Here is a 141635-nt window from a genome sequence, read left to right as displayed (position 1 = left end):
CCGGGCGTCGTGAGGCTCCGGAGGTCGCAAGAGAATTGGTGTTCCCACACTGTTAGCCCCACCCCCAAGACCCCTGCTTAAAACACAGGCACTTCCACCCCGCTGTGGACTAGCGCGACTCTCCTGCCGTGTGGCTTGTCGGTCCCTTCCCCCCCAGCCGCTGGCCTCACCTGAAGGTGCCGGGTTTTTTTTACTAAAGCAGCTTTTTTGATACCTTGGCTGGTGTTTACCTCCTCCACGACTCCCTACCTCAATTTTCGACATTTCAAGCAAGATCCTCGGCAACTTAGCTAGAACCTGTTTAAAAAATAAATAAAATAAAGCCAGCCGGGCGTGGTGGTGCACGCTTGTCATCCCAGCATTTGGGAGGCTGAGACAGGAGGATCATGGTTCACGGCCAGCCTCAGCTACTTATGAGGCCCTCTGCAACTCAGTGAGACCCTGTTTCAAAATAAAGAATTAAAAAATAGGGCAGGGGGGTGTACCTTGGAGGTCAAATGCCCCTGGGTTCCATCCTCAGACCTGCAATAAATAAATAAAATAAATAAATAAATATAAATAAAGTCGGTTGTGATGGCACACACTTGTAAACCCAGCACTTGGGAAGCTAAGACAGGAGGATCACAGGTTCGTGGCCAGTCTCAGCTACTTACTGCAGCTCTCTGCAACTTAGTGTGATCATGTTTCAAAATAAAGAATGAGGAGCCGGGCGTGGTGGCGCACGCTTGTAATCCCCGCGCTTGAGAGGCTGAGACAGGAGGATCGCGCAGGTTGGAGCCAGCCTCAGCTACTTAGGCTCTCAGCAACTTAGTGAGACCCTGTTTCCAAATAAAATATAAAATATGTCTGGGAGTATAGCCCAAATGTAGAAGGCCCCTGGATTTCATCCCCAGCGCCAGAAAAAGAGAAAGATAGGAGAGAGAGAGGAGAGAGAGAGAGAGAGAGAGAAGAAGAAGAAGAAGAAGAAGAAGAAGAAGAAGAAGAAGAAGAAGAAGAAGAAGAAGAAGAAGGGAGAGAAGAATAATTTTAAAAATTGGGCTGAGAAGGTAGCTTGGAGATAAAATGCCCTGGGTTCAATTCCCAGCACCCCCTTCCCCACATAAACACACCAATAAGAATACAAAGGCTCAGAGGTAGGATTTCCCTGAGTTCAATTCCCAGTGCCTTAAAAAACAAAACACAATAAAGACCTGGTAGGGAAATTGTAGAAGGACCATCTTTCCGGGCATATGTCCCAGACCGCTGCACCTCAGCTGCCCCGAGCTGCTCTCGGGCTTCCTCAGCTCTGCGGAGCCCATTCCTTAGCCACCCCATCTCCACGCAGTCTCCCCCTGCCCTCCCAAACACGCCGTCCTTCAGGGCCTGTGGTCCTCCTGCCTCGGCCTCCTAAGCACTGGGCCTACAGGTGTACTGTTTGGTTCTTTTTTTTTAAGTACTAGGGATGGAACCCAGGGCCATTCTACCTCCAAACTACACCCCCAGCCCTATTTTTTATTCTTTATTTTGAAACAGGGTCTCACTGGGTTGCAGAGGGCCTCGCTAAGTAGCTGAGGCTGTCCGTGAACCGCGATCCTCCTGTCTCAGCCTCCCGAATGCTGGGATTCCCAGCGTGCGCCACCACGCCCGGCTTACTGTTCGCCTCTTAACAGTGGAGGGGCTGGGGCTGGGGCCCCTGCGGCCTGTGTGTCTGAGGGCTCTTCTTGGGCGGGGGCTTCGTCTTCTCCCTGCCTTGTGACTGTGCGGGCTCCCGGCCAGGCTGGAGCCCACGCGCAGAGGAGTCCTTCCCGCTCTCCATTTCCTTCCTGGGCAGTGGGCAGGGCCTCACAACTTCCCTCCTGCCCTACATGTCTAAATATTTTCTACCAGCCCAATTTTTTATCCTTTATTTTTTTAATTTTTTATTTTTTTGTGGTACTGGGGTTCTTAGAAGCCCTTCTACCTCCGGGCTACACTCCCAGACCTATTTTTACATTTTTACTTGGAAACAGGGTCTCCTAAGCCAGCGCGGCTGGCTTCGAACCCGCGCGATCCTCCTGTCTCCGCCTCCCAGGCGCGGGGATTACAAGCGTGCGCACCACGCCCGGCTATCCTTTATTTTGAAACAGGGTCTCACTGAGTTGCAGAGGGCCTCACTAAGCAGCTGAAGCTGTCTGCAAACTATGATCCTCCTGTCTCAGCCTCCCGAATGCTGGGATTGCAAGTGTGCGCCACCACGCCCGGCTTCTAGTTTAAATTTTAGTTGTTTTATTTATAATATGTGCAGCGCGTCATCTGAAAATATTGATTTCCCTTCCTTATAAAATTAAACAACATAGCATTTTGGAGAGCTGGACATATCCGAAATGATTGATGAAATGAACGTGACTTAGCACATGATCTGAGACTTCCCTTGCACTGGAGAAGCTGAGGAAGGAGGAGGAGAATTCTGACCCCGGTCTCTCTCTCCTCACTGTCTGCATACAGTTTGTCCTGAGTTTAAATTTAAGTAATCATTCTTGTCTCTGGCTAAGATAGTTGTGGCAAAATTATAGCCCCTGAAAGCAAACCCTGAGGTATTTATTGTTGTTGTTGTTGTTGTTATTATTATTATTATTATTATTATTATTAATTGTTATTGTAACTGAGGATTAAAACATGGGGGGAATTCTTCTTCTGAATTGCCCTCAGCCCTTTTTATTTATTTTATAATGGGGATTGAACCGCTGAGTTAAACCCCTATCCCTTCCTAAAAATTTTCTAAAGTTTGAAACAAAGCCTTGCTAAGTTGTTGAGGTTGGCCTCAAACCTGTGAACCTCCAGTCTCAGTCTCTCAAATACTGTGGTTACAGCTGTGTATCACCATACCTGGCCTCATTTTTTTTTTTTTTTTGGTGGTACTGGGGTTCCTGGAAGCCCTTCTATGTCCAGGCTACACGCCCAGACCTATTTTATACTTTTTTATTTTTTTGGAAACAGGGTCTCTTAAGCCAGCGTGGCTGGCTTTGAACCTGCGCGATCCTCCTGTCTCTGCCTCCCAAGCGCGGGGATGACAAGCGTGCTCACCACGCCCGGCCTTCTTTTCGTATTTTTGAAACAGGGTCTCTGTAAGTTATTGTTAGTTGGCCACAAGCCTGTCATCCTCCTTTCTCAACCTCCCAAGTACCAGAATTGCGGCTGCGCACCATCACACCCAGCTCAGAGTCGGATTTTGGTGCCGGATCATTCACTAGCCAGACAGTGATGGCGACTCCATTCCTGGTGAACTGGGTGGTGATGGTCCTTCCCCACTACCGACAAGGCCCTTACTTTGGTTACCTGGGATGAGGAGTGGAAGGGAATCGAGGCACGGAGGCACGCCGGTGTCGGCACTCCAGTACCACAGAGTACGCTGCCTCTACTTAAGTGGCCCCGGGAGCCTCGGGAAAAGAAAGCAGTAGCTCGAAAGTAGCAACTGTTTTTTCACATCATGCTGCAGAAGCCAGAGTGCCCCTGGAAGCACTAGAGGTTTTCATGTCCTACAGGGCAGACTGTACTGAAAATGGGGGCCAGGATCTGATGGTTAGAATAGCCAAGCTGCAAAGGAGACTGGATGTTCAGATCTGTTTCTTGAGTCAGGATGCTGATGGGAAGAGCGGGGCTCTGAGGTCTGGGATGCGACGTTTAGGTGGATGAATCTGAAAATCCTGTAGCCTAGGGTCCCCTGAACCCCCACCTCAGCAGATCCATTTTCTTTTTCTTGACAGAGGAGAGACGCCTCCTTTGCCTAGAAATTCCACAACGCCTCCCCTGAGGCGGGTGCGTCACAGAGCTGCCCTTCTCAGCAGCGACCTCGTCACCCTCAACACTTCCAGACCGATAAGGCTGGTGACTAAGATCAGCTCTCAGCAGGATGGCCGTGGAGAAATACATTAAATACATTCCCTGTTTGAGAGGAAATGCTCACCCTGCGAAGACAGCAGAGCTGGTCAAAATGTCCCAGTGGGAACCAGAGAAACATACGTCACAGTGCACATGGCCCAGGTCACGGACGCAGGTTCATTAACGAATTAATGGAGAAGTTGGGTTCCCTTGAAAAGGGCCGATGCCAGTTTATACAGTAATTATGTCCTTGATCCTCTCCCAAAGTGACATATGGGTATTAATCAGGAACTCTACTGAGGAAAGGGGGCCATATACCAAAGAAAGGTGACTACTAAACTCTGAAGGATTGTTAGACGTGAGGCCTGATACCAGGACCTGAACCCCCAATTAGTGGGGTCCCTGCCCGGGGCCATCTCAGGCGGAGTCGGTGGGCCCAAGTACTTACCCTGTGGTCATGTCCCCGGCCCCTCGTGGTCCAGGAGGGGCAGCTAGACTTCGGAGTGGGCAGGACCTGTCCTAGCCATCTCTCGGGAAAGGAGCATTAGGTGGGAAGAGAAAAGTGGAAGTCTCTGAATTTGTCGTGTCCTGGCTAAAATAGTAATTAGAAAGTAATAGTGCAAAGCCGGGCGTGGGGGTGCACGCTTGTAATCCCAGCATTCGGGAGGCCGAGACAGGAGGATCGAGGTTTGAGGCCAGCCTCGGCGACTTAGTGAGGTCCTTTGCAACTCAGTGAGACCCTGTTTCAAAATAGAACATAAAAAAGTGCGATCCTCCTGTCTCAGCCTTCTGAATGCTGGGGTTTCGGGCGTGGGCCACAGCGCCCGGCTTGTCTTACGGGTTTCAGTCGTTGTTTTGTTGGTGTTTAGACTGGATAGTTCTGTTGACTTGTCCTCAGATCGCTTACTCTCTCTTCTTGATCTTCTTTCAGGTCTATCCAGTTACTTTTTCATTTATTTTGTGCTTTTAAGTTCTAGAATTTTCACTTAATTCTCTTTTCAAGTTTTAATTTCTCTGTGGATTTCCTCTCGAATTATTCTTTAGAACCAAATTTTTATTTACATTCTTGAACATATTTATAACAGTTTTGAAGTCTACAGGTGCTGAGCTCAACAGCTGGGCCACCTTAGTTTCAATCCTTCCTTCCTTCTCTCTCTCTCTCTCTCTCTCTCTCTCTCTCTCCCTTCCTTCCTTCCTCTTTCTTCCTTTCTTTCTTTCTTTCTTTCTTTCTTTCTTTCTTTCTTTCTTTCTTTCTTTCTTTCTCTCTTTCTTTCTTTCTTTCTTTCTTTCTCTTTCTCTCTTTTTGGGGTTGAACCCAGGGGCATTCTATCCCAGATCTTTTTATTTTAAAAGAGTCTCGCTAAGTGGCCGAGGCTGGCCATGCGCCTGCGATCCTCCCGTCCCAGTCTCCCAAGAACCGGGATGACAGGTGTGCGCCATCACGCCCGAGAGAGAGAGGGGCCAGAGAGAGAAGCCATGTCGACTTTACTCTTTTGGCAGCAGATGTTAAATGTTTTTTTATCGCCTTGTTATTGTCAATCTTCTCTTACTGTCCCTATTTTATAAATTTATTTCTCTTTATCATAGGCGTGCATGTATAAGAAAAGACATCATTTGCGTAGATGCCTGCCTAAGACCCACATGGGGTCAGCCTAGGGCAGCCCCGTTTCTGTTTCTCGGCATGTGTGGCGCGCCCTGAGCTGACAGCCACAGTCTAGGGCGGGGCCCCGGGCCGCCGCAGTGCAGGGACCCAGGAGCTAAGGCCAGGAGCGGGGGTGATGCGGCCCTGGTCCCACCCAGCCACCCGTCCGCACCCACTGAGCTTACGGGGTGCTCTGCCCAGCAGAGGTGGGAGGTGACCGGCCAGGGTGGGGCTGCCGACCCTGCTCCAGAGGAAGCGCACGTCACACGCTCCTCGGGACCCCCTGCGCCTGTGACAGTCTGAGCCTTGTCTGGGCCCTCTCGCTCCTGCCCCGCTCACCTGCCTGACTTGCACTCCTGGGAGCTGAGGCCGCCATCACCGCCCAATAATAGTGATCATACGGTAACATTTTAGGGCAAGGGATACGGTAATGAATTTAACAGACACCCACTCCCAAACACGCTGCATGCTAGCTGGGAGACAGAGAACCACCCGTGAATGAGAATAATAGAAAGTTAAGCCGGCGTGGTGGGCACGCTTGTATCTTAGCATTCGGGAGGCTGACACCGGAGGACCGCGGTTCGCAGGCAGCCTCTGCTACTTACTGAGGCCCTCTGCAACTCAGCGAGACCCAATTTCAAAGTAAAGAATAAAGCATAGGGCTGGGGGTGCAGCTCAGAGATAGAACACCTCTGGGTTCCATCCCCAGTGCCGCATAAATAAATAATAAATAAATAAAATAAAAAGGGCTGAGGATGTAGCTCGTGGTAGAATATCCCTGGGTTCAGCCCTCAGTACCAACAAAAGAAAAAGGAGAGAGTGAGCCAGGTGTGGTGGTGTGTGCCTGTAAGCCTGGCACTTGGGAGGCTGTGACAGGAGGACTGCAGGCTTAAGGCCGGGCCAAGCAACTTAGCAAGCCCCTTGGTGAATTAGCAAGACCCTGTTTCAAAATAAAAAATAAAAAGGGCTGGGGGTATAGCTTGGAGGTAGAATGCCCTGTGTTCCATCCCAAATACTAAAAAAAAAAAAAAAAAAAAAGTAAATAAAGTAAGAAATAAAGAGGGCCAGAGGGCTAGAGGGACGGGGCCTGGGTGGGATGACCAGGGACCCTGGCATGGAGCTGAGTGGGGCTGAGGACAGCCGGGGACCTTAGGGGATGTGGGTGAAGGTCGCCTTCACTTCAGCCGTCGTCGAGGACGTGGAAATGAAAAATACTCAGCTTTCCCCAACACTCCCGAGAACGCGGCTGGGTGGGGCTGCGCAGCAGCCTCCCAGGAGCGAGCCGTGAACCGTGGACCACGCAGGGCCTGCGTCCCACCCGTCCCAGTGTGCCTGTGTCTTAGAGATGGCAGATCAGGGGCAAAGCTACTCACGCCCCCAAATCCCTTGATGAGGGACCAAGCAGCATCAGTTAAGCCACCCTGCTTTATTACGCTACGAAAGACCACGTCAAAGATGACGAACCCAGCCCCTCCTCTACTCATTAAGAAAGACCGACTATCTATCTATCTATCTATCTATCTATCTATCTATCTATCTATCTATCTATCTATTTTTGCAGTACCTGGGATGAAACCCAGGGGCATTCTACCTCCGAGCTATACTTCCTTCCTTCCTTCCTTCTTCTTTCTTTTTGCAGTACTAGGGATGGAACCCAGGAGCATTCTATCTCTGAGCTACACCCCTAGCCTGATTTTTTATTTTTTATTTTGATACAGGGTCCCGCTGAGTTGCAAAGGGCCGCACTAAGTGGTAGCCGAGGCTGGCCGTGAACCGTGACCCTCCTGGGGTTACAAACGTGCGCCCTCACTCCCGGCTTTGTGGTCTGATTTTGCCCAGGGGTCTCTGAACGTCCCCAAGCATTAATTAAACTTCAGGGCGGCCCATGTGGCGGGCATCGTTAGACCCACGTTTAGCGGGGTCCTAGAGGGTGGTTAAGATGGACCGAGCTGTCTCAGCATCTTGGGGGGACACCCCCTGCCTCGACCCAGTGCGCCGGCTTCTTCCCACGCCCCCAGCTCGGAGAGGTGCCACCCGGGGGCATCTGACACAGGGGACATGAGAACTGGGCAAACCCCAAGGGGCCTCCGTGACCACCACGTTATCATGGCCCTCCATTGCGGCCACTTGGCCCAGGGATTTTTTTTTAACATATCTTTAAAAAAAAGTTGTATGGAAATATGGAAAAGGCGACGGCTGGTCCCAGGGAGCAGCACTCGGCGCCCCTTTCCCAGGGCCTGAAGCCGACCCCGTCCCGGGCCGGCGGGAGGGAGGGGAGCGCAGGTGTGCCACCATTCCCTCTCGTGCCGACAGCGGGCTTTAAAATGTCATTCATCTTAGGTTACCCAGGAATCCAACAAACGAGAGCGCGCGCTTACAAAGGCAGCCACACGGGGTGGCGGGGGAGAGAAGGGTGTTTACTCTGAATATCTGCACAGACCACGTTTGATGTCTTCAAAGGGACTATTTATTTATTTATTTATTTGCGGTACTGGGGACAGAACCCAGGGGCATTGTACCTCAGAGCTACATCCCCAGACCTATTTTTTAGTTGTTGTTGTTGTTGTTGTTGTTGTTGTTGTTGTTGTTGTTATTATTATTATTATTATTATTATTTGATACTAGGGCTGGAACCCAGGGGCATTCTACCTCTGAGCTACACCCTCAGCCCTATTTTTTCTTCTTTATTTTGAAACAGGGTGTCAGTGAGTTGCAGAGGGCCTCACTAAGTAGCTGAGGCTGGCCTGGAATCAGGATCCTCCTGTCTCAGCCTCCCAAATGCTGGGGTTACAAGCGTGCGCCGCCACACCCAGCTGGGACTCTTTATATATTTTTTTTACTTTTTCCTGGAACGCAGAGTCTACCTCCGAGCTACACCCCTACTCCTATCTTTTTATTTATTTTGAAACAGGGTCTCATAAAGCTGCGGAGACCCTCACTAAGTAGCTGAGGCTGGCTGCAAACCCGCGATCCTCCTGTCTCGGCCTCCCGCGCACTGGGGTTACCTAGGTGTGTGTCCCCGGGCCCGGCTCACCGCACGTCTCGAGGGGGGTCCTAGGGGAAGCGGCCTCCACGTGGATCAGGTGCCCCTGGGGGAACCGGCTCTGATTTCACCTGGAATCTTTTCAGGCAAGCGTGTTGGCTGAGCACTTCCTAGGAAGCGTGGAAGAAATTTAAGTCGCCACTCCGGTCCCCAGAGCCATCTGCATGGAGAGGCTGATCCCGCCCGCGCCGTGCCCGCCCGCGATACCATCTGAGCCGCGGCGCTGGCGGGGAGGAAGGTGGCCTGCCCCTGCCCCGGAGCCCCGGAATTCAATCCGAGCCGCTTTCAACTCCGAGTATCAAGCGTGACAATCTAGTAGGTCCCGTGTGGCGCGCGGCGATGGGCGGGTTAAGGGACCCAACGTTCCCAGCCAGCAAACGCCAGCGGAATGGTGTGTGTCCGTGAAGACAGGCACCAGAATGTTCCAGAAGAGTGGCGATTCTCTCCTGGAGGATGCTGGAAGCCCCAGGGAGCGGGTTAGAGCCGGAAGGGTAGATATGATGCCCGTGGGTGGAGGGGTGTTGACCTGCTGGGCCGCCCTAACGAGGCGTGATGGGCAGCTTAGACGCCCGGGTCCCACGCCCGGGGGCCGGGCCGAGGGGTCGCAGGCCGACCCCCGAGTCCTTTCTTCTGGGCTCCTGGACGGCTTCTTCTCCCTGTGTCCCCAGCCACTCGTCTGAATGACTCCAGCATCCATCACCCTTTGAAGGCCCGTCTCCGCAGGGCCACACGGGGGCTAGGACTTGAGCTAGGACTTGAGCTAGGACTTGAGCTAGAACGGGCGCAGCTCCGTTCATGATAAGAGGGGTGGAGGTCTTTCCGCAGAGGCGGCGAAGCCAGGGACAGCACAGGGCCGGGCGCTAGGTCGGCTTCTCCGGATGCGGAGCCTGAGGCGAGGGTTCGGGTCCAAGTGATGTACTGAGCGGGGTCCGATCGTGACAGTGGGGCTGGGGTGCAGCTCAGCGGCAGAGCCTCGTCCAGCGTGCGCCAGGACGTAGATCAATGTCCGGCAGCCGGGAAGAGAGAGTGCAGGAGGTAGGCAGTGGCCGCGGAGGCTCGCAGGGCGCTGGTCTCGGGTTGGCCCCACTGGGAGCTCTGCCGGGTGACTGGGCCACAGAGCGGTCCCTCCGTGGGCACCCTGGGCCGGCCAGTTGCTGGTTGTGCCTCTCCTCGCCAGGTGGCTCCCAGGCGGTCGTGGCAATCCTTGGACACGGAGGGGTCTGCCAACACCGGAGGCTGGGGATGCGCCATAGACGGGGCGGGGACATTACAGAGAGCTCGGGACACGGCTCCTATGCCGGCTTGACCCCGGGATCTGGAGCAGTCCAGTGAGGTCGGCGATGCCGGGAACACCCGTGCGCGGGGCCGTGGAGTCCGGCCGTGGGCTTTGCCGTCCGGCCCGTGCTGGCCACTCCACTCTCTGGTCCCTCTTCATCAACGCGGGGTCCTCCCAGGGCTGAGGGGGAACCCGCCTCCAGGTTTTCCCTGTCCATCCTGGCCCTCGATGGGGGCAGGAAGCCACGCTCCTCTTCCGCGGCTGCCTTCCCTGGCTCTGACCCCGTCCCTCCAATGGTTTACCCAGTGAGCTGGGAGGTTGAGACAGGAGGATCGCAGGTTCGAGGCCAGCCCCAGAAAATTAGTGAGACCCTCAGAAACATAGCAAGACCTTGTTTCAAAATAAAAAAGGGCTGAGGGTGTAGCTTGGAGGTAGGATGTCCCTGGGTTCAGTCCTCAATTCAAAAAAGAGAAAGAGAGGCAGAGAGAGAGAGAGAGAGAGAGAGAGAGAGAGAGAGAGAGAGAGAGAAGAAAAGAGTGAGGGAGGGAGGGAGGGCAGGCAGGCTACAGATCAGCCTCTGTCCTGGGAACTGCTTCTTTGTTTATCTTTTGGGATTCCTACAAAGAGACACCATTTAAATCTGATGAATAAGCCGGGCGTGGTGGCGCAGGTTTGTAATCCCAGCATTCAGGAGGCTGATACAGGAGGATACTGGTTCGAGGACAGCCTCAGCTACTTAGTGAGGCCCTCTGCAACTCAGTGAGACCCTGTTTCAAAATAAGGAGTAAAAAATAGGGCTGGGGGTGTAGCTCAGAGGTAAAATGCCCCTGGGTTCCATTCCCAGTACCGCAAAAATAAATAAATAAATAAATAAATAAATAATAAATAAAACTGATGAATACACCAGGTGGGGGGGGCAGGCTTGTTATCCCAGTACACCAGGTGCGGGGGGGTAGCTCAGAGGTAGACTGCCCCTGGGTTCTACCCTTAATATTGCCCCAAAAAACCCCAAACTGATGAATATATCAAAATAGGCCACGTAAATAAATGGATCTGTGCGTCTCTGCAGAGGATGTGCCCCAGCCGAGAGGCGGGCGGCCCTGGCAGGAGGGTGAACGCCAGGCAGGTGCTGAGAAAGCCGGGGCCGTGTCCTGGAGGGGCGTCCTGGGGAAGGGGCCCCTGGGTACTTGGAGTGAGGAGGCTCAGTGCCCAGGCAGGCTGGCTCCCGGCCCCAGTTCACGTGGGGCCCTGGCCACACCTGCTCCGGTTTAGCCAAGGCGTCCGCGTTTCATCCCGGCAGTCGAGGTGCGTTGGAGAGGGGTCATGTGCTTGAATTTTGCAAATACACAAGAATCCGAGAGCGGAGCGCGGCGCCGGCTCACGGGCGGCGGTGTCCTCGTCTCCATCCTCCGGCCAGGCCGCGGGGAGCCCGTGTGGGCGCCCTCTGGGATGCGCAGTGGCCAGCTGGTAATGGAGAGCAGCCGGGATGGCCAGGCTCTCGTCCTACTGACCGGTCCCTGGCCGTGAACATGGACCCGTGGGGACAGGGTGCCAACCCTAGCCTGCCTCTCTTTTGAGCCTACATCTATGATAGAGAAGGTTTCAGAAAAGCCCCTCATCCCCGCCGGGGGACAGCCCAGGGACGCAGCCATGTTCTTATCTTATCCTTCCAGAAGGAATAATTTGTCAGTTTATTTATTTATTTGCAATACTGGGAATGGAACCCAGGGACTTTCTACCTCCGAGCTACACCTGACTTAGTATTCTTTAATTTGAAACACGGTCTCACCGAGTTGCAGGGGGCCTCACTGAGTAGCTGAGGCTGGCCTCAACTGCAGTCCTCCTGTCTCAGCCTCCCGAATGCTGGGATGACAAGCGGGTGTCGCCACGCCTGGCTATCAGTTTATTCTTGAAAGCAGAGCAGCAAGCATGTTATAAAGACAGGAGAGATCTTCCCAAGGGGCAGACCACCTCGTGTGAGAAGCAAAGTCGCTTTAGAAGCAGTGTGTTAACAGCGGGGCATGGTGGCTCATCTGTATAATCCCGGTACTTGGGAGGCTGAGACGGGAGGATCGCAGGTTTGTGGCCAGCCTCAGCTACTTATGTGAGGCCCTCTGCTACTCAGTGAGACCCTGTTTCAAAATAAAGAATCAAGCTGGGTGTGGTGGCACATGCTTAAAATCCCAGCATTTGGGAGGCTGAGACAGGAGGATAGCGGTTCGAGGCCAGCCTCAGCTACTTATGTGAGGCCCTCTGCTACTCAGTGAGACCCTGTTTCAAAATAAGAAATAAAAAATAGGGCTGGAGGTGCAGCTCAGGGGTAGATTGTCCCTGGATTCCATCCCCAGTACTGCAAAAAAAAAAAAAGAAAAACTCCCTGTGGGAATAGGGGCCTGGTTTTCTCCCATGAGCCCAAGGGGCACTGGTGACCTGCAGCTGCACCCGAGCTGAGCTGGGCTCCCCTTGGGGTGAACTGGGGCTCGTCCATGCGGGATCGCTGAACGGCAGGTGTCCCGCGCCTTTAACGTTGTGAAAATGTGTATTGCATTTTAATTGTTCTTTAGACCGAAGGGCAGAGAGGTGGAGGGTGTCGAGGGGAGGCCGCTTCTCCCCCGAGATGAGCGTCCTGCGCCACAGAAGTCTGAGAAGGCCGCAGCGGCAGCTTCCCATGTTCGGGGCTTTCTTCAGAGCAGACCGAACACCGGGCAGGTCTGCAGCAGAGCTGAAACACCCAATTGACCCTTCTCCGCACCGGCCAGCTCCCGGGGCGCGGCGCCCCAGCCTCTTACATGACGGGCACACAGCGGCCGATTGTGCGGGGCCAGCCGCCCCGGGCGCCCGGGGCTTCCTGCGTTGAAACGGTGACTCGGGATCTCAGCGCGTATCTGCGCGCAGGAAATACCATCTTACGGCCCAGTTCCTCGAAGTCATCGGCGAAAGGCCATCGAAGTCCATGTCTTCATTAAGCCAAGCACTAGGCAAGGAATGACCGGCGTCCATGGGCTCAGCCGCCGCTGGGGATCCAGTTTCCCCGGGCAGAGAGAGAGAGAGAGAGAGACAGACAGACAGACAGACAGACAGACAGACAGACACGGACGGACAGACAGACGGAGGAGAGAGAGAGAGAAAGAGAGAAAAGAGAGGAGAGAGAAAAGAGAGGAGAGAGGAGAGACAGGGAGAGAAAGGAAGGAGAGGGGAGAGAGAGAGGGAGAAGGGGCCCGCCGGGGCCGAGCCCCCAGGCCTGCTCTGGACGGTGTTCAGAAGCCGCAGCGTGCACGCAGCTCGTGGGAGCTTGGACGACCTTTGCCTGCGGCCCCTTTGACCATTTCATTGCATTTGGTGATTAATTGTTTAGTAATGCTATAAATAAAAAGACAAGACCGGGTTCCTGGCAGGTGCTGCTCAAGCCAGCCACGTTCCGTTCTTCTGGAACCTCCATCTGGGGAGAACTGAGGCCAGTGCCCTGGGGTAGAGGCGAGGCTTCCTCCTTCTGTGACCTAGGATGGCACCAGGACGGTCGTCGGCTTTTGGGGTTCGCTTGGTGGCTCTAGGAGGCCTGCTCAAGGGCCGGGCAGAAGGAGCCACGGTGTGGACAACATGAGCTTTAACATGTGAGCTGGGTGGTCCTTCCTCATCCCAGCGGGACAGAGCTGGGATAAAGTCTAATGTAAGAATTTGGCGCACCAAGCCGGGCGCGGCGGCGCACGCTTGCCATCCCAGCACTCGGGAGGCTGAGACCGGAGGATCGTGGTTCGCGGACAGCCTCAGCTACTTAGTGAGGCCCTCTGCAACTCAGTGAGACCCTGTTTCCAAATAAAAAATATAAAATAGGGCTGGGGATGGAGGTTGAATGCCCCTGGGTTCCATCCCCAGACCAGCAAAAAAAAAAAAAAAAAAAAGAATTAGGCACACTTAAAGATTAACAACTAATAATGGAACGCGCGTGCACGCTTGGAATCCCCGCGCTTGGGAGGCCGAGACAGGAGGATCGCACGGGTTCGAAGCCAGCCTCAGCTACTGAGTGAGGCTCTCAGCAACTTAGTGAGACCCTGTTTCCAAATAAAATATAAAAAGGTCTGGGAGTGTAGCCTGGAGGTAGAAAGCCCCTGGGTTCCACTTCCTGTACCACACACACACACCTAATAATTAAACAGAGCAATTATAACAATATACTGAAATAAGTTAAGTGATGGCCAGGTGTGGTGGGGCAGGCCTGAAATCCCAGTGATAAAATAGGGCTGGGGTGTGGCTTGGAGGTCCAATGCCCCTGGGTTCAATCCCCAGTATCAGAAAAAAAAAAAGTTCTGAGAATGTGGGTTCCCTCTCTCTCTCCCTGTTGTATTTGAGATAGTGAGGGTTGAAGCCAGGGGCATTCTACCTCTGGGCTACACTCCTAGCTCTTTTTATTATCTACTTTGAAACAAGGTCTCACTAAGTTGCTGAGGCTGGCCTCAAACCTGTGATCCTCCTGTCTCAGCCTCCCAAGTACTGGGATTGCAGGGGTGCCCCACCACAGTGAGCTCTCAAAGTATCTTATTGAACTGTGGCCACCTCTGCACGCTGTCCCCCCGCCTGGCTTGTGCAGAGCACCGGAGACTCCTATGAGACCGAGCTGGGTCTGACGCTGGGTTCTGGACCATCTGTGTGGGGCGTTAGGGTCAGAGGTGAAGACGGCACTTTCTGAACACCCCGGGCCTGGTACACGCGGTGCTTCTTGACAGCATGCCCCAGGCCAGGTGGCTGGACGAGCGCGGTTCCTCTTCCCACGGTCCTGGAGCCTGGAAGTCCAGCACGAGGTCCGAGCCCCCGGAGAGGCGCTCTTCCTTCCTGCAGAAGGCCCCCGCTCGCCGCGTCCTTCCGTGGTCGGAGGAGAGGAGCAGGTCTCTGGGGTCCCTCCTGGTCTTCCTCTTCCCGTCCCCCTCCCCTCCTTTTCCTTTATGTCTGTGCTGAAGTTTGGACCCAGGGACATTCCCAGGGACCCTGAGCTCCGTCTCCAGCCTCCTTCTTACTTCCTTTTGAGACAGAGTTCTGCTAGGTCGCCCAGGATGGCCCCGAACTCGCAGCCCTCCTGTCGCGGCCTCCTGAGAGCACAGGCGTGCTCCGCCGTGCCAGGCTCCCGTCCCCTTCCCATAAGGGCACGGTCCTGTAGGGGCAGGGCCTGCCGGGAGGGTCCTGGTGGACGGCCGCGCTCGGCCTGAACGTCCTCTGTAGGCCTGACCTGCTTCACGGGGGGCAGGACTTGCACGTAGGAATGGGAGGGGCGTGCTCATCGGTTTTGTTACTGTCGGAAAAGTCCCGAGGCAGGCTTACGCTTCCGCGGGTCCAAGAGGACAGTGCCGTCTTGCTGGTAGAGTCCCGAGGTGGCATCGTGTGGGCAGAGGCGGGACGCGTCTCCTCCGGTCTCCTCCGGTCTCCTCGGTCTTTCTCCCTCTTCCTATGAATCCACCTGGGCTCGCTTGAGGCTTCGCTGCGGGGAACTTATCCACCCTTCGTTTACTCCAAAGGCCTCTGAACACCACAGCAGATTGGATTTCTACTCTTAATACCCTACAGTGGGGAGTACATTTCTTTTTCTTTTTCTTTTTTTTTTTTTGGTGCTGGGGATTGAACCCAGGGGCACTCTACCTCTGAGTTACACCCCCAGCCCTATTTTATTTTATTTATTTATTTATTTATTTATTTATTTGTTTATTTATTTATTTTGGTGGTACTGGGGTTCCTGGAAACCCTTCTACCTCGGGCTACACTCCCAGACCTATTTTATATATTTTTATTTGGAAACAGGGTCTCCTAAGCCAGCGCGCGGCTGGCTTCGAACCTGCGCGATCCTCCTGTCTCCGCCTCCCAAGCGCGGGGATGACGAGCGTGCCCACCACGCCCGGCTTATTTTTTTATTTGCTAAATTGTTGAGGCTCTCACTAAGTTCCTGAGGCTGGCCTCAAACCTGTGATCCTTCTGCCTCAGCCTCCCAAGTGCTGGGGTCGGAGGTGTGCGCCACCATGCCCGGTTTTAAATCTTCTTAGTTTTGCCGGGCGTGGTGGCGCACGCTTGTCATCCCCGCGCTTGGGAGGCTGAGACGGGAGGATCGTGCAGGTTCGAAGCCAGCCTCAGCAACTTAGTGAGACCCTGTTTCCAAATAAAATATAAAATAGGTCTGGGAGTATAGCCTGGAGGTAGAAAGCCTCTGGGTTCCACCCCCTGTACCACCAAAAAAAAAAAAAAAAAAAAAAAATTTCCTTAGTTTTAAAAATGTGGGTTCACCGCCGACACGTCCCACGGCGAGGTGCCAGCCTGGTGCCGGATCTGGGCGCTGGGAGACCCCCCCACCTTTGGAGCTCAGGCGTGGAAGGAGGGCCTGGACTCCAGGGTGCAAGGCAGTGTTGTCCGCCTGGTGACCGCCATGGATGGAGACAGGGATGTTGACCGTGGAGCCTGGGCAGGGAGAGAGGGACGTCCAGCTAAGGAGCGGCACGGCGTGGTCATTTGTCTGTGTGAGCTGCTAAACCTAGGTGCCACAGCCGGGTGGCTTCTGCGGCGGACAGCCACTGGCCCGCGTCCGGGGCGGGGTGTCCCCAATGGCGGGGTCGCGGGCTCCTCCTGGGCCTCGTCCTTGGCTCCCAGACGGCACCCTCTCCCGAGCACTCGCCTGCTGTGCTCTGTGTGTCTGTGCTGTGGTCGCCTCTTCTTCTAAGGACCCGAGTCCTAACTCGGCATGGTGGTGTGCGACTCTGACACCAGTACTTGGGAGGCTGAGACGGGAGGGTTGCGCGTTGGGGGTCAGCCTCTGTAATTTGGTGAGACCTCAGCAACTTCGAGACCCAGTTTCCAAACAAAAAGTAAAGCCAGGCGTGGTGGCGCACGCTTGTAATCCCGGCATTCAGGAGACTGAGACAGGAGGATCGCGGTTCGCGGCCAGCCTCAGCTACTTACTTAGTGAGGCCCTCCGCAACTCAGTGAGACCCGGTTTCAAAATAAAGAATAATAATAATAATAATAATAATAATAATAATAATAATAATAATAAAACAGGGTAGGGGCTGTAGCTTGGAGGTCAAATGCCCCTGGGTTCCATCCCCAGACCTGGAAAAAAAAAAAATCGGGCTGAACCCCCAGGCGTGGTGGGCACGCTTGTCATCCCCGCGCTTGGGAGGCAGAGACAGGAGGATCGCGCTGGTTCGAAGCCAGCCTCGCTGGCTTAAGAGACCCTGTTTCCACATAAAAATGTTAAAAAATAGGTCTGGGAGTGTAGCCCATGAGAGTGTATCCTGGAGGTAGAAGGGCTTCCAGGAACCCCAGTACCACCAAAAAAAACCAAAAAACAAAAAAACAAAAATCGGGCTGGGGCAGAGCTCGGAGGTCGAACGCTTCTCATTTCCTCGAGGCTCACTGGGGGCCAGCCTTCGCCATGTGGATTTTGGGGGCCCCAGCTGTGCTGGTCTCCCCGGGACGGGCTGTTGGGCCTTTGCTCTTGGGCTGCTCGGTTCCTCGGCTGGCGGGTGTGCAGAGCCGAGGCACCGAGTCCTGTGGAGGACGAGGAGCAGGGCTCCGGGTCCCCAGTCCTCAGGCATCGGGACGGCTGCTCGCCCAGGTCTCTGCTCCCGCCCCGGGCGAGTCCACACCCAGGACCAGACTTCCCGCCACTCGGACCCCAGCGCTCAGGGCCCCAGGGCTGCCGCCGCCCCGCTGTCTGCAGGGTGCCCGGGCTGGTGGGCTCTCCCTGCGCCACCCGCCCGGCCCTCCTCCCCGCCCACTCCCGGGGAGGCCCGCGGCTCTTTGGAATCACAGCCGCCTTGCTGGGGTGTGGGTGGTGGTCGGGAAGACACTTCTGAGTCATCGTCTCCCCGAAACATCTGGAGAAGGTGGAAGTCGGGGATCTGTGTGTCTGCACCACAGGGCGTGCACAGAAGTCACTGAACAGGGGTCTGGCTGCCAGCGGCCTCCCCTGGGGGACCCACCTGGGGGTCCTGAGCCGGGCCGGGGCCCCGGAGGCTGCAGCGTGGCCGGCCGGCAATTTAGACAGTTTTTCCTTTTACCTGTCCTCTACCTGTGAAGGTCAGGGGCCCGGCGGCCTTCCGCTGCCGGCTGAGCCCTACTCAGCCCCGTCTCTCCAGCTGCCTGTGACTCAGGGAGGCTGGTGGTCAGTCCCTGGGCCCCTGCGCCGGGCTCAGGGCTCAGTGCCTTGTGAGTCCGATGCCTGGGGCCACGGGAGGCGGTCCCGCCCAGAGCCACTTCAACAGAAGGTTGACCTTTTTGTTTTGTACTGGGGGGGGGGGTTGAACCCAGGGGCTTTCCACCCTGGTCCTCATGCATACCAGGCAGGTGGTCTTCCATCAAGCTGTACCCCGGCCCTCTGGGGGCCCTTGACTGACCAGCAAAGGGAAGTGGGGCCAGCCTTGGGTTGTGCGCTCCCCCAGGTCTCTGGCAGAGATGTCCTTCAGAGCTGGGTGCCTGTCCCCAGCCCGCACCAGTGACCCTGGCCCTGCGCCACCTCCTGGGCCCTGGGGCGGCTGTAGCTGCCAGGCAAGGCCACTGTCTTTGGGAATTTCAGTCTTGGTGAGACTAAAGCGAGGTGTGGGAAACAAAGGGTTAAACAAAGGGTCCCGCCGCCGAGGAAGAGCTGAGACGGGGTGCAGAGCGCTGGCCTCTGGGGAGCAGAGCTGTGGAAGGCGCAGGTTTAGGGGCCAGGGGTCCCGGACACTTTCCCAAGAGTGCCCGCGCTTCACACACGAGGACTCCGCCTGGTATTCAGCAGGCACTTACTGTGTGCACGGAGCTGGGCTGGGTTGGCGGTTCTCACCCCCCCACACACACACACATTAGACTCCCGTGGGCAGGCTTAGAAGCACATCGGGATGGCCACCGCGGCCACTCTGGAGGGACCGTCTTCGTCTGGCTCCAGGCCATTTTAGGATGATTCCCGCCACCCTTAAGGGAGCACGGGGTCTGATGGACACGGGGCGAGGTTCTCATCCCAGGCCCCCCAGGGTGCCCATGAGCCCGGGGAAGGACCTCGCTGTCCCCAGCAGACCAAGAGACACCTGAGCTGAGGTTCACACGGCCGTCTGGGCCCCGGGACCCCATGGCAGGACACGGCCAGCCCTCCAGCCTGCGCGGCCCTCTGTCTGCCGCAGTGGGCGCGGTCCGCGCCTTCCAGGAAGCCAGAGCTCCCGGTTCCATGAAGCCCAGCCGGGTTGGGGGCCGGGGCGGGGGACGAAGATCGTCTCAATTCATTCAGAGCTGCCAGAACGTGAATTCAAAGCAAAAAATGGCTTCAGCGGATCTATAAAAAGCACGCCCGGCCCCCTGCGTGGCCGAGAGCGCGGGGATGATTTCAGGAAACATGAATCTGGGACATCAGGATTAAATTTCTCTCCAAATACTCGCGAGTCTGCCGTGGTGTGAGGGGAGATTGCGAGAACACGGCTGTTTGGGGCGTCGTTCGGGGCAGGCGCAGCGGAGAAGGCGCCCGGCGATGGGTCCTTTTTGGTCTTCCAAGGTTTGAAGGATCTTTTCCCGCCCTCTTTCATCGGTGCTGACCGCCTCCTCCGGCCGGCCAGCCCCAGCCCCTCTGTCCAGGACCGTAATGCCTCCATTTGCCCTGGCCTGGGCTGAACCATGCAGCCACCGGGTCCACCTGCCACTGCCCGCCCTGGGCTCCCGGGGCCCCCGGCATTGGTGGGCGGGGAGCCGGGAGGGAATGCCTGAGTACAGACGGGGCCTCCGCAGCTGCTGGGCGGTCAAGACAGGGCATCAAGGCACGGCCGAGCCTGGCCGATGGGGCCGGCGGTGCAGGGACCAAAGGGGCCTGGAACCAGGGCTGGGGATGGAGAACCAGGAAATACCAGGCCCAGGGACGCAGAGGGCACGAGGTGGCGCGGCCAGGGCACGGCAGGCTCTGGGCAGCCGTGGCTTGCTAGGGAGACAGGAGAAGCTTGGGAGAGGCTGCCGTGTCTGGTCGCAAGACACGCACATGGAGGAGGCTCTCCCCGCCCGCAGGACGCCTTGCCTGTGGCGCTGTGAGAGCAGACGCGTTGTCCCGGTCCTGGGGCTGGGAGTCGGGGATGGAGGAGTCGCAGGCCGGCTCCTCCTAGGCTGGTCTCCCGGGCTTGCAGACGGCATCTTCTTCCTCTGTGTCTGGGCCCTGAGCTCCTCCCACGGTACCCCATCCTCTCTTGCTTTAGGGTCACCTCAGCGACTTCACTTGACCTTACTTTCTTCCTGAGCGACCTCATCTCACATTTTGAAGCTCTGCGGGGCTCAAGCCCTCAACATACGCAACTGAACCCGGACCCCTCGGTTAGTCAGGTGGTCCTCGTCTGCCCAAGTCCGCGGGTTGCCTCAGACGATCTCTGGCATTTCTTCTACTTCTGAAATTCTAAGAGCCCCCGTGACACTCTTAGGTCACTTTATGACTCCATTAAAGTGTACCTTTTGGAAGAAATGAAATTTGGGGGGAAGATGCTGGGGGTTGAACCCAGGGACATTCTAACTCTGAGCTACACCCCCAGCCCTATTTTATTTTTTTGTTCTGAAACAGGGTCTCGCTAGATTGCTGAGGGCCTTGCTAAGTTACTGACGCTGGCCTTGAACCTGCAATCCTCCTGTCTCAGCCTCCCACGTACTGAGATTATGGGCATGCGCTACCACACCTGGCTAGGAAATGAAATTTGATTTTACTATGTTAGAAGGAGGTGGGGAGATAGATAAACCATACCCTATCAGAACGAGAAATAATGTCTTATCAGAGCAAAGAAGAAGGGGCACCCTTTAAAATTATTTGCACCCATAATTTTGTGCGATGTTCACATTGGTACCCTGTATTAGTCGGCTCAGATTGCCACAACAAAATACCACAGACCAGGCAGCTTAAAGAATAGGAAGTCAGCCAAGCGTGGTGGCGCATGCTTGTAATTCCAGTACTTGGAAGGTTGAAACTGGAGGATCACAGGCTCACAGCCAGCCTCAGCTACTTAGTGAGACCCTTTTCAAAATCAAGAAGAAAAAAATAAGGCTGAGGATATAGCTCAAAGGTAGAATGCCCCTGGGCTCAATCCCAGTAACACACACACACACACACACACACACACACACACACACACCAGGAATTCAAGATAGGCATGGTGGTGCATGCTCAGTACTTGGGAGACTAAGTCCAGAGGACTGGAGATTCGAGGCCAACCTCAGCATCTTAGCAAAATTCTGTTTCAAAATAAAAAGAGTTGGGAGAATGTAGTTCAGAGGTAGAATGCCCCTGGATTCAATCTCCAGTACCAAAATAAATAAATTAATTAATAGAACAGAAATTCTTTGCTTTACCCTTCTGGAGGCCGGATGTCCCAAACCAGGGTCTGTCGGGGTCGGCCACAGGTGAGGGCTCTCCTCCTGGCCCGCAGGCGGCCTCCTCCTGGCATGGTGGTGGCGGTCAGGGTGCGGTCGGGTGGGTGGAGAGAAAGAGAGAGAGACAGAGCTCGGCGGTCCGTTTTATGAGGGTGCCGGTCCTATCAGGTCAGGGCCCTCCCTGCGCCAGCCAGCCTTGCTTCACTATAATGGACGCCCAGGTCACTCTCTCGTACCGAGAAACCGCTGACTGGCTCACGGTCTTGGAGTTTCCAGGCCTCTGGCTTCGGGCCCACGGGAGGCAGCACACCCCGGGGCAGCAGAGTGTGTGGTCAAAGTCACCTGTCCCTTGAGCCAGGGGACAAGGAGAGAACAGAAAAGGGCCCGCAGTGCCCTTTGGGGGCCGCCCCCATGACCGAAAGACCTCCCACGAAAGGGCCCGCCACTTCCCATGAGCACCGTGCCGGGGACCCAGCCCCTAACACACAGGCCTTTGGGGACACGCGGCAGCCAGCTGCCAGCACCCCGTGGCCGCAGTGAACTTCCTGACTGCCTTAAAGGTCTTCTCTCCAAAGATAAGCACTCTCCCGGTCAGGGCCTCGTGTGCGAGCTCTGGAGGAACGCAAGCGTCCTGCCCACAGCGGCCTGCCTCAGTTGCTCTCCCCTTTCATCCATGCCTTCTGCTTTACACTGTCAAAACCGATCGCCTTTCCAAATATTGGCTGGCTGTCGTTGATGTCCAACGCCACAGCTGCGCTCTGGTCGCCCCTCCTGTGCGGACCCTGGCCGCGTGCAGGACGCCCTGCCCTAAAGACCTCGGCTAGTCCTGCCCTTTGAGTTTTCTTTGGTCCTTTTTTTTTTCCACATGGAAAAGTTTTGGTTTTATGTACTTGAATCTTTTTCCTGAGATCCCTTTTATATTTTTAGTCATATTAAATGCTTTTCCCAATGTATGGTTACAAAAGAATTCCTTACATGTATATAATTTTCTGGTACTGGGGACTGAACCTTGGGGTGCTCTACCTTCAAGCTACATCCTTCACCTCTTTTTTTAAATTTAGCCGGGCGTGGTGGCGCACGCTTGTCTTCCCCGCGCTTGGGAGGCGGAGACAGGAGGATCGCGCAGGTTCGAAGCCAGCCGCGCTGGCTTAAGAGACCCTGTTTCCAAATAAAAATATAAAATAGGTCTGGGAGTGTAGCCCGGAGAAAGGTTTCCAGGAACCCCAGTACCACCAAAAAAAAAGAATTTTACTTTTTTTTTTTTTTCGGTACTGGGGATTGAACCCAGGGTCGTTCTACCTCTGAGCTACACCCTCAGCCCTATTTTTTATTTATTTTGAAACAGGGTGTCAGTGAGTTGCAGAGGGCCTCACTAAGTAGCCAAGGCTATCCGCGAACCGTGATCCGCGAACCGTGATCCACCACGCCCGGCTCTAATTTTTTTTACTCTGAGGCAGGGTCTCAGTAAGTTGCCCAGGCTGGCTTCAAACCTGCGATCCTCCAATATCAGCCTCCCAAGTACTGGGATATAGGCGTATACCACCACGCCTGGCTCCAAAAACCCTTTGTGTGTGTGTGTGTGTGTGTGTGTGTGTGTGTGTGTGTGTGGTACTGGGGATGGAACCAAGGGGCATTCTACCTCTGATCTATACCCTAGCCCTATTTTTCTTTCTTTTTTTTGTGGTACTGCAGATGGAACTCAGGGGTTTTCTACCCCTGGGGTACACTCCCAGGCCTATTTTATTTTATTTTTTTGTATGTCTGGGGATGGAACCCAGGGACATTTGACCTCTGAGCTACACCCCCAGCCCTATTTGTTAGTCTTTATTTTGAAACAGGGTCTCACTGAGTTGCAGAGGGCCTCGCTAAGTAGCTGAGGCTGTCCGCGAACCGCGATCCTCCGGTCTCCGCCTCCCGGACGCTGGGATGACAAGCGTGCCCACCACGCCCGGCCTCTCATTGCTTTTTAAAAGCTTCTGCCATAGGGAGGACCCTCAGCCACTGGTCTTGCCCTCCTTGGTCAGTCGTGAATCGTCCTGGTGGATGGACTTTGTTACAGAGATGATGTCACCACACCCTGGCAACCAAGTTCACCATGCTGGGCAGAGGCCAGAGTGTGGGCGATTCGGCCCCGGGTCAAACCGAGACTTGATCTTGCTGCTTGAGCACCCAGAACTAACTTGGGGGATCCGACTAAATTCTTCTGTGTCCGGTTCCAAAAAGCTCTTTCTGGGAGTGGGGGGGGGGGAAGATGCTGGTAGCAAAAGGGCTCCCATTGATCGCAAACGTACCAGGGACACACGTCACGCTGGCCCAAATCCACCTCCTGCGTGGGATCCGAGGAAGCCTGGGCCGGTCCTGGGACAGTCCGTCCAAGCAGGGAAGGAGCGATTTGCAGGTTTAAAAGCCACAGTTCTGCTAGACTCCCCATCAAGTGGTGCGCTGGCTGCCTCATAGGTTTCTGGGGGACCAGGGTGCAGGGGAAGCGCCAGGTTCTGCATGGCTCCCGGCCCTGGGCGAGGCTGGGGATGGCAGGGGTGGTGCCGGCGGCAGCCTGATAATCTGGTGGGGAGGGCAGGGCAGGTGATGTGGCATCTCCCCTCTCTCCCCCGCATGGTTTGGCGAAGTTTTGCAAACAGCTTGGGAACCAAACCCAGCCCTGGGGCCACGAGAGGACCCGACGCGTGTGTTAGTGGCCCCTTCCTGCCTCATTCATCTTTGGCACGAGATTACTTGCTTATGCTAAAATTTCAAGATGGTCAAAGCAGGATTCAAAAGGACTGAAGTTGTCCTGGGATGTGAGACGGTGGGGTAATGGGAGATGGGTTGACTCACCGTTCACAGAAACAACCTGGAGGCGTCTCTCAGGTTTTCATAAAACGCCCCCAAAGACTCGGAGCCTGGAAGTGCGTGAGCCCAAAGGCGGCACAGACAGGCACCGCAGCATCACCCAGACGGGAGCAGACGCAAGCCTCCCGGCGGAGGTGGCGCCCGGCACGGGGCTGCCAAACACGTGGGGACGCGGGCTGGGGACTGAGCACCTCGCGCACTCACCTGTTGGGGTCTGAGGACGGAAATCCAACGGGTATGGCTGATCTGCCCAGTCATTTTAAAACACGGGGCCCAAGTGGGTCCCGCCTTGCGAGGGTTTAATAAAGCAAGAAAATAGGCTTGAGATCTGGTTACAACAATAAATGTAAACGGAATAGATTCTCTTACTAAGGAGAATCTAAAACTGGATAAAGCAAACCAAATATGTGCCGCTTCCAGGTCACAACTCTAAAACACAGATATTCAAATATTGTAAAAAGTCATGCAAATGTTAATATATACTAATAAATGCAAATAAAAAGAGATTAATATTAATCTCAATCCAAGTAAAAAAATATTTTTGCGGGTCTGGGAATGGAACCCGGGGGCGTTTGACATCTGAGCTACACCCCCTGCCTTATATTTTATTCTTTATTTTGAAACAAGGTTTCACTAAGTTGTAGAGGGCTTTGCTAAGTAGCTGAGGCTGTCCACAAACCACGATCCTCCTGTCTCAGCCTCTCAAATGCTGGGGTTACAAGCGTGCGCCACCACGCATGGCCCAAGTAAAATTTAATAGCAAAAACAAACTCACAAGCAGAACAAAAGCCATTTTATTTGTATTTATTTGTTGACTTATATTTTTGGTATTGGGGACTGAACCCAGGGACATTTTACTTCTGAACTATACCCCCAGTCCTATTTTATTTTTATTTTGAAACACCATCTTACTCGGTCGCCAAAGCCCTTGCTGAGTTCCTGACGCTGTTTCAAACCTGGGATCCTCCTGTCTCAGCCTCTCAAGTACTCAGATTACAGGCATGCACCACCACATCTGGCCAAGTCCGTTTTATTTTGTTAAAGGATACATTTCACAAGTCGTACTATGTCATACTAGATAGATAGCCATGCTACCAATGAATAACACAAGACCTGTTAAAAATATGGGGAGAAATAAACAGAAACCAACCTAGGGTTGATATCTCTTCTTTCTTTCTCTCTCTCTTTCTTTCTTTCTTTCTTTCTTTCTTTCTTTCTTTCTTTCTTTCTTTCTTTCTTCTTTCTTTCTTTGCAGTACTGGGGATGGAACCCAGGGGCATTCTACCTCTAAGCCACACCTCCAGCCCCATTTTTTACTATTTTCAAACACGGCCTTACTAAATAGCTGAGGCTGGCCATGAACCTGTGATCCTCCTGTCTCAGCCTCCCAAGTACTGGGATTACAAGTGTGCGCCACCATGTCCAGCTTCGATGTTTTTTTTTTTTTTCATCTTTTGATTCCCCCAAAACTCTAAAAAGCAAGAAACTTTTCGTAAGGCAGAGGCCAGTAAGACAGCAAATCAGGCCCTGACCTGTTGAAGGTCATCACAGCCTCATCTCAGTGTAGATATTTATGGATTTCAGTGAAGAAATATCATTGGGCTTGATTACAGGGTCTGGCCTCTAATCTGTTTGGGGTTTATGCACAAAAGTTTGTTTCCTTTCTAAAAACTAAAGTGTTCTGAGTTTTGAATTACAGCCTGCTCCATAGATTTGGGTAAGTGTCTGAGGACCTGTAATAAAGAAATGTTTAACGTCCTTCTTTCTGTCTTTGAAACAGGCACAAACTAAAGCACACGACATAATTGTAACATAATCAAGAACCAGGAGCCAGGTGTGGTGGTGCACGCCCTCAATCCTAGCGCTTGGGGAGCTGAGGCAGGAGGCTTGCGAGCGGAAGCCAGCCCTGGCAACTTAGCGAGACCCCGTTTCAAAATGAAAAATGAAATAGGGTGAAGCTTGGAGGTAGAATGCCCTTGGATTTAATTACTGCTACAAAAAAAGAAAAAGAAAAAGAAAGAAAAAAACAATTCCCGACCCCCAAATAGGAAAAGAGAAATTAAAGAACCATCTCTAAGTGTGCGCGCATGTCTGTGAATCTTATACCCGAACAAATCAAGAATGCCCATCTTCTGGCTCTTATGTTAAACTTTTATGTTTACATAAATCACACTCTGTGATGACAACGCAATAAAACGAAGAATTTATAACCCTACCACGTGGTTTCTAAAAACGCTTTTCTAAATTAGGTCAAAACAGAGGTAAAAACCGAAATGACAGACATCAAAACGTATGAGATGTGGTCAAGCTCTAATTTAGAGACAAATGAAATATTTTCATTATTAAGGATAAAAAGGAAAAAATCAAGTGTGAGAACAGGGCTGTGGCCACAGGGTGGGGGCGATTCACACGACTACAACGCGCCACTCAGAAGTGGCGCCCGAGGGCCAGGGGCTGATTGCACGGCCGCTGAGCCTATGGAATTAGAAATGGCAAATTACTGAATTAAGAAGGGGTTGAAAACAGGCAAGACAAGCAGACAAGCACACATAAAAGCAACTGAAAAGTTACATAAAAAATTGTTGGCCGGGACTTCCGGGAAGATGGTGACCGAGAAAAGCGGGGCTTAAGAGCCCCGCTAACAACAAATCTCCATTACCACAAAATCAGCGCCTTTCATAGCCAGAAAACACCATCACCAGTGAAACAAAAAATCACCAGGCTCCAGAGAGAAAGCGGACTGAGAACAGAGCCACAGAGGAGATACACCGGCCTCACGCCCGAGGACGCGGCAGACGCGGCAGCAGCGCCATACTGCCGACGGCACTGGCGAATTCACGGGACGGCTACAGCAAGCCGAGGTGAGTCACTGCGGAACAGCCAGGTGGGATTTCTCTGCGCAGAGAGCATCTAAAGCTCCCAGTGGCCGAGCTCAGCACACGCTGCAGGGATTCAGAGTGGAAATCAAAACCAAGAAGAAAAACACCAGCCCCACAGCTGAGGGTGTAGCAGCGGCGCCATATTGCAACCGGCGGCAGCAGCAGCGAATTCAGCGAGGCCAGTACAGCTACATCTGCGAACTCAAGAACAGTGAGTCAAATTGCGGGCCACAGAGGAGAAATCCCAGTACTGTACTCCCTGGGACTTGACCCAGTGGGGGAGGGGCGGTGGCAGAGACATCACACCATAGGAGAACGTGCAACCTGGCACCCCCCACAGTCTAAAGCAGCCTCTATCGACTCTCTGGGTTGGAGACTCTGTGATACAACCCAGTAAAGGAGTAGTGGGGTCTGAGATACTACTGACTCGAGATCCAGAGCACCTTAGGTGAAGTCATAGTGACCCAAGGGAAGAACCCAGAGAAGGCACAAACTTCCGAAATCATGAGAAAGAGGAATAACACTGGAGCAATAAATGCCCACAACCCCACAACATCAGAACCTGATAAAACAGAAAATCAGAGATTTCTAGAAGATCAAATCAGGAAAATAACTGTAGAAATAATAGAGGTGCTTCGAAAAGAACTCAGAGAGAGCCAAAAAGAGATAAAGGATGCAATTAATGAAGTAAAGGCCTCAATTCAAAGCACAAACAACCGATTAGAACACATGGAGAACAGAATCTCGCTCTTAGAAGATGAGCAATCCAAAAATGAACACATAGTTTCTAATCTAGAAAAAAATATCCGACAGCAGGAATCTGACATTGAAGAAATATGGGCCCATTTTAAGAGAGCTAACCTAAGAATAATTGGAATAGAGGAGGGAAAAGAAGGTGATACCAAAGGGATCAACAATCTCTTCAAGGAAGTAATAGCAGAAAATTTTCCAGACATAGAGCAAGAGGTCGATACACAGGTCCAGGAAACTTATAGAACTCCCTTTAGACAGGATCGGAGAAGAGGATCCCCACGCCACATAATTGTCAAAATGACCACTGTGGAAGCCAAGCAGAGAACCTTAAAGGCAACAAAAACAAAGGGCCAAGTGACATTCAGAGGCAAACCAATTAGAATCACTCCAGACTTCCCAAACCAAGTCATGAGAGCCAGAAGGGCTTGGAGTAACATATTTCTAACTCTGAAAGAAAACAACTTCCAGCCAAAAATTTCCTACCCAGCAAAACTTTCTATCAAATTAGATGGGGAAATAAGAAGCTTCCATGACAAACAGAAACTGAAGGAATTTTTGTCTTCAAAACCAGCACTAGAGAAAATACTCAAAGAGATTAACTACAAAGAAGAAATAGGTAACACTCACCAGAACCAGAGAAACAAGAGTTTCCATCCAACAGACAACTAAGATTGGTTATCTGTGGAGATTCATTATTTATGTTAGTCTTTTACCTATCTCTAAATGGTATTGTTTGCCTTTATTGTTGTTAATTTCTAGGATTTCTAGTTGGAATATTAATATACCTTCAGATATAGCATTTGGAAATATTTTATCCCATTCTATTAGTAACTGTTAACTCTGTTTACATTGTCTTTGGATATACAATATTTTTTTTATTTTTTAGGGAGTTTGTATACTCCTCTGTTGCCTGTGCCATTGAAATCATAACCAAGAAATCACTGCCAATTTCAATGTTGTGAGGTTTTATGACCCAGATTTTCTCCTAAAAGTTTATAGTCTTAAGATTTATATTTAGGTCTATTATCTATTTTGAGTTAATATTTGTATATGGGATTAGGTAAGGGTCCAATTTTATTCTTTTCCATGTAATTATTATTTTTCAACAATATTTAGTTAAAAGATTAATATTTCCACCACCAAATGTTCGTGGAAACCTTGTCAAAAATAACTTGACAATATAGGGAAGAATTTAGCTCTAGGCTTGTATTTAACTCCAATGGTTTATATATCTGCCTTTAGAATAGTACTACACTGTTTCAATTATTGTAGCTTTATATGGTTTGAAATCAGAAAATATACATCTTCTAGCTTTGTTCTTTTTCAAGATCGTTTTGGGTACCTAGAGTCCATATTCCATATTAGGATAGATTTTTTTTCTGAAAAATAAATATATAAATATATGATAGTTTCACCTAAAAAATAGAAAAAAATATTCTCTGGTAAGAAAGAAAGCAAAAAGAAATATTGAAATGTTATCTTTAAGTCACCAAAAGCTTGGTATCAGACAAATGAAACTGTTATGTGAGATTATCATTTTTAATTTTAGATAAATTGCCATAATACTAGATGTCAACTACTAAGCCAAGCATGGAAGGGAGGGATGGGGAGGGAATGGGGTGGGGATTGGGTGGGGGCTGACTGGGAAAAGTGTGCATGTATGTCTACAAAAGTATGTACCCTACTATGATGTATGAATACAGTGCACCAATAAAAAAAAAAAAAGAAAAAAAAATTGTTGGCCGGCCATGGTGGCGCACGCTTGTAATCCCTGCGCTTGGAGGCGGAGGCAGGAGGATTGCTCAGGTTCGAAGCCAGCCGCGCTGGCTTAAGAGACTGTTTCCAAGTACAAATATATTTTATTTATTTATTTATTTATTTATTTATTTATTTATTTATTTATTTGGTGGTACTGGGGTTCCTGGAAGCCCTTCTACCTCCGGGCTATACTCCCAGGCCTATTTTTACATTTTTATTTGGAAACAGGGTCTCCTAAGCCAGCGCACGTGGCTGGCTTCGAACCTGCGCGATCCTCCTGTCTCTGCCTCCCAAGCGCGGGGATTACAAGCGTGCGCCACCACGCCCGGCCTTACAAATATATTTTAAAAAAAGGTCTGGGAGTGTACCCGGAGGTAGAAGGGTTTCCAGGAACCCCAGTACCACCAAAAAAAAAAAAAAAATTGTCCTCTGAAAGGTGAAATTCTACCAGACCCTTCCCTGAAGGGGGGTTGGGGAGAATTGAGTTGGCTGTGCCTCAAGTAGACGTGTTCCTTTGCCACAGAAAAGGAAACGACAGACATTCTAATTTGCAAACGTGGACCTAAAAATTCAAAAAGTGAGATTCCAAATAAAATAATGACAGCCAAGTCCTACAGAATATATATTCAAATGCATATATATTTATATGTGTGGCACTGGAGATCGAACCCTCTATCTCTGAGCCATACTCCCAGCCCTATTTTATTTTTGAGTTTTGAAATGGGATCTCACTAAGTTGCTGAGCCTGGCCTCAAACCTGCAGTCCTCCCATGTCAGCCTCCCAGGTACTGGGATTATAGGGGTGTGCCGTCACGCTCAGTCCCAACAGAATATTTTAAAGTATACAGCATAAACCCAGTGGGTTTTTTTTTTTTTTTTCGGTACTAGGGATGGAACCCAGGGGCATTCTATAGCCGAGCTATACCCTGGCCTTATTTTATCCTTTGTTTTGAAACAGGGTCTCCCTGAGTTGCAGAGGGCCTCACTAAGTAGCTGAGGCTGTTCGCGAAACTGCGATCCTCCCGTCTCAGCCTCCCGAATGCTGGGATGACGAGCGTGCGCCACATGTCCAGCTCCAAGTGGGTTTTATTCCAAGAACAGAAGCGGGACTTGGTATTAGACAATCTTCTAATAATTTCCCACGATAATGGGTCAAAAGGAGGAAAAAAAAAAATCTCAGCTGTGATCTGGGTAATTTCCAAAGAGACATTTACCACAATTCACTCTTTGTTTCAGAGTTGAAAAGAAAAGGAAATTGCCACTGGGCGCAGTCGAGCAGCGCAGCTGCTGCCGCGGTGAAGCGTCCACTGGAAACGCACAGCCCGGAACCCACGGCCGCGCACCCCGCACCCGCGCCTGGCATCAGCGTCAGGGCGGCCAGGGCGCCCCGCAGCTCCCCCAGGGCTGCGCTCAGGTGCACGTTTCCTACCATGCGACTATCCAGCTGCAAGCTCAGGGCACCAAGGAGACCGACGTCAGAGAACTCAGAAGGTGGTCGGTTAGCGCGGTGGCGCACGCTCGTCATCCCGGCATTCTGGAGGCTGCGACAGAGGATGGCGGTTCGCGGACAGCCTCAGCTACTTAGCGAGCCCCTCTGCAGCTCAGTGAGACCCGGTTTCAAAATAAAGAAGAAAAAACAGGGCTGGGGGTACTCGGAGATAGAATGCCCCTGGGTTCCATCCCCAGACCCACAGAAATAAATAAATACATGAATAAATAAATAAAATAAAGAAGAAAAAGTAGGACTGGGGATGAAGCTTGGAGGTGAATGCCCCTGGGTTCCATCCCCAGTACCATTTTAAAAAAAAATGTAACTGCACGAAAATCAATAGCTTTTTTTTTCAACAGGAAAAAATGTAGGTGAATAAGTAACTTTGGTGTGAGACCACCCTTTCAGACCCACAGAGGGACCAGGAAGGAGAGGCTGAGCCCTCGGACTCGACTGAAATCCTCTCCACATCAAAAAAATTGCAGAAATAGCCGGGTGTGGTGGCGCACGCCTGTAATTCCAGTGCTGGGGAGGCTGAGACAGGAGGATCGCAGGTTTGAGGCCAGCCTTGGGAACTCAGAAAGACCGTCAACCACGAAGAGAGACCTTGCTTCAGAATTTAAAAAATAAAAACAAAAACGGATGGGGATGTAGCTCAGAGGTAGAACACCGTGGGCTCAATCCCAAGTACCACACACACACACACACACACACACACTCCAGGAGAAAACCCAGCTATACACAAGACAGGAAATGCAAAATGGCCCGCAGATGCGGGATAAGTTCAGTGTCCGGGTCCGATAATTGCACGTTGAAGCCGGCGTGGCGGACACACCTGTAATCTCCAGGGCCTGAAGGACTACAGAGTGGAGGCCGGCACGCGGTCACGCAGGGAGACCCCGCTTCGGAATGCAAAATAAAAAGGGGCTCGGGGGGCAGAGCTCAGAGGTAGCGACTCTCCAGGTTCAACGCCCGGTATCCAACAAAACAAACAAGAGACCCCTGCGCTTTCTTTGTTTTTGTTTTCCTGTGATGCTGGGGGTGGAGCCCAGGGGCTTTCTACCTCCGGGCTATGCCCCCAGACCTATTTTGTATTTTATTTAGAAACAGGGTCTCACTAAGTTGCCGAGCGCCTCACTCAGTAGCTGAGGCTGGCTTCGAACCTGCGCGACCCTCCTGTCTCGGCCTCCCAAGCGCGGGGATGACAAGCGTGCGCCGCCGCGCCCTGCTGACCCCGGCACTTTAAAGGATTCGATAATATTCATCCCAAAGCAAATCGGCAGGTCCTAATAAAAACCACACGCCATTCCCAATGAGGCGCAGCTCGGTACACGGTTACCTACCATGTGCGACTGAGGCGGGAGGATCGCAGGTTCAAGGCCAGCAGGGCAACTCAGCAGGACTCCCATGCGTGCAAAATGGAAATAAGCCGGGCGTGGTGGTGCCCTCCGGTAATCCCAGCATCTGGGAGGCTGAGACGGGAGGATCGCGGTTCGCGGACAGCCTCAGCTACTTAGTGAGTCCCTCTGCAACTCAGGGAGACCCTGTTTCAAAATAAAGAATAAAAAATAGGGCTGGGGGTGGAGCTGGGAGGTCGAATGCCCTGGGTTCCATCCCCAGACCCGAAAAAAAAAAAAAAAAAAAGAAATAAACAGTGACGTGGGGCTCAGTCCCCAGTACTGCGCAAACCAACCAACTCTCTCCCGCACAAACCCAGTGTGGGGATGATAAAGCCATGTGAATTATTTTTGTGTGGCTAAACAATTCTGAGAGGTGCCCAGCGGCTGTGCCCCCCACTTCTCTGCGGAGTCCGCCTGGCGCCCCCTCTGGGCCTGCTCACTCCCGCAGGCAGCTCCGGGCATCGGTGGCCTCCTTTGGAGTCCCCTGTTCTGTCCCACCCGCGGCCTGGGAAGAACCTGGGTTTCTCTGCAGCAGCAGCAATGGGTCCTGGGGGTCCACCCTCAAACACGCCTGTGGCCAGCGGCAAACCCTGGGAGATGGCTGGATGGAGTTCGGCGGCGTGCCCGGCTCAGGTATTGCCCAAAGGCCTAGGTGGTAGTTTTTTTTTTTGTTTGTTTGTTTGTTTGTTTGTTTTGCAATACTAGGGATGGAATCCAGGGACATTCTACCTTCAAGCTATACCCCAGCCCTGTTTTTTATTCTTTATTTTGCAACAGGGTCTCACTGAGCTGCAGAGGGCCTCACTAAGTAGCCGAGGCTGCCCGCGAACCGCGATCCTCCTGTCCCAGCCTCCCAGATGTTGGGATGACAAGCGTGCGCCCCCACGCCCTGCTGGCCTTTTTGAAACTTTCTCATCCTGCTGTGTGGCTGCAGGTGAGCCTGTGTGCCCCAGTCTGCCTACAAGGAGAAAAGAGGACCCAAGGATGCCCTTGGGGCTTGGCTCCCAACATCGGCCCAGTGCTGAGAGCCCAGGCAGCTGGCGGCAGCCCCCGTTCCTGAGGGTGACCTGCCCCAGGCCACGCATGCAGGAGCGGCTGGCCAGGGCCGCTGTGACTCCTCATGCTCAAGGAACCCCAAGCTCTGCCCGCTCCTGCAGGCCGCTTCCCCGTCCTGAGCGCCCGGGACAGGCCGAGCGGGAGCCCAGAGCCCGAGACCCGAGGCCCTGAGACTGGGCCTTCTTCCCGATTCCTTCCTTCTCTGCCACCTGGGACCCCCGGGCAGCGCCCTCCTGCCTCCCCTGAACCGTGGAGTCCTCCTGGCGGTGGGCGGACGTCTTGGAGGACAGCCGGATGCAGGAAGACCTGAAAGCTCAGTTGATTGGGGAGGAGAGACGAGGGCAGAGAGGGGAGACCGTGCGGGCAGTGACGCAGAGACACGCGGCGCGCGCGCGGGTGATGTGCGTGAGACACGGACGGGCTGGGAGTTCTCAGGGCAGAAGCTTCAGAAACCCCACCCGGGTCCCCCCTCCAGCGGCCCCAGTCACAGTCAGCCCCCCCAGGGAACCAGGGGACAGAGACACATCCCGGGACCACGGTCAACTTCACACGGCTCTGGCGTGGCGGACCATGCCAAAAGAGACAGACCACGGCGGGCACGGAACTCAAAAGCCAAGGGGCTCAGAGGAAGAGGGGCCGGGCGCGGTGGCGCACGCTTGTGATCCCAGTACGTGGGAGGCTGAGGCAGGAAGATCGCAGGTTTGCGGCTAGTGTCAGCAACTTAGCGAGACCTGATTTAAAAAAATAAATAAATAAAATGTCGGGCGTGGTGGCGCACGCTTGTCATCCCAGCATTTGGGAGGCTGAGACAGGAGGATCGCGGTTCGTGGCCAGCCTCGGCTACTATTTAGTGAGGCCCTCTGCAACTTGGTGAGACCCTGTTTCAAAATAAAGAATTAAAAATAGGGCTGGGAGTGTAGCTCGGATTTAGAATGCCCCTGGGTTCCGTCCCTAAGTACTGCAAAAGAAATAAATGAAAGAGAAAAAGGGCTAAGGGTGTAGCTCAGAGGCAGGCAGTGGCTGGGACTAACTCCCAGTCCCAAACAATGAATAAACAACAAATAAATACATACATAAATTAAATCAAGGCGAGGCCCTGAATCCTTATCCCTGGCTCTGTGGCCTGGGTGGCCGGGGTGACCATTCACTGGCTCAGGGACGGGCTGGGGGCAGATGGGAGCAGACGCCTGGGTTCCAGGAAGGTAGGAAGATGTGGGTTCAGGGTGGGGCGGTGTCAGGACATCTGGGGTGCCGGTGCCTGAGGCATCACTGCAGGCCCGGCAGGAGGGTGGTGGGCAATTCCTTCCTTTGGCCCCAGCCTCTCAGCTTCTGGGTGCTCAGGGCCACCTTCGGTCTCGGGGTGCCATCTGGACGCTACGAGGCTGGGCTGGTGGAGAGGAAATGGGGCCCCCAGGACTTAGCGGGCCCGGCCAGGGTTAGCTGTCGTCTGTACCCTGGGCCTCGGCCCTCAGGCCTGTCTCTGGGCTGGGTTGGGCTGGGCTCAGGACCCTGCTCAGCTGGGAGGCCCCCAGACTCTTGTTAGAGACAGAGACACAGGAGGTCAGAACTTCCACTGAAAAAACTAAGACTTTCCAATATGGGTTTTCAGCCCCTGCCCTTGAATTTCTGTGCTATTTTTCCTCTTTCCAAGGGCAGCCAAGGCTGTGGGCTTGGCTCCCAGCGCCCGTCCTCCCACAGGCCCCCACGCCCTCCCCCAGCGTGGACGGCAGTGGGCTCCGGCCCAGGAACCCAGCCACGGAGGCCCCGAGGCGGGCGGGCCATCCTGCACCCCAAACCTGCAGGAGATCTTCAGACCATTTTCCTCCTTCCCTCCTGGTGCAGATACCTGCCCTGTTAGGGCCCGGAGCCGCGCCCTCGTCCTCTGGCTGGGTACGAAAGAGTCGGCGGAGACACCGGCAGCCGCCGTGAAGCGTAGGGGCCTTCTCCCCGGCCTCTGTACAGCCTGAAGCGATGGCAGCGCCGCCTGTCCTCTCCACAGCGCTCGTCCTTAGACACTGCTTGTCCGGCTGCCCTTTTCTGCATTTTTCAGAATGTGAGCAGACTTTTTTCTTTTTCATTTTTTCCTAGTACTAGGAATTAAATCAGGAGCATCCACCTCTGAACTTTACCCCCACCCCAGCCCTTCTTTATTTTGAAACGGGATCTTGCTGCGTTTCTGGGGCTGTCCTTGAACCTGTGATCCTCCTGTCTCAGCATCCTGAGGACTGGGATTGTAGGCCTGCGCCTACAATTCTAGGACGATTTTGGAGACAGTTCTTGGGATCAGAGCCACCGCGAGGCTTTTGGCGGGGCCCGTCTCCCCGTGCTACTCTCTGGCACTCAGGCGCAGGCGTGGAGAGACAACGCTGGAGGGGAGACACTGTCACCTGTGGGTCCCTTGGGCACATGGGGGTGCTGGACCCAGGTCTGAGAGAGCCCCCCAGGCGGCTGGGGTTGTTTGGGGCCCGTTGCCGGCTCCTGGATGGCAGGGCTGCCCTCCCCCGTTGGCCGCGGTGACCGCGTAGCCCAGGGATTGGCGTGAGCCTCCTTCCCGAGGACAGCCCATCCTGGTGACAGACTGCTGGGGGCCCAGGCTTCCCAGGCTGGACAAGAGCTGCTGTGCACTGTGGCTTGCACCCGGGAAGCTCTCTGCACATCAGGCCGGCGCTGGACGATGGTGTGGGTAGAGACCGCGGCCTGGCCGGGCTCCCACCCGCCCTGGCTGGCAGGCGCTGGACGATGGTGTGGGTAGAGACCGCGGCCTGGCCGGGCCCCCACCCGCCCTGGCTGGCAGGCCTCTGCTGAGCCCTGGCTCCGGAGCCTGCAGACCCCGTGCTCCCTGCAGGGCCGGTTCCTTGCTGTGTCCAGGGAACCATGCCACGGGTCAAATCTTGGCCTGCAGAGAGCCCATTGCTCCAAGCCAGCACAGGGCTTCAGACGGTCCCCAGTGAATCTGCTGTGGGGGCCATTCCCAGAAGCAGCCAAGTGGCAGTATAAGAAAAAAATAAACAAAAAAGAGGGCTTTCAAACCTGGGCCGATGGCACACACTTGGCTCGGGAGGCTGAGACAGGAGGAGCCCAGGTCCAGCTGTTTAGCCTTAGCAAGCTAGGGAGACCGTGTTTCAAAATAAAATAAATAAGGGCTGGGGGTGTAGCTTGGAGGTAGAACGTCCCTGGGTTCCATCCCCAAAACCAAGAAAGAAAATAAAAATACCATTTTCTAAGAGTGGACCCAACCCAGATGCTCCTCCACGAGGGAACGGATGGCCCAATCACAATGGAATGCTCGGGAGCTATCAAAGGCACACCTGACCGGCGCAGGTCACACGGGGAGAGGCCCCAGACACGGCGTGAGCCCTGGAAGCCAGGCACCTCGCAGCGCACCGGTCCATCCCGTGAAATGCCCCCAAAGGAGACGTGAAGGTTCCAGCGAGCAGACGCGGGCGGCGCCAGGGTGGGAGCAAGGGGCGTCTTGCTGAGGATATGGCGACGATCGCACGCGCGGTGGAGCTACTAACCGCCGTTGAGTTATACACACGGAAGCTGGGGGACGTTATGGTATGTAAAATACACCCCAAAAGTGACCCCCAAACAGACCCCAATAAAGTAATCCCCCAACACATTTTTTTTTGTGGTACTGGGGATGAAACCCAGGGGCATTCTACCTCTGAGCAATACCCCCAACCTTCCCTCTTTCCTTCTTTCCTTCCTTCTCTTCTTTCTTTCTTTCTCTTTCTCTTTCTCCGGGAGATGGAACCTAAGGGCATTCTACCTCTGAGCTACACCCCAGCCCTATTTATTTATTTATTTATTTATTTATTTATTTATTTGTGGTACTGGGGGTGGAACCCAGAGGCTTTCTACCTCCAGGCTACCCTTGCAGACCCATTTTATATTTTATTTGGAAACAGGGTCTCACTAAGTTGCTGAGAGCCCCACTCAGTAGCTGAGGCTGGCTTCGAACCCGTGCGATCCTCCTGTCTCAGCCTCCCAAGCGCGGGGATTACAAGCGTGCGCCACCACGCCCGGCAGCCCTATTTATTATTCTTTATTTTGAAACAGCGTCTTACTGAATTGCAGAGGGCCTCACTAAGCAGCTGAGGCTGGCTGCAAACCGCGATCCTCCTGTCTCAGCCTCCCAAATGCTGGGATTGCAAGCGTGCGCCCCTACGCCCGGCTCCAACATGGGTTTTCATTCCTAGTTGAAGTATTTTCTTTTTCTTTTTTGGATATGACCCCCCCCCCCATATTTTTATTTGCTTCAGTAAGATGCACGTAAAATCCTTGGCATGAAATATCTGGTTTGCAAAAGCATTATGAGGTTTTGGAAATTAATCACAGAGAGCAAAAGGCTCTCATTATGTGTTTCTGTTTGAACTTGATTCACAGCCTAAACTCTAAACACACGCAGGCGGGTGCCCCGCGCCCCCGCCCCGTCTGCAGTGCGATGGCTTGGGATGGGGTTTGTTAAAGCTCGTCACACCTGGAGAGTTGAGAGACTTCTTTCTCTACCAGTGCCCCTCAGATTGGGAAAAGCCTGTGTAGACCGCTCAGACATCTGAGTTAAGACCTGGGAAGTGCGCCGGGCATGGGGGCGCACGCTTGTAATCCCCGCGCTTGGGAGGCTGAGACAGGAGGTTCCCACAGGTTCAAGGCTAGCTTCAGCTACTGAGTGAGGTTCTCAGCAACTCAGTGAGACCCTGTTTCCAAATAAAGTATAAAATAGGTCTGGGAGTGTAGCCCGGAGGTAGAAAGCCTCTGGGTCCCACTCCCAGTACCACACACACACACGCACACATGACCTGGGGAGAGGCCCAGGACCCTGTGTTTCACAGCCCCCCAGGTGTTCGGTCCTGAATTTAATCATGGCTCCCTAGTCGGATTTTAAGAAGGCTTGCAAGCCTGGTGCAGATGCCGTAATCCCAGTACTTGAGAGGACGAGAAGGTAGAAGCCTGGAGGTAGAGGGCCTCTGGGTTTCATCCCCTGTCACACACACACACACACACACACACACACACACACACACACACACACATCTGAAAATACCGAAAGCCAGCATACTGTTTCAGAATCATCACCCATGGTCCTGGATGTGCCGAGAACTGTCTCCTGGCACCCAGGCTGGGTGGCTCTGTTCTCCCAAAGGATAAACAGGCTGGAGGAGATATTTGGGTGCTGCGCGGAATTGGGGCTGCCCAGTCTCGCAGCAGGACGGAGGCTTCAGTGCGCCGGACGGAACGCCACGCGGCCTCTTCCTGGGCACCCGAGCTCTAGAGAGGATGCCTCTCCCAGGAGCCGTGGCCTGTGCTCGGCTGCCCAGGCTTCTGTAGCTAGGTGCTCTCGTCTTCATGGGCCTCAACCCAGGTGCCTGGTCGCTTTATTTACTGAGAGCCTGTGCGTGCAATGCCCCGGTGGGATGGCTGAGCATGGCGCCATGGCTCCCTCCCAGGCTCACACTTGCGCTCAGGGCTACCTCCTGCACAGGCTCAGGACACCAGCCCGTGCTACCTCTGGGGCCGATGCTGCAGGGCGCTGCCTCACAGATCCTGTTTCAAGACAAGCAGGTGGGCAGGAGGTGCGGAAATCCTTGGAGCAGAGCGCTGGTCCCTGGTGCCTCCTTACCCTGTGCTCAGGGGCAGAAAGAAAGGAGCTGGCTCCCCTGGACATCAAGCCTCGTTTTCAGGACAAACCAGCCAATCTGACCAAAAACCTACCCCAAGAACTCCAGAGGAGAGGCTAGATGGGGCTCCCCAGTCTTCTCAACTCAAAATCTCTTCCTTCTCTTAGATTTTTTTTTTTTTTTTTGGTACTGGAGATTTTACCCAGAGCCATTCTACCTCCAACCTACACCCTCAGCCTTTTTTGTTTTATTATTCAAAATAAAGATTTTGAAGCAGGGTGTCACTCAGTTGCGGAGGGCCTCACAAAGTAGCTGAGGCTGGCCGTGAACCTGTGAGCCTCCTGTCTCAGCCTCCCAAGTCCTGGGATTACAAGCGTGCGCCGTCACATCTGGCCCCTGGTGGCTTCTTGGGTGCTCCATCTCCTCACCTCGGCACCCCATTTGCTCCGGGTGTCTGCAGGGGGGCCAGGGACAGCCTGCCCTGTGTGGTCAGAGGTGCTTTTCTACGCACCTCATTGGCTCGTTGCCCCACAGAGGGGATTGGACATGGATGGTCTGAGTCTCTTGAAGACTCAGAGATGCTTCCTATAGGAAGACCTGGGAGATGCACTTCCCCAGCCCCCTTTGCACATAAGGACCGCCAGCGGCTGGGCCTGGACCATACCCGGTGCGGGCTGGGCTGCCTTACTGCCTGGACTGATGTCACACACGGGATTCTGCGAGGGGTCTGCAGCCCGAGGCGTCAGCTACAGGGCGGGTTTGTCTCCCCATTATTAGATTTCTTCTCAATGCACGCAGAGTCCTCTCCCCAGCTCGTGTGTTTATTAAATTCACCTCCAGTGCTTAAGGCCAGGAGTTAGGGACCTCCACTTCTCTTTGAGGGTGAGCAGGACCAAGAAACTGCGGTGCCAGGAGGGATGGCCGTCCTCAGCCTCCTGCGGCGTCCGGCAGGGCGGCTGCGGTCATGGTGCACAGAGGCCACGGGGAGCGGGGTCCAGTTCTAGTGTTGGGTACCGCTCTTCAATGACTGTCCCAGCACCTTGGGCTCCGCCCACTCCTGCTGGGAAGGTTCAGCCCCACGGTGAAGGCCTGTGCCAGGTAGGGCTCTGCTGTGGCTGCGGCAGGCCATTCTCCCTCCGCCTCTGGGCCTGCCCTGGCCTTTGACAGACCCGCTGCTGATGGCTGAGACTCTTCTGGGAGCCGCTAACTCCCTGCACCTGCCAACCACAGAACTCCCCACTCAAGGGCGGCGCACGCAGGGCGTGTAAAGGAGCAGGAGCCCCGGCCCTGGGCAGTCCTGCAAACAACCCCGGGCCGGCCTGGCCCCAGGTGGACTCCAGCAAGAGACTGGCACCTTTCTGTCCGCCTGGTAGTGGCGGGGAGGAGAAGTAGGCGGGGCCAGAGGGCAGGCGGGCACTCTGATGGGCCGGTCTCAGAAATGGGCGGGGCTTGGTGGTGGGCGGGACCTGGCAGCAAAGCCTCCATGCGTTTGGTGAGTGACAGGTTGGGTCCCTCCCCACAGGGGCGGGGCCTTAAAAAAGGAGGAGACTCTGCTGGGTGATAGGGCGAGGCAGGCGATGTCGGGAGAGGGTCTGCGCTCCTATGTGTAGCCCCACCCACAAGAGGTAAACCTTAAAAAGAAGGGCATTTCCTTTGCAGTGGCGAGGAGCTCGGAGGTCTCCAGGAGTGGTCCAGCCCCTAAAATTCATTTCAGCGCACCCGGTCTCTCTGGCCTTTTTACTGTGCCTAAAAACCTAACATCTGGTGCAAAAACCTGGGAAGATTATTTTATTTTAATTTAATTTAAAACATTAAAAAAATTTCTTGCCGCCACCGTGGCGTGCTCTGGGCAGGCTTGGCGGAAACCTCTGCCTGGATCCACTGGGGTGCTCAATCCGCTGGGACTGCTCCCACCCCTCCCACAGCTCCAGGACCGCACTGCTCCAGGACCGCCGCCACTGATGCCCTCTGCCTGCCCAGACGTAAACCATCTTCCTAGCCGCACTTTCTTCTGGAGAGCCGGCGGCCATCTTCCTGGCCCTGTGCTCTGCTGAGAGCCGGAGGCCAGCTTCCCCAGACCCATCCCTGCACTCTCCGGGAGAGCCGGTGGCCATCATCCCAGCCCCGGGCTCTGCTGAGAGCCAGCGGCCAGCTTCCCTTACCCCAAGCTCTGCTGAGAGCCAGCTTCCCCGACACACCCGACACACGCTTAGAGCCGGTGGCCATCTCCCCACCCTGCCAGGCCCCGAAGGCCATCTTAAACCTCATCTAGCCCTGATTCCACCCAGCAGCTCCACAGCGCGCCCTCCCGGCTCCGCAGCCTCTCGGTGCTGCGGTTCCAGTCAGCACTGGCTGATAACACTGCACGGGGAAGCTTCCCCTTCCTCAGACAAGCGGGTTCCGGCTTTTAGCCTTTTCCGGACTTGGGCTCACGGCTCTTTAAAAACCCAAATATTTGGTTCCCAAGTTCTCCGAGGGTAGCCAGGCTGCCCTACGGTTGTGGAAAGGGAACGGAGACAGACGTCCTTCTCTAACACAACCATGCTGTTTCCGGCCGTTAGGCAGAATCTTGGGACGCCAAATTCCTGTTTTTGTCCTCACCCGCTGACCAGTCATGGGGAAGCCAGTGATCTAAAATAGATACCCAATCCACACTAGACCATGTTCTGATTCATCTCGAGATTCTAGGTTTATCTGGGAAACTGTGCCCCGAGCGGCTCATATTTTTCTGCACACTTATGAGTTGGATAATGGTTCTTGGTGGCCTGAGATGGGTACATTAGATCTTAAAATGTTGACTGATCTCAGTAACTTTTGCAAACAGGCAGGTAAATGGTTGGAGGTTCTGTACTCACAGGCTTTTCTGTGTATGCATTCCCGGCTTTCCCGTTCCACCCTCCTGACTCTACTGCTGGAGTCATGCTGGCTGGGGATTCCCACCAGCCGCAGCCGCCATCTTGGTCACCATATGGCAACTCACAGGCGCCACGTGGTGGCCTTTCTGGGTCACAGGCCTGCTATTCTGCTAACCAAGGTCCCCATTCTGTGATGACACGTGGATGCCGGAGTCTGACCCGGCCGAGTTGCAGGCCCCATTTCCTGACGATCCTGACCCACAAGACCTCTCCTTACCACAGCAGTCGTCATTTTATTCCAGGGCAGCCTCCCATTCTAACCCACTCCTTTCTCCCCCACCTTTCTCCCTTACGGGACCAACCCTTACCTCCCCCTCGCCTGCCCCCGTAGGTCACCTTACCCGTTCCAGAGACCCCCCCACCTTCTCTCCTGGCCCCGCTTCATGAGGTGGCTGGTGCAGAAGGCATGGTCCAGGTCCATGTTCCTTTTTCCCTTCCTGACCATGCTCAACTTGAAAAGAGACTGGGTTCTTTTTCTGCCAATCCCTCTGGTTTTATTAAGGAATTCCAACATGTTGTACAAGCATATGATTTAACTTGGCGGGATCTTCATGTCATTTTAACCTCCTCTTTAACTGCAGATGAACGAGATCATATTCTTAAGGCTGCCAGGGAATGGGCCGATCAGGCTCACTTGACCAACCCACAGCTCCCTACGGGAACAGCTGCAGTTCCTTCTGAGGATCCCACTGGGATTATAATGACAGGGTGAGGAATTAAAAAAGAAATATCACATGATGCTCTGCCTTCAAGCTGAGCCCAGGGTGACTCTCTAGGTAGCGGGTAAGCCAATCTCCTTCTTGATCAATACGGAAGCTACCTACTCTGTCCTCCCTTCCTTCTCAGGACCTGGTTTCCCTTCCCAAATCGAGGTTCAGGGGATTGACGGCATGCTCTCTTGTCCACGTACTACAGGCCCCCTTTTATGCCATTTAGAGACCTTTATGGTTAACCATCCACTCCTGATCATCCCTTCATGTTCTACCCCCCTTTTAGGTAGAGACTTTTTAACCAAAATTGGGGCCCAACTTTCATTTAATTTCCCCACGGCTTGTTTCCTTTAATATAATTTTAATGGCTGCAGCTACAGTTGATGACCGGGAAGCCAAACCTCCCCTTCCAACGATTTGGTTGACCCCATAGTATGGGATACCAGCACCCCAGTTGTGGCAACACACCACACCCTGGTCCAGATTGTCCTACGTGACCCCACTATCTTCCCTGCCCGCTCCCAGTTTCCCATATCCCTCCTTCACTGATGTGGGCTTAAACCCATTATTTCTCGTCTCCAGGCCCAGGGACTGCTTATCCCTACTAATCCCCCTTATGACACCCCCATTCTCTCAGTTAAAAAGCCTAATGGGACCTATAATGGTGCGGTGGTCCCAATCCACCCGTGGTCCCTAATCCCTATACCCTCTTATCTCAGATCCCCCCAATACCACCCACTTTTCAGTTCTCGACTTAAAGGACGTGTCTTATACAATTTCTCTGCATCATGAGTCATACCCCCTTTTTACCTTCACTTGGGAGGACCTCGATGCCCAGGTTGCTCAACAACTAGCCTGGACCGTCCTCACCTGGGGTTTTCTTTTCTTTTCTTTTTTTTTTTTTTGCGGGTCTGGGGATGGAACCCAGGGGCATTCGACCTCCAAGCTACACCCCCTGCCCTATTTTTTATTCTTTATTTTGAAACCGGGTCTCACTGAGTTGCAGAGGGCCTCACTAAGTAGCTGAGGCTGTCCGTGAACCAAGATCCTCCAGGTCTCAGCCTCCCGAATGCTGGGATTACAAGTGTGCGCCACCATGCCCGGCTCCCCCAGGGTGTTCCAGATAGCCCACACCTCTTTGGACAGGCTCTAGCACAGGACCTCCTCCAGTGCCCCTTGGAGCCTAGTTCTCTGTTACAATATGTAGATGACCTTTTACTTTGTAGTCCCTCCCTAGAAGTGTCCAAAGGGCACACTGCCCTTCTTAATTTCCTTGGAAGCCGGGGTTACAGGCTGGCCCGACATAAAGCCCATTTATCAGTGCCTGAGGTGCGGTATCTAGGCCTACATCTCACCTCAAACGCCTGAGGACTAACTGTTGACTGGGTCAAGCCCTCACGAGACTTGCAGCCGCCCACCTCAGCTGACCATATCCAAGAGCTGCAAGTATCGTGGCCTGAACTCCTGCCACTAGCTCTGGCCTGTGTGAGGGCCACCCCTCGAAGCCCCCCTTTATGAGCCCCTTTGAATCGCCGTATGGTCGCCCTTTCCTGCTTAATCATGCTCTCCCTTCGGACGCCCTCCTTTGGCTTCCTGTCTTCCTTACCTTACTCTCAGGCACCTTCTTAGGGAACATGCTGACCGGGGTCTTCCCCAACCTGGGACTGAACAAGCAGCCCCACCCCCTGCAGTCAAGGCCCTTAAGCCAGGGGATCAAGTTCAACCACGGTGGACGGGGCCCTTCACAGTGATCCTCACTACACCTACTGCAGCCAAACTGCTGGGGGGCCCCAACCGGCATCATCTTACCCGGCTAAAAAGGGGTCTGTTACAACAGTCCCATGACAAATTCTCTTGCACAGTGCTGGGGCCAACCAAGCTTCGTTTTTCTTGGCATAATTCTCTCTGATGTTTTATTTTAGCAGGACCACTTGTTCACATACCACGGTGCTCTCCCTCTTCGGATGCCGTACTGTCATAACCCCTCGTCTGCTAAAGTCTCCTCGAGCGCACATCGCCAAGCTGTCCAGGGTAACCTCCGACTCACGCCGCAGCCACACTCCCACCTGCCCACATCTGGAGGACCCGACCTCTCCTGGCCATGGGGCCCCCTTACGATGCCCCCTTGACAGCAGGAAGTAATTTAAGACTCGAATCTCCGCCCATTATCACCAAAAGGCCGGGATGACAGGCTGGGTCCCTCCCCGCAGGGGCGGGGCCTTAGAAAAGGAGGAGACTCTGCTGGGCGATATCTCGAGGCAGGCCATGTCACGAGAGGGGTGACGCTCCTACGCGTAGCCCCACCCACAAGACATAAACCTTAAAAGGAAGGGCACTTCCTTTCCAGCGTCGGAGGAGCTCGAGGTCTCCAGGAGCGGTCCAGCCCCTATCCCCGAGAGGAGACCACGTTAAAATTCTTTTCAGCACACCCTGGTCTCTCTTGCCTTTTTACTGCGCCTAGAAACCTAACAGTCTGGATGGAGCTCTCTGAGGGCGGAGCTATGTGTGGGCGGAGCTATCTGAGGGAGGAGCTGTGCAGAGGCGGACCCTGTGTGGATGGAACTAAGGGTGAGCGAAGCCATCTGGGGCGGAGCTATGTGTGGGCGGAGCCATCGTGTTGAGCTATGTGGGGCGGAGCTATGTGTGGGCGGAGCTATCGGGTGGAGCTGTGTGGGATGAACCAGCTGTCTGGGTTGGGCTGTGTGGGTGGAGTTATCATGTTGAGCTATGTGGGGCGGAGCTATGTATGGGCGGAGCTATGTATGGGCGGAGCTATGTATGGGCGGAGCTGTCAGGTTGAGTTGTGTGGGGCGGAGCTATGTGTGGGTGGAGCTGTGTATAGGCGGAGCTATGTATGGGCGGAGCTATCTGGTTGAGCTGTGTGGGGCGGAGCTACGTATGGGCGGAGCTACGTATGGGCGGAGCTACGTATGGACGGAGCTGCGTATGGGCGGAGCTGCGTATGGGCGGAGCTATGTATGGGCGGAGCTATGTATGGGCGGAGCTATGTATGGGCGGAGCTATGTATGGGCGGAGCTGTCTGGTTGAGCTGTGTGGGGCGGAGCTATGTATGGGCGGAGCTGTCTGGTTGAGCTGTGCGGGGCGGAGCTATGTATGGGCGGAGCTATGTATGGGCGGAGCTGTCTGGTTGAGCTGTGCGGGGCGGAGCTATGTATGGGCGGAGCCGTCTGGTTGAGCTGTGCGGGGCGGAGCTATGTATGGGTGGAGCTATCTGGTTGAGCTGTGCGGGGCGGAGCTATCTGGGCGGGGCTATGGGGCGGAGCTGCCTAGGGTTGCGCTGTCCAAGGCAGAGCGCCCGCTGGGGAATGGCTGGCGTGGTCCAGGAGGATGTGCTTAGTGGAGTCCTGGGGCCTGAGCGGGATCCGGGGCCTCGACTCAAGGCCAGAGAAGGTGAGAGTCCCGCGACTGGACCTTGTGGCTTCTCCTGCCCCTGGAAGCCGCAGCCCAGAGTGCCCAGTGTTGACGACCTTCTGGTGGCCCTGGTGGCCCTGAGCGGCTGACCTGGGGCTCGGCAGAGGCAGCACCTTGCCCTGTCCAGCAGTGAGCCGGAACCCGGCTCTGTGTCCCTCCCGGTGCTGCTGGACACTCAGTGAGCCTTGTAGTCCTGAACCCAGGCGCCACAGATGGCTCAGAACAAGTGGGGTCTGGCCCTGGCGTTGGGCTCTTAAACATTCTGGGGACAAGACAGCAAGAAACCATGACCTGAAGAGACCCTTCAGAGCGGGACCACTGGCTGAGGCCCCGTAACACTCCCGGCATCACCCCCGGGACAGAGGAATGCCTGCAGGTTCCAGACACGCAGGCTGCGGGGGGAGAGAGGCCCCAGATACCCCAAAGCCCAGGCGGAACGTGCCATCTCCCCCCAGGAAGCAAGCGGGGACCCCGCGGGGCTGAGCAGCCACCGCAGGCCCTTTCTCATCCCTGGTCTCCATCAGATGACAGGGCCTCCTGCCCAAGCCCTTGAGGCCCTTCCCAGGTGGGCAGGCCTCCCCCTCCCCTCGGGAGCCATCGACTGCGTTTGCATTCAGAGAGATTGAGCCATCTTTCCAGGAATTAAAGCAGGAGCTCCCCGAGGCCAGCAACAGGCACAATTCGTTTATTTTTCAGCGGCGTGGTGTCCTCTCCAGTCCTTTAGGGGTACCTGGCTGGGCGTCACAGGCTGGGACTCCAACCCAGGCAAAGGAGTGGATGAAGCGTCATGTGCCCGCTTCCTGGGATTTCATGACTTCCTGGGCTGTGTGGCTGGCTCTGCAGGGAACCCCTAGGTCTTGGGAGAAGTGATTCTCGCTCTGGAGCTCCTGTTGGGCAGGTGAGGACGGTGGAAAGACATTTCTGAGCCCAGGAGCAGTGTGGGAAGAGAACAGGGCAGTGAGACAGCTTTGGGAGCCCCGGGAAGGAGGGGAGCGGGACGGTGGGGACAGGCCAGGCCCCTTCTCAGGGGAGCCCCTGCGCAGCGCCTGCCGGGGGTGGCCACGAGGGAACTTGGTCCACTGTCAGGTCATCTTCGTATTTTCAAGAAAAGCTAGAAATCCGGATATGTAGGTGAAATCTCTTTTAACTGTAAGCCCCCGATTAACATTAAAAATCAAGTGCAGATCAAAGAAGATGCGTCCCTGGGGGAGCCCTGCACCCCGATCCTGTGTTCGTGAGCACGGTAATTAGAACACATGCAATTTCTTTCCACTTAACATGTCATGAATATTTCCCGTGTTTATGTAATCCTTTAAGAGCTATTTACGATGACTGCATGGTGTTTGCGACATGTCGGGATTTGCTTTACATTTTACCTCCTGTTAGATGCCAAGGTCGCTGGGTGGGGTTTTGGAGTCACTCCTGGCCGGGCTTGTCATCTTATTCTTCTCGGGAGGAGCCGCACAGAGGCCTCTAATCCATTTTCCTGCCCGCCTCCCCTTGCTGGGAGCCTCGGAGATTTTGAACTTCAGCTCAGGAGGGGGCTTCGGGGATCATCGGCTCCCACCCCTTTACTTTTTAGCTGAGGAAATTCAGGCCTCGTCCGATGTCACAGAGCATGGCTACTATAGCTCCTTGCGATGACCTTTTTTGAAATACTCTTTAAAGTTAAAAATTATGCGCACATATACGCACTTTTTTTTTTTTTTTTTTTTTTTTTTTTGCTTATGAGAACTGACTGAATCTATGTAGAATTTTGGGGAGGATCAACACCTTTGTGATAAGGAGTCTGTTACCTGATAAAACATGCTACACAGAGACACTTCTGTGTGAGATGTATTCCGGGGTTACCTACACATATGCATTATTTTGGCTGGCATCCTTGCTGCCGAGGCCCCGGATACCTGACAGCCACGCGATACAGGAGGGAGCACTTCTTTGGGGCCTTACGGTTCTGGAGCTTTCAGTCCACGCTAGGCTGGGTTACATCTGTCCAACCTCTGAACGCTTTGGGTCACTAATACACGAGCTTTTCCAGGAGACATTTCATATCTGGACCATAATATGTACACAGAACCCTTGTTTGTCGTGTCATTGTTAATGACATCTTTTTAAAACTTGCATTTCCTAATTGTTACCGCAATTGAGCTTTGTATCCACTCACCCAATTTAACTTGCTTAGTAATATTACATCTACGACTAATAAGAGTTTCCTCTGCACTTTTATCCCCTAATATTTCTTTTTATTTCTTTTTTTATTTCTGTGGTGGTACTGGGGTTCCAGGAAGCCCTTCTACCTCCGGGCTACACTCCCAGACCTACTTTTACATTTTTATTTGGAAACAGGGTCTCCTAAGCCAGCGTGCACGGCTGGCTTCGAACCTGCACGATCCCCCTGTCTCCGCCTCCCGAGCGCGGGGATGACGAGCGTGCGCCACCACGCCCGGCCCTAATATTTCTTTTTCATGTCTGATTGCAAAGGTTGGGACCTCCAGCTTGATATTACAAAGAAGTGTCTGGTGTCTGATCTTCACAGGGATCTTTTAGTATTTCTCCATATGTGAAATCATTGCAAATATTTTTTTGTAGATACAGTTTATTAGATTAAGGAAGTTCCTTCTATTTCTAAACTAAGATTTCCTGGTGTTAAGGTTTTATTTGTTTATTTTTTTGTGTGGTACTGGGTATTGAAGTTAGGTGCATTCTACCACGGAGTGACATCCCCAGCCCTTATTTTATTTTTATTATTTCTTAAAATTTTGAACCAGGGTCTTGCTAAATGATCACAACCTGGTCTCAAACTTGCAATCTTCCCGTCTTGGCCTCCCAAGTACTGGGATTACAGGAGTGCACTACTATGCCAGGCTTACTGCTAGGATTTTTACTTTTTTATTTTTATTTTTTTGTGGGTCTCGGGATGGAATCCAGGGGCATTCGACCTCCGAGCTACACCCCTTGCCCTGTTTTTTTTTTGTTTTGTTTTTTTTTACTCTTTATTTTGAGTCAGGGTCTCACTAGGTTAAGTGGCTGAGGCTGTCCACGAACTGTGATCCTCCGATCTCAGCCTCCCAGATGCTGGGATTACAAGCGTGCGCCACAACGCCCGGCGCTGCAAGGATTTTTAAACCATGATTACGTGTGGGGTTTTATTGAATGAGTTTTGCCCTTATTAAGGCAATCATTTCACGACTATCCTTTAATCAGTTATTGTGGTAAATTATATGAGCAGATTTTCTAAGACGGCCTTGTTTTCCTGGCATAAGCCTGACTTAGATGTGGTCGATTACTCACTACCTAGGACGGTAAATCTCTCCTTTGCGGTGCTGCACGCGTCACATCAAATCTGTGATATGGAAACTTCTTTTGAACCTCTTCAGCTCTAGATATTTAAAGAATTCCCTTGTGAGGTCTTCTCTGGCCCGCGAACCCTTCAGATGTATGTTTTCGGGTTTGCAGACACACAGGATCCTCATGTTATCACTTGCTCGCGGACTCCCGATTTCCATGTGCCGAGGCAGAGAGTGTGCCCTGTGGGTGTGAAACGGGCAGAGAGTGTGCCCTGTGGGTGTGAAACGGGCAGAGAGTGTGCCCTGTGGGTGTGAAATGGGCAGAGAGTGTGCCCTGTGGGTGTGAAATGGGCAACGATAGACTTTTACGACCTAGTGAGTAACTGATTTTTTTAAGCGACTTATGTATGTCAAGCTTTTATCTGCTCTTTGATTTTTCTTTGCCCTAATTTATTTTTGTCTTCTTGATTTACTAATTGCAAGAAGATGAGTCTTAAAATAGCTCGCCGTCTGGTATATTTATCGACGTCTCCTTGAAAGTCTTGTTAATTTTTTGTTTTATATTTTGGAACCCTGTCACTTGGAGCAGGAAAATTTTTTTCCAGGTCTGGAGATGGAACCCAGGGGCATTTGACCTCCGAGCTACACCCCCTGACCTATTTTCTATTCTTTACTTTGAAACCGGGTCTCACTGAGTTGCAGAGGGCCTCACTAAGTAGCTGAGGCTGGCCTTGAACCGCGATCCTCCTGTCTCAGCCTCCCGAATGCTGGGATTACGAGCGTGCGCCACCGCGCCCAGTGGAACATGAAATTTTATTTTTATTTTTTTCTGCTAATATAAATTGAACTCAGGGGCCTTCTACCTGTGAGCTACATCCCAGCCTATTTTATTTTTAATTTTGAAACAGGGTCTCACCGAGTTGCTGAGACTGGCCATGAATCTGTAATCTTCCTGTCTCAGCCTCCCAGGTTTTGGGCTTACAGGCATACACTACCATGCTCAGTTGAAAATTTAGAATCATGATATGGTCCGGAGAATTAAACCTTTCAAACTCCATATGTAGGGACTGTTTTTATGTCAACAACACCTCTTGCTTTGAAGATGACCATGTTTGATGTAACTTTAGCTCCATAAGCTTTCTTTTGGTCTGTACAGACTGGTGTAAGTTTGCCATCCTTTTATTTACAGTCTTTCTGTGTCCTTATATGTTATTAAAATTTTGATTTTTTTTTTTTTGTGTGTGTGTGTGTGTGATGGGACCCAAAGGCATTCTACATCCGGGCTGCATCCTAGCCCTGTTTTTTTTTTTAAACAGTGTCTCCCTAGGTCGATGAGAAACTTCCTACTTGCTGAGGCTGTCCTTGAACCTGCAGCCCTCCTGCTCAGCCTCCCACTGGCTGGGCTTACAGGAGTGGGCCACCACGCCTGGCATATTTCAGTTTTCAATGAAGAGTTTACATGCATTTATATGCATTGTGATTACTGATCTATTTGGGTTTATTTCTACCATCTGACTACATGGTTTCAGTTAACTCAAAATTTGTTTCTGTCTTTTCTTCCTTTTTTAAAATTTTGTCTCCTTTTCTTTTTTATCATTCCATTGCTCTATTCCTCTACCTGTTTGGAAGTTATATACTCTGTAGATTTATTTTATTTTTCTTTTGTTTTGGGGCCTGGGGATTGAATCCAGGGGGTATTTTCCCCTGAGCTACACTCCCTTTTATATTTTTATTTTTGAAATGGGGTCTTGCTAGGTTGCTGGAGTTCTCATTAAGTTGTTAAGGCTGGCCTTGAACCTGCAATCCTCCTGTTTTTTTTTTTTTACTGTTTTTATAAGCTATCTTCACAAGCATAATTAAATTAATCAAATTTATTTATTTTTATTTTTTTTGCAGGTCTGGGATGGAACCCAGGGTATTTGACCTCCGAGCTACACCTCCTGCCCTATTTTTTATTCTTTATTTCAAAACCGGGTCTCACTGAGTTGCAGAGGGCCTCACTAGGTAGCAGAGGCTGTCCGCGAACCTCGATCCTCCTGTCTCAGCCTCCCGAGTGCTGGGATGACAAGCGTGCGCCACCACGCCCGGCAAATTAATCAAATTTAAGCAACATTTCTATCTTCTTCCCAAATAATACGAGGCTCTCCATTCATTGAACTGTCTTCCGGCTGATGTGCTATTGTTCTGAAGTACTTGGGATTTGGTCTATTTTCCTTTCTCAAATTAGACGATATTTTTTGTAGTCAACATTTGTTTCAATTTGCCCACATACTCATGAGAATATTTGCTCAACATTTATTATTGGCCTCGGTTACTTCTAGAACAATTTTCCTTCTATTTGAAGTGAATCCCCTTAAGTTTCCTTTGGGGAGCGTCTCTTGGTTTCGATCTCTCAGTTTTCAGTGATCTGGAAATGTCTCTAGTTAGAGCTGGACGTGTAGGACAGTTTTGCTGGGTATAGAATCTCCGGTTGACAGTTACAATCTCTTGCTACAATGACGATACCGTTTCCTAATGCTGTTGCAAATGAGCACAGGGGCTTAGCAGCAATTATTTTCTCTCAGTACTGGGGGTCCGGTGTCCGGCATGGAGCTTGCTGGGCTCAACCAGCGCGTAGCAGGACTGCCGCCTTCTGGAGACGGAGGGGCCGGTTCTGTGACCCTCCCGACTTGCGTGCATCCCTTCCCTCCAGCCTCTGCCTCTGTGATGACATGGTCTTCTCCTCTGCAGCCACGGTCCCTTCTGCTTCTGTCTGCCAGGATACATCGGGTCAAGAAAATCCAGGACACTCTCCTGTCTTAACAGCTTTGACTTAACCACATCTGCAAAGTGCTTTTATGATATAAAGTAATATAGTCATAGATTTGGGGGATTCAAACTTGACCTCTTTGGGGGATTATTTTTCAAGGCCTTCCACTATCTCTGGCCTTCATTTTTTTTTCCCCCTGTAGAGAAGGCAGTAGTTAGTACAGGCTGAGTAGCCTTTGTCTAAAATGTTTGGGACTAGAAGTGTTTTAGATGACAAAGTTTTTCTCATTTTGGAATATTTTCACAGATTTTTACCAATTGAGCATCCTTAAAGTCTGAAATCAGATATGCTCCAAAATCCAAAGCTTTCTGATTTTTAGATTTTGAGGTACTTCAGATTTTGGATTAGGGGGCCTCAACCGGTGTAATTTCTACCTTTCATAAAATGCCCATTTCCTTTTGGCTACTTTAGAAGGTTTTGTGCTGAAATTTTACTGTGTTGTGTTAACTATGACCTTATCCTTTGTACTCCGCTTTCCAATTTTTTTTTTCAGTAGTGGGAACAGAACCCAGGGGCATTCTACCTCCGAGCGTCACCCCCAGCCCTATTTTCTAGTCTTTATTTTGAAACAGGGTCTCACTGAGTTGCAAAGGCCTCACTAAGTAGCCGAGGCTGTTTGCAAACTGCAGTCCTCCCGCCTCAGCCTCCCAACCTTTTTATCTATAATTATCCTTAGCAGTCGTTTACGCTATTGCCAGCTCTCCCTTCTCGTTGCTGACTAGTTAACTGGATGTGCGCGCCATCATCTGCACATCCATCAAGCGTGGACGGACACATGTGTTGTTTCCTGTTGTCTTAGTCGACTGTTTATTACTGTAACAAAATGCCAGAGATAATCAACTTGATAAAGAAAAAGAGCCCCTTAGGCTTCTGGTTTCACACGTTCCTGTCCGTGATTGCGTAGCCTGCTGCTCTGGGCCTACGGTGGCACGGTGCCTCATGGTGGGGAGTTCATGGTGGAGGAAACTTTGACACTTCATGGCAGGCAGGAAGCAGAGAGAAAGGCGGGAAGGGGTTCAAACATCCCCTTCAAGGTTCTCTCCTGCTGACCAAAGGTCCTTTCGCTGGCCACACCTCTCAAAGGCTCCCTCACCTCCCAGTAGCAACAAACCGAGGGCCAAGCCTCTAACACATGGGCCTTTGGGGAACATGCCACATCCAGGTGACGGCACCGATTTGGGGCCGTTATGAACAGAGCCGCCACAAACACCTGCAGATGAGTTTTCATTTCTCTAGCGTGAGTACTCAGAGTGGGGTGGCTGGTGCTGTGACATCTACATGTCATGGTTGGGATTTAGGATGTCCCCTGACCCCGTGCCATGGTAAGGCAGCCATGTTGGAGGTGGGGCCCTGGGGGTGTGGCCTTAGGCTTTATATCTAGCCCCTCCTCCCCTTTGCAAGCGCTCTCTTTCCTTTGATCTCTTAGATGTGAGAACAGAGTTCCTCTCCCCCTGTCTTTCTTCCTGCTGCCATACCTTGAGCTCCGCAGACGTGACCTGGCCTACCATGGATGGAACCCCTGACATCTCCAGAGCCGTGAGCACAGAAATCTCCTTCCCCTAAGTTGCTGCTGTCAGGTTTTGGGGTCACAGGAATGAGAATGCTGGCTGAAACATCATGTTGAACTCCCCACCCCTCTTTCTTTTTTGGGGGATGAGGGGATCCTGGGCATTGAACCAGGAGCATTCTACCTTTGAGCTACATCTGCAGCCCCCCTTTTTTGTGTGGTACTTTTACACTTCATGGGTAGAAGGGTTCCTGGAAGCCCTTCTGCCTCCGGGCTACACACCCAGGCCTGATTTTAGGTTTTTTATTTAGAAACAGGTTCTCTTAAGCCAGCGCGGCTGGCTCCGAACCTGCGCCATCCTCCTGTCTCCACCTCCCAAGCGCGGGGATGATGAGCGTGCCCACCACACCCGGCCCCCAGCCCTTTCTAGGTTTGCTTTGAAACAGGTCTCGCTAGGCTGCTAAGAGTCTGCTTGAGTTTCTGAGGTCGGCCTGGCGCCTGCGATCCCCCCGTCTCGGCCTCCCAAGTCCTGGGACCACAGGCCTCCATGCCTACCTCCTGTCTAATGTTTTAAGAAACTGTTTTTCAGAGCGACTGTTTCGTTGCGCGTCCTCACCAGCAAGGGCTGGAAGTTTCATTTCCTCCATATCCCCCTGCTCAGCACTTGGCAGATAGGTGTTTTTTAAAATCTCAGCTCTTCTGGTAGATGTGTGGGGGTCCAGCATCAGGGTTTCGATTTATGTTTCCTTAATGGCTGATGCTGAGTTATTATATTCAGGGGCTTTCCTGCTGGCCAGAGTGATTCTTTGGCGAGCCGTCCAAGTCATTTGCCGAACTGGTTCGTCCATATGAGCAAAAACAACAAGAAAATCATACGAGGCTTCTGTTTGCAATTGCCCGAGATCGGGTCGATTTGGGGAGAACCGAAATCTTTCTAGGCTGAGTTCCAGGTCATGAACCTGACACTCCTTTCTTTCTTTGGGTCTTCTTTAATTTTTTTTTACAACAGCATTTCATGGTTTTCAGGAGATCAGTTTGCTGCTTTCCTAGGTCTACACCTAAATATTTCACTTCTTAGGAGTTTTTATAAATTATATTGGTTCAATATTTTAATCGCAAGTTGTGTGATGATAAAAATATGGTTGGTTTTTTTTAACCCATTTATTTGCCTTAGAAGGCTTTGGGGCTAGGTTTCTCGGGGTTTTCTATGTAGATAGTCATATTCTTTGAGGCTGAGGACAGTTTTCTGTCTGTCTTTCCGATCTCTGATGTCTTATTTCTTTTTCTTGTCGTACTGTGTTGACTGAGATTTCTCCCGTGGGGAGCTGTCGAGAGTGGATACCCTCACCTTCTTCCCAATCTTGGACTGAAGTTTTTCACCATAAGGTACAATTCTGTCTGTGGATTGTTTTTTTTTTTCCAGTATTGGACATGGAAGGGCATTCTACCTCCGAGCTACGCCCCAGCTGATTTTTTATTCTTTGTTTTGCAACCAGGTCTCACTGAGTTGCAGAGGACCTCACTAAGCAGCTGAGGCTGGCCTCGAACCACGGTCCTCTGGTCTCAGCCTCCCGAATGCTGGGATCACAAGTGCGCGCCCCACGCCCGGCTCTGTGGATTTTTGTGTAGATACCCTTTATCAGATTGAAGGCATCCTCTTCTGTTGGGATTTCGTCGAGGACTTTATCATGAATGGATGCTCACTACTGCCCAGTGCTTCTGTATCAGCTGAAATGGCCACATCGTTTTATGATGCCACTGAGTGAATTTTGAGTATCCAACCCGCCTTATAGTCCTAGGCAAACTTCACCAAGTATTCCTAGGTTATTTTTCAATATACTGTTGGACTTTATTTGCTGTTTTTTTGTTGAGGGCTTTTGTGTTTATGTTTACGTAGTGTATTGGTCTACAGTTTTCCTTTTTTTGGTATTGGGGAATGCTTGTAATGAGAAGTTGTACTTTTTCTGGGATACATTTGTAAAATTGGTGTTCTTTCTTCTTTCAGTATTTGGGAGAACGGGCCAACAAAAACATCTGGGATTGGAGAACTATTTGTTTGGGGGGAGGCTTTTAAAACTGTGAATTAAATTTATTTAATAGTTAGAGGCTATTCAAGTTGCCTACTTTATTTATTTATTTATTTATTTATTTATTTATTTATTTAGTGGTCCTGGGGTGGAACCCAGAGGCTTTCTACCTCTGGGCTATACTCCCAGACCTATTTTATATTTTATTTGGAAACAGGGTCTCACTAGGTTGCTGAGAGCCTCACTAAGTAGCTGAGGCTGGCTTCGAACCCGTGTGATCCTCCTGCCTCAGCCTCCCAAGCGCGGGGATGACAAGCGTGCGCCCCACACCCGGCTCGAGTGACCTACTTTATACTGGGTCAGTTTTGGCAGTTTGTGTTCGAAGAATTTATTTCCTTTAGAATGTAGACTTTGTGGGCATGGGATTGTTTATAGTATTTCTTTAAACAACACCGGATGCCGGTGAGTCCCTCACTCCCTTTGTTGGTCTGGTAAAGTGTCATTAGTTTTATCAGTGTTTTTATAAAACCCATTTTGGCTCTGCTGAGTTTCTGTTTTGTTTTCAATTCTATTGATTTCTCTTCTTTTCTTTTATTCTTTCCTTTGTTCTGTTTCCTTTGGTTTTTCCTTGGCTTTTTCTTTCAAGTTTCTTAGGTCAAAGGCTTTGGTTATTAATTTAAAATTTTTATTCTTTTCTTATAAAAGCATTTAATATTCTGAATTTTTTTTTAAATTTGGAAACAGGGTCTCTTAAGCCAGCGCGGCTGGCTTCGAACCTGCGCCGTCCTCCTGTCTCCGCCCCCCAAGCATGGGGATTACAAGCGTGCCCACCACGCCTGGCTATTCTTTATTTATTGAAACAGGGTTTCACTAAGTAGCTGAGGCTGTCTGCAAACCTGTCTCAGCCTCCCAAGTACTGGGATTACAAGCGCGCACCGCCATGCCCGGATTTAAAGCCTGGTTTTTAATTATCGCTGTGTGTGTGTGTGTGTGTGTGTGTGTGTGTGTGTGTGTGTGTGTGTGTGACTGGGTCTTGAACCCAGGGGAATTCACCTACAAACTGAACTGCTCTTTTTTTTTTGAAACAGGGTCTCACTAAGTGGGTGAGGGTCTCAATATCTGAAGACTGGCCTCAGAACTGTGATCCTCCTGTCTCAGCCTTCCAAGCTCTGGGGTCCCAGGTGTGCTCCCTCACGCCTGGCTAGGTTGGATAGCAGCCCTAAAAAAAAAAAAAATCTATATTCCAAATCCGCGCCCACGGCCTCAGGACGTCGCTGCGTTTGGCAGTAGCAGGCTGACACAGGGTGGGTGGGAACGGCCTGCAGTGGGCCCTAACCCTACAGGTCCTCGTGAGCAGAGGGACACGGCTCACAGGGACACGGGGAGGCTTCCGCCGGCGAAGGAGGGAGAGACGTCGGGGGTGATGTGGCCACGAGCCCAGGCGCGGAGGCCCCAGCCAGGCCCGGAGCTGGAGGAGCCGCGGGAGGGTCCTGCCTGGAGCCTTCCTTCCAGGAGACCGTCCGGCCTCCAGGACTGTGCGGGGACGTCTCTGCCGACTGAAGCCGCCGGCCTTGTGGCCTTTGTGCTAGGAACCTGGGGACGCTCATTCGGTTCTTCCTAGACGGTCGTGGAGCGAATGGACGGCGGGCAGAGGGATGGCTCGCACGCTGGGCTCCTGGCAGAGCTGGGCAGTAATGGCCTGCGGGGCGGCCCCGTCCGCCAGCTGCTAAAGGCCACAGGGGCATCGGGTGCGCACACAGTGGGCCCGCGGCATGGTTTGTGGGGGGTCTGGGCATGTGGCGCTGGGGACCCAGGCCTGCCTCACAAAATGGGGCGTGAAGCCTTCTGCGGGCCCAGCGCCGAGGAGGCTCCGGGAGGCAGCTCCCCGCATAGTCAGGCTGGTCCTACGTCGAGGTTGCCTTTGTCCAGAAACGGACCGGGCAGCCTTCTGTGGTGCCGCAGCTGGTAGGAGTTTCCTGGAAGCCGGGGCGATATTGGAGATTGTGCCCCCGGGGCCCTTCTTGGAACTCGGGGCAGCAGTGAGCAGCCTCTCCCCACCTTGGGCTGATCCAAACCCAGCCGTGCGCGGTGGCGCACACCTGTAATTGCAGTGCTTGGGAGGCTGAGACAGGAGGACCTCAGGTTTGAGGCCAGACTCTGCAACTTGCAACAACATGGCAAGAACATAGCTTAAAAACACCTAAAATCCAGGCGTGGTGGCGCACGCTCCTAATCCCAGCATTCAGGAGGCTGAGACGGGAGGATCGCTGTTCGCGGCCAGCCTCAGCTACTTAGGTCCTTTGTAACTCAGCGAGACCCTGTTTCAAAATAAAGAATAAAAAAAAAAAAATAGGGCTGGGGGTGTAGCTCAGAGGTAGAATGCCCCTGGGATCCGTCCCCAGTACTTCAAAAATAAATACATACACAAGGCCGGGCGTGGTGGCGCACGCTCGTCATCCCCGCGCTTGGGAGGCAGAGACAGGAGGATCGCGCAGGTTCGAAGCCAGCCGTGCTGGCTTAAGAGACCCTGTTTCCAAATAAAAATGTAAAAATAGGTTTGGGAGTGTAGCCCGGAGGTAGAAGGGCTTCCAGGAACCCCAGTACCACCAAAAAAATAAAAATAATAATAATAAATAAATACATACACAAATAAATAATAAAAATTAAAAAAAAAACAGGGCTGGGGGTGTAGCTCAGAGGTAAAATGCCCCTGGGTTCAATCCCTAGGAACGCGCGCGCGCACACACACACACACACACACACACACACACACACACACACACGCCACAGCCATAGAGGCCAGAAGTTGGAGAGTTTGGAACTAGGCTCCGCCCAGGTGAACTCGAACCCCAGGCAGTCCAGGGGGGCCTCTTTGCGCGCACAGGGCTCCGGGGTTCGCAGCTCGGTGGCAGCCGGCTATGGCCCCACGTAGCCGCTGCCCATCCTAGAGGGCGGAGGGCCAGGGCCGGTTCGTCCACCGCCTCGCAGATGCTCTGGGTTTCTCTCTCCTCTCCCCAAGTTATTTTTCATTGAATTGTTAAGGCGGGTGTGTTCAAGGGAAGCGCCCCGCCCCGGCTGATTCCTGGCTGGCCCGCAGGCGCCCGGGGGCTTCCCTGCCCCTGGAGCGCGCCCTCTGTAAACAGGAAGGACTTTTGCCAGCGCCCAGAGACTTGAAGGCCGGGGCGCCCAGCGGGACCCGCACCCGGCTCGGCTCGCCAGCGCCAACCCTGGAATTTCAAGAGGGCTCTCGGGGTGTCCAAACATCCTCTTTCCTGATCTGCACACGGGGGAGCGGAGGGGGCCGGCCGTGCTGGCCGCTGGGAGCCCCAAGGGGCGCTTAGGAGGATCTGGAGCCTTCAGTCACCCCGACGCCCGCTCCCGAGCGGGATCTGAAGTGGGGCGTATGACGGCACGGCTCCTCGCCGCGGCCGCCTCGATGCACAGGGTTCTGCCTGTACCTCGCTGGGGCCCGGGAGCTCAGTCCCCCTGGTCCCCGGGCCTCGGGGGACCCCATCGCCCACCTCGGTGCCTCCCTGGGCCCCGTCTCCTGCAAGATGGAGGTCCAACTCTGACAGTCTGAAGGACAGTCCTGGTCATCGGCTCACGGATCTCTACAGAGAACGTTCTGGTCGCGTAGAGAGCCTGGCTGACGACCTTTTCTGTCATTATGTGGTACCCGCGTCACTGGTCAGGAACCAAGTCCCCCCAAAATGGGAAGGGGGCCGCCTTGCTTTATACCGGAGCGAGCGCCTTGTTCTGATCGTGGTGGGAGGCTGGGATCCGGACGCTTTGGGTCCTGGGGGGCTTGGGTTCGGGCTGCAGGCCCCTCCCAGGCCGAGCCACCTGCCCTGGAGCTGTGGTGGTCCAGGCAGCTCTTCTTCCAACGCTGTAGGGCCCCAGCAGGCTCCCTGGGCCCTTTGGGGGTGGGGGCAGCGGCCCCAGAAAAGGCTTCTAGGACTCTGGCCCTCTGCCAAGCCTCTTGGGGCCGTAGCCGGTCGTCACCGGCGTGCGGTGGCACCCACATTGTCAACGTGGAGGAAACCGAGTGTGGTGCGTGTTTGGGGGTGCTTTTGGAATCAGGGGAAGCTGAGAAGTGGCGCTGGGGCCGCAGGACGTCTCCCACGTGTCTGCAGGGCTGGCATCATCGTGGGGTGCTATTTCTCTTGCTTGGCCAAACTCGGCCCCGGTGAGGGCCCGTGGGAACGAGAGGAGCCGGCCCACACCCAGCGGCGCTTCCTGCAGCGCGCGGTGCCCCAGGGAATTCCCACGGCGCTGCCCAGGGAGCCGGCCAGCGGGCAGCCAGGCCTTCCTGCCAGGCCGGTGCCAGGGAGAGTCCCGGCGCCTGCCTGCCTGTGCCGCCGGGCTGGGCAGCAGCGGCCGCTTGGCTCCGGGGCTTTTGTGCTCTCTGGGTGAGCTGCTGCTCCTAGGCGGGGGCTCCTCCGGAGAATTCTGCAAAGGTGTCTCCTAGGGATTTTCTTTTCTTTTCTTCCTTCCTTCCTTCCTTCCTTCCTTCCTTCCTTCCTTCCTTCCTTCCTTTCTTTCTTTCTTTCTTTCTTTCTTTCTTTCTTTCTTTCTTTCTTTCTCTTTCTGTGGTACTGGGGTTCCTGGAAGCCCTTCTCCCTCCGGGATACACTCCAACGGGCTACACTCCCAGACCTATTTTTTAACTTTTGTGTGTGGAAACAGGGTCTCTTAAGCCAGCGAGGCTGGCTCAGAACCAGCATGATCCTCCTGTCTCCGCCTCCCAAGCGCGGGGATGACAAGCGTGCGCCACCACGCCCGGCTTTCTTTTCTCTTTTCTTTACACAGAGCTGAAACGGAGGCTGGGGAGGGGGTTCGCTGATTTTTTCCAAGCCTTCTCTGAGATTCGGCTCAGGTGGTGTGTAGCAGAGACCTCCACCCTTCGGGACAGGGAAGTCTGTCTGTAGAGAAGGGGTCTCAGTAATGGGGTTGGTGCTCTGAGGGATGGGTGGTCCCTACAGGCACAGGGCCTCCACTCTGGCCCCCTTGTCCAGGGAGCCTGGGACTTTGGGAGCAAATTTGTAAATCATATAAGTCTGTGTACACACACACACACACACACACACACACACACACACACACATGAGATTGAAGCCTCTAACCCTTTTTATCTTCTGTTTTGAAACAGGGTCTCGTCAAGTTGTGGAGGCTCAAACCCGCGATCCTCCCGTCTCAGCCTCCCAAGCGAGGGGATTACAGGCGTGCAGCACTGTGCCCGGCAGACGTTTAATATTTCTGAACAGACTGTACACGCACGTGGTTGTCGGAAGCCAACTGAGCACCACGTTGGTAAGTTTTATACACGCCCATTTTGGTACTGGGGATTGAATTCAGGGGCGTCCTACCTCTGAGCTACACACCACGGGGCCTCGAGCGCCCTTGGGGCCTGTGGCTAATGGCGGATTCTGCTGCGTGGGGCGCGTTCCCAGGCAGCAGGTGCAGGACCTGGATGGAGCGAGAGGCTCCAGTTCTCCGGTTGAGGCCTGTCTAGGAGGCCAGCCTCCAGGCCTCTGGTTTCCCCAGCCAGGCTCAGCGGGTGGCCTGGAGTTGGGCTCAGCGGCCCCCATCCGATTCCGGCTGGTGGGGAAGGTGGAAGTCCAGTTCCCGGGGCCGCAGGCTGTCCGCATCCCGGGCCGGGCTCAGCCTCGCCTGCCCACGCACTGGCATTTGGCGCTCGGGAATTTCCTGTTGGAACGGTGCTCCACCCCAGGCCTCTGGCTGGTTCGACTCTACTTTTTTTTTTTTTTTTTTTTTTTTTTGCGGATCTGGGGATGGAACTCGGGGCATTCTACCTCCGAGCTGCACCCCCTGCCCTATTTTTTATTCTTTATTTTGAAACAGGGTCTCACTGAGTTGCAGAGGGCCTCGCTAAGTAGCCGAGGCTGCCTGCGACCCATGATCCTCCGGTCTCAGCCTCCCGAATGCTGGGATGACCAGCGTGCCCACCACGCCCGGCAGATTCGACTGTTCTTGCTCCCAGGAGAAGGGGCTGAGATGGAATCTCACGGGGAATTCCTTGGTGCCCATCCCAGCCCTTCAGTAGCTCCGATTTCAGGAGAATAAGACCCCCGAGTATCTGGGAGAATCGAAGCTGTCCCAGTGTCTGGGGACAGTGGGTATTTGGGGGGTACTATTCCTGCATTTGCACCTATATATACTTAAATAATTGTGAGCTGGGCATGGTGGCTCGTGCCTGTAATCCCTGTACTTGGGAGGCTGAGACAGGAGGATCACAGGTTCGAGGACAGCTTCAGCAAGTAGTGAGACTCTCATCAACCTAGTGAGACCCTGTTTCTTTCAAAATACAAATAAAGCCGGGCGTGGTGGCACACGATATGTTTAAGTACATTGTGTGTTTTAGAGATTTTCCTCTTCCCCCCTTCTTTCTCCTCCTTTAGGTTGTCTTGTTTGCTCCTGTATAGTATTTCCTCTTTCAAGAGTTCCTCCTATGACCCATTTCTCCCTAACTCTCACATTAGGGAAAGCATCTGATTTCTTATTTTTTGTGACTGGCTAATCTCACTTAGCATAATGTCCTCCAGTTCTATCCATTTCCCTGGAAATGACGTAATTGAGTTTTTTTTGATGGCTGAGTGTAGGTGGCAAAAATCTTCTCCCATTCTGTTGGCTCTCGATTGGGGTTCTTGACAGTTTCCTTTGCTGAACAGAAGCTCTTCAGTTTCACGCAATCCCACGTATTGATTCACCTTTTAGTTTGTTGTGCCTTTGGGGTCTTGTTGAGAAAGTGTTTATCTGTGCCTAACCTGTGTGTTAACCTGTGTTGCAGTGTTGGACCTCTGCCCTCTTCAAGGAGCTTCAAGGTCTCTGGTTTGATTTCCAAGTCTTTGATCCATCTTGAATTGACTCTTGTGCAGGGTGAGAAAGTGGCATTAATTTCCAATTTTCTGCATATGGTTAACCAGTTTTGCCAACACCATTTGTTGAAGAGGCTATCTTTTTTCCAGTGTATGTTTTTGGCCCCTTTGTCAAAAATCAAATGGCTGAAAGTGTGTGGGCTTGTTTCTGGGTCTTCTATTCTGCTCCATTGGTCTATATATCTGTTCTTTTGCCAGTACCATGCTGTTTCTATTACAATGGCTTTGTAGTATAGTTTAAAGTCAGGTATTGTGATTCCTCCTGCGTGGTTTTTGTTGCTAAGAACTACCTTGGCTATTCTGGGCTTTTTGTTATTCCAGATAAATTTAAGGACTGATTTTTCTATGTCTGTGAGGAATGATCTTGGTAGTTTAAATCTGTAGATCACTTTTGGGAGGATGGCCATTTTAATGATATTTATTCTGCCAATCCATGAACATGGAAGGTCTTTTCATCTTCTAAGATCTTCTTCGATTTCTTTTTCAGTGTTTTATAATTTTCTTTGTAGAGATCTTTTACCTCCTTGGTCAAATTTATTCCTAGGTATTTTTTTTTTTTGTGGGAGATCCTGAGTGGGAGTGTTTTCTGAATTTCTTTTTCAGTGGATTTATGGTTGGTGTACAGAAAAGCTTCTGATTTTTTGAGATTGATTTAGTATCCAGACACTTTGGTGAATTTGTTGATCAGTTCTATGAGCCTTTTGGTTGAGTTTATTGGGTTTTCTAAATATAGAATCATGTCATCTGCAAATAGTGAAAGTTTGAGTTCTTCTTTTCCTATTTGTACTCCTCTGATTTCCTTTTCTTGCCTTATTGCTCTGGCTAGAGTCTCTAGTACTATATTGAAGAGAAGTGGTGATAGTGGACATCCTTGTCTCATTCCAGTTTTTAGGGGGAATGCTTGAAGTTTTTCCCCATATTTTTTATTCTTTAATCTGAAACCGGGTCTCACTGAGTTGCAGAGGCCTCACTAAGTAGCTGAGGCTGTCCGCGAACCGCGATCCTCCTGTCCCGGCCTCCCGAGTGCTGGCCCATTCTACTTTAGTGAGTGTGGCAACTCCGGGACCTCACACAAGCGGATCGCTCAGCCTCTGTCCTTTGGTGAACGTCCCCTTTTGCTCAGCGGAACACCTTCGTGGTTCACTCACGTCTTGGCCAGAATTGTTTTCAAAGAACCCTGCCAGGTCTCTCCTTATAACAGTTATGCAGGGGGCCGGGCGCCATGTCACACGCCTATAATTCCAGTACTTGGAAGGCTGAGACAGGAGGATCCCAGTTCAAGGTCAGCCTCAGCAATTTAGTGAGGCCCTCTGCAATTTAGTGAGACCCTGTTTCAAAATAAAAATAAAGCCGGGCGCGGTGGGCACGCTTGTAATCCCCGCGCTTGGGAGGCGGAGACAGGAGGATCGCGCAGGTTCAAAGCCAGCCGCGCTGGCTTAAGAGACCCTGTTTCAAAAATATAAAAATAGGTCTGGGAGTGTAGCCCGGAGGTAGAAGGGCTTCCAGGAACCCCAGTACCACCAAAAAAAAAAAATTAATAATAATAATAAAAAAATAAAATAAAAAAATAAAAATAAAATAGGGGGTGTATCTTGGAGGTAGAATGCGCCTGGGTTCCACCCGCAGGACACTCACACAGAGTCATGCAGGGCTGGACTCTTGCCCCCTGCAGGGCCGTCCGCGGGCCGCTCTCACAGGCCCCCGGGGCTCCAGGAAGCGTCCAGAGATCCCAATGGATTAGACTGAATGGGGCGGCCGGGCGGCCGGCAGGCAGAGTGGGCAGGACAGACGGCGGCCGATGGGCGGCTGCTTCCCAGGGGTAACCAGAGCGCTCTGATAAGGCCCGTGCAGGGCCTGGCTGGTGGCTGATAACATAGTCCACGTCCCCGGGGTCAGGCCACTGACGACTGGAGTGTGAACACGGGGCCAGGACGGTGGCACAGGCCCCGTGGGAATGTGACTTGGTTCCAGAGAGGCCCGTTAGAGGGAAGCTTTGTCTCCGTCACAGACACAGGGACAGGAGCCTGCGACAGGAGCGTCTCCGCGTCCTCCTCCTTCTTTGTCCTAGGGATCGAACCCTCGGAGCTTCACCCCAGCCTTTGTTCTTTTTGTTTGTTTGTTTGTTTGTTTGGAATGCCAAGGATCTTGCTGAGTTGCTGAGGCTGGCCTCACATCTGCGATCCTCCTGTCCCAGCCTCTCAAATACCGGGATTACAGGCGTGCGTCACCATGCCGGCTTCTCCATCTTCTTAGGCTCAGAGGAATGGAGTCTCACAGGCAGGGAGAAGCGACGCCAGGGCCCAGGTGTGGCCCAGGCGCCGAGACAGAACAGGATCTCAGCAGGGCACGGCCTCACCTCTGGGGCTGACCGCCCAGTCCTGGGCCGCAAGCCCAGGCGGAGGCCGCCCTCTCCCATGGTGCTCTCCCTCTGGGGCTCGAGTCAGGGAACCTGGAGAGCAGGCTGCGTCCCGCGCCTCGGGCCACTCCACATGCACAGAACAGCGGTGTCCAGGTTGTGCCTCACCCCGAGCCACTCGGTTTTGAGAAGCAGCAGTCTGCCCTGAGCGACTCCATCTTGAGAACAAGTGTCAAGGTTTATTCTGACAGTCCATGAACAAGGAAGATCTTTCCGTCTTCTAGGATCTTCTTCGATTTCTTTTTTCAGTGTTTCATAATTTTCTTTGTAGAGATCTTTTACCTCCTTGGTCAAGTTTATTCCTAGCTATTTTATTTTCTTGTGGGAGATCCTGAGTGGAAGCCACAGACTGGTAAACGGGTTGGACGTCCTCACGGGCAGTGCGCACCTGGGAACTTAGCAGATTCAATCAGCAACGCATGCGTGCCGGGTGCGTCAACGCCACACCAGACCACCGCACGAAGCGGCCTCACCCGAGACCTCAGGATGAGGAGCGCCCAGGGCTGGACGGGGCGGCGCCTGGACCCCGGCGCCTGCCCACCCATTCATTCTCTGTCCCTGCCTTCGGCTTCTGCCTGGAGCGACACCACAGGACCCTGCAACGACGTCGAAGCCGCTGCCTTTCCTCCCCCGGCCCCTGGCCTGCGCGCTCCGTGGGCCCGGCTCATGGCAACTCTCACCTGGCCGCTGGGCACCTCGGCTCTCTGCCGTGGCTCCTGGCGAGGCCTCGGGGGCCCCGCGCCCTGCAGCCTCTCTCAGCCTTTCTGCACTCTATGGACATTGTCATGTAAAGTGTGCTGGGATCGGAGTGTTACAGATACTACACCTGGAAACTGGGTGTCATCCCAGCATCGGGAGGCTGAGACCGGAGGATCGCGGTTCGCGGACAGCCTCAGCTACTTAGCGAGGCCCTCTGCAACTCAGCGGGACCCGGTTTCAAAATAAAGAATAAAAAATAGGGCAGGGGGTGTAGCTCGGAGGTCGAATGCCCCTGTGTCCCATCCGCAGTACCGCAAAAAAGGATAAGGAGAAGAAGGAGAAGAAATGGAGATTGGAATAAAAGGACGTGCGAATGCTCGGCCACGGCGCCAAGGGAACCAGGGGTCCTCGCCGAAGAGCCACCGGCGAGAGGATTCAACACGTCCTGACCCTGTGGCTCCAGGTCAGTGACAGAGCTCACTCCGACCTCCGACGGGGCAGGGTCCTGACCAGCCGCGGGGCAAATGGTCTTACAGGGTCACGCTTTGGGTGTTTTTTTTTATTTTTATATTTTGTCAGCAGACCTTATTATTATTTTTTTGCAGTAGTGGAGATGGAACCCAGGGGCATTCTACCTCCGAGCTGCACCCCCAGCCCTATTTTTTATTCTTTATTTTTATTTATTTATTTATTTTGGTGGTACTGAGGGTGGAACCCAGGGGCTTTCTACCTCTGGGCTACACTCCCAGACCTATTTTATACTTTATTTGGAAACAGGGTCTCACTAAGAGCCTCACTAAATAGCTGAGTCTGGCTTGGAACCTGTGTGATCCTCCTGTCTCAGCCTCCCAAGCGCGGGGATTACAAGCGTGCGCCACCACGCGCGGCTTTTTATTCTTTATTTTGAAACAGGGTCTCACTGAGCTGCAAAGGGCCTCGCTAAGTAGCTGAGGCTGTCTGAGTACCTGGATCCTCCCGTCTCAGCCTCCCGAATGCCGGGCTTACAAGTGTGCGCCACCAGGCCCGGCTGAAGGATGACATTTGAAAGTAGGAAAGGACGACCCGCCTCAAGCCCACGGGAAGCGCGCACTCTGAGCCCACCGCGTGGCCGCGGGAGCCCGCCGCCCTGAGCAGCCTGCCGGCCGTCGGGGTGAACAAGGCGGCCACTGCTGGGAAGGCTGCAGGAACCTGGGGCTCTGGGGGGCTGTGCAGACGCTAACCCAGACTTCACCCCAAAACGAGGAGGCAGAGCCTGGGCCCTTCACCACTGGCTCCTTCCCTCGCTGGCTGGAAGGGGGCAGCCCCAGGAAGGAGGAGCCACCCGCAGGAGACCCCCAGGGGGCCCCACCCCTCCATTCCTTCCTGGGGGGCCGCCTTCCTCCGCCCAGTGCTCTGCCACCCTGGGGACCTTGTCGGCTGCCCTGGGGCGCACCCCTCGGTCCCTGGAGATCCTGGGGCTGGGACTCCCGCTGTGCCCCGAAGCCGCCTAGCCTGGTTCTGTAGCACCCGGGGCACCCCGGCCCCCAGAACACCCCTCCCTTCCAGTGCCAAGCGTCCCTCCCGTGAGGAAAAAGCTCCCATGGGCTCTGGACCCCCGCGCCCCACGCAGACACCAGCTGCCCACGAGGATCCTGCCCAGACACAGACCCAGCCGTCCTCCCGCCATGGGGCCTCGCGTGAGACCCTCCTGCCGTGCCGCCCCGGCCTGCCCGCCACCAGCTGCAGACTCAGGGCGTCTCTTCTCTGGTGCCGTCCGCCCGACGCCCACTCCGCTGGCTTCCATCTCGGCCAGAGTGGACGTGCGGGTCCTGGATTCCCCGACCCTCTCACCTCTTCTCTTTCTCAGCCATTCCAGAACTTTGCAGATCGTCTGCTGTGAGGCTGCTCTGCCCGCAGCCCAGGCCTGGCCCGGGCGTTGTTCCTTATCTTAGTGCCCGCCATGGGGCTTCTCTGACCAGCCTCGGCCCGACTCTGCAAGCTCAGAGTGGTCTCTACCGCCTCTCTTCCGGGGCAAGCCGGCACCTTCGTGTAGACTGGACATGATAGAGGTTGATTCTTATTTTTGTGTGTGTGAGCTGTACTGGGGGCGGAGCCCGGGGGCATCTACCTCCGAGCTACACCTCCAGCCCTATTTTTATTCTTTATTTTGAAACCGGGTCTCACTAAGTTGCAGAGGGCCTCACAAGTAGCTGAGGCTATTTGCAAACGGCGATCCTCCTGTCTCAGCCTCCCGAGTGCTGGGATTGCAAGCGTGCGCCCCACGCCTGGCTAGAGATTGACTTCTACACAGGAAGTTCTGAGCCTGCTCTGTGACCAGCTTGTTCCTGGGGGTGGCTCAGGGGCCCGGCACCCCCAGATCTTGGAGCAGGTCGAGGGCGGGGCGGTGGGCATGTCCCCACTGTGGCCCCTGCTCTTCTTGGGTACCAGGGGGTCTGGGGAGGCCGCCCCTCCTTGAGGTCCACCCCTGGCAACTCAGCCCAGCTCTCCCAGAGTCCTTTCCCTCCTCCTCATCCTCCATCACGGGCCGAGGGGCTTCAGGGGCAGCTCCTTGGGGCTTCGGGGATGGTGTGAGGTCCGTCTCTGGACTCAGACGGACCTGATTTCAAGTCCTAGCCCTTCCCCTCACCAGCTGTGACCTGTCCAACCCCTTGACTATTTCAGTTTCTGTTGCCCTTTTTCCTTCCTTCCTTCCTTCCTTTCTTCTTTCTTTTTTTTTTTTTTTTTTTTTTTTTTTTTTTTTTTTTTTTTGCAGTACCGGGGATGGAACCCAGGGGCATTCTACCTCCGAGCTACACCCCAGCCCTATTTTTTATTCTTGGTTTTGAAACCGGGTCTCACTGAGTTGCAGAGGGCCTCACTAAGTAGCTGAGGCTGTCCACGAATCGTGATCCTCCCGTCTCAGCCTCCCGAATGCTGGGATTATGAGCGTGCGCCACCGCGCCCGCCCCGCCCGCCCCGCTGTCTGTCTCTCTCTCTGAGCGACACCTGTCTGCTACCTCGAAGACTCCAGGAGCAGAGCGTGCAGGGCCGGGGGCGCCCGGCTTGTGTCTGGAGCAGAGGCCCAGCCTCCCCCTGCCCAGTGGAGAAGAGGCAGCCTAGGCCCCGCTTACTGTTAATCTGCTCACACAGCGTCTCCTCTATTTATTTTCAACTTTAACATCATCGCATCAGGGAGGAACCAAGAAGAAAAATATAAGCGAGATCGATAGGAAACCCTTTTCAAGTGGGAGCGGCGGCTGCAGCCGGGGAGGCTGCTTTCCGATCTGCTTCCAGCGAGCGGGTGCCCGGGGCCCTGCCGAGCAATTCCTAAGATCCCTCTCCATCCCGGCCCAGCCACCTCCGTCCTCACCACATCAGGGACGGCTGCAGCTGCTTCAAAGTCCCAGCGGCCTCTGAAATTGGAAACATGAATGTTTTGCAGTCTCAGTTTAGCAGTTGGCCGGCTGGGTAGGCCCTCTGGCCGGATCGCCGTGCAGGAATGCTGTACGGTCTGGAGCCCACGAGGCGTGCGATCGAGCCCCGGAGCTGGCACTGGCAGCGGGGCATCCTCGGACCGGTCCACGGTCCTTTCCAGGCTCGGCTGCAATTTATGGAAAACCATCCGAGGAGCTGGGTGCTGGGAGGCTGAGACAGGAGGATCGCAGGTTCGAGGCCAGCCTCAGCAACCTAGTGAGACTGTGTTTCAAAAATAAATAAATAAGCTGGGCATGGTGGTGCACACTTGTAATCCCAGCATTCAGAGGCTGAGACAGGAGGATCACAGTTCACGGGCAGCTTCAGCTACTTAGTGAGACCCTCTGCAACTTAGTGAGACCTGTTTAAAAATAAAAAATAAAAGACAGGGCTGGGGGTATAGCTTGGAGGTAGAATGATAGGCGTGGTGGTGCATGTTTGTAATCCCCGTGCTTGGGAGGCTGAGACAGGAGGATCACACGGGTTCGAAGCCAGCCTCAGCCACTTAGTGAGGCTCTCAGCAACTTAGACCCTGTTTCCAAATAAAGTATAAAAATAGGTCTGGGATTATATCCCGGAGGTAGAAAGCCCCTGGACTCCACCCCCAGTACCACACACACACATAATATGTAAATAAAATAAAAGAAATAAGCTAATAAATAAATAAACAACTAAATAATGCTGGGAGTGTAGCTTGAGGGCAGAATACCCCTGGGTTCAAGCCCCGGTGCCAAGGAAAAGAAGAGAAAACTGAAAGGTTATTTGCACCAAAGATTTAATAAATATATTGCCTAAGCCAGGCGTGGTGGTGCTGGCTTCTAATCCCAGTATGTAGGAGGCTGAGACGGGAGGATCGCAGGTTGGCGGCCAGCCTCAGCAACTTGTGGGCCCCCTGCAACTTGGTGAGGCCCTGTTTCAAAAGAAGGAATAAAACAGGGCTGGGATACAGCTCAGGGGTGCCCTGTCTCGCCCAGCGCCCTTGGTTGTGAGGGGCCCTTGGGTTCCACCCCCAGTACCACCAAAAAAAAAAAAAAAAGAAAGAGTTCACTGTATAAATGCGAGGTGTTCAATGTGGCGACTGGACACATGGCGGGCGCACAGTGGAGGGTTTCCGCAGGGGTCGGGTAGGCACCCTCATCCCAGTTCCCTGAGCACCCCAAGTCTCAGAACACCCAGGATCAGGTACCAGGAGCCAGGGATGCAGAGAAACCAGACCGGGAGAAGCGGCCGGAGGCCCAGGGAGCCGCCGGGAGCCTTTGCCCCCCACGCCCCAGCGTCTGGCCCGGAGGCCGCCAGCCGCACGTCCGACCAGCAGGCGTCGGGAGGTGCCGCCAGCGCTCCCAGGACTCTGTTCTAGGACGTCTGGGGCTTTTCTTGGCCTTGGCAAACATCTGGGGGTTTATGGGCTCCGGTCGGGCTGGCTATTGGGCCTGAAGAGACACCTCGGGATTGCAGAGAAATTGGGGCTGGGGAGACCAGGGGAGCTGGGGTGGAGGAGAGGGACGCCGGGAGCTGGGGGCACCCCCTCACAGGCTTTGCATGGAGCAGGAAGGCCGCTTGCATGTGACTGTGTTGCTTGAGAAGTCCTGAGGCCCCGTGCTTCCCATCCCGGCGGAGGATTCAGGGTGCCCTGCCTCGCCCCGCGCCCTTGGTTGTGAGGGGCCCGTGGTCTGTACATAAACGCGCACCTCCCCAGCACGGGGCCGTGCGGTGCCAGCAGACCCCGGCGTCCCGGGGTGGGGGCCAGGGACCCCCTTGTCTGTCAAGGGGTGGACATAACTGCGTGGGGCATGACAAGTGTCCACCTCAGCCCTTCTGAACCTAGCAGACGCCTCTGTCCACCATCTCTACTTCTTCACGTCCCCCATCGCCCTATGTGCCCACCCCTCCCTCTCCCTCCCATCTCTCCTCTGTGCATCCCTCTACTTGGTTTATTATTATTATTATTATTATTATTATTATTATTATTATTACGGTCTGGGGATGGAACCCAGGGGCATCCTACCTCCGAGCTACACCCCCTGCCCTATTTTTTATTCTTTATTTTGAAACAGAATCTCACTGAGTTGCAGAGGGCCTCACCAAGTAGCTGAGGCTGGCCGCGAACCGCGATCCTCCGGTCTCAGCCTCCTGAATGCTGGGATGACGAGCGTGTGCCTCCACGCCCGGCCCTCTCTGCTTGTTGGTCTTTATCCTTCCGCATACCTGCCCATCCCTCCTCCCTTCCTCCCTCTTCCCCTCCTTCCTTCTTTCTTTCCATCCAAGATTGTCCACGACCGTCCTGTGCCAGGCGGGTCACCCTCTGCTCCATTTTCTGGCAGCCCAGCGGGAGGGCGCCCGTGTGGTCGTGAGCCCGCGGGGGCGCCGGGCGTCAGGGGGTGTTGAGGGGCGGGACGTGTGTTTGGAGGTAATTCTAGGTCCGGGCGAGGAGGCGCGGGGCGTCTGGGTGAGGCTGCTCGTGGGGGTCAGTAGTCCCAGCAGGCCCTGGTGGGTGGGCATGGGCTGGGGGCCTGGACACAGCGCAGGGACGGATGGGAGGTGCAGGTGGGACAGGGGCTGCCCACGGGCAGGGAGTGCCCACCGAGCCTGGCATCCAGCAAACCGCGCGCCCTCTCTGAGCTGTTCAGGGTGGGGACCAGGCAGGGCGCTCTGGGCTCCAGGCTCCCAGCCCTGCCAGGCGGGGCCAGGACCCCCACCCTGACTGCCACAGGATTGCGCTCTCTTCTCTGTGGCCTGGAGAGGCCCCCGGCGCTCTGGGAGCCTCCAGTTGCTTATGACAGTTCAACGTATCCCTACAGCAAAGCAGCCGAGGGGCAGCAGCGGCCGGGCGCACCGAGGTGTGTGGCCAGGCAGACGGTTCGGGGTGGGCCCGACCCTGCGGCTCCCAGGTGCACCCTGCAACCTGCGCTCTCTTAAAGTTCATAATAAAGTGTCACCGGGCGTGCAAAGCACAGGCTCCACCTTGATGGTGGGCGGTCAGCCACGTGTCTAGAGCAGGCAAGGGCAGCAGGTGCTTACCATGGCCTCGCCCAGAGGGTGCAGGCTGCTAGCACCCGGGAGCTTTTTTAAATTTTTGGTACTAAGGATTGAGCCCTGGGGTGTTCTACTTCCGAGCTAAGCCCCCTTCCCTATTTCTTTCTTTCTTTTTGCGGTACTGGGGATGGAACCCAGGAGCATTCTACCTCGGAGCTACACCCCCAGTCCTATTTTTTATTCCTTATTTTTTATTTTTTTTTAATTTTTTAATTTATTTTAATTTATTTTAATTTATTTTTCTTTTTTTTTCCTTTTTTTATTGGTGCACTGTATTCATACATCATAGTGGGATACAAACTTTTGTAGACATACATGCACACTTTTCCCAGTCAGCCCCCACCCAATCCCCACCCCATTCTCTCCCCATCCCTCCCTCCCATGCTTGGCTTAGTGGTTGACATCTAGTATTATAGCAATTTATCCAAAATTAAAAATGATAATCTCACATAACAGTTTCATTTGTCTGATACCAAGCTTTTGATGACTTAAAGATAACATTTCAATATTTCTTTTTACTTTCTTTCTTACCAGAGAATATTTTTTTTCTATTTTTTTAGGTGAAACTATCATATATTTATATATTTATTTTTCAGAAAAAAAAATCTATCCTAATATGGAATATGGACTCTAGATACCCAAAACGATCTTGAAAAAGAACAAAGCTAGAAGATATATATTTTCTGATTTCAAACCACATAAAGCTACAATAATTGAAACAGTGTAGTACTATTCTAAAGGCAGATATATAAACCATTGGAGTTAAATAAAAGCCTAGAGCTAAATTCTTCCCTATATTGTCAAGTTATTTTTGACAAGGTTTCCACGAACATTTGGTGGTAGAAAAAATAATCTTTTAACTAAATATTGTTGAAAAATAATAATTACATGGAAAAGAATAAAATTGGACCCTTACCTAATCCCATATACAAATATTAACTCAAACTAGATAAAAGACCTAAATATAAATCTTAAGACTATAAACTTTTAGGAGAAAATCTGGGTCATAAAACCTCACAACATTGAAATTGGCAGTGATTTCTTGGATATGATTTCAATGGCACAGGCAACAGAAGAGTATACAAACTCCCTAAAAAATATTGTATATCCAAAGACAATGTAAACAGAGTTAACAGTTACTAATAGAATGGGATAAAATATTTCCAAATGCTATATCTGAAGGTATATTAATATTCCAACTAGAAATCCTAAAAATTAACAACAATAATAGCAAACAATACCCTTTAGAGATAGGTAAAGACTAACAAAAATAATGAATCTCCACAGATAACCAATCTTAGTTGTCTGTTGGATGGAAACTCTTGTTTCTCTGGTTCTGGTGAGTGTTACCTAATTCTTCTTTGTAGTTAATCTCTTTGAGTATTTTCTCTAGTGCTGGTTTTGAAGACATAAATTCCTTCAGTTTCTGTTTGTCATGGAAGCTTCTTATTTCTCCATCTAATTTGATAGAAAGTTTTGCTGGGTAGGAAATTTTTGGCTGGAAGTTGTTTTCTTTCAGAGTTTGGAATATGTTACTCCAAGCCCTTCTGTCTCTCATGACTTGGTTTGGGAAGTCTGGAGTGATTCTAATTGGTTTGCCTCTGAATGTCACTTGGCCCTTTGTTTTTGTTGCCTTTAAGATTCTCTGCTTGGCTTCCACATTGGTCATTTTGACAATTATGTGGCGTGGGGATCCTCTTCTCCGATCCTGTCTAAAGGGAGTTCTATAAGTTTCCTGGACCTGTGTATCGACCTCTTGCTCTATGTCTGGAAAATTTTCTGCTATTACTTCCTTGAAGAGATTGTTGATCCCTTTGGTTTCACTTTCTTTTCCCTCCTCTATTCCAATTATTCTTAGGTTAGCTCTCTTAAAATGGGCCCATATTTCTTCAATATCAGATTCCTGCTGTCGGATATTTTTTTCTAGATTAGAAACTATGCGTTCATTTTTGGATTGCTCATCTTCTAAGAGCGAGATTCTGTTCTTCATGTGGTCTAGTCGGTTGTTTGTGCTTTGAATTGAGGCCTTTACTTCATTAATTGCATCCTTTATCTCTTTTTGGCTCTCTCTGAGTTCTTTTCGAAGCACCTCTATTATTTCTACAGTTATTTTCCTGATTTGATCTTCTAGAAATCTCTGATTTTCTGTTTTATCAGGTTCTGATGTTGTGGGGTTGTGGGCATTCATTGTTCCAGTGTTATTCCTCTTTCTCATGATTTCGGAAGTTTGTGCCTTCTCTGGGTTCTTCCCTTGGGTCACTATGACTTCACCTAAGGTGCTCTGGATCTCGAGTCAGTAGTATCTCAGACCCCACTACTCCTTTACTGGGTTGTATCACAGAGTCTCCGACACAGAGTGTCGATAGAGGCTGCTTTAGACTGCGGGGGGTGCCAGGTTGCACGTTCTCCTATGGTGTGATATCTCTGCCACCACCTTTCCCCAAATGGGTCAAGTCCCAGGGAGTACAGTACTGGGATTTCTCCTCTGTGGCCCGCAATTTGACTCACTGTTCTTGAGTGCGCAGATGTAGCTGTACTGGCTTCGCTGAATTCGCTGCTGCTGCCGCCGGTGGCAATATGGCGCCGCTGCTACACCCTCGGCCGTGGGGCTGGTGTTTTTCTTCTTGGTTTTGATTTCCACTCTGAGTCCCTGCAGCGTGTGCTGAGCTCAGCCACTGGGAGCTTTAGATGCTCTCTGCACCGAGAAATCCCGCCTAGCTGTTCCGCAGCGGCTCACCTCGGCTTGCTGTAGCCGTCCGGTGAACTCCCCGCTGCCGCCAGCAGTAAAGCGCTGCTGCCGCGTCTGTGGCTCTGTTCTCAGTCTGCTTTCTCTCTGGAGCCTGGTGATTTTTTTGTTTCTCTGGTGATGGTGTTTTCTGGCTATGAAAGGCGCTGATTTTGTGGTAATGGAGATTGGTTGTTAGCGGGGCTCTTAAGCCCCGCTTTTCTCGGTCGCCATCTTCCCGGAAGTTCTTCTTATTCCTTATTTTGAAACAGGGTCTCACTGAGTTGCAAAGGGCCTAAGTTCCTGAGACTGGCCCCGAACCTGTGATCCTCCTGTCTTAGCCTCCCAAGTACTAGGATTGCAGGCATATGCCGTTGCGTCTAGCCTGCGTGTGAGCTTTTAATGGAAAACTTTGAGCTTTAGAACAGTTTCAGATTTACAGGAGAGATATGAACACGGTGCCAAGGGCGCCCTACCACCCCCCAACCTTCAATCTCGCCGTCTAATATTGGCCCGGCAGAACCGGCGCGGCGAAGGCACCCTCGCTGGTGCGTGACTGGGCTGTGTGCGGCCGTCCTTAGCTTGGGCAGGAACTCTCCTACCCAGGATGCAACACGCTGTTCAGTCGCCCTGTCCCCATGGGCTTCTCCTGGTGGGGGCAGTTTCCCAGGCTGCCCTTGGTTCTGAGGAGCTGGGCGGTCCCAGGGAGGATGGCCAGGTGAGTTCTAGCATGCCCTGTGGGGTGAGGCTGGCCCGATGCGGCCGTGCTTGCAATTGGCTGCGGTGCGGGTTTGAGGAGGAGGAGTCCTGGGCGCGGTGGCGTGGCTCCTCACTGCGTTCTTGAGCTCCGGCCCCGGCAGCAGAGGCGTGGATGCAGACTCCTGTCCTGAGATGGAGACCGCGCAGCTTACAGAGGCGAGGTGACCACAGGACACCGCTGGACAGGCGCAAGACGGTCTCCTCCTCCGTCTAGTATTTTATTTTATTGGTGGTACTGGGGATGGAGCCCAGGGCATTCTACCTCTGACCTACACCCCCAGCCCTGTTTTTTATTCTTTATTTGGAAACAGGGTCTCACTGAGTTGCAGAGGGCCTCACTAAGTAGCTGAGGCTGTCCGCAAACCGCGATCCTCCTGTCTCAGCCTCCCGAATGCTGGGATGACAAGCGTGCGCCACCGCACCCGGCTTCCGTCTAGAGTTTTAATTGTGCCTCTTGGGTTGAAGTCCCGGACGCTGGTGTGGGGTCTCAGGCACCCTGGGGTGTCAGGCGGCCCCACACAGCCCAAGCAGCCTGTCTGCAGGTACGCGGCTTCTCCAGCAGGTGTTTGCGTCGCTGAGGGGTGGCCGGGCCGCCTGGTGCCGTTTGCCCACAAAGGCCCCCGAGCGGGGCAGCGCCGTGCGGCTGTGTCATTCCTGCGGCCCGGACAATAGCTGGCCTCTGTCTGTGCCGCGCCAGCCCCTGCGAACAGAGCTCCGTTGACAGCCAGGGTTTCCCTCACTCCCAAAGAATTCCAAAAATGGGACAATGTACGCACGGCCTCGGGCAGCTGCCCGGAGCAGGCCCCGGAAGGCTGGGCCGCGGGCCGGCTGGCGTTTCCTTGGGAACCTGGGGTGGGGCACAGAGGAGGGGACGCGGGAGAGAGCCGGGCTGCTGGACACAGGCCAGCGCGGGGCCGTGCCCTGCGAGGAGGCTGGGTGGACATGGAGGCCGGCCGGTCGACCCTGCCTCTGACCACAGTCCAGAGCCCTCCGGCAGCCCCGGTCCCCCGCAAGGAAAGGGGAGCCTCGGCGGCACAGAGCGGGGAGGGCTTGTCCAGGGCTCGACCCCGTTGCCTTCCAAAGAGCCCTGTCCTCCCCTGGGGGCCACGCTGCCCCTCAGAGCTGCCCTCCTATGCCCAGGTTGGGGACAGATGCAGAGAGCCCGCTGTGACCTGAGGAAGGGCCACATCCAGGGCCATCCGTGTGCGCCGTTGACATCTGGGGCTGCATGTCCGTGCAGTGCTGGGGGCCGCACTGAGCCCCGGGGACGGTTAGCAGCACCCAGGCTTCTGCGCCCCGATGCCATCAACACCCCCCAAACACACACACCCAGCCATGACAACCGGAATGTCTCCAGGCATCCATCGCCAGGGGACCCAAGACGGCTTTAAAACATTGCCACCATTGGGGAGCGGTGAACATACCTGCAATACCAGTACTTGGGAGGCTGAGACAGGAGGATCACAGGTTCAAGGCCAGCCTCAACTACTCAGTTACTTAGTAAGACTTTTAGCAAGTTAGCTAGACCCTGTTTCAAAATAAAAAATAAAAAGGGCTGGGGTGTGGGCTCAGAGATAAAATGTACCTGGATTCAATCCCTAGTAACACACACACACACACGTGGGCACGCGTACACACACCCAAACAATAGCCCACGGTTGTCACCTCTTGGAGGCCGCCTGCCGTCGAGCGAGGTCTCTGTCTCCTTTCCTCTGGTGGCTTGTGCCCACTCTACCAGCCGAGGATGGCGTTCCATGGGGTTTCTGAAGCGAGGGCAGAAGAGCCTCCCAGCAGCCTCAGCGTTGCCTGCTCCCTCTGGGCTCACTCCTCCAGGTAGCCATGCTGGGAGGAAGCCCAAGCTCCCCACGAGTGCCCGGGCCGGGGGCGTCCGGTCTGTGGCCCCAGCCGAGTCCCGGGTCTGATTGGAAGGGTTAGACCAGCAATTTCTTTAGTTTGCCTTTTCTTGTCTTCCTTCCTCCCTTCCTATTGAACCCGGGGGGTTTCTACCTCCAAGCCACCTCCCCTATTATACCTTCCTCTTTTTTTTTTTTTTTTTTTTTTTGGCGGTACTGGGGATGGAACCCAGGGGCATTCTACCTCCGAACTACACCTCCAGCCCCTATTTTTCATTCTTTATTTTATTTTATTTTTTATTTTTTTGGTGGTACTGGGGTTCCTGGAAGCCCTTCTACCTCCGGGCTACACTCCCAGACCTATTTTTACATTTTTTTTTAAAATTTGGAAACAGGGTCTCCTAAGCCAGCGCGCGCGGCTGGCTTCGAACCTGCGCGATCCTCCTGTCTCTGCCTCCCAAGCGCGGGGATGACGAGCGTGCGCCACCACGCCCGGCCTCATTCTTTATTTTATTTTATTTTACTTTATTTTATTTATTTATTTATTTGCGGGTCTGGGGATGGAACCCAGGGGCGTTTGACCTCCGAGCTACACCCCCTGCCCTATTTTTTATTCTTTATTTTGAAACCGGGTCTCACTGAGTTGCAGAGGGCCTCACTAAGTAGCTGAGGCTGTCCGCGAACCGTGATCCTCCGGTCTCAGCCTCCCGAGTGCTGGGATGACAAGCGTGCCCACCGCGCCCGGCTTATTTTGATTTCTTTTAAATAGGTTCTTTCTAAGTTACTGAGGGTCCCACTAGGCTGCTGGCCTTGAATCCTCTGGTCTCAGTGTCCCAAGCACTGGGATGACCGGTGAGCAGCACCCACCTGGGCCGGCCAGCTCTTCACCGGCTGGGGTGGAACGCGGTTCGCAGAGGCGGCCATCGCGCTGCCTCGTTCTCCAGCCTAGAATCCCAGCGGAGTAGCCAAGGGCTGTGCCGAGGTGGGGGTCACTCATCGCATGACCGTGGGACAGAGCGAACCCCAAAGCAGACGGGGCGGCCAGGCTGAGCCCACAGTCTGGCTGTGGCAGAGACCCGGGGGCCGGCCCGGCCACACAGGTGGACGGAGCCAAACCTGAATGCCAGCTGCCTGCCTTCCAGAGCGCTCACTCGCCGCCTCTGCCGCCAGCGCGCGTGACTCCTGCGTCGTCGGCTCGCCCAAAGCCTGTGCCAGCTGCTGCCGGCCACGGCTCCTGGTTTCCTGGAAGCAGCCATACCTGAACCCTACGCAGAGGGCCAGAGATGAGGCTGGCTCCACCCCCAGGTCCAGAGAACCGGGACTCACACCCCAGGACCTGCGCTCCAACTCTTAAGAGAGAGGGGTCCTGACTGCTTGGACCAGAGGAGAGGGGAGAGGGGAGAGGGGAGAGAGTCGGCCTGAGAATGACCCCGGCGCAGGACAGCAGGGGGGAGGAGACACCAGGATCTGGCCACAGGCTCCTGGAACCAGCTGTGCCTGCAGCTGCCCTACCTCACTCAGCTCCCTCCTTTGGGCCATGGCTGACCCGGAGTCCCCGTCACCGTCACCGAGCCTTCCCTCTCCTTTGCTCCCGGAGCCACGTCATCCCCAGGAGGTGCTCGGGACCAGGGCACAGGAGCTGGGACTCGAGCCCAGCCCCATGGGCCTCGTCTCCTTCCTGGACCCCACAGGGCCCCTCTTTCCTCTTGACTTGCTCTCACACCGGAACCCCAGAACCACAAAAAAAAAAATTAAAAATTAAAAAGGAGCCAGGCGTGGTAGCACTCAACTGTAATCCCAGCATTCGGGAGGCTGAGACCGGAGGATCGCGGTTTGGGGCCAGCCTCAGCTACTTAGCGAGGCCCTTTGCAACTCAGTGAGACCCTGTTTCAAAATAAAGAATAAAATATAGGGCTGGGGTGTAGCTCAGAGGTAAAATGCCCCTGGGATCCATCCCCAGTACCGTGAAAAAAGAAAAGAAAAGAAAAATTAAAAAGGTCTGAGGGTTTGGTGTGGATTCAAAATGCCCCTGAGTTCAATTTCTAGTACCATATAAACAAGCAAAAACAACTCTGTGTGTGTGCGCGCGTGTGTGTGTGTGCGCGCGTGTGTGTGTGTGCGTGTGTGCACGCGCACACGTGTGTGTCCATATCGGCTCACCAATTGTAATAAATACACTAACACTAATAACTCACCACTGGCAAGATGTTCATAATATGGAAGCAGTGTATTTGGGGAGGTGGTCTTTGAGGGCTGTATTTTCTATTCAGTTTTGCAGAACTCATAATAACAACAACGGCAGTAATCATCATTCACCCGCTGCCGTCCCGTCTGCGTCCATTTCCTCCTGTTTGAGCTGAGTTACATCCGGGAAGGTCGCCAGCATTCATCGGCTAATGGTACCTCTAGCTGCTGAGGGTACTAGGGAGCCAGGGAAGGTTTTAGAGCAGAGGAGGAACTTGAGGCCGTCCCTGTGTTAATCTTGGAGCGCGATGGGCTCTTTGGGCTCTTCGCCTTTGCTGGGCCCCCACTGTTGACGGTGTATATCCTGACAACCTGAGATCAGAAAAGGGCCCAGGTTCAGGCCGTCAGCGGGCACCTGTGGGAAGGAGTCTGCGGACTAGGGACGGGGCCCTTAGGACGGGGCCTGGACTGATCCTCCAGGGAGCCGGCACGTGGCCCGAGCTGTGCGGGGGGGCGGCTAGTGGAGCTCCAGGCCCGCCTGACCCCTGCCCGGGGGCTGGATCTGCCCAGGAGGAGGGCGCTTGCTGCTGTCTACTCCCTCGATGCGGCCCAGCCGGTCCCAAACCCCAGTGTGCCTAGAGCAGGCTTCTTTCCCAACATGGCCCCCACAAGAAGCGGCCGAAGAGGCTTGAAGAGTCTGATTTTGCTAGCGGGACCTGCCCCTGGCCCTCGGGGAGGCCGCGGTGCGGACGCCTCCCAGGCCCTGGGCGCCCACTGGCTGGGCGGGTGGGAGCCAGCACTGCTGCGGCCTGCTCCGAGCACTTTCCCACTGCCCGAGGCTATTCTTAACAGCCGGCCTGGGCTAAAAATACCACCCGCTGGGCCTGTGGGAAAGCCAGCCCGCACCACTTCCGCCGTCTGTGCTCAGGGCTGGGGTCCCTGGGTGCTGCCGGGCAGGGGTGCGGCCCCATGCTGCAGGGACGGGGCACGCCTAGCTGGGGACCCTGTCCGCTTCAGGATGCTCATCTGGGGGCAGAGCCAGAGCCTGAAAAACTTTTGTTCTGTATTGAGGAAACTTGGTGGCACACGCCTATAATCAGGACTTGGGAGGCTGAGGCAGGAGGACCTCAGGTTCAAGGCCAGCCTCACCAACTTGGCCGGACATTCAGCAACTTAGCAAGACCCTACTTTATTTATTTATTTATTTATTTATTTATTTATTTATTTGCGGGTCTGAGGATGGAACCCAGGGGCATTTGACCTCCGAGCTACACCCCCCTGCCCTATTTTTTATTCTTTATTTTGAAACAGGGTGTCACTGAGTTGCAGAGGGCCTCACTGAGTAGCTGAGGCTGGCCGCGAACCGCGATCCTCCTGTCTCAGCCTCCCGAATGCTGGGATGACAAGCGTGCGCCACCGCGCCCGGCTTAAGACCCTACTTTAAAACAAAACTAAAAACCGTCTTTCAGGAACCCCATGAGGCGTCACCGTTTATCCCATAGGCTGCCCCTGAAAGTGGAGGAGACTCGCTCGACTCGGGGCGCCGTGGTGCGGAGGACGATGGCCGGGGCCGTGGGGCCCAGGTGCGCTGTGTGAGGCCCATGTGCGGAGCCAGCCGCGCCCTCTCCCGCCTGGCCCCGCCGCTCCTGTGGCGGGGGGCGGGGGGGAGCTCCTGTGCGCGCCCTCCCAAGCCGGGCACCTCGCGTCCCCCTTCCGTGCCGGTCCCCTGTGCCCAGGGTCCCCTAGGCTGGCTGGTGACTGGCGGGCATTGTCGTCTGTGATGGGAGGTCTCGCGCCCGGGGGCCCAGGGTGCAGCAGGCCGGCGGTTGACCCGCGGTGGGCAGAGCCCTGATGGCTGAGCACGGTGATTGCCCCGACAGCGCGCACAGCGTGCCATTGTGAGCGCCACCGGGCAGTTCGTTAGCCGGCCGAACGGCCCAGGGGCCCAGACGGTGCCCGGTCGGTGCTTTGAGCTCAGAGCTGGACAAAGGCCCCTTCTCTGTGCTGCCCTGATGCCCTGGGAGAGGCCGCAAGCAGGACGCCCACCTCGGGGATCAGAGGCGCCAAGGTGGCCCTGGCCGGCCTCCCAGCATGGCCTGCTCCAGCCAGAAGGGGCCCGACTGGGAGCCGGACAGCCTCCACAGCTGGTGACCTCGGCGGCCGGGTAGCACCTCGGAGCCTCCGTAGACGCTCGGTCTCCCAGCCGAGGGTGCCATCTGGGCCTGGGGCTTTGAGTGGCGGGGTTTTTTGTGACCTGGGGGACAGGGCACATGATGTTCCATGATGCCCATGGCCGCTGGGTTGGGGCCAGGCCCAGGGAGGGCCCGGCAGAGATATGGGCCACGGTCAAGGTGAAAAAGACCCGGCTGCCGCCCTGGCTCGGGAGGCCAAGGGGTGTTAGGCAAATGGGCTCCGAAGGCCTCCACCTCGTCCCTTGGAGGGAGCTGGGAGGACCCAAGACACAGACGCAAAGCTGGCTGCCAGGCTTCTGGGGCTGGGGGCCTCCGGCAAGATCCCTCGGGGCCTGGGATTCGACCCCGGCTCCTCCTGGGTCTTGCGGGAACCTTAGGACCTGCAGGAAATTCTGTCCCCATGAGAAGTCAACCACAGAGAAGGCGGTGACCAATAGAAAGGAGACCCCAAAGAGACCACCAGGCCAGCACACATGTCCGCCGAGGACCCCCTTGGCCCGCATGCTGGCTACACCCTGCCCAGGGCCTCCAAACACTGCCTGTCTTCACAGACGCGAGACCGGCACAGAAGGGTACGTGGCTTCCCAGAAGGACTCTGGCTTCCTCGTTGCGCCCTCAGGCCTGTGAGCAGCTTCTCAGCAGCTGCGGCCCTCGCCCCTCTGGGCTCCCTCTCCTTCCCCGACAGCCCCAACCCAGCTGGCTCCCAGGGGCTCCTCCGGGTCTCTACCTCCTCCTGCCTCTGCCCAGCCCTCCCCCTCTCCTTCTCTGCCAGCCCCAGGGCCGCACCCAAGCCTCAGGGACCCAGCTCAGCCTCCAGCACTTGGCCCTGTTTTTATTTAGGGGACGCCCCAAAATACCCATCCTGCGGAAGGCAGGCGCTGCCTTGGCCCCTGGGGATTCCCTTAAAGGCCTGGTGGGCTGGCGGCCGCCGGAAGGTCCCCGGATGACAGTGCAGCGGAGCCGGGGCGGCGGCCAGGGAGGCCCGGATCCCCAGCGTGGCTTTTTGGGTTAGTGCAGAGGAGGCAGGGCAGACCAGAGGCCAGGAAGGGACCTCAGGAATTCAGGAGGGTGGTCACTCTATGTGCTGACATCTCGGTTTCCCTGCCTGCCCCTGGGGCCGGCTGGGAGCTGAGAGCCCTGCCATGGGACCCCAGCCCCCCCCCCCCATCTACCCGGGGGACTGTGGAGCTCCCAGATGGGCTGGGGCCCAGGTCTGGGAGCAGACACCACCCCGTCCCCAGCTCCCTCCTCGCCTTGGTCTGCACGGCTGATACCTCTCTTGGGAAGCCTTCCCAGGATGGCCCAGAGAGAGGGCAGGCCCCCCTGGAGCACACTGGTCTAAGCTCGCAGCCAGAGCCCCTCTTGGGACACCACCAGGTCCAGAAGCTCGGGCCAAGTTTGGGCCGACCCGGAGGAGATGCGTGTGACCCAGGCTGCACTGGGCCTGGTGGTGCTGGCTGGGCTGCAGGCCAGCCAGGAGGCCCAGCTCCTGGAAATCCTGCCCTGCATCTGGCTCTGAGCAGGCCTGAGTGGGCACAGGCACCGGCCTGGGTGGGGTTTGTGCCCAGAGCGATGCCCTCTCCCGAGTCACTAGGAATGCCGGGGTTACCATGGGTCTGCGTGTATCCCTGGGGTTGAGGGCCTGTGGTTCTGGGCCTCGCTCTGCCAATCTGTCGTGTGGGGAGAGCATTCCACGCGTGCCTGTAATCTCCATACTGGGAGGCTGAGACAGGAGGATTGCAGGTTTGAGGCGAGCCTCAGCAATTCAGCAAGGCCCTCGGCAACTTGGCAAGATCTTGTTTCAAAACAAAAAATAAAAAATGCTATCTCTGAGGGTGTAGCTCAGAGGTAGGATGCCCCTGGGTTCAAGCCCCAGTTTTAAAGAAAAAAAGCAAGAGAGGGGCTCCCTGGGGAGCCAGCACCCTGACACCAGAGGGCTTGGGGGTCTCTGATGCCAGCTCCCCCCACGACAGGGACATAAGCCAAGGCTAAAGGGGCTGGGCCGCCCCATCCTGGCAGGCTGGCACAGGAGAGTCTGGCTGGCTCCTCGGGCCTCCCAGGAGGCGGGGCAGCAGGTGTCCCTGCGGACGCGCACGGCGTGTCCAGGGACGCTCTGGGGCTCGATGCTGCCTCTGGAAGGCAGAGCAGTTGGGGTGCTGCGAGCTGCAGGCTCCCGGGCAGCGGTGTCTCCAGGGGACCCCTGTGGGGGTCTGTGGGGGTCTACTGCTCTTTTTTAGAAACCCCCGGGCCTTTTCTGTTGCCTGAAACAGTCCCACTCCCCACTGGACACCCTGCAGCCTCACTCCACGGTGAGGCGGCTCGTGAGCAGCCCTTAGGGAAGGCCGCGTCCTCCAAGGCCACTGGCCACGGGGACTTCAGGTGCAACCCACAGCTCAGACCTCTCTTTGGCCTGTTGCTTTGCCAACGTCCAGTTTGACTGGCTCATCCGCTGGATCAGGCCCTGGGTCAGGGGAGAAGAAGCAGGTGCCGGGTTCGGGGCCAGGGGAGGGCTGCGGTTCTGGCCCTCGGAAGCTGTCTTTCCCGCCAGGCCTGCCTGCGGCGACTCTGGGCCTTGGGTCGCATCTGTCCTTTCTCTGGACTCCAGATCCGTAGCCAGGCAGCAGGGTGGACGCTCGCGCTCTGAGACTCGGAGCCAGGAAGGCCTTCTGCGGGCCGTGCCCGGGGCCCCGGGGCCGCATGGTTTGGGGACATTGCTATCTACCTAGGAGGCTGCAGAATGTAAACCTTGGGGCAGGTGGGCTGTGCCCCCCGAGGGTTTACAACATGTAATGGATTCCCTGTGCCCCTGGCCAGGTCCTTGGGAAGCAGAGGCCCCAATAGGGGAGCTGTCAGCGTGGGGTCCAGGGCATCTCAGAGCCTCAGCCGCTGGTCCTGCGGGGCCCTAGGCTCAGATGCTTCAGACAAAGGCTGGTCTTCTTTGAAGCCTCAGACAGAGCCCCTGGTTTCCGGGCCCAGCCCACCGGGAGGCACCCAGAGGCAGCTGTCTTCCCTTGCCACCCGGGCCGGGGTTTATTGCCAGCTTCCTCACCAGAAATATCTCCAACAAATGCCGTAAACAAACAGAACAATCGCACACCAGCAGGCCTGGGTGTCTCTCTAATAAGACGGGTGTGGCCCGGGGCGGCCTGCTGAGCCTCCTCAGCGGGCAGAAGGCCCCTGTGCACCAGGGCTGTATCCAAGGCCACGGGCGGTCCCAAGGCCGCTCTGCCCGGGGCTGCCCCGTTGCTCCTGGAGATGGAGCTTTCCAGAAGCTCCCGGCACACACGCCTCTTGGCTTACGTGGCCCATGCTGACCCAGCACTGGCGGGGCGGCTGGCATCCTGGCAATTCCAGGTGAAAGTCTCTGTTTCATCCACACAAAACCCCATGAGTTAGGGACCCATTGTGCCAGTTGATAGACTAGAAACGGAGGCACATCTTCAGAGAGCAAGCCCCAGGCCCAAGGACACAAGACCAGTGAACAGAAAACTGGGATTCCACCCGGCCCCGGGCCCTGGCGTCTGCCCTGGGCTGAGAGAACGTTGGCTGGGAAGGAAGATGGCTCGGTGACGAGCTACGGACATTGGCAGGGCAAACCCGTGTCCCCAGGGTCCTGAGGGCTTCGTGATGGCCGGGTGCTGTGGGTTGTGCACCTGCGTCCCCAGTTCGTGTCCTCTCTCTCTCTCTCTCTCCCCTAGGAATGGAACCCAGGGGCTTTTCTACCTCCGGGCTATACTCCCAGACCTATTTTATATTTTATTTGGAAACAGGGTCTCACTAAGTTGCTGAGAGCCTCACTCAGTAGCTGAGGCTGGCTTCGAACCTGCGCGATCCTCCCGGCTCAGCCTCCCAAGTGCTGGGATTACAATCGTGCGCCATCACGCCGGGCATGATGAGGTCCCACGGGGAAGCAGGTGCGGGGTCGGCCTGAGCGCTGTTCCTCCTGGTGGTGAGAGCGTTGGGCAGAAAGAGGCCCAGAGGACCTCCATGCCTAGGATACGGAGCTCAGGGTCTGAGAAGAACCTTGCAGCCGGGACTGGGAGACTTTTCCCAGCAAGCTAAGGAAACAGTGACCTGGCTTCCCGCCGGAGCTCTGGGTGCCCATGAGGGCCCCTGCACCACCCCCAGGGGGCCCGGGAGGCTGTCCAGCGCTGCTGGGACTCCTGGGAACTCTTGCCGGGAAGCCGCCGGGGTCCTGGGACACGCCGGGGTCAGGCGTGCCTAAGGGCGGGAGACAGTGGTGGGAACCGGTGCCGTTCCAGCTTGGGTTCGCTGCGGGGCTCAGGAGATGGCTGGGTCACCTCTGTCCCTCGCCGCTGCCCACACCCGCCTGCCTCTGGAGAGAGGGAGGCACAGGCAGCCAGGGCCACCTCCGCCCAGGACGGCCGTGGACTGGGTGGCAAGTGGCCGTCACCCTTGCTGGGAGGGATTCACGCACTGGGGAATGCTACACAGCACCCAGCCCCGGGTGCTGGGCACACGGTGGGGAGGGGTCAGGGAAGCCGGTCCCCCGAGGCCTGACAGTCTCCAGCGCAGGGATCGGGGAGAAGGCGGCTTGTGCAGAGCTGGAGGTGTCCGCGTGGGAGCCGTGGGAAGCTGGGGTCTCCTGGCCAGGGGTCTGAGTGGGCTTCCTGGGAGAGGCGGCTTCCAGGTGGGGCACCTGCCATGGGGGGTGGCCAGGCGAGGGCCACAGCACGGGCAAAGGCTGGAGGCAGGAGAGCTGGCTGGGAGGGCTGGGTGTGGGTACAGGCTGTGGCCAAGGGGCACCGGGTGCAGCCAGGAGCAGAGGCCCTGGGGCCGCGCTGGCCAGGGAAGAGGCACCTTGTCTTTCAAGACACCTTCAGTGCCTCTTCTTGTCACCAGTGTACAAGACAGGGCTCTTTCTGGGGTAAAAATAAATTATATTTATTTATTTATTTATTTATTTATTTATTTATTTACTTATTTACTTAGGTACTGGGAATTGAACCCAGAGGCACTGGACCTCTAAGCTACACCCTCAGCGCCCCGCTTTTTTATTTCAAAACAGGGTCTTATTAAGTGGCTGAGGGCCTCGCTGAGTTGAGTTGCTGAGGCTGGCCTTGAACCTACGATCCTTTCGTCTCCGTCCGTCAAGTACTGGGATCACAGGCCTGCACCACTGCACCTGGCTTAGAACACTAGATATTCACCAGGCGTGGTGGCGCACGCCTGTCATCCCCGCGCTTGGGAGGCTGAGGCAGGAGGATCGCACAGGTTCGAGGCCAGCCTCGGCTACTTAGCGAGGCTCTCGGCAACTTAGTGAGACCCTGTTTCCAAATAAAATATAAAATAGGTCTGGGAGTGTAGCCCGGAGGTAGAAAGGCCCTGGGTTCCACCCCCAGTACCGCACACACACACACACACACACACACACACACACACACACACACAAAAGAATATTACATATTTATCACAAATTCCTCAGAAACCTCTGACCAGGGAGCCTCGGGGGATCCACAGCATCCTACCCGAAGAGACCCTCGCTGCCCGCGCCCCGTAGCTCTTCCCACCTTACTTTTATTCTTACACATAGGGGCTCTCCCTCCCCTCCCTCCCCTCCCCTCCCTCCCCTCCCCTCCCCTCCCCGGGGATTCTTTTAAGAACCATCTCACTGCACTGTTTCCCTTCTCATATAAGATCACCTTCTGACTGCTGCTTGCATCCTTTTTGAAATGTTAAAATGTGCAGCTGGCGGGCCGGACCCCAGCCCCCGACTCCTCAGGGCCTGTCCCTCCCGCCGGCTCACAGTCCCGCAGGCCCCGCTGACCGCCCATCCACGGCGGCACCCCGGTGATGTCCTCCCTCACCCGGTCTGTTTCTGACCCAGCAGCTCCCCTGCTCCGTCTGCCCGCCCCCCTCCACCAGGCTCAGTCGTGATCCGCCCTCCGTGGACCCCGAGAAAGGTCTGCGCCCGCCCGGCCCGGGGCCCTGCATCTGCGTGTATGAGCGCAGATGATGTAGCCGCCTTCATGCCCCCACTGACGTTCCGGGCAGCCGGGCTGAGAAGGGAGCCTCGGCCCTCCAAGCTGCTGGGGATCACAGGGTGCCGGGGCTGGCGGCCAGTCCTTCCGATCCACGGCACCAGGAGCCAGGTGAGGTACGTCGGGGTCTCTTCCTTCCAGCTTCTCTTGATTGGATGCACAGTGAGGGTGAATCAGGGCTGGGGGGCGGACGTGGCCGGAGCGGGGCCCCGGAGGCTCGGGTGCATGAAGGCCGGTCCCCGAGGTGGCGGTGTTGGGGGATGGGGGCTGCTAGGGAGCCCGCAGGTCAGTGGCGTGTGCCCTGGAAGGAATCCCAGCTCCAGGGCCTCTGTGGCTTCCTGTTTTGAGGCGTGACCTCTTCCCCCAGCCGTGCTCTGACCCTCGCCTTCCGCCCGGATGTGAAGCAGCCACGGGGACCCTGACCGTAGCCTTTCAGCCTCCTAAACCAGAGCTGAACAAACCTCTTTTCTTTGAAAGCTTATCTGCCCCAGGCATTCTGTCATAGTCATGCAAGACAAACTAACACAGCTGGTGTGTCCGTCTTCTGGTGTGGGGTCTCTGGAGTGTCCGAGGATGGGCATCAGTTGTGTTTGTCTGTGGGGACCCCTGGACGCACTGCCTCCTCTCCTCTGGGATGGAGACGGCACCTGGAAGGGGAGGAGACCCGTGTTTCCGGCCCGGTGTGTTTTTCACATGCAGCGTGACCTTGGCCAAGTCATTGGACTTAATCCGATGAAAGGTCAATTGCAGAGCTCACGTGAAATTACGGGCCAAATACGTGTTGCAGACTGTAAAGAGCTGTGGCCATGGGGGGCGGGCTCAGGACCCAGAGAAGCGCTGAGCTGGGCGTCGGGGAGTCAAACCACACGCTACAGAGGGAGATGTGTGAGGTAAAAGCCCCAGAGCTGGGCACCGTGGTGCACACCTGTGACCCCAGACTCGGGAGACTGAGACAGGAGGATGGCAGCTGTGAGGCCGGCCTCAGAGCTTAGCAAGACTCTTGGCAATTTAGCGAGAGCTTGTTTCCAAATTAAAAAAAAAATAATAACAAGGGCTGAGGGTAGAGTTCAGAGGTACAATATCTCGGGGTCCAATCCCCAGTACCGAAGAAGTGGAAATAAAAATAAAATGGCCTGCCAGGCGTGGTGGCACACGCTTGTAATCCCAGCATTCCGGAGGCTGAGACCGGAGGATCGCGGTTCACGGTGCGCGGGCAGCCTCAGCTACTCAGTGAGGCCCTCTGCCACTGAGTGAGACCGTTTCAAGATAAAAAATAAAAAATAGGGCAGGGGGTGTAGCTCGGGTGTATGCCCCTGGGTGCCATCCCCAGATGCGCAGAAAGAAAGAAAGAAAGAGAGAGAGAAAGAAAGAAAAAGTAGGGCTGTGTGTGTAGCTCAGAAGTAGAATGCCCCTAGGTCCTATTAACCAGTACTGCATAATAATAATAATAATAATAATAATAATAATAATAATAATAGTAATAGTAATAATAGTAAAGGCCTGCCCCGCACACGCCTACCCCAGGACTGGTGACGTGGCTCAGGCCATCTTTGCTCTGGCTGTGGACAAGCCGGCCGCGTAGCGCTCTGGAGCCCCTCTGAGCCTGAGTGTCCACACCGTAATCGGGTGTGGGCGCACGCCCTCTGCCCAAGTCTCAGGGCAGGGGCTGAAAGGCGGGTGGGTTTCAGATACTCGACGAGCCTTCTTTAGCGAGGCCTGGCTCGAGCCCGAGTGCTCGCTGCTTCCCATGGGTGCTCGAAGGCACGCCTCATTTTTCTAGAAGTTTCTCCAGGTGGGCCGGGGAAGCCCGCGCGGGCCCCTGCGGAGCCCCCGAGCCCGCCTGCGCCTCGAGCTTGGGAACGGCCGTCTCTCCCTCGCCAGCCGGCGGCCTCGCCTCTGCGGGAAGCCGCGAGCCCTTTCAACGTGCCCCGGCCGCCGGGGCCTTCCTCAAGACAGGCTCCCACCGGCCTCGCTGGACGAACAATGAGCCCGTCCACATTAATGCCCCTTGAGTGACCCCTTTGGACGCCTTTGTCTGCGGCGCCCGGGCCGTAATGAGCGGGGCTCCCGGGATCTGGCCTAATTTGGAGGGACAGGTCTTATCATCACCCCGGATTCCGGTGACCCGACTTGACAGCCCCCGGCTGCCTGTGTGGTGCGTCCACGTGAGAGGCGACCCTCTTCTCGTGCCCTCCCCCCTCGGCAGCCTGGGACAGGCGGCGGCGACCGTGGGCTGGGGAAGGGGCTGCGGGGGTACCCGGCTTGCCCTGGGAGGCCCGTGTCGGGGTGTGGGGGGAGCAGGCACTGGTTAGGCACAGAGGCGAGGAGGCCCCTGGCCTGGACACACACGCTGGACCACCCACCAGCAGCGTCTGTTGTCTGCGAACACCCGCGGCTGGGGTGGCGACTGGCGCTCAGGCTGGCCTTGCAGAGGGTCTGCTTCTGGGCCGGCCAGCGCAGCTCCCTAGCCGGGGGACAGGCAGCCTGGTCCAGCTCCCACCTGGAGCCCCCGAAGTACTCATGCAGGCTTGGGTGGAGGCGCCCAGCTGGTGCCGTGTGGGCACTGACCAGGCGCTGGGCGCATGCAGGATCGCCTCCAGTCTAGTCCTCGACTTCGGGGCGCTGGACAGGGCCCCCAGGTTGTGGGTCAGGAGCCCATCCCAGGTGACAGGCTGCAAATGGCAGGCTGGAGGGGCAAAGCCAGGGAGCAGCTCCTGCACCCCGAGCCCCGTCCTGCCACCTGCTTCCCGTACGTTCTCGGAGGCTACCTTCAGTGGATTGTTCTGAAAGTGGAGCCTGAGATGAGGATTTGAGCCTAGGTGTTTGCTGTGGTCTGACATCAGTGACTCCACCCCCTGGTTTTATACCCAGAAGTCTAAATCCCCAGGTCTTCAGAGCCCAGCCTTTGGGGGCCTGAGATACGAGGTGGGGCGCCAGGAGGCATTGAGGCCCTGTTAACAGGAGACCCAGGGAGGCGGTGGACGCGAGGAGAAGCCAGGCCTCCTCTCAGAACCCCGCACTGGCTCTGTGACCTTGGACCACAAGGAAGAGCGTTTGCCGCCGTGGCCCAGCCGGGCCCTTCTGTTGTGGGAGCCTGAAGCCAGGGAGAAGGCGCTCGGCTTGGGAAGGGAGCCGGGGAAGCGGGAAGCGGTGGAGCCGGGCTCCACGGCGCTGGGCAGCGGCCCGGCCTCGTCTGCTGGAGACCCCCGGCCTCCTCGGGCCAGCGGCTGCCCCGGCCCTTCTCCAGGAATCGGTGGTGCTCCGCTTTGGCAAGCGCGCTTCAAACCGCTAACCTGTGCTTCTGCTCACGGGCCTCAGCCAGAGACCAACCGGCTTTGGGGGCGCCGGGGGCGCTGTGTCCCAGGGAGGAAGAGCAGGGCAGCTCCCAGGTTCCGGGGCTCTACCCTCCCTCCCCGGGGGCCCTCCCCCACGCGGCCTCCTGGGCCCCTCCCCCGGGGGCTCCCTCCTGTCCCTGGACACCTGCTCCTCTCTCCTCTCTCCAACTTCCAAACCAGCCTGCACCGTCTATTTTTTTTTTATTTTTTCAGTACTGGGGATGGAACCCAGGGGCATTCTACCTCCGAGCTGCACCTCTCAAACCACGATCTTCTGGTCTCAGCCTCCCAAATGCTGGGACTACAAGCGTGAGCGCCACCACGCCAGGCTGACAACGGCTCCATTGAACTTGTCTTCTCTCCCCAAATAGTTTCTGGTAACCGGGCGTGGTGGCGCACGCTTGTCATCCCCGCGCTTGGGAGGCAGAGACAGGAGGATCGCGAGGGTTTGAAGCCAGCCGCGCGCGCTGGCTTAGGAGACCCTGTTTCCAAATAAAAATGTAAAAATAGGCCTGGGAGTGTAGCCCGGAGATAGAAGGGCTTCCAGGAAGCCCAGTACCACCAAAAAAAAAAAATGTTTCTGGTACTGGCTGATGCCTGCCAACCCCCTTGTCCCCTATTCAAGAAATAAAGAAAGGAAGAACCAAGGAGTCATTTCTATTCTGGAGTTTTCTTTTATTCTCTTTATTTTATTTTCCTTCCTTTCCCCTCTCTCTCTCTCTCTCTCTCTCTCTCTCTCTCTCTCTCTCTCTTTTTTTTTTTTTTTTTTAGTATTGGGGATGAAACCCAGGGGCATTCTCTCTCTAAGCTACACTTCTAGCCCTATTTTTGGTCTTTATTTTGAAACAGGGCCTCACTAAGTAGCCGAGGCTGTCCGCGAACCGCGATCCTCCTGTCTCGGCCTCCCGAGTGCTGGGATGACAGGTGTGCGCCCCCACGCCCGGCTGGCCGCCTCATTTCTAAAACCGTGGCCTCTGCTTCTGGGCTACCAGCTCCTGGGACCCAGAGACTCCTGGGCTGCATAATCTTCCAGCGAAGGTGCCGTTTTCTCTAATTCACACCATACGTTTGCTCCTCTCGGGCCGGGCCCCGCCTGGGTCCGGGGCGCTGGCGACTGGCCTCCTGTGTTGACTCGTCCTGGCGCCCCGAGCGGGGACCCGGCAGGGCTGGGAGACGGTGGCCACACTTCGTGGCCCTTGTTGGCCTTTGGTCCCTGGTGGGACTGGCCACAGGCCGAGCGGCTGGCTGACCCTCCTGTGGAAGCGCCTCGGGTGGGGCCCACCCAGCTCTAACTCTTGGGCCACCCTGGGAACGGACGGCGCTGTCCGTGGTGCTGAACAGAATGCCAGGGCACGATGGCAGCCGTCCCCTCTGATAAGCCACCGCAGTGTCCCTGAGCTGCCCTGACTGGGTGGGGAGGAGGGGGAGCCAGGGATTGAGCCAGAGGCATTTGACTTCGGAGCTACACCCCCAGCCCTTTTCATCTTTTATTTGGAAACAAGGTCTCGCTAAGTTGCCGAGGCGGGCCTTGAACCTGCAGTCTTCCTGTCTCGGCCTCCCAAGTTCTGGGATTCCAGGCGTGCGCCACCACGCCCGGCTCACACTTCATAGCGACCCCGGGGCTCGGGCCTGTCGCGGGCTGCCGCTGGGGTCTCCTGCAGGGCTCAGGGGGTGCTGCGTCCCTCCCCCTTGAAGGTGGTATTTCTGGGGGACTTTTGAGGGCAGGTGGGGTGCAGTGACGGGCAAAATGTGTCTGCTCATGCCTTCCCACGGCATCCACGGCCCGCTGCCTGCAGGAGCCCGTGTGCAGCGTCCTCGGTCCTGGCTGACGGGTGGAAATCTGGGTGAAATCCTGGAGACTGAAACGCTTGAGCGTTGGGAGCGTCGCTCCTACGCAGAACTCAGCCGTTCGGCCTCGTCTCGGGGCCGCCTGTGCTGCATTTCGATTTTTTCATGTTCCTAGTTTTGGTTTTTTTTTTCGGTTGAAAATATCTTCCATATTCATTTTCCATACCTGCATTTGTTTCCATATTTATTTTTCATAGCCGTATTTGTTTTCATATTTTTTCATAGCGGTTGTGTTAAAAATGTTAACCATTTTAATGATGCGATTATTTTTGTCACCAGCGAAAATTCTCCCGACAAAGGCCATTGGCTCTCATCCTTAACCGTCGTAAGAAAAGACGGTGTGAATTCCGTTGTTCCAAATGCAAATCATAGTTTTTAGTACAAAAAGGATTTCAACATTTCTCTAATTCGGTGCTGCTGTCTGCGTGGAGGTGTGGGGTTACCTGTAGGGACGTGTGTCAGCTGCTGTCTTGGGGAAGTTGTAGTGTTCAGAGCTTGGTGTTCTTCTGTGCTGCCCGAGAATTCCTTATCCAATATTTTCCCTCCTCTTCCTCCTCTTCTTCCTCCTCCTCACCCTCCTTTCCTCCTTCTCTTCCTCCTCCTCTTCTTCCTGTTCCTTCTCCCTTTCCTCCTCCTCCTCTTCCTCCTCTTCCTCCTCATCCCCTCCCTTTCCTCCTTCCCATCCTCCCTTTCCTTCTCCTCTTTCTCCTCCTCCTCCCTTTCCTCCTCCCTCTCCTCCTCCTCCCTGGCTGGACCCCAGTTCATAGTCGAGCACCTCCACTCCCAGCTTGGACTCCCAGGACCGGGGCAGCCCCAGCGACAGGAGACAGTTGGCCGGCTCCAGAGGCTGTTGCCATGGAGACCCAAGCTGATGTTCACCCAAACAGCTGGATTCTCTGTGGGTTTTCTGGAAGGCGGCTGGAGAGCGCGGGGCTCACGACGTCCCCTGTGGGCCCGTCAGCCTGCCTGGGCCTCTCCTGGGGAAAGGTCCAAAGACACAGGAATTCAGGTGAGCAGGAAGGGCGTGTTTGGAAAAATATGCCGAGGATGAGGACGTTAGGCTGCTTCAAAAGCGCCTCTGTGGGGTGCACGGGGCGCCGGAGGGTCCCCAGCCCGGTGCCGGCGTCAGCGAGAGAGAACCAAGGCCCGGGTGCTCTGGTCAGGCGTGGCCCCGGCCCGCCCGCTCCTCCTCCTCGCCTTCCTCCTCGTGCGCCTCCCAGTGCCGCAGCCAACAGCTCCCCGCGCTCCGCAGACCCTCCGTTTGCTTCTCTGTGAAATGGGGCCAGCGTCCCTCGCCCAGTTTGGGTCAAGCAGAGGGGTTCAGGAAGCCAGACAGCTGGCCGATCAGAGAGGCGGCGCTTGGGATAACGGGGACAGCATGGCGTCCCTAGACCCCAGGACACACGGCCCCTCTGCCTGTTTTTTTTTTTTTTTTTTTTTTTTGTACTGGGGATGGAACTCAGGGCCACTGTACCTCCGAGCTACACCCCCAGCCCTATTTTCTTGTCTATTTTTGAAACAGGGCCTCACTGAGTTGCAGAGGGCCTCACTAAGTAGCCGAGGCTGGCCGTGAACCGCGATCCTCCCGTCTCTACCTCCCGAATGCTGGGATGACAGGTGTGCGCCACCGCGCCCGGCTTAGCCACTCTGCTTTTGAGAGAGCTTATCCTGGGGCTGAGAGACAGCGCGGCTGTGAAGGACACGGTGCCGAGCCCGCGCTGGGCCCCGCGGCCGCCTGGGAGACCCGTGGGCCTGGTATCAGCCGGCACGGCCGGCGTCCGCCGAATCTGGCAGGAAGAGATGGCTGCCTAGCAGAGCAGTGGAGGCTTCACCAGCTGTGACATCTTTGGGGAAATCTTCCAGCACGAAGGCGGGAGGGGCAGGGAGGGGAGCTTTTAAACTGCGTGGAGTTCATTCCGCACATTCTCAGCAAGGACTGCAAGTCCCCTGCAGGCGCCAAGCCCTTGCGCGTGCGTGCGTCCACACCTCTGGTTGCTGGCACGCCGCTTCCTGACGCCCAGATCCCTCCTGGCCGCCCGGCAGACCCCATCGGCCAGGCCTGCTCGAGACAGACCCTGGGCGTGCCCTCCCGGGCCAGACCCTCATGATCTGCGTCACGGAGGCTCCTGGCCCCGGGCGGGCACGCAGTGGTACCCGGGCGGCCGCCTGCTGGCCCGGTCCCCCGTGCCCTGGCCTGTGGGGCTGAGTGTCCCTGGCTCTCCAGACAGCTGGACCTTCAGGAGGCAGCCATCCTCAAATCTGCAGTGTATGAACGACCAGGGCGCTCTGGGGACTCTGCCGCCGCAGGTGTGGGGCTAGCCTCGGATGCTACCTCTCCAACCAGCTCCCAGGCTATGCGGCCAACTGGCTGGGGGCAGCGTGGGGAGCGGGGGTGGGCTGGGGGCGCAGAAAGAACAGAATACGCGAAGAAGACGGAAGGAGAAATGGAGACCAAAGCCCACTCTAGAATCTTTTTTTTTTTTTTTTTTGGAAAGGAGAAAGGGAGGAATTGGGCCCGGGGCTGTTCTACTTCTGAGCCACACCACCGCCAGCCTGATTGTATTTTTTATTTTGAAACAGAGTATCCCAAGGTTTCTGGAGGCTTCATTGTTACAGTGGTCCTTGAACCTGTCCTCCTGCCTCAGCCTCCCAAGTACGGGGCTGTGAGCAGGCACGGCCCACCAGCCCCAGGCTGGAATCTGGGTTGGGTGGGAGCGGCTGGGGTGTGCTCCCCCGCTGAAGGCCTGCCCTCCTCCACCCCTCCAGAAGCCAGCGGGACTCTGCTCCTTCCTACGCAGCGTCTGCTGGGAACACTCGCCCCCTTCCAGAGACCCAGGAGGGCTGAGCCCAGGTCTCAGGACCGGGGCAGAGACAGCCAGGGAAGCTGCGGTGGCCTCTGTCTGGGGCAGGGGCTTCCTCACAACATGGCGGTTGGATCCAAGGGTAGAACGGGAGGCGCGTGGTGGGTGGGAGGCTGAGGTGGGAGTCGGGTTATTAATATCTGTGGCCTCCAAAGTCCCACGGCTTCACCCTGCCACTGTCTACTGAAAGCCACAAAGTCCTGCCCGGGTCTGATCTGGGGAAACGCAGGGGCCACAGGATCCTCTCCCTGACCTGGCGCCACAATTCCACCAACTCCCACGTGAAAACAGGCGTCTCCTTCATCTCAGCCACACCCTGGCCCCGCAGGACCCAGCCCGGGACCCCATCGGCCGCGTGGGTCAATCTTCAGATATGACTTATTATTTACTGATTAGGCACCGAGGAGGGAGCCCAGGGGCATTCTACTTCTGAACTGCGCCCCCAGATCCTTTTATTTATTTTTTTTATTTTGAAACAGGGTCTCACTAAGTTGCCGAGGCTGCCCTTGAACCTGCAACCCTCCTGTCTCGGCCTCCCAAGCACTGGGATAACAGGTGTGTGCCATCTTGCCCAGCTCAGAGGTGGCTTCTTGGCCCCAGATGCCCCACACAGCTCCAGTGTAGGCTTCCCCCCCTCAACCCGATAACCACGACCCAGAAACAACCCAGAAGCAAGTCGTCTACACCCTGGTGCAGGCGTGGGCAGCAGAGGAGGCCTCCGCGACACCCCAGCTCTGAAGGCAAAACTGGTCTGTAGCAGTTGTGAAATTCTGCCAGGCACGGGTCCCTGGTCCCCCTGGGTGGCTCGGTCCCAGGACAAGTCACTGTCCCAGCCGTCTCCTGCCTGAGGAAGTAGGTAGCCAAAGGCCTTCTTTTATCTCGTGGGTTTTATATTTATTTATTTGCGGCACTGGGGATGGGACCCAGGGCCATTCTACCTCCGAGCTACACCCCCAGCCCTATTTGTTATTCTTTATTTTGAAACAGGGTCTCCCTGAGTTGCAAAGGGCCTCACTAAGAAGTAGCTGAGGCTGTCCTCTAACCGCCATCCTCCCATCTCAGCCTCCCAAATGCTAGGATTACAAGCGTGCGCCTCCACGCCCGGCTGTCCTGGTGGGTTCTACACAGCAGTGTATACTCCACGCTGCCAGCTCGAGGCCCAGCCACCGATCTCCCCGTGACGTGACCTTCCCTGCCTTGGCCGTCCTTATGCTGTGGAAACTCGCTCTGGGGATTAACCAGGAGCCTCGTGTTTGGCCAGGAGGACCCACGAGGCACAGGCGCCAGGGTGCAGCGAGGTCTCTGTTTCCCATGCAGATCTGTTTTATTTTTGGTACCGAGATTGAACCCCAGGAGCATTCTACCTCTGAGTTAAACCCCCAGCCCTTTTTTATTTTTTATTTAGAAACAGGGTGTCAATAAGTTGCTGAGGGTGTCTCTGAGTTGCTGAGGCTGCCCTCGAACCTGCGATCCTCCTGTCTCAGCCTCCCAAGTGTCGGGACGACGGATGCTCTATCGCACCTGGCTCTCGTGGACATCTTACAAAGGCTCTCACCATCGCAGTCTGAATCCGGCCTTTGCTCTGGGGCCTTTGCTTCATGCGGGAGTATCAGAGAAGTTGCTGGGACTTTCTCACCCGAGAGTCTCAGCGCCCGTGTCCAGGGTGCTCCCGCGTCCAGGGTGCTCCCGCGTCCAGGGTGGTTCTTTCTCTGCCTTTTCTCCGTCCTCTCCCTGTCGTCAGCAGCAACGTAAAGTCTGTAGCACCAAGGACTCTGCCCCGGTGATGAAGTCTGCAGACCGACTTTCACACGGGCTGAGCATGAGCTCCGGACGAAACTTAGAACTGCCCGAAACTCAGAGGAAGCAGAGGAGGCAGGAGGGTGTCGAAGGAGTCGAAACTCGGAGGAGGGCAGGCGTGGAGGCGTGTTCTCGCCGCTTACGGCTCGCCACAGTGGGCTGTGGACGCAGAGCACCGTGGCGTGGGCAGCGGGCCACGAGAACGTCCACTCTCTTGCTGGCTCAAAAGACCGGGGATATGAACCCACGCAGCCACAGGTGCGCCGGAGAACAAAGAGGAAAACCCAGAGGGGCGGAAGAAGGGGCTTCCCAATTGCGCACAGACGCACCACACGCGAACCAGGCTGACCCCGGCTGACCCCGGCCGCACACGCACAGCATGGACCCAGAACACATCGCCAAGGCTAGGTAACTGAGCTGAGATGTCCAGTACCACATTCCGAAGTCAAGGTAGAGCGTTCCGTGGAGTCCAAGCAGGCTAACGGGCTACCCAAAACAAAACCCATCACATATTCTTCAGAGGAATACAACACAAACCAGAGTCAACACAGCATACTGGACATAATTCAGAATTACTCGGCGCATGTAAAACCAAGAGAATGTGACCTATTAACAACCAATAAGTGATGCGTATGTTGCAATTATCAGAGAAGGACTTTAAAGAAATATTATGATTATGTTTAATGAGGTCAAGGAAGATATGTCAAAAATGAATAAAAAATTGTAAACCTCTACCAAATAAATACAAAAATGACCAAGAAAAAATATTGTGACTCCAACATTTCCTTCCTTCTTTCCTTGATTCCTTCCTTCCTTCCTCCCTCCCTCCCAGTTTTTATTTTAAGAGAGGTTCTCATTCTGTTGCTGAGGGTCTTGTAAGTTGCTGAGGCTGGTCTCAAATTTTCAACTCTCCTGTCTCCGCCTCCCACATGTTGGAATTACAGGCAGTCTCCACCACACTCAGCCTGCAACACTTGCAAATTACCCAAAAGAAGATATGAAGAATAAAAATGGAAGAATAAAAAAATAGAGGGAATAAATTGAAAACAAATAATTATACAATAGACCGAAATCCAATATTCATAATTACACTAAATATTAATGGCATAAATGTTTTAATTAGAAGTGTTGAGGAATCTCAATGAAAAAATAAGACTCAACTATATGCCTATTAAATGCACTTTGAATATAAAAGCAGGTTGAAAGCATAGAAAAATGGATTTTTAAAAGTTCTGCTGCAAGGCCAGAGTGGTTATGTTAATACCATTCAAAAGAGACTTCAAAACAAAATGTAAGTATCGAGATAAAAGGGACATTTCATAGTAGCAAGGAGGACGATTCATCCAGAGGTCACAACAGTATTGCACGCGTATGCATCTAATAGTAGAGCCTCAAATATGTGAGTAAAGATTGACAATCAAAAAGAAAAATAAGATGCCGGGCGTGGTGGTGCACTCTTGTCATCCCAGCATTCGGGAGGCTGAGACAGGAGGATCGCGGTTCGCAGACAGCCTCAGCTACTTAGTGAGGCCCTCTGCAAGTCAGTGAGACACTGTTTCAAAATAAAGAATAAAAAACAGAGCAGGAGGTTGGAGGTTGAATGCCCCCGGTTCCATCCCCAGATGAGAGAGAGAGAGAGAGAGAGAAATAAGCGACCCACAATCACTGTAAAAGTATCCAACTCTGCTGCCTTCCGCAACCGGCGTAACTAGACGAAAGCTCAGCCAGCGCCGTTCACCACCCTGGCCTGGACACTGATCTTTATAGAAACGGCTTTTAAATTCACAGAGTAAACACTTTTTAAGTGCACATTGTGTGTTCATTCACTGAGGTAGAGCATAAGAGGGCTCATAAAAGGAGTCTCAGTAAAAGTATCGGAATCCTGAGTGATAAGAGCTCCGCAGACACAAGGGAGGAGGCCCGGGGAGTGCCTGGAGGAGACAGTCCTTTAAATATTTGTATTCAAAGAGAAGAAAGGGCTTAAAGGCGGTGACCTAAGATTCTAGGAAGAGCACAGTAAACTCAAGCAAGGGAAAGGAAGTAATAAAGATCAGAGCCCGGTGAAATGTAAAGCAGAGACAATGCAATGCAGATGGGCTGCGGCAAAGCTGGACGCCGGTCTTGGTAAAGATAGACCACCCTGGCCAAGGAAGACAGAGGGGGCTGGAGATGGCCGTCAGCGGAGGGGCGCTTGCGTGCCGAGCACGCGTGAGGCCCCGAGTTCCATCCCCAGCGTGGGAAATTAAAAAAAAAATTAAGGGAGGGGCAGAGAAGAAAGAAGGAAAGAAAGAAGTCACAAAAGCCAAGGTTGCCGTCATGGATCCCGCAGGCTTTAAAAAGATACAAACACCTGCCAATGGCGGACAGAGGCTGACACCCGCGGACTGCACGCCGGGGGCCGGAAGCTCTGTGGTCAGATTTGGGAGGAGCCCAAGACCTTCACTGTAACCACGAGATCTGCTCTGTGAATCCAAGGTGCAGAGGTGGCGCAGGGGATGGCTGACCTTGAGGGAATGTGTCCTTTGGGTTTTTTGCTGAGGATTGGACCTATAGCACTTTATCCCCAGCTACAGCCCCCAGTCTTTTTAAATTTTGAAACAGGGTCCAGCTAAGTAGCTGATTCTGGCCTCCAACCTCCCAAGTACTGAGCCAGGTGCGCTAGGGACGTGTTCTTGAAGGGCTCTGGCAGCACAACCTGGACGTAAACCGCGTTCCTGGGGCAAAGGAGGGTCACATCCAGGGGTGCGGGTTAGCACTGACTTGGCCCCGGTCGCGGACCTTTGTCCCAAGTGGACTGAGCTGTCTAAGGGATGTGTGCGTGCATGCGTGTGCTAATGCATGTGTCTGCGTGTGCACGCATGCCCGTGCACGCTCACGTGTGTGCCGTCATATCTATGCGTGTGTATGGGTGCTCCTTCTGAGGGGTTCTGAGGCAGTTGGAAGGAGAGCCCAGGCCCTACCCTCCTGGTTATGAGTCTCCAGAGAGGGCGCGCCGTGCAGCCCGCAGATGCCCGGGCGGGGTGATCTCTGGCGTCCCGTGGAACGCAGAGGCAAATCCTATGATAGGACAAAGCCTCCTCCTTGTGCAGACACAGCCTCCTTCTGTTGGTTCATTGCTTGTGCCATGGTGCCCAATGCCCAGTGTGGTCTGACGTCAGCGTAAAGGTTTTTTGTTTTGTGTTGGGCTGGGTTGGGTACTGGGAAGTGACCCCTGCGTTGCTCTACCTCCAAGCTACACTCTAAACTTTTTCATCTCTATTTTCACACAGGGGCTCTCACTAAGCTGCCAAGGGCTTCACTGAGTTGCCGAGGCGGGTCTCAGATCCGCAGTCCTCCTGTCTCAGCTTCCTGAGCACTGGGATGGCAGGCACAGACCACCGTGCCCAGCCACGAAGGCATTTTCAGATGCGAGGGACATGTCCAGAGCCGACCTCAGGGAAGGCCGTGATGCCCCGTGGCGGAGCCGGCCCTGCCCGAGGAGCTGAGATGCAGGAGGAAGGATTCTGCGGACAGAGACGCAGAGCGACGCAGAGCGTCTTAGGAATCTCGAGGGCAAGTTCCTCACGTGGGTTACGATGTCCCCCTGGCACCGGGAGACCGTGCCCTGCATCACGGTGTCTCTGGCAGACGGGAGGGGGCCAGGGTAGCAGGTAGGGCCGGGCTGCCCTCTGTGGGGAGGAGCTGTGGGCTAGACCTGGGGCCTGGGAGGCTGGCCCATGGCTGGAGGAGCCTTCCAGGAGGCAGAGGCAGAGACAGCCACGTGGGTCGGGTGTCTGGGGAGTGGGCTTCCCACGCCCATGCTGAGGGGCAGCAGCCGAAGGGCTCAGGGTCACCTCACCCCACTATGCTTTTTCCTTACTTTCTTCTCTTTTTTCCTTCTCATTCTAAGAAAAAAAAAAAAAAGAGTAGAAAGTGTCCCATGAAACTGCACAGCTGCGACCAGGCGAGTTGGGCTTTCCTGTTATTTCTCCTTCTCTTCCTCTTTCTCTCCCATTCTCGTTTTCTTCCTTTCCTTACTCCATATTTCCTTCCTTCTACCCATTTCTCTGTCCATCCAGCTATTTAAAACCCACCCTTGCCGAGCGTGGTGGTGCACGCTTGTAATCCCCGCGCTTGGGAGGCAGAGACAGGAGGATCACGCAGGTTCGAAGCCAGCCGCGCGCGCTGGTTTAGGAGACCCTGTTTCCAAAATGAAAATGTAAAAAATAGGTCTGGGAGTGTAGCCCGGAGGTAGAAGGGTTTCCAGGAACCCCAGTACCACCAAAAAATAAATAAATAAATAAATAAATAAATAAATAAATAAAACCCATCCACCCACCCACCTATCCACCCATCCATCCACCCACCCACCCACCCATCCATCCATCCACCCACCCATTCATTCATCCATCCACCCATTCATTCATCCATCCACCCGTCCATCCATCCACCCATCCACCCACCCATCCATCCACCCACCCACCCATCCATCCATCCATCCACCCACCTACCCATCCATCCATCCATCCACCCACCCATCCATCCATCCACCGATCCATCCACCCATCCATCATCCATCCACCCATTCATTCATCCATCCACCCATCTATCCATCATCCATCAATCCATCCATCCATCCATCCATCTATCCACCCATCCACCCACCCACCCACCTACCCACCCATCCATGCATCCATCATCCATCCATCTATACATACATTCATTCATTCCTTTGTCCCTCCATCATTCTTTCCTTCTTCGTCCCTCTCATTCTTCTTCCATCCATGCATCCACCCTTCCCTCCCGCCCTCCACACACACGTCTTTGGCTCCATCCCCGCCCCCTCCTTGCTCACGTGGTTCCTGGTGGTCCACCCTGCTGGCTGTGAGCACTGAGCGCCAGCCCCACCCGGGCAGCCTGGCCGAGCCGCCGTCGCTCTGCTCCATGGCCCCCTGCCCATGAACTGGGCTCTGCCCTGGACAGCCGACCTTTGGAGACTGGCTCCAAATACAGCGGGGGTCAGCGGCCCCTCAGAAGCAGCCCCAGGCCCCTGCTTGGCTGGAGAGCAGAGGGCGGCCTCTCCCTCAGCCTCCTGCTACCAGCTCTTCCTCACAGCCTTCAGCCCCAAACAAAGCGCTGTATCTGGCTCATCTCAGAGGCCTATCGGCTCCGGGCATCAGCAGATCTTCCAGGAAATCGTCTATTGTGGCTAAGATCTGCCCTGGGAGGCACGCGGGCGGGCGGGCGGCGGAGCCCCAGGATGCAAGGGCCTGCTGATGGGTACGCAGTGCTGCCCCCAGCCTCCAACCCACCGGCCTCCTCCAAGGGCCCCTTTCAGAAGACAGGCACAAGGGAGCGGGCTTTGCAGCTGGAGTCCCCACCTCACGCTCTGAGCTGCTCAGCAGTGCCTCAGGTCCTGAGTGGAAGTCCCCGATTCCCTCACTCAACCCCCAGACTTGCTGGGAGACCCCCCCAGGGCTAATTTGTCTTGAGGGGCCTCCTGACCTGTTCCAGCAGGGCCATCCCTCCCAGCCCAAGCTTGGAATCGCAGGGCAGATGGAGCCTGGCCCATGGGGGTGAGCGCGGCTGGGTCAGGGGAGTCGCTGGCCCGGGGTAGGAGGTGGCGCTGTGAAGCGTCCATCCTGGCCACCGAGCTGGGCTCTCCGCAGCTGCCCTTGCAGCAGAGAAGGGGCCAGAGCCTAGGACTGGCCAGGGAAAGCGGAGCTGGCCCGGTCTCACTTTCTCTGTCTCCACCTGCTCAGCAGGGCTAAGCCAGTCCACCCCAATCTCAGAGCGAAAGAAAATAAATAAACGAGACTAAAAGGGATCCTATCAGATGCCAAAAATGAAGATAACACAGGAGGAAGTTTATTTTGATGAGGATATCCCTTAATGCTGTTGAAACTATGCTTGGAATGGCTAATTAGCGCCCGGGGGGCTTTGGAGGAAGCTGGCTCTGGCAGAGCCGACCTCCTGGCCAGGTTCTCCTAGTCCTGGGCCCTTATCTGCAGGAAACGGCTGGAGCCTTCTGAATCCTCTGCAGAGAGCGGGCCGTGACTCATGCCGCACCGCCGGAGGAGCTCGGTGGTGGGGCACAGCGGCGGCCACGGGACCCAGAGCGAGGGAAGAGAAAGTTCCTGCCTCGGTGCCCCTGGGGTGCACCTGCCGGGCCCACCACGCCCACTGGATCTGCGGGACTCGCCCAATGACTGTCACGTGTACGACTCACTCAGTGGAAGGGACAGGACCGTGAGTGTTGGGGGGACAGCTGCTGCCCCCAGCACTCCACAACACTTGGCCTTGGCCCGGCCCCGAGCATGTGGCCAGTCCCCGCGTCCAGATGTTTTCTCCCCGTTGGAAATGAGCGTTTTCCTGCGGGGCCTGTGGCCCAGAGCCCTGAACTCAGGAAGAGATGGCTATTTTTGGAGGCAGGGCTCGGATGACCCTGTCCCCTCTGGTCCTACAACTCTGGTAGGAAGAGCCGGAGGAAACGGACTGGCTGGGGGGCGCACACACTTGTGTTCTGACCCGCCCGCGCTGGCGGGGGCCTGGGAACACAGACTCCACCGACCCTGACCAGAGTCAGGCTAGAGCTTGGCAGCCTGGAGGGCAGCCGCATGCGGACCTGGCAGTCCCCCTGGGGTGGGCCGTGCGTTCCCAGCCCCCCCAGGCATTTCCTCTCCTGCTGTTGGAGGAACCAGCCTTGCACCCGCAGCCCTGTGCTGGGCCCAGTGTGTCTCATGACAGGCCCGCGCTTCCCCAGAGCCGCAGCCAGTGTGAGCTGGGGACGGCCCATCTCTCAGCATCCACGGGGCTCAAGGCCAACTCTGCTTTCTCCTCAGAGTGGAGCAGCCCGGGCCCACCTACTTCAGTTGTGCCTGAAGCCCTCAGGGCCCAGCTGAGCCTCCCAGGAAGAATCAGCCGACCCGGGGCCGCGCAGGCGACCCGTGCCCAGCACACACCGGCCGGCTGCTGTGGTGGTGTTTCTGGATTAATTTTGCCCCCAAAGATCCAGCTCCTGGGAGCTCCCTGCCCTGTAGCCCGACACCCTGGAAGCCATGAGGGTTCAGGGAGAGGAGGAAGGGTTTCCTGCCCCACCTCCTGCCTTCTGTGTTTACAACGTCCACTTCTCACTAGTAACACTATTCTTTCTCTCTCTCTCTCTCTCTCTCTCTCTCTCTCTCTCTCTCTCTCTCTCAGTACTGGGGATGGAATCCAGGGGCATTCTACCCCCAAGCTACACCCCAGCCCTACTTTTTATCCTTTCTTTTTCTCTCTCTCTTTCTTTATTTTAAAACCAGGTCTCACCGAGTTGCAGAGGGCCTCACTAAGTAGCTGAGGCTGGCCGCGAACCACCATTCCCCGGTCTCAGCCTCCGGAATGCTGGGATTCCAGGCGTGCACCACCACACCCGGCTCCAATTTTATTTCTTATTTGAAAACCGGGTCTCACTAAATTGTAGAAAGTCTCACTAAGTAGCCGAGGCTGGCTTCGAACCTGCGATCCTCCTGCCTCAGCCTCCCAAGTCCTGGGATTGCAGGTGTGCCGTCACCATCGCACCTGCCTATAATCCCCGCCCTGTTTTTTCAAAGGCACCACGCCTGGCTCACTTTCCCCTTTTCTAGCAGGCTCCTCTGCACACCCCACAGAAGGCCTGGGTTTTCTTCTTTTCCTACGCCGCTGCCCCACTTCCCACGCCCCAATTCCTCCAGTAAAAGATCAATTTCTAGGCTGGGCGTGGTGGCGCACGCTTGGAGGCGGTGACAGGAGGATCGCGTAGGTTCGAAGCCAGCCGTGCTGGCTTAAGAGACCCTGTTTCCAAATAAAAATATAAAAAATAGGTGTCTGGGAGTGTAGCCTGACAGTAAAAGGGTTTGCAGAAACCCCAGTACCACCAATTAAAAAAATTAAAAAAGATCAATTTCTTCAGGCCCCGCAGGGGATCTCTTCCGTCTTGAGTTCTGAGTTGCGTGCTCTCTCTCTCTGATTTCTCTCTCAGCAGCAGGGAGAAGCTGTCGGTGGTTTCTGCCGGCCTAGCTCACATCTGCCAAGCCCAGGCTCTCCTCCGCTGGAGGGCCAGGGAGGGGACCCTGCGGCCTCAGCAGGGGAACCTCTCTCTGGCTGCTGCAGCCCACAAGCCCAGGCCCTGCGAGGAGATGGCAGGCGGTGTGCTGTGCACGCGAGCAGGCTGCCGCTGTCTCTCTGCAGCCAGGGTGCTTCTAAAGGCAGGGCTGGGTACTTGATAGTGCCCGGGACCCTGCTTTATTTCTTCCTTTGACAGCTGAGTCAGAGGTAAACTCTTGCATTCCTCATGGAAAACCTATTGCGTCCAGGTGCAGGGGACGATACAGGCAGGGGTCAAAACAGAAAGAAACCCCTCCCCCAAGGGGCATCTATTCTAGAAAGTGGAGGCTTAGCCTAAGAGTCAAAATATAGCATCCTCAAGTCACTTGGAAGGAGCTGTGGGACCGCATCACACCGGAGGTCCAGGGAGTCCCACGTGGGGCTGGGGCCGGGGCTGTGGTTTCAGGAAGGGTGGTTGGGATGGCCCTGCTGGATGAGAAAGGTCCAAAGGCGAGGGCAAGGCCTGTGGACACCCAGGTGGGGAGCACAGAGCGTGCAAAGGCCCTGTGGCCTCAAAGCCGGGCAGCTCCAGGCTCAGCACAGGGCAGGACCTCAGGGCCTACTTGTCCCCCTCTGGGTGGTCGGAGGAGCTCTAGACGCGTGGCTGGGCCTGCCCAAGGCTTGCTGTATTTTCTCCTGTTCACTCGATCCTTCATTACCAACAAGCTTCCCTCCCGTCCCTGGAGAATGCACCGAGACGGCCCCCACCCCTCCTCAGACATGAGGCCCCGGGTGAAAACTCAGTCTCTCAGGGTCAGCCTGTGGCCAGACTTGGCTCAGCACCTGTATTTATAATAGAACACAGCTTGTTCACCTGTGTATAGTCAAGAGCTTCTGTGCTACAACAGGATGGAGAAGGCATGACAGAGACCGAATGGCCCGGAAAGCCCGTGGTATTTATCATCTGGCCCTTTACAGGAAACGTTTCCCAGCTCTGCATTAAGACATTGAGACCTGGGGGCCTGCTCGTTACTGCAACATGACCTGGTCGATACCGACTGATACACTTTACTTTGTGTGTGCGGGGGATGGAACCCAGGGCCACTCTACCTACCAGCGACACCCTGAGCCCCGTTCTTTGTTTTGAAACGGGGTCTCACTGAGTTGCAAAGGGCCTCACTAAGTAGCTGAGGCTGTTTGCAAACCGTGATCCTCCCAAATGCTGGGATTACAAGCATGCGCCACCACGCCCGGCTCTGACTGACTTTTAATTATGCCCGTAATTTCCAAAGTGCCACACTATATGCTACCGTGTTTTAAAACCCCTGGGGAGGGAAGTGAGCAGCTTGGAAGATACCTGAGGCTGCTGAGCATTTGCACATTTTCTCAACACTGCCGAAGTCAGAACACGGTTAGACTGGAGACTCACGGGCCTTCGGACCCTGACCACCCTCAGTTTGAGAAAGCAGGACAAGAGAGGCCCGCTCGGCCCAGAATGGAAAGGAGGAGTGGTCTCTCCCAGCTCCCCCACTCGGCCTGGCTCCGCTTCCTGCGTCTTTTAATTGTGCCCAGAGCTCCCCACCTCCCGGGCTTAGGTGCCCGAGACAAGACGGGCCTTGCAGGCCTGGGAGAGGGCAGCCATCGCCCCGACTACCCCGGCTCTGCAGGCTCCCCCAGCCTTCCACGCGCACCTCCTCCCCGTGGGGGCCGCAGAGCCCACTGGGATGGCCAGGCGTAGGGCAGCCTTCTCTGCCCCAGATGCTGAAGTGAGGAGGCCCGCCTGGGCGTCCTTGGCACCCGCTCTCCGGCCTCATACCTCACAGCCCCAGCACGGTCCCGACAGGCCCCAGGGTGGGAGGGGAGCCCCGGGAGGGAAGGTGGCCCTGGCTGAAAGTTTGAACAGCTGCAAAGCGCCCGCCCACTGTGGCCAGCACGGGCTTTTTTTCTCTTTTCATGATCAATCTCTTAGGCTTACGTAACACCCTTGGAAGTCAAGAGGCCTCCTTGTCACAGCCCAGGAAGGGCTGGCCCCACGCTTGCTGTGAAGCAATCTTTCCATTGAGAAAAATCCCCCTGACACCCCCCCCCCGTTCCCCGTGGCGCTGGCGTGTTGCGGGGGTGGCTGCGCCCCACTACAGAAGGGGGTCCCCAGGACTCCTGGGCCCTGTGCTCCCTGCCGGCTCTGGGCCACGCTCCTGGTGCCTGGAAATGTAGCCGGACCCTCTTTTTTTCCTTAACTGAGGTCAGCGACAAAAGTCTCACCGGGCGCCAGGCCCCACTTCTGTTACCTACAAGATGCATGACCGAAGCCTCTGTGCTCTTAAGCTCATTTTAGGGGAGACACGGAGGTTCAGGGAGGAGGCAGTGGCAGGGCCCACCGGTACACCCCGAATCCACACTGCCGTGGGAAGAGGAAAATGGGGCCCCCTTGCCCCACAGTTGCCACACCCCAATGCAACTGGACCTGGGCCCTGGGCCACGCTTAAGCTACTTGCTGTATGTATCACAAGAGGAAACCGGGGTCTCATCCTGCAGGGACAGGAGGCCAGCTGGCCACTCCTGGCTCCGAGAGCAGCCCTGTGGGATTCTGGGTCCTTCTCCACCCTGCCGCCTGGGCCCCAGGAATCTGCAGGCCCCGAGGGCCAGGGACAGAGCCCGGGGGCCAGCCAGCTGCCCTCCTGGCTGGGGCGGCGCTACGCCGGTGCCCACACAGGCGGCTTTCACCGGATCCCTGGAAACCCCAGCCCAAGAAGGCAGAATCGTGTGGGTCTGGGCCACAGCTTGCTGAGAAACTCAACGCAGCAGCCGAGGGGCCCAGCCTCGGAGGGAAATCAATGAATTTGTCAGGGGAACTGAAAACAGATGATTTCAATCAACAGGGCCAAAAAAAAGGAGTGGCGTGAAGGCGGCGTTCGGCCGCCAGGCCCTGCCCGGGAGGCTTCCAGAAAGCCGGCCTGCGGGGCCTCCGGCGGGGTCTGTGCCGCGGGCGCGGCGAGGCCAGGGCCGGGGCCGGTGGCCTCTGGGGCCCAGGCCCAGCGACAGCCCGGCGCCCCGCCCCCGCGCGGCCGCCGCTTTCATGAATGGCCGGCTTCCCAGGCAGCGGATTGGCTGAGCCTGCGGCCGCGAGGCCCAATCGGCGACAGCCGTCTCCTAGTCTCCGCGTGGGGCCCGGGCCGCAGCAACAGTGAATGGCGGCCCCTCCCCCAGGGAGGAGGAGGAGCGGGATGTCTGCCCCCACCCGGACTGCGCAGGGCTCGGCGCGGTGTGTCATTCCGAGGCCTGGCCGCAGTCCCCGCCGCAGCCCCGGGCCTTCCCTGTGGCCGGGGGACCCCAGGCTCTTGTAACGGGGTGGCTCTGTGCCATGTCTTAGCCGGGCCCTCCATCTGAGCGGGCAGGGGCCAGCCAGGCCCGGGGGGCAGCGCGGGCACCACCCTTGGTCCCGGGCCTTGTCCTGGCCCCTCCTGAGCCACGGGCCCGGCGGGCCAGGACAGGGCACCCCGCCATTCCCTGCATTTCCTGTTAATTAGGAAAGCTGCTCCGTTTGCTGACGTTATGAAGACGGTATGCGTTTACAAATGCACACTGGAGAGTGTGGGGAGTCAGCCGGCTTCCGGCCTCCACCCCCGATTGTGTGGCTCGAACACACACACACACACACACACACACACACACACACACACACGCGCGCGCGCGCGCGCGCGCGGGCCTGCTCTCCATGGGGAGACTCCGACTCGGGAAAGCAGACGGACAGAATGCAGGATCCAGAAGCCAGCCTCCGACAAGCTCTCTGGAGAGGGTTGCTCTAGGACAGGAAGGTCTTGAGGGCCAAGGGAGGCGTCACCGCGCCAGGAGCCACGGAAGGATGGGGGGGGACCAAGTGGGAGGACCTGTGCCTCTGGGGCAGGGACCTCTCTGCCCGTCCACCCCCAGGGCTGACCGGTTCTGGAACTGCCCACGGTGCCACTCAGCCACAGGGACGCTGGGAGTCTCCAGGAAGAAATGCAAGCCGGGTGTGGGGGCCCACGTTTGTAATCCCAGCATTCGGGAGGCTGAGACCTGGAGGATCGTGGTTCACAGACAGCCTCAGCTACTTAGTGAGGCCCTCTGCAACTCAATGAGACCCAGTTTCAAAATAAAGAATAAAAAATAGGGCAAGGGAGGTCAAATGCCCCTGGGTTCCATCCCCAGACCCGCAAAAAAAAAAAAAAAAAAAAAAAAAAAAAGAAACGTGACAGGCTGGGCGCAGTGGCGCAAGGCCGTGATCCCCTCGACTCTGAAGGCTGAGGCGGGAGGATTATGGGTTCAAGGTCAGCCTGGGCAACTTGGAGAGACTGAGGGGCTTCAAATAAAAAGCAAAAGAGGTTGGGGGTGCCGCTCAGGGGGAGCGCCCCGGGCTCCCTCCCCAGCGCTGCCCTCACCCCAAAGCAAGGAAGACCCAGAAGAGTAAAACACAGGGCTGAGAGTGCTGAGGGGTCACTGTCAGCAGCGGTGACCTGAACCAGGTGACATGGCTGGACTCCTGGCCCAGCAGACCAGACCTGGGCCCTTGCCTAGGCTGCACCAGCCCTCTGCGGCAAGGTCTGAGACACTCCAGGCGGGGAAGGCTGCCTGGAGCCCCCAGACATCCTCCAGCCAGACGCAGGGGCTGCTGGGAGACTCAGGTCCTCAGAGGCTGCTGCAGGCTCCCACTTCCCCACTTCTGCCCGGGAGCCCCTCCTAGGGCTCCTGCAATCCCTACCTTCTTTGCAAGTCCATTTCCCAGGGGCCTTTGTCTGGCAGATTCCAGTGGATTATGCAAAAGAGGCTTGGTGAGAATTTGAGCCCTTCCCAGACCTCTCCAAGCCGACTGAAGCCTTTGCGCCCCCGGGGGACAAAGGCCCTTGTCTTTTCCTCCCAAACGTGGAGGGTCAAATTAAAGTCGGCACGCTTGTAATCTCAGCTTTCGGGAGGCTGAGACCGGAGGATCGCGGTTCGCGGACAGCCTTGGCTACTTAGTGAGGCCCTCCGCAACTTGGTGAGACCCGGTTTCAAAATAAGGAATAAAAAATTGGGCAGGGGGTGTAGCTCGGAGGTCGAATGCCCCTGGGTTCCATCCCCAGACCCGCAAAATAAATAAATACATAGATAAATAAAACTACAAATTAAAGTTGGCTTGTGTGTCCTTCCTGCCCCCGAACCCGCCACGGTGCACTGTTTAGCTAACTCCAAGGCCTGGGCTTGGGGGTGGGAGAAAGAGACAGAAAGACAGACACGGAGCCAGAGAGACAGACAGACACATGGAATAAGGAAGGTCAGACACAAAAGGGGAAAGACAGAGGCGGTAAAGAAAGCCTCCAAGAACACCATTTTCTCTGTCTCTGCCCATCTCTCTCATCCCATCAGGCTCCTCCCGCCAAGCACAGGGCGTCAGCAGCCAGAAAGCTGGGACGGCAGCCCTGGGAGGCGCAGCCCCGGCCCTGGTCACCATGTGCTCCTGGACAGACCCTGCTGCCCTCTGAGTGGCACCCAGGCCCCTGGCAGCAGCTCAGGTCCCTACATCTGGCTCAGGATAAGAACCGGGCGCCCGTGGAGGGAGGGGTGTCTTCTCCCTGAATCTCCAGGATGCTGGGGCTCAGACGGGCGTGAGCCTCTCGTGGGCACAGCAGAGGTTCAAGTGCCCGGAGTTGTCGGTGCCCACGTTCTGGGCCGGATCCCAGGCGAGGGAGAGGCCGAGTAAGAGGTGGCGAGGTCTCTGGCTTTCTGAGCAGCCATGCATAAGCCCCCAGCCTCTGGGGGGCCCATGGAGACCATTAGATTCTGGGGCCGGTGGGGTCTGAGCCCTTCCTCCTTCCCCTCTCTCTGAAGAGTGCGCAGAGGGCCCTGAGGATGGCGTCCTGCTCTCTGAGCCTGAGCCCGGCCTTGCCTCCCCCCACCCCCCCCATCCCAGGCGCCATTGCTGAGTGCCTTTCTTGGCCCTTGGGCCCCAGGAGCCACCTCTGGGGGGGGGGGTGGCGTCCAGCCTTGAGGCGGCCCCACCCTGCCCCCGTGGGCCTAGGGATTCCCTCTTGAATGAGTACCCAGAAGCTGGAGAAGGCCCAGAGGTCCAGAGGGCCCTGCCCGCAGGCGGGCTGGGCTGAGGGCCTGGGCTCCCTGGACAGGGCAGGTGCCCGGAGGCCAGTCCAGCCTGGCTCCCTCCAGGGCTCCGTCCCAGCTCTTCTTCCCTGAAATGTCCTGCCCTGGCCCCCCGCGCCCACACGGCCACCCTCGCCTGGGGGTCAAGGCCGCCCACCCCTGGCCCCAGCGGCCCCCTGTCTCCTGATGCCCGCACCCCACCCCGCTCACTGGATGGTGGCACCCTCCTGTACCCAGGCCCTGCCCACACCCCTCACCCATCACCGGGCTCCCCTGTCGGGATGGCCCTTCTTCCGGTGCCAGTCTTGGGGGGCTATTGTAGGGCAGAGGCAGGAGCCCCTGAAGCCCGGGACCCGTGCTCTCCTGGTCTTGAGGGATTTGGGGGTTCTCTCCGCTCTTTCCCGTCTTCCTGGGTGATATCATCGGTTCCCATGGATTCAAATATCCCAGAGCCAATGATCTCCAAATTTGTCTCTCCAGCCCTGACCTCCCCTTGGAACTCCGCACCCGCGTATCCGGCCGTCCACTCGACAGCTCCCTTTGGGGTCCCCCGCCGCGTCACGCGGCTGAGCTGGACTGCTGGAGTGTTCTCCCAGCCTCTCTCCCCTCCCTCAACTTCCCACCGCGGTGGACCCACCACCACCTCCTCCACTAGAAGGATCTGGAAACCTCACGCTCTCTGGCTTCTCCCTTCCACTGGAGAGGGGGGCTCACCTCTTGGGGGCCACTCGGCAGCCCAGCGGGCACGCGGCGCTGAAGCAGGGCCCCTGGGGCTCACGTGGCCTCCCCAACCACTGACAGTGAGCAGGGGACTGACACCACAGCTACCTACTATGTGCTCGGCTCTTCCAAGGTGCTGAGAACAGAGAAAAATAGTCCCTGGCCAAAGGGAGGTCGCCTTCCGGCGGGAGGAAGAAGCCGCCAGGTAGCCAGACAAGCCCAGCAGCAGAAGCGATGAGGTCCCCGGGAGAGCCAGCCGGGCAAAGGGCGTGCCCTGTGTTTCCGTGCGTTCTTGCCTCTGGGTACCCACATGCCCAGTCTGTGTGAGCAGGCTGGTGCGCGTCTCCGTGTGCATACACGGGCAGGTGTGTGCGTGTGAGCAGGCTGGTGCGCGTCTCCGTGTGCATACACGGGCAGGTGCGTGTGTCACCCGTGGCAGCCTGAGCCCTGCGTGTGGCATCTCCCAGTCGGCTTCTTCTCGTTATAACAAAGTACCTGAAGCCAAATACTTATAAAGAAAAGAGGTTTATGTTGCCCGCAGTCTTGGAGTCTGAGAGTCTGAGGTCTGTTGGGACTCTGCTGAATGGCTTTGGCAGAGAGGCAGAGGGGACAGGGCCTCAAGCAGAGGGGCCAGCGCTGGAGCGGCCTCGCTCTGTGACAACAAACCGGGTTCCCAGGAGAACATTAATCCCTTCCCAGGGCCCGCGATGACCTAATGACCTGATGAGGCCTGTCTCTTACAGGTCTCGCCGCCGCCCAACACTGCCAGCCGGGGCCAAGCTTGCAGCGAGCGAGTTCCCGGGGGACACCCTTGCGGTGCATCTCTATTGGGGGGACACTGAGGATTGAATCCAGGGCGTTCTACCTGTGAGCTACATCCCCAGCTCTATTTTACTTTTTTCTTTTGAAACAGGGTCTTGCTAAGTGGCTGAGATTGTCTTTAAACCTGTGATCCTCCTATCTCAGCCTCCTAAGTACCGGGATTATAGGTGTTGCACCACTGTGCCCGGTGCGGCATACAGCTTAACCACAGCAGAGAGAGAGAGAGAGGGAGAGGGAGAGGGAGGGAGAGGGAGAGGGAGGGAGAGGGAGAGGGAGAGGGAGAGGAGAGGGAGAGCGCACGCGTGTGACTCCCCACAGAGGGGTGAGCCTGGGCAAGCCCCGAGCAGGTGAATGTGGGGGTAACAAGCTTTAGGGTCAGATGAAAAGGCCCGGGGTGAGGGCTGGGAGGGAGAGGCGTCCTGGCTGCCCAGGGACAGCCCTTCTGGCCTGACAAAGAGCTCAGACCTGGTTCAAAAGGCAAAGGGACCATGAAGGAACTTGGGTTAGAAAAGGAGAAGGCCCCTGAGCCAGCGGACGCAGAGGGTCCAGGTGGAGGCCGGCACCGCACCTGTCCAGGTGAGCCGCGAGGGAGACCTGGGAATCCACACCCAACCTCTCTCAGGAAAACTGGCATCTGCCGTGAAAACTGTTCTGGGGAAGGGGCGGCAGATCAGATGTCGCAGAAGAAACGGGCAGAGAAGTAGAGGGCTTGGGGCAGTGTACATCCCCCAAAACACTTGAAGAAAAGGAGGAAGACCAGAGTGGCCGCGAGTTCTAGGACTCGGCCGCCTAGGTCACCTTGGAGTTCCCCGGAGCACAGAGGCGGGGCCCCTGCCGGCTGGAGCACCTCCAGGGGGAGAGAGCCCACGCCCACCCACCGGGGACTCTGCCCTGACGCCTGGGTGTCGCCAAGAGGAAATCAAAGCCGACCGCCTCTAGAATCTCACATATCAATGTTCAGAGCAGCTCGACTAGAAGCCACCCACACACCCATGAACGGGGAGAGGGTGGGCAAAGGGCCTGGGGTCACAGCTGCTCGGCTGTCGGGGAATGAGCAGGCCCCGGCGCCCGTGCTTCTTGGAGTGCCCTGGTCCAGGCGGTGTGACCAGTCTAAGTCTCAGTCCCTTTCCCTGTGATGTGGGTTTGAGAGGGTCCCCGGGACATCACCGGGGAAGGCGCTCAGGGTGGCGGCTGGGTCCCAGGCAGCCCCTGGGGGCTGCAGCCCTGTCTGTGGGGCGTCACAGGCAGGGTCAGGGGTCATGTTTAAATGCGGGGGAGCCGGGGGCAGTAGGTCCTAGCTACCGCCTGGCCAAGCAGCGTGGGCGGGCGGTCCCTTGAATGGGTCCGGTCACTCTGCTGGCCAGTGACTTGGGGTGGTTTGAGAGGATAGAGAGTCATACCTGGAGGAGACAGACTTGGGGGGACTAGGGAGAGATCCCCAAACCTGCGATGGCGTCTGGGCAGACAGGAGAGGCCCAGCGCGCTCACATGAGTGGGCCAGAGGCAGCTGGCCCCCCTGGCTCCCTGTGCCCTGCCCGGAGGTCAGTCCCTCCAGCCCGGGCTCCGCAGCCAAGCAGGCCCCTGGTGTCCCCGAGAGCGTTCTCCATGGCCACCCGGGGCCAGCTGCAGCGCGCCTGTGTGGTTGACGTGATTCCGTGCACTGGTTCCTCAGGAGCCCCGGCCCAGCACGTCTCAGCTGCCGCGTTAGGACGAATGGATGGTTGGATGTGGCATCTCTCCTGCGTCTGGTTAGGGAAACATCCTCTCTCTCCTCTCTTCCTCCTCCTCCTCCTCCTCCTCCTCCTCCTCCTCCTCCTCCTCTTTCTTCTTCTTCTTCTTCTTCTTCTTCTTCTTCTTCTTCTTCTTCTTCTTCTTCTCTCTCTCTCTCTCTCTCTCTCTCTCTCTCTCTCTCTCTCTCTCTCTCTCGGACTGGGAATGGGACTCAGGGACATTGTACCTCCAGGCTACACCCCCAGTCCTATTTTTTAGTCTCTTTATTTTTTTGAAACAGGGTCTCACCAAGTTGTGAAGGGCCTCACTAAATAGCTGAGTCTGTCCGCTGAGTCTGTCCGCAATCCTCCCGCCTCAGCCTCCGGAATGCCGGGCTCACAAGCGTGCACCCCCGCGCCCGGCGATGTGCTAGGGTTCTATTTCCGTAAACCAGATTGCACTGGCCCCTCGGTATAACCTCAGTACACGCGAGGACTTGGTTCCAGGGCTGAGCAGACTCGCAAAATTGCGGGCCCTTTCTGCACAGAACCCACAGAGAACCCCCTCCCCTCCCAGAGTCTCGGGAGGGCGCGCAACACCGTGTGCAGCGTCGGTGCGTGTAAATCGCCATTCCCGGGAGGATGCGGATTTTTTAAACGGTGGGCCTCTGCAGCGTGTCGAACCTGCATAGGCAGACCCCGCGGACGCACGATCTCAGTACTTGGGAGGCTGAGACGGGAGGATCGCAGGTTGGAGCCAGCCTCGGCAACTTAGCAGGACCCTGTTCCAAAACAAATAAACAAGCCAAAATAACAGCCGGGGGTGTAGGGAGTGGCAGAATGTCCTTCTGTTGGCCCCCAGCGCGACAAAACAACACGGTAGGGCCAGGGCTGCCTCTGAGCAGGGCCATGGGCTCACCTTGACCTGCTGAACACACCAGAGAGCCCGTTCCCAGCTTCTCCCGTTGCATTTATTTATTTTATGCATTTATTTTGTGTGTGTGTGTGTGTGTGTGTGTGTGTGTGTGTGTGTGTGTGTGGTGTTGGGGATGGAACCCAGGGGCGTTCCGCCTCCAAGCGACACCCCCTGCCCTATTTTTTATTCTTTATTTTGAAACAGGGCCTCACTAAGTAGCTGAGGCTGGCTTTGAACCTGCGATCCTCCCTCCCGTCTCAGCCTCCCAAATACTGGGCTTAGATTCCTGGTGGCCTCTCCGGCTGCGCCTTTCTGCTGAGTCACCAGCGCAGCGGGGCCTGAGCACAGGACATTTTTGAGATTCCAGGGCTGGCCCCACAGTGGCTTCCCCAGGCCCAGAGCCCACAGGCCTGCAGCGGCCGGCATCCCAGGGAGCCAGCGGGCGGGCGAGCTGCTGTCTCTGCTTGTGGCTTCGGGGCTCGGCGCGACACCCAGGGCCCGGTGGCCACACAGGGGAGGAGCGGCGTCAGTGGGAGGACTCCAGCGGGGGCGGGGGGGGGGGGCTCAGGGCTCTGAGCCCTTTAACATAGGTGGGAAAGTTCTCAGTGTAGCAACTAAATATATATATATGTATATATATATATATACATATATATATATATAGTAATAATTCATGTACATAGTTTCAAGTTCAAAAAGTATAAAAACTATGTGGTTTTAAAAATGTTTCCTATGCCAGCCCCCCAAGCCCGTCTTCCTCCCCAGAGACGGCGAGCATTATCAGTCTCCTGAATAGCCATGAAAGGGTGCTTTATGCAGATATGAACAAGTCACATCTGTGTACCATATAGAAGCGTTCATACATTCACACACACGGTACACGTATGCTCGTACATGTGTGTACATGTATATTCTTTATTTCTCTCTCTTTTTTTTGTAGTAGGATTAAACCCAGAGGCATTCTACCTTCAAGCCCTTCTTTTTCTATTTATTTATTTATTTATTTATTTATTTATTTATTTATTTATTTATTTTGCGGTCCTGGGGATGGAACCCAGGGGCATCCACCTCTGAGCTACACCCTCAGCCCTAATTTTTGTTCTTTATTTTGAAACGGGGTCTCACTGGCACCACAGCCCCGAGGGTTTGCTGCACTGAAGGCGCTCTCTGGACGTGGCTTGGTGTGTCTGCACGTGTTGGAGTGTGCGGCAGGCCGAGAGCGCTGGGCGGTCAGTCAGAGGCAGGATGGCAACACGATTAGAAGGGGCAGCCCTGAGCTGGGCGTGGGGCGCGCACTGGGAATCCCAGCACTCGGGAGGCTGAGACCGGAGGATCGCGGTTCGCGGACAGCCTCAGTTACTTAGTGAGGCCCTCTGCAACTCAGTGAGACCCGGTTTCAAAATAAAGAATAAAAAATAGGGCAGGGGGTGTAGCTCGGAGGTAGAATGTCCCTGGGTTCCATCCCCAGTGCTGGAAAAAAAAAAAAAAAGAAAGGAAGGGGTGTCCCTGCACACCTAGGGGCTTTCTCTTTGGTCTCCAGTGATGCAGTTTTTTGCTACAAAAGTTCCAGTCCCTCCCAACAGACCAAACCACCCCACTAGGACTGTGTTCTTTAAAGCAGAGAATGTGGCCGGGCGTGGTGGCGCACGCTTGTAATCCCCGCGCTTGGGAGGCCGAGACAGGAGGATCGCGCAGGTTCGAAGCCAGCTGTGCGCGCTGGCTTAGGAGACCCTGTTTCCAAATAAAAATGTAAAAATAGGTCTGGGAGTGTAGCCCGGAGGTAGAAGGGCTTCCAGGAACCCCAGTACCACCAAAAAATAAAAAATAAAAAAGAATAAAGCAGAGAATGTGCGCGTTAAAAGAGCCAACTTGCCGGGCACCTCTAATCCCAGTGCTTGGGGAGGCTGGCACCAGAGGATGCAGCTTAGAGGTCGGCCTCAGCAATTTAGAAAGAAAACCCTCGGCAGCTCCGTGAGACCCTTGTTTCCAAAGGGCCGGGTTATAGCTGACCTGCGTTCAATCCCTAGTACCCCAAAGTAAAGAACAAAAAGGGCACCCAGTCTCTGCACAGGGTCCCTCCTTTATACCCTCTGATGATGACCTACTGTGTGCTAGGCCTACTGGGTGTTGACTCTGGGCACAAGGGTCTCTCCTTTATACCCTCTCTGTTGATGACCTACTGTGTGCCAGACCAACTGGGAGGCCACGTTCACACAGAAGGCCATCCCTTCATACCCCGTCCGTTGAAGGCCTACTATGTGCTAGACCTTCATACCATGTCTGTTGAAGATCTGTGTGCCAGGTAGACCTACCGGGTGTGGGGCTGGGAGAGGAGGTGATCACCTCTCGAGGGCAGGCCCTGCCTCGATGCAGAAATGAGTGTCTCAGGAGCAAGCGGCGGCGTGCGTGACGGGTCACGCCAGCCCCATCTTTAAACGGAAACTTCCCGGTGGCCACATTTAGAAAAGTCAAAAGAGCCGGGCGGGGTGGCACACACCTCTTATCCCAACTCAGCGCGGCCCTCAGCAACCTGGCGAGACCCTGCTTCAAAGTAAGAAATAAAACAGAGCTGGGGGTGTAGCTCGGAGGTAGGATACCCCAAGTTCAATCCCCAGCACTCCCTCAACACACACAAAATTAAAAAAAAAAACAAAGAAAAAGAAAAAGAGCAAGTGACATATTTTAATAACATTTTGTTAAACCCACGTCTCCAGCGCATGATAACAAGCAATCACTATGGCAATTATTGTGAAACTCCCGGGACCCTCTCCCCGTAGGTCGGTCCTCAGCGTCTGGGCGCTATCTATTCCTCCAGCACCGCTCAGCGTGGACCTGCCATGTTGCAAAGGCTTGGTGGCCACCCGTGGCCAGGGCTGCGGTATGGGTGCAAAGCCCTCTGGGTGCCCCGCAGCTCACGCTTTAGGGAGCGGGGCGCCCGGCAGGTGCAGCCGTGGGAGAATCCCAGCAGGGCCTGCAGCCAGGCGTTGGGGTCTCCCACGGCCCCCAGCCCCACGGGGGATGGCTCACCCTGTCCCTGACCGTCCCTCCTGCTACCTGGCGCTGCTAGGGCCGCGGGCCGGCCTTGATCTGCAGGTGGCCTTGGGGACCCTCTGGGTTGGCGCAGATGACGCCCCGGCGCCCCTCGTGAAAGGCCGCCTGTGTGCGGTGTGCCCCGGCCCCGCCGCCTCAGCCAGAGCCCTGTCTCAGCTCCCAAGTTTGCGGCCACGGGCAGGAAGTGTCCAATTGCTGGCTCACATGTGGAAAATACGTGAGTGACTGAGAGGCGCTTTTGTCTGGCGCTTGGAGGGGCCACGGCCGGGAGGGAGGGTGGCCCGGGCCGGCGGCGGCGCGGGCGCGGGCACAGGAAGCGGGCCGCACTCAGGTTCAATGAAGCCCCATCCATCACAACCACCCCGCAGGCACCGGCTTCTAGAAACCACCCGGGGCGGGCGTGACTTGCCGGCGTTTCTTCCTGCCGATATATTGATCAGGGCAGCGGGCACCCGAGGAGCCAGGCCCGTGGGGAGATCAAGGGCCCACTCAGAACCCAGGCTCTCAGGGCCGCACAGGGGAAATCAACCCCGGGCTTTCACTCCCAGGACAGCGAGGAGGCGAATGTGGGATTTGACTCCCGAACGCCAAGGGAGGTACCGTTTGGTCCTCGGGTCTGAGAGGGAGTGTGGGAAGCGCTAGCCCTGGACCTGCCCGCGCCCTTCCTGCCCCGCAAGGCTGCTCAAGTTCCTTTGCGCAACAAAACCAGGGAAATGACTTGCTGCCCTGGGCATCAGCTCACTTCTTCTTGGGTAGCGGAAAAGTGTGTGCTATTTAGAAAGACGCACACGTAATTCTTTTTCTTTTTTAACATTTCCGAGAGCTAGAGAGAGAGAGAGAGAGAGAGAGAGAGAGACAGACAGACAGACAGACAGACAGACAGAGGAACGCCGTAGCTGCGTGTCTGGCCCGGAGTTGCATTTGTGGGTAGGAGCCCGGTCTCCCCTTCGAGGGGCCTCTGCCTCCCCTGCCCCACACATGCACCTTGGGGGCCTCGAGGCTGACGGTCCAGAGAATCTCTGGCTCACATCAAGGTGGTGGAGAGGGACTCCAAGAGGGGCCGCTGAGTTGTGCCCGCACAAGGAGGCCCGGCCCGGGGGCCCTCTGCCCCACCTGGGTGGCTCTGTGGAAGGCCAGGCCCTCAGCACAGAGGCGTGGGGCGCAGGCTGCCGGCCCTCCCCAGACAGGCGGCAGGCAGAAGCTGCTGCAGCCCCTGGGGTTCCTGGGACCCTGCCGGTGCCAGACAGAAGCTTCTGGGCTCAGCCTCTGGCTCCAGGTTGGCCCGTTGAGCGATGACCCGCGAGGTCAGGTCCAGGCCGGGGGGCAGCAGAGTCCAGGGACACTTCCAGAGTCTCAAGTGCGTCCTCAGCCTAAGAGAACAAGACATCACTATGCTGGGCTCTGGCCAGAGCCCATTGGCGCCCCAAGGGATGTGTGGGGTCCAGGCCCACTTACCAGGCTGCGTGGGAGGAGCCGAGGCTGAGGGGGACAGGGACCCCACCCCTGGGTCAGCGGGGAATGAGGCAGACCCGGGCTGGGCGCAGATCAGCGCACATCGGCCACCTTCCCACACCTTGGCCTTGGGTGTGTGCGCCGTGGTGGGACTGACCACAGTGCCCTCACTCGGTCATTCAGACACTCAGCAACCATTCATGAACACCCCTGGGTACCCCGAATCATCTGGTACCGGAGCTGCAGGGTGTTGGGAGCAGAGTCCTGGCCCTCAGGGAGCTGTGGTGTGCATGCGAGTGGACCGATCCCCCAGGAAGCACAGAAACCGCTCCGTGAGCCGGGCGAAGTCTCAGAGATCTCTGGAGACACGGAGGCTGGATAGAGGCATCTGGCCCCAAGGCCCAGCGCGAAGGGTTCACCTGACCCTCTGTGCTTTGAGTCTGGCCAAGCACGAAGCCTCGGCCATCCCGGGAGAGGCGGGTCTGTTTATGCCTTTTACAGACCAGGAAAACATAGCTCAGAGAGGTCGTCCCATTGTCTGAGGCCACAGCAGACGCAGGGAGCGAGCCCAGCTCGCTGAGGCCAGCACCAGGTGGGAGGGAGGCCCGAGAGGACCAGGGTGGCTCTCCCGCACCCGCCCCTCTCTGAGCTCAGCCCTTTGTGAGCGATCTTGAGAGACCAGTGCACTCCGTCCAGCACCACGGCCTCTCAAGAGCATGTGGGGTGATCGGGGTACAAGCACCACCCAGCCCCAGTGTACTCTCACGCCCTCCGCCAGCGCCCCCAGCCCCCGGGGGAGCCGTCTCCCAGCAGCAGGCGTGGAGGGTGCAGCCCTCGTGAGGCCCGAGGACCCAGGCGTCCGACTTCCCAGGCCAGTGGCTGGCACCAGCGTGATCCCTGCTGACCTCCTGGGCCTCAGTTTCCCTTCTGTGGCTGGGAGGTCAATGAGGTCTGTGCTTTGGGGCCCTGGGCCCCCACCAGGCAGCACCTCCCCGCTTTAGTACCGGCTGCCAGACCCCGGGGCGGCCGTGAAGCTTTCTGGGGGCCGGGCCCAGGGACCCCGGCCTCCCTCCTCGGCACCCCTGCCCTCTCCTCCCCAGCCCCCGCTTCCTCCCCTGGCCTCCTGCCCGCTTCCCCTCCCCACAGGGTAAAAGGAGCGCCTGCTTCTCTGTGCGTTTCTATTTCTGCACCTTCCGCTTCCTGGCCAGTGGTCACTCTGCGCTGCAGAAAGTTCTGGAATCCTCAAGGCCAGCTGGCCCCGGGACAGGATGTGGGGCCTCGGATTTCCTCCTCTTTGGCAGCAAGAGGCCCCGGGTGTGGAGGAGGCCAGCGGCCAGTGAGGGACGGCGGGCGCCTCGCGGTCACTGGGGCCGCAGGCGTCTGGAGGCCGCGGGCAGGACGTCGCTCTCAGTTATGAACTCAGCAGCTCTGGGACAGGTATCAGGCACCTGCTGCAGGCCAGATGTGATCTAGGCGCCGGGCGCCATGGTCATCGAGCACACGGAATGCGCTTTATGCGGTAGCCGGCAGCCATTACCATAGCGTTTTAGATTAGAAAAAGAGTGTTACGTGAGCTGTTCAGATCCACCCAGCCAAGGGTGGCCAGGAGCACACGCAGTACTGGGGCTCGAACCCAGGGGCATTCTTCCGCTGAGCTACACCCTCAGCCCTATCTTACATTTTTTGTTTTGAACCAGGGTCTTACTAGGTTGTCGAGGGGCTCACTATGTTGCTGAGGCTGGCCTCGAATCTGTGATCCTTTATTTTAACCTCCCAAGTACTGGGATTACAGCTGTGTGCCTCTGCGCCTGGCTGATTATCCTTTCTTGGTGAGGTGGGTAAGTGTGTGGGGGTGTGAGAGAGAAAGACAGAGACAGAGACAGACAGAGAGGGCCAGAGACAGAAGGAAACTGTATAGACCCTGAAAATCTGAACTGCAGAACATTTTATTTTTTGCAATACTAGAGATGGAACCCAGGGGCATTCTACCACCGAGCTACACCCCCAGCCCTATTTTTTATTCTTTATTTTGAAACAGGGTCTCAGTTGCAAAGGGCCTCACTGAGTAGTAGCCGAGGCTGTCCGCGGACCGCGATCCTCCTGTCTCAGCCTCCCGAATGCTGGGATGACAAGTGTGCACCATCAGAGTTCTGGGGTTGGAGTATAAGTCCCTCACCACAGCCCTGGCCAGCCTCGGGGCCCAGGTGAGACAGCGCAGGTGCTGGGAGGGACCACTGAGCTCCGTCACCAGCAGGTGCTGTGAGCCAGGTGTGCAGGGCCCAGGGAGATCCGACTGGGTCACGCCCTCCTCTCTGATGCCGCCTGGGCAGGTGCCAGGCTGGTCACACGGCACAATGGCTGTGCCAAGCCGGGAACCCCCGCCCTGGGCAGGGAGGGGCCCGGTGTCCCTGCTTGTCTTCCCGGCTGGGCTAGAGGTTGCTCCTTCCCAGTCTCCCCACCCACTCCTGAAAGAGGCTCTGAATTAGTTCGTTGACTTTAGATTTGAGTCACGACTTTCATTTGTTTAAAAATTAACTTCTTCTTAAAGCAGCTTTATTACGCCATAAAAAAAATATCCAGAGCTCATTGTAAAAAGCCACCCAAAGTGTGAAAACACCTTAAAAGGACACCCTCTAGGACTAATCCCTTTAAAAAGCTCCCCTGCCAATCTCTGTAGCCACCTCTGCCTGGAAACTCACTAAGGCACCCACCGGCTGCTCTCTGGAGCTTTTCCCCAGGCATCGGTACAGCCGCAGCATCGCTGGGTATCCATGGAGATGGGCCACTTCTCTTTCGAAATTTTTCACAATGTCCATTGTGTGTTTGTATCACAATTTCATGAGCAAGCCCCCTGTTGATGGACGGGTTATCTCCAATTTTTCTGTTCGAACAGCTCTGTGTGTAATACCTTGGACGCACACTTTTAACACCTACCGGAAGAGCTCCATGGGGAAATTCCTGCAGGCGGGGTTTGCAGGGTAAAGGTTTCTAAGCTGGGCATGCCCATCCCCAGAGGAAGCACCTGTGTTTTCAGGAGGGCAAACTCTTAATGTTGCAGCACCGGGTTACTGATACGCTGAGCAGGAACCTTGTCCTTTGTAAAAGTCTTTTTTTTTTCTCTTGAACTGATTACAATAGTAATATATTGCAATATGTAAAACCCAAGTCTGCTGCTTCATGTGGAGATATCTATCCAGCAATTGATCAGTGAACCTATGTATTTATCTATATATTAATTTTACACTTGCCTCATTAAAGACTGTCATGTAAGCCTAACACCACATCGCAAAACAGCCTTTGAAAAGTCCGCAGATCGCTGGGCGTGGCGGTGCACACCTGGAATCCTAGTCCCTGGGAGGCCGAGACAGAAGGATCACGGGTCTGAGGCCAGTCTCAAAAACTTTGTGAAGACCTACACAACTTAGTGAGGCCCTGTTCAAAAATTAAAAAAAAAAAAAGTAAAATAGGGCTGAGGCTGTAGCTCAGAGGTAGAATGCCTCTGAGTTCAATACCCAGTGCCAAAAAAAGCAAACAAGAAAACAAACAAACAAACAAAAAATGCGTCTGTTATTGTAACTTGTGCTCCTAGTAGAAAACCTGGGCACGAGAAAGCACGACCAAGCTTAGCGTTCCTGCGTCGTGTTTTTGGGCTGAGCGCCTTTTTTTTTTTTTTATCATGTGTACGTACGTAGACATTTCATTTTCATAATTAGGACCACACTGCAGCCCGGCGTTGTCTCCGTGTTTTTGCTTAACGGATCATGATTACTTTTCCATGGCGTCGAGTTGTTTCAGAAAACACGATTTTTAATGGCCAAATAATATTTTATGAGCATTTACTAAGCAGCTTGCTTAAGAACTGACCCGGTTTTGCCTTTCTCCGCCCCGGGGGAGTTCCAGGTAGCGCCGCGGCGCGATGCCCGGGTTGCACGTGTCTTTGGACACAAGGGCAGGCTTTTTAGGGTGGATTCCTAGAAGCCCCTTTCGAAGCCTCGCTCCTCGCCAAATCGTCCTCTGGAAAGCTGGTAGCAATTACATTCCCACCAGCGTTGTAACGAAACACCGCCACCAACATCGCAGAGTCCTGTATTTTCTGTCTTTGATGGCTGCAAGTGGCAGGTTTTAGCCTACCAGCAAGGATAAACGCCTTCTTCTAGGATTATCAGCCATTTGTATTTCGCTTATGAAATGTCTGCTTGTCTTTTAGCCGGTGACCACGCAACTTATCGTAAACACTTCTTGCATATTAAGAATATATCCTAGCCAGGCGTGGTGGCGCACGCTAGTAATCCCAGCATTTGGGAGGCCGGGGCAGGAGGACCGTGGTTTGTGGACAGCCTCAGCTATTTAGTGAGACCCTTTGCAACTCAGTGAGACCCGGTTTAAAAATAAAGAATAAAGATAGGGCTGGGGGTGTAGCTCGGAGGTCGAATGCCCCTGGGTTCCATTCCCGGCACTACAAAAAAAAAAAAAAAAAAAAAAAAAAGAATATATCCATTGTTTGTTTTAGGTGTTTTGATATTTTCTCCATGTTTTTGGAATAATCTGTTTATTATTTTTTTCTTAGTATAAGAAAGTTTGTGTATGGTCAAGTACCTTATATTCAGGGCTTCCTTCTCCTTTTTCTGCTTCTGCTTCTTCTCTTCTTCCTTTTCTCTTTCTCCTTCTCTTTCTTTTTCCTGTCTAGGTTCAGAAACGGCTTCTTTAAGTGGCAATCTGTCCCCTGCACCGTTCTGTTCTGTAGCAAGGGCCCAGCAACAGCTCACTGAATTTGGAGCTTTGCAGGGGACAGTGGTGTGCCTGTGGCCCAGGCACATGGCTGTCGAACACCGGAAGGACACAGAGGTCCCGCTGCGGTCCCTGCATGGCGTCTGCACTGCCGCCCGCAAGGAAAGACGTGCTCCCCTCTCCGCATGCAGACGGCGGCCCAGCTCAGCGGGAAGTGGACCCTGAGGGCTCGGAGGACCCTGGGCCGCCACTCCTAAAAGGAAGCCGCAGCTCAGCAGCGCCCGGGCCCCTCGCCCTGCCCCACACCCCAGACGGCAGAGCAGGGGTCCCGGGGTGCACCGTGAAGGACGCTCGGGCTGGAGGCGTTGGCGGCGGAAGGCTGGCGGGGCAGGGGGACGACTGGGCCTGGTCACTGGGGTTTGGGTGGACGCGCCCCTGTGACCTCATGGGCCTCCACAAACAGCTGAGTCCTGGGGACATTTTCTCCCGTGCTCGTCTTTTGGTGCCGTATTTTGCAAGTGTCCGTGTGTCCCTGCGCTCATATGCATGCCTACTTCACGCACTGGGATCCGGGGCGGATGAGCTTGGGAGACGGGCAAGAATCGCTGAATAGCAGGTGTGGGACGTCAGCGCAGCCCAGGGAGGGCATCGAAGCCAGCAGGGAAGAGAGGAGATGGGAGCTGGCGGAGGAGGGAGGCCTGCTCACGCAGAGACCTTCGAGGGTCAGGCCGGCCAGAGTGGCAAAGCCCTGCGGCGGCCAGTGGTCAGCGTCCCAGGCAGCGGTCCTTGTGGGCAGAGGCCCCAGGCGCAGGGATGAGAGGGGAACGTTACTGTAATGGATCCCAACCGCCTTACTACGTTGTCCCACCCTCCCAGGGGACGCCAGGCGCTGGCGTCAGACCCAGAGTGCGTGTGTGTACAGCAGCTCTGGTGGCCGGCCGGGCCCACGTGACGCCCCTGGGGAGGGGGAGGGCAGGACAGCCGGCCCGGCCTGGGCCGCCTGAGGCGGTCGTGTGCCTGGGAACACGTGGCTCTTGGCCCCAGCGCGTGATGTCCAGGGCCCGTGGGTGGTTTGAGTACGTGTCGCAATTCCTGAAAAGAACAAGCCTTTTACTTTTGCCGCAGAGTTCCCATGGGTCTGCCCCCGGGCGAGCTGGTGGCCCGGGGAGGTGTGTCCGTCAGCCCCACGCCCTCCACATTGAGCGGGAGGACCCTGGGAGGACCCAGCAGGGCACGGGTGGCTCCTCTCCCCAGGAAGAGAGCCCACTCCTCCTCCGCCTTGGGCAGACCTCCCCAGGATGCCAGACGGCCTCCCTCCATCTTGGGAGCAGTACCCAGAAGGCCAGGGCCCTCCAAGAGTCTCCAACCCCCTCAGTGGGGCAGACAAGGGGTCAGGGGGCAACGTTCTTCCCACGGTCAGCCAAATAGTGCTGGCAGAGGTGCCCTGGCTGGTGGGAGGACAGAAGCAGAGACGGACAGAGGTAGACCGAGGCAGGCATCGGGTGTGAATAACCTTGCTTGGCCCAGCCCTGGAGGAGCCGTGTGTCCAGCTCTGGCAGTGGGTACCGTCCATGTTATTTTTCTCCAGAGTACAAGAGGGTTTACCAGGACACATCTAGGTAAATGAGAAAGGAGAGAAGGGCCAATGTTCCCTACCTCACAGAGATGGGAGAATGGCGAGTCCACCGAGCCACTGAAGGTCAGGGAGTCAGGGAACGTAGAAGAGACACACATTCCCTCAAACACCAGGGCCCAAACGGACTCAGGAGCAAGTAGAAATGTGATGGGCTTCTAATGAGTGAAGAGATGTGTCAACTATTTAAAAAACCTCCCAACCGAGAGCCGGGCGCACACTTATAACCACAGCACTTGGGAGGCTGAGACAGGAGGATCGCGGTTGGCGGACAGCCTCAGCTACTCAGTGAGACCCTGTTTCAAAATAAAGAATAAATAAAAGGGTGGGGGTGGAGCTCGGAGGTAGAATGTCCCTGGGTTCCATCCCTAGTACTGAAAAAAAAAAAAAAAAAAAAAGGTCCTGGGCCCCGATGGCTTCAAGGTGAATTCTACCAGCGTTAACGCTGTCTATTCTCAAATATTTTCAGATAATTAGAGAGGACTGAATATTTCCCAGTTATTTTATGAGGACAGCATTGTTCTCATACCAAAGTCAGTTAAGGACATCACAAGAAGAGAAAACCACAGACCAATGTGCTTCCTGAAAACAGATACAAAAAAAAAAAAATTAAAAAAACCCTCAATAAAACATTAGCAAAGCGAACCTCACGGTGTATCAAAGGGTTGTTCACCAGGCGTGGTGGAATGAGTCCCAGGATCCAAGGTGCTTCAACATAAGAAAACCAGTGTCACACGTCACGGTAATAGAATAAAATGGGGGAAGGTGAGTGAGCACGTCAGTGGATGTGAAAAGGTGTTGAACGGAATCAATGTCCTTTCATGAGGAAAGACTAAGAAAACCAGACACAGAGGGAGAATGTCTCAACACGACAAACGATATTTATGAAAAACTCACAGCTAACATCATACTCAGTGGCGAAACACTGAAAGCTCCGTCCATAAAGATTGGGAACAAGACAAGGATGTCCACTCACACCCTTGTCCACTCCCAAAGCTCCTCCCAGTGTGGCACTGAAAGTTCTAGCCAGAGCTATTAAGAAAAAGAAAGAAATTAAAATAATCCAAATTAGAAAGAAAGAGGTAAAATTTTCCCTATGCACAGATGGCATGATTCTGTATGTAAAAAACGGCAAAAAATTCACAAGAAAGACACTAGAGCTAACACAAAAATCACTGTTTATAGGGCTGTGGGTGTGTCTTGGTAGTAAAGCTCTTGCTTGGTATGCTCGAGTTCCTGGGTTCAGTCCACAGCACCAAAAAACATAAAACAAAGCAAACAAAATCTAGCTGTGTTTCCATATACTAGTACTTAATAATCTGAGAAGGACGTTACGAAGCAATTTTATTTAGAAAATGCTTAATTTCATTTTAAAAGTTACTTAGGGAAAAAAATCTAAGGAGGCCAGAGATTTATATGCTGAAAACGCTAAAGCTGATGAAAGAAATAAAAATTTCTAAGTAAATGAAAAGGTATACCACATTCATGGATAGAAAGATTTTCCATTGGTAAGGTGTCGATACTACCTGAAGTGATCTATAGATACCACATTATTCCTATCAAAATTTTTAGCTCTTTGCATGGAAATGGAAAAGCCAATACTCAAATCTGCGTTAGTTTCAAGCCCCCCCCCCAAGAGCCAAAAGAACATTGAAAAAAAAGAAAGCTGGGGAACTCATACTTTACAATGTCAAAACTAACTACATTGCTGGAGTAATTGAGATCGTATCATTCTGGCATAGCAGAGATATTTATTTATTTATTTATTTATTTATTTATTTATTTATTTATTTTGGTGGTACTGGGGTTCCTGGAAACCCTTCTACCTCCGGGCTACACTCCCAGACCTATTTTTATATTTTTATTTGGAAACAGGGTCTCCTAAGCCAGCGCGGCTGGCTTCGAACCTGCGCGATCCTCCTGTCTCCGCCTCCCAAGCGCGGGGATGACGAGCGTGCGCCACCACGCCCGGCTTAGAAGAGATATTTAAACCAATGGGATAGAACAAAAAGCCCAGAAATAAACCCTCACCTAGATGGTCAATTGGTTTTTGACAAGAGTGCCTGAACCATTTAATGGGGGGGTATTGGGAAAACTGGACGTTCACATACAAAAGAAAGTTGGACCCTTAGGTAAGACCATATACAAAAGCTAATTCAAAATGGATAGAGACCAAAACGCAAGAGGTAAAACTATAAACCCCTTTAAATAGAAAACACTGGGAAAATATTTCTGACAATAAATTTCACACATATGACCTCAAAAGGACTGGCAACAAAAAAAGAGATAAATTTAGCTCTATAAAAACCAAGACTTTTTGGCATCAAAGGACTCTATTAAGAAAATGAAAAGACAATCTAAGAATCAGAGAAAATATTTGCAAATCAGGTACCTGACAAGGAATCCATATCCAGTCTACATGAAGAACCCTACAATTCAACGACAAAAGGAAATACGGCAGATCAAAAGCGGGTCAAGGATACGAGTAGATGTTTCTTTGAAGAAGACTGCACCGCGCTTGGGAGGCGGAGACAGGAGGATCGCGCAGGTTCGAAGCCAGCCGCGCGCGCTGGCTTAGGAGACCCTGTTTCCAAATAAAAATGTAAAAATAGGTCTGGGAGTGTAGCCCGGAGGTAGAAGGGCTTCCAGGAACCCCAGTACCACCAAAAGGAAAAAAGAAAAAAGAAAAAAAAGAAAAAAGAAGAAGACCGCAAACTGGCAAAATGCCCACAAATAGATGCACACCATCGCCAGCCACCAGGGAAACGCAATCCAAGCCACAGTGAGACGCTGCCTCACACCCACTAGGGTGCCGATGAGTTAAAGGTAAAAAAAGAAAAAGGCCAGGTGTTGGCAAGGATGCGGAGGGTCTGGAACCCTTGTGCACTGCCCATGGGAACGTAAAGTGACGCCACCGCTACGAAAAGAGTCTTACCATTCCCTAAAGATTTAAACGCCAAACTACCTGTGTCTCAGCAGTTTGACTCCTTGGCACAGACTCAGAAGAGTTGGCAGGAGGGCCTCAGACGGGTACCTGCGCACCCGTGCTCACAGAAGTGCCGCTCACCAGAGACAACAGCAAAAGCGACCCAAGTACTCAAAACCAGATGAGTGGAGGAACAAAAAATGCGGTCTATTCGTATAATGGAATACTATTCAGTCATGAAGATAAAGAAATTTTGTTTTGTTTTGTTTTTTGTGGTACTGGGGGTGGAACCTCCGGGCTATGCTCCCAGACCCATTTTATATTTTATTTGGAAACAGGGTCTCACTAAGTTGCTGAGAGCCTCACTAAGTAGCTGAGGCTGGCTTTGAACCTGTGCGATCCTCCTGTCTCAGCCTCCCAAGCGCTGGATTGCAAGTGTGCGCCGCCACGCCCGGCTGTTGGTGTGATTTAAATTGTGAGATTGGGTACAGCCTTGCACATATCTTTTGGGGAACATGTGTGCGTGTTAAGGGATGGGATGCGTGGGCTTGGGCAGGCAGCTTCCAGCACCCCTGGCCCACGATACCCCCTCAGGGAGGGGTGCCCTGCGCCCCCGCCAGCCGTGAGGACCTTCCCATCATCCCGCATCGTCATCCACACTTGGGGCTTAGTCCCTGCAGTGGGAGTGGCTTGGGGACCCTGAAAGTCCCTGTGGGACCCGCAGAGGGACCCAGTTCAGCCTCTTCAGCCACCATGAGGAGCTGCAGGCCGCAGGCCCTCCCGCGGGAGGCTCACCTTCTACTACCGTGGCCTCCATGTCCGCGCCCTTTCTGGTAACTGCGCGGCGCTGTTGAATTGTTTTGAGCTTCTCCTTGGCCCAGCTTCCTCTCCCCATGGCTCTCAGACAGAGGATTCTGTGAACTCAGTTCAACCTTTTCTCCCTTTAAGTTGATTATCTCTGGTAATTTGTCACAGCCACAGAAAACGGATCGGCTTACTCTAGTGTGAGAAGATGAGGTTTGCACCCCAGCCACCCACCCTGCCAGGGGGCTCAGACCCCAGCCACCCACCCTGCCAGGGGGCTCGCACCCCAGCCACCCACCCTGCCAGGCTCATCGGGCCTCCACCTCCCTGGCCGCCTCCTCTCAGTCCAGGTGATGAGCCCACCTGGGCCGCCGGCCTTGCTGGGCTGCTGGACGTCCCAGGCTGAGTTGACTGGGGTCAGGGTGGGGGTGGGCCTGCAGCTGTGGGGGGCCAGGCAGCACACACGTCACCTGATCTGCATTCTCCTCCGTCCTGGCCTCATCTCTCCCTCTGGGGGCTCTCTCTCCCCATCTCTTTCTCTCCCTTACTCTTTTCCCCCCCCTGTGGTACTGGGGCTGGAACCCAGGGGCATTCTACCCTGAGCTACACCCCCAGCTCTATTTTTTATTCTTTATTTTGAAACAGGGTCTCACTGAGTTGCAAAGGGCCTCTCTAAGTAGCTGAGGCTGTCTGCGAACCGCGATCCTCCTGCCTCAGCCTCCCGAGTGCTGGGGTTACAAGCGTGCGCCCCACGCCCGGCTCCCTTACTATTAATCTCTCCGGATCTCCCTTTATTCTAATGTGGTGGGTGCCCACTAACTGCCAAAGGCTCCTCGTCAGGACAGAGGCTCCAAGCAGGCACAGGACACCCCCACATAGCCGACCAGATCGCCACCAGCACCCCCATCCTGCTCTGGGGGCACAGAAGAAGCCGGGCCCTCCACCCAGTGGAAGCCTGCTCATTACCGTGGAGGGACTCGGGGCGGCCGGCCTGCTCTCCACAGCTGTTCAGGGGGAGCCCTGAGCGCGGCCCCCACGGCCTCGCACCACCTGGCTTGCTGGGAGAGGGCGCCGGGCCCTGAGAGGGAGCCACAGCCGGCCAGGCATCGCAGGGCGGCGTCTTGGCCCCAGCGGGCTGGGTTGGAAGGGGCAGAGGGCGGAGGGCACTGTGTGCCAGAGCCTGGGGGCGAAGGCTCGGCGCCGGGAGCAGCAAGCCTCGTGGCTCCCGTGTCGGCGGGCAGCTGCACCTCACAGGAGCTGGCCTGGGAACGCCGCCGCCTTTCATGGCTTTGCTAGCCACCTGGGGAGAGCTACTGATTGTAACATGGGGACCCAGAGTGCTCTTAGGATCTGGGTTTCCTCTCAGAATCTGCCCAGGAGCCCAGCAGCACTCATCTCCCTGGGGCGCCGCTGCCTCTCCTCCGCCCGTACTGACCCCAGCCATGCACTCCACCCGCCCACCCACCACCCACTCCTTCACCACCCAGCTGTCCGTCCATCCATCCATCCATCTACCCATCCATCTATCCATCCATGTATCCGTCTGTGCATCTGTGTCCATCCATCCATCCATCCATCCATCCATCCACCACCCAGCTGTCCACCCGTCCATCCATCCGTCCATCCATCCATCTACCCATCCATCCATCCATCCATGTATCCGTCTGTGCATCTGTGTGTCCATCCATCCATCCATCCATCCATCCATCCATCCATCCATCCATCCATCCATCCATGTATCCATCTGTGCATCTGTGTATCCATCCATCCATCCATCCATCCATCCATCCATCCATCCATCCATCCTTCCATCCTTCCTTCCATCCATCCATCTGTCCATTTGTCCATCCGCCCACCTGTCCATCCACCTGTCCATCGACCTGCTCATCCACCTGTCCACCCTCCCATGCATCCATGCACCACCCAGCCCCACTATTCACGCCATCTTTCCACCTCCGCCCCCTCATTTCCCACCCGCAGCCCCCGCCGTCTCCCTGTCCTTACCTCTTAGGCGTCTGTCCACCTGGATCTCAGTATCTCTTGCGTCCCCTCAACAAACACCTAATTGCACAAGGTACGCGCCGAGCTCACCTGCGGCACATCAAGAGTCGGCCTTTTGAAAACACAGGGCCCCCCCCCTGGGGTCAACGTGCCAAACCTCTAGCCCGCAACCCCTCGCTTCCCGCAGGAATTCGGCCCACAGTGCTCTTCTGGTAAGTGGCGAAGTGTGCGTCCAGGGTGTTGCGCACGGAGCTGCTGGTAACGGGAAAAATAACATTCACGCCCGTCAGCGAGGGATTGCTCACGACGTTACGGGTGCCTGCTTTCTACAATCATTAGCTCAGCAGCGCAGAGCCCGCCGCAGGCCAGGTGCGATCCAGGCGCTGGGACGCCGTGACAAACAAGCTCCTGTATTGTACTTTATACAATGGCCGGCGGTCACTACTATAGATTTCAGGTTAGAAAAAACGAGTGTTAAGCGAGCTGCCCAAATCCGCCCGGCCAAGGCAGGGCCAGGGTCACACACAGCTGGTCACACTCAGGCGCAGGACTGTGCGCCTCACACGCCCCTCCTTTTATTTTTGGTACGCACAGACACATGGACAGTGTGCAGGCCTGTGTGCTCCTGCAGAGAGACGCGTGCACACACGTGTTCCCAGACACACACATACCTGAGCACCACAGGCCCGTGAGCTCAGACCCACACCACAGCGTGTGTTCTGTGGAGCTTGACACGCAGGCCGGTGTGTGTGGGCTCGACACGCGTGTGCAACTCCACAAGCTCCCGCAGGCAGCCCCAGCTAACACGCGCAGCACACAGGCAGACCACAGGTCACACACGCTCACACACATGTGGCCACACACACCACGCACACGTGCAGGGCCACACATGCACCGCACGGCCCCCAGGCAGCCTGAGGGGGATATTTCCCACCTTCCTCCCTCTACCCAGCCTCTGATGGAACCTGCTTGGTGGCTGTTCAGGGCAGGCGCAGCTGCGGACCCCTGCCCGCACGCGCTGGGCGCTGGCACTCCCGCCACTGCCCGGGAAGGAAGCCCAGGCCGGGCCCCAGACGAGCCGCGCTGAGGCAGAGAGGGCGGAAACTCACCCCGTAACGTGCGCATCTCCACGACGGGCCCCAGCCCAGATCTGTGCTGCTGGGGCCGTGACGTCCGGGGCCGTGGGGGCAGGTGGGCGGCCTGGGCCATGGCATGGGCGTGGCCCCGGGGCAAGGGGCTGTGCACTGCCCGGTCCCTCTCAATCTTGCCCCCCCCGCCATGTGGAGTCCCCAGGTGTCCTGAACCCCCTTCCCTGGCCATCTCTCCTGGTTCAGCTCCCTGGGGCTTTGCGGCGAGCGGCCCCCAGCTGCCCTGGGCTCCGGGTTGCCCCCTGGCGCCGCCCTCAGCCGGCGGCGTGTCCCCCACCTCTCCACAGCATGGCAGCCCTTTCCTCTACTCCCAAGGCCTTCCGAGCCCGGCCCAGCGCTAGGATGCTGGCCAAGCCAACTGGACAGGCCTGCATTATAGACCGCGCGTCCCCAGGGGTCCTGAGGCTGTCACACCCAGCCACCAGCGAGCATGGCGGTCTACAGCCACCCGGGCCCCCGTGGCAGGTCGGACTGTGGTCACAGGGGTGGCTGTGAGCCGCAGAGAGAGAGCCTGTCATTTCCCGTGGTTACACCTGCAAGGGCGCCTGCCATCTGCACTCAGGGACGCTCTCCTGCAGGCCTAGATGTCCCACAGGGTCACACCCATCTCTCCCCACCAGCCCTGCTAACCCCTCTCTGCCAGATGCTTCCCCACCACAGGGCCTTTGCACAGGCCGTCCCTGCTAATTCCCTCCATCCATGCAGACAGACCTGGACACTAAGCCACCTGTACACTTCTTTGGGGAGCGGTAACCAGGAGAGTGTACCCCGAGCTCTAATTGGTGGCCTGCCTTGAAGCTGGGGCTTCAAAATGTATTAATGTACCAGTATTGGAAAAGATTTTCAGTTTTTCAAATATATCTTTGGTAGTAAAGAAGTCAGGAGCTTCAGAAAAAGAAGCTGCAGGATTCCAGGGACCAAGGTAGATTAGCAATCAACAGAGATAGGTTCAGGGCCTTTTCCTTTTTTTTTTTTTTTTTTTTTTTTCTGGGTCTGGGGATAGAACCCAGGGGCATTCTACCTCCGAGCTACACCCCAGCCCTATTTTTTATTCTTTATTTTGAAACCGGGTCTCACTGAGTAGCTGAGGCTGTCCGCGAACCGTGATCCTCCGGTCCAGGCTCCCGAATGCTGGGATGACAAGCGTGCGCCACCACGCCCGGCTGGCCTTTTCCATTATAAAGATAAGATTTCCCAAGGAAGTGGAAGGATTCCGTGAACCTTCAGGAGATCCCAGACTTAGATAATCACGGGAGGATGCCCGATGCCCTCAAGAAAGTCCAGAATCCGATGATCAAATAACACATTTGGGGGGTCGGCACTAAAAACAGGACAGACTGGCAGGAAGGAATCCCACCCCCTCTGGTCCCTCTTCCCATTACGACAGTCAGCCACCCTGTGTCCTGCCAGGCTGCTCACGGGAGGGCAGGGCTGCCCCACACTCTTGGGGGAGGGGAGGTGGGCACCTCCCTGCAGGCTGTGCTTCCAAGGACCCAGCAAGACTCGCCCCGGTGCCTCGCTGGGCACCTGCCCGGCCTCCCACCAGCCAGGACCCGCCTCAGCCAGGGCTTCTGGGTCCATCTGGCTGCTGTCAGGCGCAGTGACACACAGCTGTTATCCCAGTACTTGGGAGGCAGAGACAGGAGGATCACAGGTTCAAGGCTGGCCTCAGTAACTTAGCGAGACTCTCGGCAACCTATCAAGACCCTGTTTCACAACAAAACAACAACAATATAAATGGCTGGAGGCAGACTGTCCCTGGGCTCAAACCCCCAGTAAGTAAGTAAGTAAATAAATAAATAATAAAATAAATAGATCATGTAGAGAGGAACCCAGGTCTGTACTTTGGAAGGTTGCTTCTCAAAATATATCATTTCCGTTCAATTTTTCCTCTGAAGACGGTAGCTCAAATTTTGCAGATTCATAAGCAGGGCCGGGGTGGCCCAGCGCAGGAACCTGGCTGGCGGTCCTCTGTGTGGGCCCTGACCCCGGCCGCCGCGCCGGGACCCCAGCTCCGTAACAATGCCCGGCCGGCCTGGGTGGCACCGTGCCGTCCCACTTGAAAAGGCCTTTCGCCGGGGCTGCCTCTTAAGACGGGGACAATTGGCCAGAGGCCTGGTGCTTATTCATGCAGAAGAGCTGCGGAAAGCGCCTGCGGCCCGTTTCAGGGTGGGCAGTGCCCAGAGCAAGGGCCTGCACGGGCGGGGCGGCGGGCGGTCGCTAGGCGACGGCCCAGGCATCCCCAGGCCCCGGGGGCCCCCTCCGCGGCTCCCTCCGGTCCTGGCGTGGCTCGGTCCTGGGAAGGATTTCCTCCACTTGCTCAGAGATCTGAGCAACCGCGCATCCTCTCTGGGCCTCCGTTACCCGGCTGCGTGGGATACTCCCAGCATCCCTTGCTGCTCTTCGGCGCAGCCTGTGGCATCTTTCCCTTCAGGTCCTGTGTACCCAACCCCAGGGCCCCTCGTCTGCACTCCGCCTCCTGTGTTTTCTGCAGCCTGTCTCTCTAACGCACGCCTCCTCTCCTCTGTCTTCCTTTGAAGCTGCCTGGCCCCAGCGCAGAAGGGGGCCGGGCAGGCAGGGAGGGCGGGAGGAGGGCAGCCCCAGGTCCTGCCCAGGCCTGCCCGTCTCCAGGCAGGATGGCGTCTTTGAAGCAGGACAGCGCTGCTTCATAGCGGGATGCTCTCGGCCCACACATGGTTGCGGATGCCGGGTCCTCTCTTCCTTCCGGGGATCGTGACAAACCGCATTCCACCCTGCGCTGGGGATTTAGCGACGCCCTAAGCCCCGGTGGGCAGGAATGCATGTCACATTCCTGGGCCGGGCCGCTACCCGGTCTCGCTGAGTCTTCGCCCTGGGTTGTCCGCCCATCATTGTCTGGTACCACCGTCCCGTGCTCTCGGGCCACCTGGCCATCTCCCCGGGTGCTGGGCCAGACCCAAGGGCATGGCGGGGCCCCTCTCCCCAGCCCCCCAGGCTCTGCAGGGGAAGGGCCTGCTGTAATACCGAAGATGGACGGGGAAGCGAAGGCTCCCCGTCCTCCGGGTCACCTGCAGGGCACTGGGGGGCAGGTGCCTGGGCCTTAGAAGTAGAAACCAGCGGGTCTCTACTCAGGTCAGCACTTCAGCCCTGGCCTCAGTTTCCCCAGTAGAAAGTGTTCTTCTACATCTGATGTCTCCTGAGCTCACTGGCTGGACACAGCACCGGCCGCCTCCTGCCCCTGCAGACTGCGAGGGCTTTCAGTGGTTGTGTTCAGTCCACTCAACGGAGACCCAGAGGCGGCTGGTGTGTGCGTGGGGGATGGATCCTGCCCAGCGTGGCGCGCTACTACTGGCTCAGAAAAGCCAGCTACCAAATCCTCAGGAAAACGGGGAACTGGTCATTGACCACGGCCATTATTAAGATTAAATCGTAGCCGGGCGTGGTGGCGCACGCTTGTAATCCTCGGGCTTGGGAGGCTGAGACAGGAGGACGCACAGGTTCGAAGCCAGCCTCAGCTACTTAGTGAGGCTCTCAGCAATCTAGTGAGATTCTGCTTCAAAATATAACATAAAAATAGGTCTGGGAGTGTAGCCGGAGGTAGAAGGCCCCTGGGTTCCATCCCCAGTACCACACGCACAAAAAAAGATGAAAGTGTGCCTACTTACAATTACAGAAATTCAAGTGACTTGTAGGAGTGCCGGGGACGCGCCCTCTCTCCTTCTGTCGCCTGTTCGGCGTTGCCTCAGCGCCGGGCTCGCTTGGGCTCTGGTGTCCACATGGTGGGACACATCTGGCGGCTCTTCGGCGACTCCCGGCTCCAGGTTTGGGGATTTGGTGGCCGCGGCGGGAGCGGCAATCGGCAGACGTTGGCGGACTGCTCTGTGGCTTGTCTACACTGGGGAAAGCGCCGGAGGAGATGTGACGTGCCGATGGACTTAAACCCGCACGGAGTCACTCTGCAGCCTCGGTAGAGAACCGAGGACATGCCCGGCCGGTGTCCCACAATCACCACCCGGGTCAGCGACGAACTGTCCCGCTCTCGACCTGCGAGTCAGGCACTAACGGGGCCTCTCTGTCCACTTTTATTTACTTATTTATTTATTTATTTATTTATTTATTTTGCGGTACTGGGGATGGAACCCAGGGGCATTCTACCTCCGAAACACACTCTCAGTCCCATTTTTTATTCTTTATTTTGAAACAGGGTCTCACTGAGTTGCCGAGGGCCTCACTAAGTAGCTGAGGCTGTCTGCGAACCGCGATCCTCCGGTCTCAGCCTCCCGAATGCTGGGATGACGAGCGTGCGCCCCCACGCCCGGCTGTTCACTTATATTTAGATGTCGCCCGTTAGGGTAAATGAAAAATGGAAGTGCACAGAACTTCTCGTGTTTACTAGTGAATCCCGCCAGTTGGCTGTGAATCCAGAGCCCGGCAAACTCACGCAGAGGGAACCAGCGATCTGCGTGGGATTTACGCGCTTTACCACGGCGCGTACGCTGCGTCTGGGCTGCGGAGAGCTGCCTGGCAGAACCGGGGGTGGGCCGGCTCGGCAGCCGGAGAGACTTCCAGCCCATGCTTCAGAAAAGCCACGTCTGAGGCGCACAGCTGAGGATTTCTACCCGGCCGGTGACACGCTTACAGCCAGTTCCCAGACCAGGAAACAAGCAGAGCCGCTGCCCCTGGCCTGCCGCACCGTGCCCAGCGGCGAGGGCCCTCCTCAAACCCAGTGGGCACTTTCCCTGATTCGGACAGAAGGTGAGCACTCTTAGATCCTGGCTTCCTTCACTAGACAACACATAGAAGCCGGGCGTGGTGGCGCACGCTTGTAATCCCAGTGTTTGGGAGGCTGAGACAGGATCGCGCCTCGGGTGCCCCTGCAGGCTGGGGCCCCTGGAGTGCCCGCCCGGTGGAGCGGCTGAAGCATGGAGCCCCTTCCCAGTGCTGGTGTGGGGGCGCTCCGTACACCCCGAGCTCCCAGTGGAATCCCCACGCTCCCGCCTGGTGCGCTGCTCAGAGACAGCCAACTGGCAGTGGACCTGGATCTGCCTGCTCTGTCTCCAGAGAGCCAAACCCGCCGACCAGGCCTAGCAGGGACGCAGATGAACAGGCCTTCTCAATCCACGCACGACCAGGACCCGGGGCGTGTGCAGGAGGGCCCAGGGCCCTGGGTGTGTGGGGGAGGATCCAGGACCCAGGGCATGTGAGGGAGGACCCAGGGCCTGGGGCGTGTGCAGAAGGACCCAGGACCCAGAGCTCATGTGGGGAGGACCCAGGGCTCCCACCTCTCCCTCCACCCCTCTGTCCTGCTTCTGTCCCAGCATGCCCAGGGAGAGGCGGCTGGTAGGGCCTGGAGGGGCTGGCTGAGGTCCCACTCTCCCTGCAGACCAGGCCAGCACCCTGGGCAGGCAGTCCCGCGTGTCCCAGTGGTCTCTGCCTGCGGCCACCCCGCGGCTGTCCTCCCCAGTCCCGACGTCTGCTCCCCCTCCTCAAATGGCAGTACAGTTGGGTCCTCCCTGTGCGTGTCCTCACCCAGTCCTGGGGTCTCTCAGGATGGGCCTCAGGCAGCTGGGATGAAGGGCGGGCCTCCTCTTGGGAAGCTGTCTCTTCCCAGAGGCCCCCCGGGTGCTTTGGGGATTTACATCCACCTGTGGGCGTGAGGGGGTCTGTAGTGGTTTGGGATGAGGATACTTTGAGATACTCCCAAGCCAGGAACCTGAAGCCCCTCCACCCTCTGGTGGCTGGAGCCCAGGCCCAATTCTTTTGACCTCCAGATTCCAAGATGGTGGCTGAGTGGCCACCGGGCTGGCACCGGCCACCCTCCCTGGGTGGCCCTCCCAGGACCTGAAGCTCGATGCCATCAGGCTGAGGGATGCCAGTGGCCCGTCTCCTGGCCTGACTGGCCGCCAGGGCAGACATGGCTGCCCAAGGCCTGCCCCCACCCAGGCCCCGGTCCTGCTGAGGGGCCGTCTGGCCCTCCAGGCTCTGAGAAGGCTCTGACCCCAGGGCGGTCAGGGCTGGACGGTGCCCTGGGAATGTGTCCAGCGTCTGTCCTCGTTCCCAGTGAGTGGCCCGGCCAGGACAGAGGCCAAAGCCTGCGGCCTGTCTGCGGCCTGAGTGTGGTCTGGCCTTTGAGGTCCCCACCCAGACATGAGTTTCAGGCAGAGCTCCCCACGCTGCCTTCACGGGCTCTGGAAGGACAAACAGCCCTGAGCAGGGGAAGCACCGCTGCGTCTCTAAGCTCAGAGAGGGGGCCGGGACAGAGACACCCCAGACAGGACCGCCTCTGTGGGAACAGGCCGCCCCGGCCGCTGGGAAGCCACAGACAGATGGCGTCTGTGCCCAACAGGCAAAGCAGAGCGGAGGCTCCTCAGGGCCCACGCCGGTGCCCACAGAGGGGGGAGCCAGAAACAGGGACAGGCCTGCCTGTCCACTGGGTGCCACGGGGCGGCCCTGTCGGCTTCAGGTCACCATGGTGCAGGTAGCTGTGGGGGCGTGAGGGTGGACGGTGACCGGCAGCCTGCCCGGGCCGGCCTGCATTGGAAGGTGAGCTGCGCTAAGGGATGGACCCTCAGAGACGAAGAGCAGAGAATATTCACAGCGAGAGCCCACGTCGGCACTCCGGGCTCTTCCTGGCCGGTCTTCACTCTGAGTCCTCCACAACTGCTGACACTCGCGGCCTGATGACTATTCCCACTGTAGGGATGGGGAAACTGAGGCCCACGGGAAGCTGCATGGCAGAGACTGAGAAATTGGGTTGCTGGCCCCGGCTGTTCACCCGGGAAATGTCCTGCTCTCCAGGGAGTGTGATTATTTCTCGGCACCATGTCTTAAGAGGAAGAAATGAGCTTTATGCCAAGTGAGATGGGATCTCATCTGTTGGACACCACTGTGCACTGGTCAAATGATCATCCTTCTGCTCCGACACCAACTCCAGTGTCACCGCCAACTCCACCGGCACCGCCAGCTTCTTCACCAGCGTCATCCTCAGCATCCCCAGCATCTTTTAGCACCCTCAGCATCATCTCCAGCATCTTTTAGCACCCTCGGCATCGTCTCCAGCATCTTTCAGCATCCTCAGCAACATCTCCAACATCTTTTAGCATCCTCAGCATCATCTCCAGCATCTTTTAGCATCCTCGGCATCGTCTCCAGCATCTTTCAGCATCCTCGGCATCGTCTCCAACATCTTTTAGCATCCTCGGCATCGTCTCCAGCATCTTTTAGCATCACCGGCATCATCTCCGACATCTTTTAGCATCCTCAGCATCATCTCCAACATCTTTCAGCACCCTCGGCATCGTCCCCGACATCTTTTAGCACCCTCGGCATCGTCTCCAGCATCTTTTAGCACATCTTTCAGCATCCTCGGCATCGTCTCCAGCATCTTTTAGCATCACCAGCATCATCTCCGACATCTTTTAGCATCACCAGCATCATCTCTGACATCTTTTAGCATCCTCGGCATCATTCCCAGCATCATCCTCAGCTTCCTCAGCATCATCCACAGCATGGCTCTCAGCCCAGCTCAGGTTTCCAGACACCACTGCGTGGGGGTGTGAACCGCGGGCTTCACCCATTCAGTCCCATCTCATCTCAGCAATGGTACTGAGGAAGGACCTTGCTAAGCTCTTACCGATGAGAAGAAGGAAGCTGGAAATGGTCCTCGTGTCTGTGTGACCTCAGTGATGGGGAAGAATGGAGAGAAGGACGGGGCAGGACAAGTGACTGGGGCAGTAACAAACGTTGGCCCGTTTCCACCTGTCCACTCGGAAGGTCCCTTGGCCCCAGTCTTGCCCTGCGGTGACCAGCCTTGGCAGGTGGAGCAGCAAAGCCTGGATGCTGTGATCTCGTCGTAGAAGGCGTGGGTGCTCCCGGCCCAGCAGTGAGCTCCCCGAGACGGGTGTTCCTTCT

The sequence above is a fragment of the Muscardinus avellanarius genome, assembly GCF_963383645.1.
Source record: "Muscardinus avellanarius genome assembly, chromosome: 1".
NCBI lineage: Eukaryota > Metazoa > Chordata > Mammalia > Rodentia > Gliridae > Muscardinus > Muscardinus avellanarius.
This window is presented reverse-complemented; position numbering follows the sequence as displayed.